Source organism: Magallana gigas, chromosome 2 (assembly GCF_963853765.1).
Source record: "Magallana gigas chromosome 2, xbMagGiga1.1, whole genome shotgun sequence".
Taxonomy (NCBI): Eukaryota; Metazoa; Mollusca; class Bivalvia; order Ostreida; family Ostreidae; genus Magallana; species Magallana gigas.
Genome location: NC_088854.1, coordinates 15,819,685 through 15,944,364, shown reverse-complemented (window position 1 = coordinate 15,944,364; position 124,680 = coordinate 15,819,685). Strand labels below are relative to the sequence as shown.

The window sequence follows — 124,680 nt, the reverse complement described above, 5'->3', positions numbered from 1 at the left end:
CCAGCTTTCTATAATTTGTTTTTCACTTCCCTGAGGAAGAAAAAATCTGGAAGTTTATTTTCATTTGAATGAAATTACATTTTTGTCATTTATGGGACACTCAAAATTTTTATTGATCATTTACAACCGTCTTAATTCTTTCCTTGCACTAATTACAGGATACCAAAAACTTCCAAGAAATAAAATTACAGCCAGGAAGTCAAAATGTGTTCAGTATGAAAGCAAATGTTTGATCTAGACAAGCAGTCAAAGTGGCCAAACTGCCATTTATTTCAATTTCCCATTTTGTAAAGATTCTTTAAAGTTTCAATCTGGATTTTAGCTGGGCTGAATTTGCCTATAATCTTATAAAGCCTTTAAAGTATTGTTCAATGCTACCTTACTAAAAAGTGGAGAGAGAGAGAGAGAGAGAGAGAGAGAGAGAGAGAGAGAGAGCGAGCAAACTAAATTAAAGTAGAAAACTGATGTTTAATTATGACCAATATTTGCGTATCTGCTTGAAAAATGTCATTTTTTATAAAGTAAGTAAATATTTTATTATAAAGTGACATGTGTATGTCAAGACTATAGTACAATATAATATTATACATTATCGAATTACACCCGGCCCATTGGACCTATATGTCACTTTGAAATCTTATAATAAACAAATAAACATTTCTGAGCGCATGAGTTTACTTTGATTTGTACAGATAACTATGTATAACTGAATAAATGAAATTGAGATATTTGGCAGTTTGTCTTTGATTTTTTTTTTTTTTTATAATTATGAATATTCAACAACAGTTTCAAATAACATTTGATTCAATGCTTTGAATAATTGGAATAAATTAAACCAACCAAATAAACCAACAAATATGTTCATATTACAATGTAGTTCCAGATACTGATGCATTAAAAATTATGATGAATTAAATTTATGACCGGCCATGACCCAAAAGATTTATGAGTTCATACAATAAAACTGATGAGCATAATTTTATTATGATGGAAAAAAATCTTGGTTTTATCTATGGTTTTATCTATTGGTTTGAAGAATAAGACAAATCTTTCACAGGAAAACCCACTTAAAGCACTGATAAACACCAGCTATATTCACCTGGTAAGGAATTTTTCTGAATAAAACTCCTAAATTTCAAAATGTTTGTGTCCCCTGCAGAAAAGCTAAACTGTATAGTTTGAATACATTAAATTAATATGATAAGTGACAGTTTATTCTGTCTATCTAATGAAAGAGAGAGAGAGAAAAATAAGGGTAAACCATAAATATGTGACATTAATTTTTTAAACTGGTAATTGTTACAAACTCAGTTTGAATTTTCATTTGATCCAAATTTTATTAAACCATTATTGACTACTCTTGTGTGAGAATTCACAGCTATTTCTCAATGAAGCAATATGAGAATTCAATTCAAATGTGTGAGTAAGCTGAGTATCCACACCTTACCCTTATATAGTCAATCATTTTTATAAAGGGACTACAACCAAGCTGTCATAAGCTACTATTTCTAAATCATTTGTGCAGACCAATTTTGGCATAAATTCAAATTCCAGATATTTTCATACCTCAACAAAATAACGATCTTACAAATTCAACATGTGCATGCACATTTCCCTAACATTAAAATGTTTACAGATTAATTTTTTAGTAAATACCAATGAAGCACAGTTTATAGATTTCATTCATTCTCTGTAACTACTCTAATACTAGTGTGACATAAATTTTTTTAGCAACCCAATATTAAATCAGCAGATTTTAAATGCATATACAAAAACTCACATTCAGGGATTTTCTTGACTTATAAAATGAGGATCAAAAATTTTTAATTCAGATTTAGAAAAGTTTAAATATTATGATATATGAAGTTAGATACATGACATTTACAAAATGAATACTTTTGATTTGGAATTTGAAGCATATACCTATTACACTTAGATAGTTAAGCATCAAGAAAACCCCTGTCAAAAAATACCTTGCAAGTCTGCTTTCAGGAATGCCATGGTATGGAGATAAACAAAACTTAATTAAATTGCCTACCTGTGATCAGCAGAGACATAGTTTTTACTTACAAATCCCAAGGAAAGGTAAGAGTGAATTCTATTTCCAACGCTGGCTCATATAAGTTCAGCGTCTCATCATTAAAGTCTCCAAATTAAATTTTTAAACTTCAAAGGCAGTCTGGTTTGAGAACCTTAATATGCAATAGGTAGGTCTATTATGACAGTCAAAGTGCTAATGTGTTTTGATTTCTGAAACTTCCAAGGTAGATAAGTAGCTAAATTGTTTTTAATCACCAATTAAAAGATTCAATGACCCCCTCCCTGAGTTGATATTGTCAGACAATGACAACAATAATTATCTGTTTAAAAAGACATCAATAATTCAATTAAAAAGAGCAGCACATGCCCGCATGTGGCAGGGATGATTAAAATTTCACACTCTGTGGGCTGAGGCAGGGTAATCCTCTATCTACCTGACTGTTTATAATTAACATTGTTAAAGATCAAAGGGTCAACAGATGGGAAGTTTACACAGGGATGTGTGGATAATAGATTTTCTAGTGTTGGTTTTAAGCAACACATGTTTACAAATCTTAATTTAAAGTCTTACAACAAATAATGATCCAAGTGTAAATACAATTTATTTTTTTATTTCTGAATATACTACAGTCAGTTCCACTAATTATCAAAAAGGACTTTGATACAGAAATTCTTTTCAAAAGGCTCTCTGCAAATTGTTAAAGATTTACACAGATATTTTATTACGTATTGTAAATCTAATTTATAAGAAAGAAATAGTTTTGTTAGGAATTAAGATAATAATCATCTTTAATTTAAAGGCAATAAAAGTTAACACTGGTTAATCACAATATTATTGGAAACTTGTACCTAGGCTTCCCTTGCTTTGAAGTACATGTCTTGAGGGAAGGACCAACACATAAATCACTGAATTAAGCATACACCTCTAACAACTTATTTCACAGCTGATAATTAGAAATCTTTGATCTTGACCAACTCTGATGTTATCTCTTAACAGGTCAATAATGTTTAAGGATTACATAAGATGTAACATATTTAAGTTCCTGTATCACCTAAAAAAAATAAAAATTGATTTTCAAAATCGTGTCTTCCTGTTCGAAAAGTTCCCTCGACATGACAATTTTCGCATAATACTTGTCTTCATTTAGGAACGTTTACAGAAAGATCGAATTAAGATAATGTACATTTGATTGCTAGTATCATTCATATAGCCATCCATCACTTGTAGTTTGATAAGTTTAAATAAAGTGCTGAAATTTCAAGGCTAGAAAACTTGATTAAACACCGTGGCAACATTAGGCATTTTTAAGATTGACTATAGAGAAATATGGCAGCTATAACACACAGACTTATTTAACTAGCCTAACACTTTTTAACTTATTCAAAGAAAATATTCCTTTTAAATAAGAATATACAATTGCACATATGCACAATTGATATATGAACCATCTGACGCAGCCATGCCATGTTACACAGCCTCGGATCAGTAGGCGTTTTAGTTTCGCGCAATGATTGACAATTATAAATTGTAAATTCGCAAATTCTGAACAAAGAGAAAGCTTCTTTAGTCAATAAAGTTATCATACAAGTATATTCATCAAAATCGTTGAGGTTTTTTTCAAGTGTAACTTTTTTAAAAATTTGGTCAAAGAGCATTCCGGAATATTCACGTATATACGTTTATTTTCCATTTTATCAAAGCACCTATATCATCCAAATGTTTTAATGGGCCTTATCTGCATATGAATCATTGAACAGAATGATCAACATTGATGAGTTTTCAGCATGTGGGTTGCAAAACATGATTGTTGACATTGAGAATGGCTAAAGTAATTAAAATATTTAAAACTGTGAGAGAGAATTGGAAGAAATCAATTTTGGCCATTGTAATAACAGGATATGGAGTGAAATTTGTCAATAGGAAGTATGAGTACGTATTATAAGCGTAAAAAGTACTCTTTTAACCACTTGGATCATAGGAGTTAAGTTAGCCACTAGCTCTTTGAAAACCATTGTGATGTCACTCGATTGTATATGAAAGGGTTGGATGTTGCATATCTGTGTACGTTGTGTCAGCAGTATATTTAAAATTTACACGGTCATGAATTATTTTTATCTTGCATGTTCTGGTGAGAGCGTGAAATGAGAAACCATATATACAGGGAACTGTTGGTCCGATAAAAACAGGGCATTACTGGTCCGAGTTAGAAAGAATAATCTTACCATGACCAAGCTACGCTCAGGTCACAGTAAGAATTCGTCCCATATACTTGCAATGTAGCAGCCGCAAAGCAGATCAGCTTCGCGTCGATTTTAAGTCTGTTAAAAATAATCTGCATGGGAAAATCACATTTTATACATTACAAACCTTTTTGAACATGCACATGTAGTTTATTCCACAAAATATCTATTAAATGAGTCATACCAAGGCATTTTGTTAAAATACACATTTGAATTTGCCTGCCATTTTGTCATAAATTGCACTTTGAATGCCTTGGATTTTATCATTAACATGGTGACCATAAACAGCAAATTTTCAAACATAATGTTTAAAGTGGCAGTGATTTCGTTGCAAAAACAGTTAATGTGGTAATATTACTAATATGGGATTATAAAAGAGCAACATTGTAAGTATTTGAGACCAATCATATGAAAATTTAGGCAAGATACAGCATCACAAAGCATCACAATATTATCATTTATCTTTGGAACAAATATAGTAACCCCCCAAAAATGAAAGACCAGTAAAATATGTTCACAAGACCAGTAAAATATGTTAAATAATCCATGTTTTGCAATTACAGAGAAGATATCTTACGAAGGGAATATTGCAAAGAAGCAAAGGTGTGTACTTTGAGAAATTCTACATGTTTCGGTAAAAGAAAGTGTGCAAGTTTCATCTAATTAGGCAAGACCAAATTATCTTCTGGTTTTCATCATTATTTCATCATCAATTCATCTTTTGTTTTTTCTCCACAGAAATATGGTGATGTAAAGATAAACATAGGGGAGAGACCTAGAAAGATAACTGTCTTCTTGAATCCTGCAGCATCTACTGGGTATATTTTTATTTCATTTGGAAATAGTTCGGCCTTTAAAAATCTCAAGAGCGAGTGTGAACTCATGGTGAACACTGTTACAGCAATATTTATATGTTATACATCATCCTGAATCCCTGATCTAGACGAGTGCACAAAAGCTGTTCAGTGTGCGCAAAGTAATAAATTGAACTTTCTTTTTAAGTTTAGCACCTCTTACAGACATGTTTATAGAAGTTATGAGCATATAAAAGAAAATTTCCGATAGTTATTGTGTCTACTGATATCTGTTATGGAGGAGACAAATTCTCTTAGGGAATTAAAATCTTAAAGTATTAGTATGACTGAAACTGAAATTCATATGCATATTTTTATGGCATTTTATCTGTAGAAAAGCTTCAAAACTTTTTGAGAAGAATGCAGCACCTTTGCTTCACTTGGCAGGTCTTGAAGTTAATCTCATTAAGGTAAGTTTGAATTTCTCTTTGAAAGAGTACTTTAAGGGGGACAACTCCATTTCCCCAAAAATAGATAAAAATGTTACACACAGTAAAGCTCACATTCACTTTTCAAGTTGTAGTGAACTGCCTTTTGAATAAGATATAATACTAAAATCATTGTACAGTTAATCAGTTTTAGTACATTCTCATATTTTTCAATATTTTTTCAAATTTGCAAACAGATTACAAATTTTTATGCTGTAGACTTTGAGATAAAAAATTTGTTTTGCAGACAGAATATGAGGGGCAAGTTAAAAAGTTCATGGAAGTCATGGAAAAGAACGAAACTGATGGAATCATAGCTGCTGGGGGAGGAGGAACACTCCTAGAGGTCAGTGGAAGCATTACAGGGGTAGTCATGATCAGTGGTGCCCCGAGGATGGAAGGCACATTGCTTTTGTTTTGTCAGTCCTTTAAACCAGCCGTTATTCTTAATTCACCTGAGATAAAGATTGACCAAACTTCATAGTGATAATTTTCCCAATTTTCATTTCTTCTCTGGATCCACTGGGCTAAACTTGTCTCAAAGCACCCTTGGGCAAAGGGCTTATAAGTTTGTTTAAAAGAATTTCTAGGCCCTCTTTCAAAGGAGAAAATGAGGAAGAAATAAAATAAGGAGGGTTGTTTTGTAAAAATTTTCTCTAGAATCTAATATCCAGTAACATTAAAACATTTACACGTATGTTTCCTTTTATATGCTAGATTTTAAATTCTTTTAAAGAAAATATAAGCAATAATTTAAGACAATTGGGTTATGGCTTAAAGAAGTGTTTTATAAAAAAATTAACAAAGAAAAAATATTTTCTGAATACAGAGGCTAAAATCTGTGAAATAAATGAATAAAAGATATTATAGATTTTATTACCGGTATTTGTTAAAATGAAATATTATCATCATGCACCCAAACACATGTATATAAAAAGCTTCTTGAAAATCAGCCTGCAAAAGGTAACAGTATAAAACTTTTAAAGAATTATTTTGGTAAATCGTGACCTATTCTAAAATATTCAAGATAATAGATTTTTGTTTCCATGACAAGTACCAAGAATAATTTCACTTCCCAGTAGTATATTAATTCTAGTATCAATTTCATCAAAGTATATGCATATACATACGGTATATATTTACCTGGTACTTGTAATTGTACATATCTGAAATTATTTGTGTATGATCCCTTTAGAGTTATCCCTGTTTGATGAAGCTTCAAACAATTTTAACATGAATATTAAAATCAGATATATATTTATGTAGACGTTTCAGGAAAAAATGTTTCAGTGTTCTAATTTCGTTCAATATACTTGATCTTAGAGTAAACTGTAAATATGCTATTTTATTCAGACTGTGACTGGTGTCATGAAAAAAGAAGATAAGGTAAGATATTTGTAAAATTAGTGTTTACTTTCCTTTGAAAGATAATCTTTGTTCACCATTAAATACTGGCATAGAACATGAAGTCAATTTTCTTCATTTTGAAGGAGTTCAAGAAAAAGATACCAATAGGAGTTATACCCCTTGGAAAGACTAACTTGTTTGCCAAATTACTCTTTGGATCAGATAAAGAACAAGTGAGGTAAAAATATTATTCATGGATCATTTCTGGCCTTTCCATGATTTTTTGTGTATTTATTTTACAACCAAATATATTCATTTTTTGCAATATTGCTTCAATATGACAAATAATTGAACTAATTTTTTAAAGAATAACTTAATTTTGTCCGTGATTAATTTGTAGAATGAAATCAAATGAAAGTATCTACCCAGGTATTCTGATTTTACCATTTCTCTTTACTGCCTCACTGGTGTCTGAGTTCCTTACAGTTTTATCTTTACCTTTAAGATTCATACTGGATTCTGCTCTTGCTGTAGTCGATGGATTTTCAAAGAAAATGGATGTGGTGGAATATAAAGTTAGTTTTACTGGAATAAACTTTCATCATAATTCTTATGGAAAATACTTTGATAATTTTTTAGTTACCCAGTATATACTTTGTTCAATTAGAAATATATAACAAATTACTAGTATTTTCCGGTCAATAGTATTTTCTGCAAAATAAAGTACTGGCATTTCCCTTGTCAATGATATTTAAGCGCTCTATAGAATGATTTTCCAGTAGAGAGAATTGAAATCTTTTTTATTATCATTATGTCCTTGACATGTTTGATAGTTTTTTGGCATATCTACAGAGTGAGGATGGAAGAAACACCTACTCATTGGTCGGGCTGACTGCAGGGGCATACAGTGAGGCAGAGAAGAAAAAACAAAAGTTTGTACAATTTTTCTAGGCTTACATCTTCTTCATCTATTATAGGTGCATTCATTTTCAGTAAAGTTTATTGTGCTTTTACTCTGTGTTTTATTTTATATAGTTTTATCAAAGTAATTGGGAGTCTATAAAATTGTATGATCTTTATCGCGTTTATCATTCTTATGAGTTTAGTTTGCAGCACATGTATGTAGTACTGAATGTAGAATAAATTGTTAGAGACATAGATTGCATCTCAAATTTTTATAAACCGTGAATTATTAATTGAGTTGGTTTTGTTTCAGTGATAAAATAAGTGGATTCTTTATAAAAATCAGTTTAAAAAAACCTCTTCCTTGCCTGCAGGTACTGGTATTTCGGCCCGTTGAAGTCTAAGTGGACCTACATACGATCAACACTAACCCAGTGGCCTTCAGTCATCTCAGGGAAGTTGAGTTATTTACCAGCTACAGAGGAAAACACCAAACTTCAAAAAATTGTTATAAAGCAACCTCTTCCAGAAGTTAAACGTAGTTGGTGGAATGTGCTCCATTTATTTTATAAGCCAAGACCTCAAAATTCCCAAGGTAAAGGCTTTACTATTATTTTTTAAGATGGAAACTGGTATTTTACATAGCTCAGATTAAAGAGTTTTCTCCCTTTTTTTAAAAAATGGAAAATTAAGATACCAGTTATCTCAGGTACATGTTTAGTATTGTATGGAGAGAATTAAAAATCAAGAATTAAAAATGAGCAGGTCTGACATGCTGGACAATAGTATGATGTTTTGCCTTGCCTTTTTCATGAAGTAAGCATTCATATTCAAGGAGTTATGGAACACCATTATATTGTGATGTATTCTTATAAACTCGACCATATCATTAATTTATTTTCTCTATTACAGTTCTGATGTCTAACATTGTTTTTATTGATATAACTTTACTTCAGTAAATGTTCCTACTGGTATGGGAATGTTGTGGGCAATATGTCAACCAAACAGTTATTCAAGCTGTAGTAATGTATAAAAATGTACTTTATTGAACTTAATTGATACTAGTGTTTAGCTTTATCTTAACTGCAGAGGTTTTTGAGGAGGTTGAGGCTGAGGATGGTCAAGAGGAGGAATACACCTCAGAGGATGTAACAACTGTAGAATTCTCTGTCATTGCTCCCATTGTTCAAAACCAACAACAGGTTTGTAGGAAATCATAAACTGAGAATTTCAGGGTACCTACATGAGGCTGTCACTACACATACGAATTTAGGTTAATTTATTTGAGAAGATGATGGATATTTTTTTTTTGTATTTCTGGTACATAAGATGGTACTTCATGATTGAAAAATAAATAATATTTGATGTTATAGTATTTAGAATATATATATATTAATTTCTGTGCTTTAAAATCACTGTGCATTTGCAAAAATGAAACTGAGTTCAAAATGAATGTAGATTTAATCATCAGGTTGAAAACTGGACTTATTTGACTTGTTAAGATGGGGGAAAAAAAGTATCATTCAATCGAGAATTGTCAGAATATGGGACACAGGTCAGTTATCTTGATAGCCCTGACATTATCCATTGTCAAGTCTCCCTAGTACCATCTTTTCAGCTGATATTCTATTACATGAGTGCAAAAAGCTGCATATCTATATCACACAAAACTATTGGAGGACACTTTTGATGGATGTTTTTCTTATCTACTGCTCTAAGGCTACTTCTAAAAAAACGTTTTCCTTCTCTCAGTTCAGTGTTTAAACTTTGGGTTGGTAGTTAAGGAGATTATTTTTCTACTTACCGTAATTAGAAAGAGGCATGTTTTTTTCCTAGACATTATCTGTCAATGTCAAAAAGTACTTGAAGTGTTATTTAAATAAATTATGTGTATTTTGGTTTTATTACTCGTTGGGATGTGTTCATTTTATACATTTGATCACATGAGATTGATTATAGTTTTAAAAATAATACATTATTTACTAAATTTGAGCTCTATATAATAATGCTTATTTTATTATTAACAAGAGAAATTGTGTACAAGAAGATACATTTAGAAGTTTTGGTGACAGCCCTTTACTTATTATCAATTTCATTTACCGGTATGTATCAATTTTATGGATTTACAGTATTTTTTTTTGTTTCTCTATTTAGAAAATTGTGGCCCCTGAACTACACATTGGTCCAAGTCAAATTGCCAGAAAAGACTTCATAAGTGAAGGGTAATCATACTTGTGCCAATAGATACAATTAACTTATAATTCCTATCACTGTTACATGTATGTACTGATACATATTCTTGTAATTAACTCAAATAAGTCTTATAAACTACTTTCTTTTGTGTTGGTTGTAGTATTTCACCAAACATGTATTAACCTATTTTGTTAGAAAGATGGTTTATAAAGTAATTTTATGTGGTCGACATCACTGTACAATGTGTAGTAATCACGTGAAGTATAATCAGTGACTACGTATTGTTTCAGATTCAGGCGGGAGAAGCTGGCCACACGCGTGTATAGCTCCCCAGACAGTCAACATTCACTGGTGAAAAGAATCAAGTTTGTCCCCGACTTGCCAGAAGATACCGTAAGTTGATGGGTAGTTAACAGGAGCTGTGAGTTATATTTGTACCAGGATTAAATTAACATTAAGCCATATTTAATAATGCAAATATCATTTCCTATTTGTATTTACTGAACAGCAAAAATATTCATATCTGTATGAATTTTTCCAGAGGTTAAGAGGTCATTTATGAATTCCCTTTGAAAGTCTTGAAGGTGAATCTGTGGACCATTGGTTAGGGATTTATTAAACCCACTGTTAGCACATCTTGGGCTTGCATCCATTTCAGTATTGGTCTATAGGCCATAAACTGAATATATAATAAAATTACAACTTGAAATTATGATAATTTTTGTAATTGATATTAATGATAACATGAAAGAATATCAAGCCATTTAAGCAACAATTTCTTTCAATATATACACTAACGTGTCAAAAGTATGTCAACTTTTCTTTTTTCGCTATATATTTCATTGAAAACAAGACTTATACTTAAAAGGGTTTTTGTTGTAATTTTTTGTCAGATTTTGAAGAAATTTTTATTGATTAAAGTAGATTCAATTTACATTTTTAACCGGGTTTTCCAACGGAAAAATCCGGTTATTAAAATGGTGAAAATGGCGGGCGGGCGGGCGGGCGGCTACCAAAAGGGTACCCTCATTGTACGGATAACTCCTCCTACAGTTTTCAAGATAGGAAGTTGTTCTTTTGCAGATTAATTGTACATATATCAGAGGTGTGCATATTGCTAGGATTTTGATTTCCGATAATTAATCGAAAAAATACCAGCTTTTGAACTTAGTCATTTTTTGGCATAATGTTGCATATAGGGTACCCTCATTGTACGGATAACTCCTCCTACAGTTCTCAAGATAGGAAGTTGTTCTTTTGCAGATCAATTGTACATATATCAGAGGTGTGCATATTGCTAGGATTTTGATTTCCGATAATTTATCGAAAAAATACCAGCTTTTGAACTTAGTCATTTTTTGGCAAAATGTTGCATATAGGGTACCCTCATTGTACGGATAACTCCTCCTACAGTTCTCAAGATAGGAAGTTGTTCTTTTGCAGATCAATTGTACATATATCAGAGGTGTGCATATTGCTAGGATTTTGATTTCTGATAATTTATCGAAAAAATACCAGCTTTTGAACTTAGTCATTTTTTGGCAAAATATTGTATATAGGGTACCCTCATTGTACGGATAACTCCTCCTACAGTTCTCAAGATAGGAAGTTGTTCTTTTGCAGATCAATTGTACATATATCAGAGGTGTGCATATTGCTAGGATTTTGATTTCCAATAATTTATGAAAAAATACCAGCTTTTGAACTTAGTCATTTTTTGGCAAAATATTGCATATAGGGTACCCTCATTGTACGGATAACTCCTCCTACAGTTCTCAAGATAGGAAGTTGTTCTTTTGCAGATCAATTGTACATATATCAGAGGTGTGCATATTGCTAGGATTTTGATTTCCGATAATTTATGAAAAAAATACTAGCTTTTGAACTTAGTCATTTTTTGGCAAAATGTTGCATAAACATGTAGGGTACTCCATTTCACTGGATAAGGGTTGACATGGATTATGGATACAGTTTACATAAAAGAAAACCCGGTTTGCTGTCACATTGACAGCTTTTCACTTGTTTGAAATAGTATTTTGACAACTCATTTGTAAAACTTCATATTTCAAACACAACACGAAGACATCTTTTACACCCCTGCGAATGTTATTGTCATTCTAATTTAGACCACGTGGTTTTATTTGACCCTTTCAGTTTCGCAGTAAAAGTTGTGCCTCGTTTTTATAGTCTATTTAATAAAATATAAAGGTACTTGTAGTTAAATATAAAATCCAGACGTTTATTGATTTTAAACTTTATCTTTATTGATTAGAGGATAAAACTAGTTCTAGAAATAAATATGACAATAGAAATTAAAGGTTTTTTTCTGTTGTTGCAACAATTTACATGCCTAGTAGCGGTCCCCCTTTTAGGATTGATTTTTGATCCGTGCCTGACCTAGTAATAGCATCAATAGTGAAAGAGACTATAATATTTTATGCAGAATGTTCCTTGAAAATAGCTCGATAAACCAAGTTTTGATACAAAACAGACAATCTTTCTCTTTTTAAAAGCATGGTATTGCACACCAAAAGCCTCAAACATGGCTATGATTTTATTTAGCAACCCAATGTTTATACTTTCAACCACGTGTAGGGTGGTTGAACACGAACGATAACTCTATTCTGAATATCATCGTTTAGTTTAAATAACCTCTAGATGAAGAAAGAGGACCTATATCTTAATAGAATTTCATGTTTTGACATAAATAAAAGTAGGATATGGTATGAAAAATGACCAGTACTTACGTATTTTGAGAATGTTATCCGAACACTTATACTTCCGCTCTAAATTTCACAGGAACTGAACAAATCTCGGTGAAATCTCGTGAACTTTCACCTGTGGATTTATTACATACTTGGCAACGATAAAGAAAACCTTCCGAACACATTAGCAGGGGTGTTTTAAGTGCTCTACTATACCCCGTTATATCCTTTGCAATATTAGAGCCGAAAAATCTTACTTTGGATTGTGAACATCAGATCTCAAGAACTGAAGGTGGGAAAAATATTTAAATATGATGCAAAAAAAGCTAGAGAAATTCTGAATTAATCAATTCAAGTCTTTTTAAAATCAGTCAAGGGGTTATTTTAAATGAGTCTTTGAAAAATATTGGTTTTCAATTAAATGTATAGTGAAAAGAAAAAAATTTACATACTTTTGGCACCTGAGTGTATCAATAAAGTTATATTTACATAAAAAAAACTTCGTTTCTCCCTAAAAACTTGACAAATGATGCTAAAACTTTGGCTGACTATTGGAAATAACTTAGTTAAGCATGGTAAATATTAAAATTTGAAAAGTAAAATTTGGAAAAAATTTGTGACCATGTCCATTAAAGGAATTGCAGACGTTTAGGCCCCAACATGTTTAGGCCCCAAGACGGTTAGGCCCCAGGTAAGATGTTTAGGCCTCAACATGTTTAGGCCCCAAGATGTTTGGGCACCTGTTGTTTATAATAATAACTGATAGTTGAAAGAACATGGCTTTTAAGCACTTTGGAGCCAATAAATGCAAATTACTTTAATTTGTAGTAAACTAACAATCGTTACGCAAACATGGCGTTGTTTACTTTATATACAAGTTCTTGAAAAACTTTAATCACAAAAAACATTATGCTATAAACTTGCATGCACACGCTATCAATGATAGTATCATCCAGCATGGTTATGTGTCCGTGCTTTAAATCAGTTAATACCGTGATCAAATCATACTATCATCACAAAGAAACGAACAAATGTTATATAAGGGGAAGTATTTCATTATTGATATTTCAAGAAAAGAAAACAAATTATTGTATTTTTTTCTATTATTGGAATTATACAACACTTGAATGTTATAAAATTGTTCAGTAAGCTTATTTATGGCAATTGATTTATACATTGTATTTTAAGAACCCTTATATATCCCAAAAGAATTCACCTACTTATTACCCAAATACAAGTGAAATATTATTTCTCTGATCATATTTCTACAATTAAAGGATATCTCCCAAAATTATGTAATTTTTCTGCCAATGAAGCTTAACTTGTATTTGGCCTGTCTTCTTTTGGAGACCTGTCTCTTCATGGTTTACTTCCAACGTGAGGTGTGAAACCCTCATTGTATTACTAGAGATACTAATTAGCACCTATCTAGAGAGGGAGCAGGATACGGTGGGGGTGTTGTTTTAACAATTTAATTCATGTCATACACAAAGTAAATGAAAGTCTTAACAGTTTTTTTTATCTCTAATTAGACAATTAAATATAGAAAATAGTATGATGTGACAAAATAATATGATATTTAAAAAATAATAAATTATGCATAAGATGCAGATTATACTTCTTTATAATTTTTAAAGTAAATGAAGTTTAAAATAATAAAATGTAAATTATAATTAACTTATACAAATGTATGCTGGTGCCTTAACCATTATTCGTTTAAAAAATAAAATGAAAATTATAATTAACTTAGAAAAATGTAGGCTGGTGCCTAAACATCTTGGGGCCTAAACATGTTGGGGCCTAAGCGTCTTATCAATGAAGGGCCTAAACATCTTGGGGCCTAAAAGTCTTGCTACCCATTACACACCTCACAGCCTACTCAATATTCAGGGTCATGAACCCTGGGGAGCATTCATTATTGTCCCCAAGAGAGACAACTCTTGAAAACATGCATTAACTATAGTCCGTTTCTTAAAGGGGCATGGTCACGATTTTGGTCAAAAATTATTTTTTCGATTTTAATGTTTACAATGCTTCAGTAATAGGCATACAATACATTTTTAATAGGCAACCAAAATTTGAGTGTCATTTGATGAGTTATAAGCGAGTTACAAAGCTTACAATTCTTCGCTATGTAAACAAAGCGTTTGTTTACATTTTGAATGTTGAAGTAAAAATTCCAGTTTTAGACCCAAAATAAAGGTATTAATCGTTTGGGACTGTTTATTTATGCTTTAAATGAATAATAAGATAGACAAACCAGCTTTAAAAAGATTTTTTACTGGTATATTGAACCTAGGTAAACAAAAACAGGGCACGATCCTTGTTTACATGGCGAAGAATTGTGAGTTCTGTATCTTGCTTAAAACTCAATGACTGGCACCCAAATTTTATTTGGTAATTAGAAATGCATTCCTAAAGCATTGCAAATAATAAAAACAGAAAAATAAAATTTGACCAAAATCGTGACCATGCCCATTTAATCTTATTAAAATAAATAAATTGATAAAAGTTTTCAAAGTATTTTAATTATAAATAAATTAATACATATAACAATGAGTAAAAGGCATGAAAAAGGCCTGAAAGAAGTACATTTATTTATCAAATATAGTAGGCGGTACATGTACCTGGTGAATATTAAATGTATATTGCTTGTAGGTACATGTACATAAATCTACACAACTACATTCAATTAATACACTGTGTTATGTAAACTGAAAAAAAAATACACAGGTTGTAAGTCTAGAGATCTTTTTTAAAATGAATTTTCTTAAAATGAAAAATAAATTAATGAAATTGCATATATCATTCTAAAAAAATCATTATACTAATAGACACGAAGTTCAACATAAATAAAGTGATACATTAGATGAATAGGATATAATGTACAGCAATTTAAGATTTAGATGTCATTTTTCATATGAAAGGTAATTAAAACTCCATACCATTTAAACAATGAAAAGAATGTGTTTTATTGCTGTAAGTTTCATTCAAATGTTGCTTTTTTTTATTAATAATATCATTTATGATCACATCGAATCAGTTTACCTTCTTTTCTATGAATCATTTTCTCAAAGAAGTGTTATTTTCATACTTTATATTATTTTTAAACAAACATAAGACTCGAGCTTTGTTTACATAACAATAAATTCTTACCCCTGTATCTCTTTTATAACTTGACTTCTAACATTCAAATTATGGTCAATTATTCAAAATGTGCAAGTATATCATTTTATGCATAAAGAAATTGAAATCAAAATTTTGATCTAAAATTGTGTCCAAGTCTCTATAAAAAAAACTTGTATAAAATAGTAAGGCTAAATTCCAATTTAAAAAAAATAGCTGTTTCCAAAAATGTTACATGTATATGAATATGTTATATAAAAACATATGTTAGATGGATGGGTAAGAAAAATACAAATTAAGTGCACTCGATAAAAAGTTTGCTGGTATTCATTATGTGAACACAATTCATCCAGTAACATGTAAAGTTATGCAACATGAATAAGAATGTTATGAATGATGTGTATAGAACAAATTCTTCTATGGTTGGCTCCATAAATCTTGAAAAGATGGTGTGAGTTGGTAAAAAGGCAGAATAAGGTTCCATTCTAATCCTCATGCATTCCATTCAAGAAATATTCATTAATGTCATGGTCTGGAAACTAAAATAGAATAAACATAAAGTGTTAAGAGAATTACATGTAATTTTGCAAACATTGTGCATGCACTCATCAAATACTTACATGTATATATTCAATGACGTTTTTTATGGAATGTGCAATTACTAACAATGTAATCTTTTCTAATATTGTACATACATGTATTACATCATTTGCCACTAATTTTCAACCCAGCTGACAGTTTCTTTTTGTTATATATAGAGCGTCAAAAGATAGTTGCATCATGTGCATGTACTTTCAGTAATTTTAAAAGCCGTAAAAACATTTCAGTACTACAAAACACTTTAAATTTGTCAAATGATTTTACAAATGTAATATGTACTAATACACCAGTAAGTCACAAGTGATATATACTTTTTAAAGCAGTACAATGTATCACTTATAAGACAACATCAGGAAACCTGGCTCAATCAATTCTGCACACACATGATAAATGTAATGAATGTGTAACTTCAATGGTGTAACTTCAAAGATATTTAGATATCCAGTGGACAGAAAGATATTAAATATATTAAACAAAGATCAAAGTCACAAACACTTATGTAACACTTATGTAACATATGATTGTCTGTATGAGTTTCAACTATCAACATTCTATGTACACCAAAATATGATTGCGTCAATAACAAAAACTAATCTGAAAAACATATTTCCAGCATAAGAAATTCATGGGATTTCTGCAAATCCCATTTTCTCAGAGAGTGTAAAACACATCTCTTAAAGTTTATAATATTTTCAAACTCCTGGTATTCCTTTCAGAGGTTCCCACCCCTTAAAATACAGATAATCAAGCAGATTTGCAACAAGATGCCCATATATAAACCTTTAACTTTTACACAAGACATTGTAGCTATTTAGATGACCTTGCTTAGCTTTCAATCATCTTAAACCAAATATATCTACATATGGAAGACAGGTTGTAATTTTAAGTTTATTACATGACAAAGAAGTACCTTCTGGGCTTCAGCAGACATGACTGGGTCATTAGCAATATCAAATTGACAATATTTTCTATATTCCCGATCTTCAGATCATCTGGAAGCCGCAGGTAAATCTGTAGATTAGAAGAAAAAAGATACACTAGCTATCATTACAAAGCTAAATGCTGTCATTATCAAAACAAAAGGGTGTGTCCTAGATTACACTTTTTTATGGGCACATGCAGTATCTGAGACATGGTCAAAACATTACCATGATAACAGCTATAACAACTCATTAAGTGGGAAATGACATATAACTATAAAATTTGTTATGGCTTTTCATACTCTCTCTCTCTCTCTCTCTCTCTCTCTCTCTCTCTCTCAATATCTTTGTCAGCAATATTTCTAGTGCAATGTGGCATTATTGAAATATATATATGGTTCAATCATGGAAGCAAGACAATCAATAACAATTACATGTACATGTACACTGTAAATACTCTCTCTCTCTCTCTGAGTCTATCTCTCTCTCATACTCTCAATCGTATAATGTTATATTTACATAACAAATGCAGACCCTTGATTCATAAACACTCTCATCGTTAATAGATAAATAAGACATAAAGTTAACAGTTTGAATGAGATACAGATATCAAAACCACATGTACAGTGTATGTACATTGTACGTGTCGAGGAAATTCTGTATGGAAATGACTGAAAGCATGATTGATACAAACTCAATATTCTAGGAAAAACATACAATATTTTTTAACGTATGCTACATAACAATATGTGTAAAAACTGACTATAATACACCTGCATACACATTTCATACTAAAACATGTCTTTCAAGTCACATTTCATCAACGACCATTAATTATCGACATTTTTGTAACATGTGTACTATAGACTTAATGCATTGTAGGCTTTTAAAAGAGTTTTTGAGTAGTTTAACAATGTAAGTAAGTATGTTCTTACCGACGAATGACTACTCCTTAGCACGTTTTAGATTGTTGACAAAATCGAGGATTGCTGTTCAGACTGTTTCATGCTGAACAAAATTTAACGAGATAAGGCTAATCACCCCAAACTTCGACTTCACATTAATAAACAATTCTTCTGCAACTTTAAATAATTTAAAAGCTTGCCAATATAAGAAACAAAAACTTTTACTTACTTTTTCCATTTAACCTCCTCTCTCGATTTTCACGAGTATGAGACTGGTCTCGTTAAAATCCCGAGATATACGAAGTTTTGACTTTCTCGGGTTTTTTCATTCTTTCGTGAATATAAAAACCAGAAAGGTTCCGATTATGCTAATAAGGCTGTGAGGTGTGCATTAGATAATTCAGCATATCCAATCTACTGGTGTCTGAAGAGGTCAGAAACATTGCAAGGGACATTTTGAAAGTTGCGAAGTGCTTACAATGCCATAGAAATTTCTTGTGCTATGATACTGTAAACCAATTTTATTCCACACACTTTATTTCGTGATTTACTGACATTAAACCGGTTTGTGACAACTAATTTTTGTGTCAAGCCTATCTATACCATATGACAAGAACTAGGTTGATGTGAGAAGTATTTGCAATGACCTTGCAAATTTTTTTTTTCACATGAATAAAAGTTGGTTTACAGTATATTGATTCACAATTAATTTGCTCACACTTATCAACATTTGTTTGTTTTGTTTTTAGGAGAAAAAAGTGTGGTATTCTATAGATGGGGAACAGTTTGAGGCTGTGCCTGTGGAAATTAAACTACTCCGAAACAGACTTAATGTATTTCACAGTTCTAGAACGTTGCCATGTTAATCCATACTAAGCTACATTCATGAATTTATTTATGTTTATGACCCTGAAGACTGCATTTTGTGATGAGAAAATGGAAAAGTTTGAATAGAAAAGAATACTTACTATGTTGATTTATTATTTTCGTTAATGTCAAATACGTCATAAGAAATAAAATTGGAACTGATTTTCTTAGCGTTCTGTAATCTGTATAAGTACATGTAATAATAAAATGGATGAAAACAGAAGATTTAGCATTAGTTTATAGTCATATAAAAAAAAGTTGGACCAGGCAGTACATTTGCAATATTTATAATTCCAGCTACAGGTTTTCAAACGGGATAGCTCTCTCTTGAGTGTGCGAAAGAAATACATCGATGTTGCTTTACTCGCATTTACTTATTTTGTAGTTAGACATTTTAAAATTTATTTTTGAGGATATTAGTGTAAATTCAGGTTTCAATGTACATGTATATCGGAATGTGCGTCAATCGTATTTAGTAGTCAGTATGACAGGAGTTAATTTTTAGCTCACCTGAACCGAACGTTACTGATCACCTGCTGTCAGTCGTCTGTAAACTTTTCATAGTTTTTACTTCTACCCTAGAACCACTGGACCAATTTTTAAACATTTTATGGGAGGGAGATTCTAAAATGATAAAATAAAGGGCAACCTGTTTCAAACGCGAGGTCGTGATACAATGAAAATAGGGTTGCGTGTCATAAAAATAATCTTCACAGAAAACATTGCTCCAGAAATGCAAATGTTCTTATCAAAATTTCTCTGTAAAGTGATGATTCTAAGTTGTTCAAATTGTGACCCAGACCAATGTTAGGGCCCCAGAAGGATTCAAAGTTTAATATAGATATACATGGGGAATTTCTTTTAGAATCTTTTCCTTCAGAAATACAATGCTACATTTCATGATATTACTAGACAAGCATCCTTGTATTATCTAAATTCAAATCTATAACTTTGAAATTATTGGGCCTATGAATATTAGACATTGTAAGTTGGTGAGTCTCTAACAACCTCAATAGATCTTTTTTCAAATGTAGCTTTTTATTAGCTCACCTGGGCTGAAAAGTCAAGTGAGATTTTCTGATCACCATTTATCTGGTGTTTGTCTGTCCATCTGTCTGCAACCATTTTATATTTTCGACTTTTTCACCAGAACAAGTTTGTCACATTCAACAAAACTTGGCACAAAGCATCATTGGGTGACGGAGATTCAAGTTTGTTAAATGAGGGGCAAGCCCTCTTTCAAAGTGAGATAATTAGGAATGATTGAAATTTTATTGATATTTTTCAGAAATCTTCTTCTCAAAAACCGTTTGGCATGTGTGGAAGTTTTAACTTGTTTGGAAGCATCCTCAGGCGGTGTGAAATCAAGTTTATTCAAATCATGAATCATCAATTTCACTCTTATTTCCTTTTTTTCTTTTCAATTTTTTACATACTCCTAAAAAAGTGGGGGGAGGGGGAAACCAATAATTCAATTTTTTATATGTAAAATTTATATAAAATGTTTAGTGCGAGAAAAAAGAGTGCCCCCCCCCCCCCTCATGCTACATACCTGAAGGTAGATAACCGAATAAAAGCTTTCTATCATCTTTATGGGAAAGAATTACATAGATTGTGAAATTTATGATCCCTCGTTCTATGGAATTCAAATCATACGTAAAAACCTAATGCAATGTTTTAAAGCATATCTCAACCTACACATATGTCGTAGAAAAAAATCAGAACATTTTAGACCCCCTGTATCAAGGGCTCCAGTAAAAAGACCTGTGTGATATTTATCATGTAAAAAGTACATAAGAGGGTTTGTTTTGTTTTTATCTATTCTTGATAATTAACAGACAAACGTTGCATGGTCAGAATAAACAGAGAGTCTATTCTATTCAAGTGAAATTCTTAATTCAGGCACATACAGCCCCATGTAGAGCATTTGGGGTGGGTGACTTTCTTTTGCAGCAAACACTTTTTAAAATTTTTATAAACACGTGTGTATAGAAAATTGAATTATGATGGAGCCTTTTTTTTGGGGGGGGGGCATGTAAAAATATTGAAGTGTAATTAACGAAATTAACAGTAAAATTGAAGTTATAGGTACTGCCCCCCAAACACTCACGCGGATTAGGATTTCCATCATTATTAGCAAGTTTGCTTTTTATTGATGTATTGTACACGTGTGTATAATTTTATTATGTTTTCATGTGAGAAAAATAAAAATCATATTTATTACTCGTGTATCTTTGACAACATTTTTGATCACCTTTAGGCATAAACACGTCAATTCAGGATTTTTTTTTTTTTTTTTTTTTTTTTTTTTTTTTTTTTACATTTTTGGTCTTCATAGGTTCAAGATGACGGACATCCCTCTTAAAGATAAACTAAATAACACTTAAGATAGAATGTGTCCCAAGAGATCTTCAGGCCAATCAGGGAAGAAAACTTTCAAGGGTTGGCGTATTACAGTGTCAAATATGGCAAACTCTTCATACTGATAACTTTTAGGGGAAACCACAAGGTCCACGAGAGATGGTTTAATTACTTTTTAAAAAATACGAAACAAACACTTTTACAAAGCATAACTCAGGCGCATATATAAGTATATGCTACGTGATAGTTTGCAGTTCCTTTATGTTATCCGAGCAACAACGGTTCATAATTTAAGAGGGACCATTTATTCTAGAGGAAGAAAAAAAATCTGATTTTAAGGCGCCGACTTGCATGTATTTTGATATCATGGCCCTTCAAAATAACTAGATAATAGATTTTCACTTTAAAATTTGCAAGTACACTAGGCAGATTAAGTTGATATATGTTGAACATGGTTAAGAATTAGAGATGTTGTCCATTGTAGTTTAAATTGCGCACCCCCAAAGTAGACTCCTTGAATAGACAATTGGTGTTGTTATTAAAATTGAGGGCACGGTGGGAGGTGGAGGGGATGATGTTATTTACAGCCATCTCCCGGAAAATAAAACGGTATTTCCTAAATAGAAAATATATTTCTTTATTGTCAGATGATGAATAGGATTTTTGTCATATATGAAAACAATTTTATGTGAAATTAAAAGAGTTCCATTTTTTCGATATAAGCTTTAGTTTAGACAAGCCCGCTTTCTGTTCCTGGTCAATTTTGGAAATTATATATAGCGTTTACATATACTATTGATTAATTTTATTTTTTGACGAAGATCCATTTTTCAGTTTATTGTAAGGCAACTTTTGTTCAAATTTGTTTTCTGTTTACAACTCCTCGAGCGAGACTCCTGTGACGCTGACGCCTGTTTTCATTATGGTTGGAGGACCCCCTCCTCCGAGCTTGAAACCTATCGTCTGACCAGATAAGACAGCTCTAGTTCAGCAATCTTGTCATTACGTGTATCAGCATCAATAAAAATGTTCATATTTGGAACCAGATATATGGTTTTTTAGTATCATTGTATAGCCTTAATTTTGTTCAATGTACTTCATACAAATCCTAACAATGTGTTGAGAAATTGTGTTGCAGAAGACATTATGCAGCAATAATACTTCATAACATGATATTCAACGAACGCTGTAGTTAATGTTACAGATTTTGTTTCTTCATTACAACAGTATTGCTGTGAACCTTGAGATGTGTAAAAACTAAACTGTGATAAATCTTTCACACAATTTAATATAATTCAATGCAATTTAAAGACAAATAAATTTTCATGTTATTGGAAAAGCTGTGATCTCACCCTGCTATATATGCTGTATTCAGATAAGACAGACGAATAACCAAAAAGAACAAGCAAAATAAATAAATAAATATATAAATAAATCAAATATTTAAATAAATAGATAAAAATGTAACAAAAACCAACTTTATATATTTTGTTTTTTATTGCCTGAGAAAAGAGAGTAGAACGGATCATCGTTAACAATTTATTTGGTCATAAGTAATTGTATTAAATAAACCATGTTTAGAATAGGTGGACTCCGCCCCTACGTACGCGCCTGTCGGAAATGCTTTTTTCCCTTAGTAGATACTTGTAATTGTATGCCCCCAATGAAATGCGTTTTATATATATATATATATATATATATATATATATATATATATATATATATATATATATATATATATATATATATATATATATATATATATATATATATCAGCCTATTTTGTAATTTTGTAAAACCATGTTGATAAACTGCTTTATTACTCTAGCAATGAAAAACGAAACGATGCTTCTACTTCATATATCTCTCTTTTGCGTCCCTCCTTCTGTTATATCATTTAAACTGACGACCCTCCAGAAAGATGCCAATCTGACCAGTTTAGAAGAGCGGTTGACCAATCTAGAACAGACGATAGAACGTCGTCTGGCTGTGACGGAGCGCGTCATAGGACAACTGCTGACCGGGCAGGCTGATGAAAACTTGGAGACTCTGGATGTTTTGAGTCTGAGATCTGGTGAGTTTATCATGAATTTTATCTTTTGGCATTTTACAAAATCTTATGGTTCCATTTTTATCTAGCAACTTGATTTTATTTAACCTGCAAATTTAGTTTTGTGTGGGTTTAAAAATCATTAGGGTACAAAAAATAAAATCACTTATTCACTTTTATTTTTAGAAAGCAGAAAAAAATACTTACAAAAATAAACAAAGGTTATGGTTATGAAAGTTTTTTATGTACATTTTCAGGAGTACTTGTTCCAGCTTTCTCTCCTATCTTGTTTTCTGCGTATAAATCGTTCGACGAAAGCGGCATTAGTACAAAAGTAACAATCAGGTTCGATGAAACTTATATCAACCTTGGAGACCACTACCACACAGAGGATGGTATCTTCATTGCCCCCGTCACAGGGGTCTATATGTTCCACTGGACCATTGCAACCGGTGGTACTGGCTTCACCACTCAGCTGATGGTGGCAGGATCCGTGCGGGCTTCGAGCCTAGTTCCTTACCCTGGCGGCAGAGACTCTAGTTCAGCAATGGTCATCATCAGCGTCAACAAAGATGACCACGTCTGGATCCAGATCTATGGGTCTTTAAAACATGTGTACGGTGGTAGTATTTCATACGGCAAATATCAATCGACGTTTTCTGGGATTTTGTTGCAAAAGACATAAGTTAAATGTTTTATTGAGATGATATATAACATAATTAACCACTAGCTATTACATGTATTATGCAGATTTTGTGTCAATAAAGAGAATACCTACAAATGACGTGTTTTCTTCTCCCAGCCATTATTAATGAACATTTTATGAATATTTGATGAGAAATCCGTGACATAATAATTTATGGATTTTATAGTTTTTACGTGATTTTATAAATGTTGCTCTACCTAAAAATAATTCAAATAAGATAGATGCATATGACATTTACAACTTATAATAGATATCATAGACGAGAACTGTGTAAAAAGATGACTAACTGCAAACTTATTTATATGGGTTTCAAAGATATACACCGTTTAGTTCGGTTTATTTAAGACTATTTATCAATCTTTGAGAATAAGAGATATGTTTGAAGATATAAAGAATTTTTTTAGGTATGTCAATTTTACTCGGATAGTATTCGAATGACGGAAACCTTTAAATTAAGAAATACAAGCACTTTTTGAAGTGTTCCTGATTATCAAAAACGTTTTGATGATAACTGTATGGGTGGAGAAATGGTAAAAAAACCACCATAAAATATAAAAAGAAATATACAAAATACTAATTTTAATTTTTATTACCTGAAAACTTAATAAAAAAGATATGATGCATGATAAACAACAAGTTTTGCAAAATTAATTTGTACTTGTATTTAAGCAAATTATCGACCAAAACTCAAAACGCAACGAATAACCATTCTTGTATAATACATGATCATAAATGTAAGTGTTCTAGGCCAAATAAATGAGGCTAAGATCAAAATCAGCATATTAGTGCAAATTGGATATAATTTAACTATGAGTCAATATATTTTCAATTATAGTACTCTATTCACTGATCTAATATGTAACTTGCTTATTTTATTTATGAATTATACAACAAAAACAATTTACAAAGCCATCTTACTATTAAAACATGCAAATTTTATTCACTTTGGAATAGTTTTAAAGTGACTCATAGGTCCGTTGGGCCGGGTGTATTCACATTATATCTGTAAACATGCTGATATTTTATGATTTTGCTGGGTGTTGTACTCTTAATGCTGAAATGTACAAGACATTTTAGCCAAAACACTTGTTTTAATGAATAAAAGAAGGAAACATGCTGATATTTAATAATTTTGCTGTATGTTGTATTTTTATGCAAAGGGGCATAACCTGTCCTATTTTTAGTGTCTTGTATGTCTTTTTAAGGCAGAGTGCCAATATATTATATATTGTAACTATATGATATTACTTGTAATTTTGGCATGTGACACTTAAAAAACAATTACTTACTTTACATGCTACTTACTAACTTGTAAAATGAATTTTGTAATTAATTATATACACATGTCACCATAAAAAACTATTTACTTACTTACTTAGTGCAAACAGACGTTGTTTTCTTTAGGTTTCATAAGGACTATGAAGATTGCGAGCTAACGTGGATTATGTACTTTTTCTGCAATGCTAGCTACCTTACTTGCCGTATTTAGGTACATATACGTATGTGATTGAACACGGAGTAACGAAATTTAAGAGATGTTTAAAATATCCATATTCCGACAAAGAACACGTAACTGCTTATAAGCTATGAAACAAAAGAAACACCTGATAAAATTATTGAGAACTATCGGACTGCTGTGAATTTTAATTTAACTCCTTTTAAAAATGTTAATTTTCTCTTACTAAATTATGTAAGAAAATTAAACATTTAAAGTCTCCAACCTTTCACAAAAAAATTGTCAACATTAGTTAACTTGGCATATTGAATTATCAACTTATTAAATTAATGTAAAGAAATTTATTTCTTTGTGTCGAAGAGGATATGGGTAGTCCTGGAATTTTGATAATTTTGTATACATGCACTTTATAGAAGTTTTGTTCGTCAGTTTTTGTAACGTGAAAGTGGTAATTGCGTCCTTACACAATAAGTAGACTTACTTAGGAATGCATTTTTCCTTATTATACACTTGACAATAGTATATAAATCAGTTTCATCCTTATTCGACAACTCCCAGTCATGGCGTGCTACAAGGTGGTCCTTTTCGTATTCCTCTATTGTCTTTACCTTCCTGTTACCTCGACCAAATTAACGACTCTTCTGAGGGACAAGAATCTTACCAGTCTTGAAGAGCGCCTAACTTATCTGGAGCAGACGATAGAACGTCGTCTGAACGTTACAGAGGTATTGCTAGGACAACTGTTGACTGGACGAAATGGCGCGAATTTGGAAACTCTCAACGTTCTTTCTCTGAGATCTAGTGAGTGTACTTCTACTATTGTTTATGGTAGTTAAATCACCTACAAAAAACTAAATAAATTAACGTTTAAGTCTTCTTTTTCTAAAGATTTGGTACCAAACTGTGTACTAGTTAAGCAAATGTATCTTTTAATAAATAAAACTCAGCTTATTATTTGTTGATGATTTAAATCTTAATAAAATAAGTATTATTAAAGAAAACAGTATTTGCATAAATTTCTCACACAGAATAATAGGTCTGTAAATTTCAAGGAAACAAAAAAGTTAATATTTTGACTTTTGAAATCAACTTTGGCTAACCAATGATACTTAAACTTGAGCGTTTTAAACTTTCGATCTGCCTGATTACGTATAGGTACTGTCCTTTCTGACATATATTATATTTCAAATAATATCTGCGATAGTAGAAATTTTAAAATTGATGTAAAGCGCAACACATATCACTGAATAACTTTATATTAAACATTATTTTTTTTAAAGGGGCGTAAGAACTGTTTACATAACCAAGAGTTGTGAGCTCTACATGTCGCACACACTTTTAAAAGCATCGTAAAAATTAAAAACGGCAAAAAATTTTTTTTGACCAAAATCAAGAATATACTGAGAAGAGATTAAAAAATGATGGTAACTTTTGACGGTTTACTTCTTTAGGTATACTCAGAACAGCTTTCTCCCCAGTTCTGTTTTCTGCTTACAAGTCCTCCAGCGAAGGTAGCATAAGTACAAACGTAAAAATCCGATTTGAGGGAACCTATATCAACCCAGGAAACCATTACCACACTGAGAATGGTATCTTCATTGCTCCCGTCACAGGGGTCTATATGTTCCACTGGACCATTGCCACTGGAGGGTCTGCGTTCTCCACTCAGCTGATGGTGGCAGGATCCGTGCGGGCTTCAAACTTTGTCCCTTACCCTGGCGGAGCAGACTCTAGCTCAGCAATGGTCATTATAAGCGTCAACAAAGAAGATCATGTGTGGATACAGCTCTATGGGTCCTCGGAGCATGTCTACGGTGGGTCAAACAGTATTGGGAATTATTACCAATCGACGTTTTCGGGAATTCTTCTGCAAACTTCTTAAACACTTGTCATTTTGCAGAATAGTAGTTTTAATGTAAAGGATCTGTTGCGAATAACAATTGATTTGACATATACCCGAAGGGAGATGGATTTCCTGGGAAATAAAAATCACTTTTGAAAATCTGAGGTTTTTTTTGTTATTTTCTATTGTACACATTTCTACATTTTCCGAATTTGCATTTTGAACCTATCATACTGCTCTTGCAATTTTATCATCAATCTTCAAAGTTGGCGAAGACAACATTTTCTCAGTAAAATGGTATATTTATGCATGGTTTTTGGCCTGGATATCCTTCAGGACTGGCCTGCCCCTAAAAAAATCTATGATATTTTGATAGGTTTTGTTCAAAGAAATAAATTAAGAAAGAAGTTATTTTGGGAAACCATTGCCCTGGGGTCGAATTTTGCAAACACCAAGAAAAATTTCGAAAACTGATTTCTATTAAAGTGGTCTATATTTACACCGAACAGTGTAAGTTATGAGTTGCTCAGGAAGTTAAACCACTAGCTGTGTAACACGTTATTTTTTGTGCCCTGGTTCGATTCTACTGTAGACATACTTTTTCTTTTTTCGAATTAACGGCATCTATGAACACCTTTTCTTTTTTATGCAGAATTAGGCATTTTGCATATTTAATTTCGATCTTCTTCCTTAAATGCACATTTGCTCTTTAAATTAAAGATATCGATGGAAAAAGTATATACTTAACTACATGTAAAAACAAACAACCGGAACTATTCCTTAATGTAAGCACCACGCTTTGTTTGAGGACAAGAACCAACCCACTTTGTGTTACTCAAAACAGGTGCCACGTGAGATTATATCATGCCGAGCAAAAACTGTTAAACTGTTGCGTTTGTTTTTCCAGAACATTTATAGGAAATGGTACAATTGTGAAAAAAGTACTTCAAAGTAGATACAGTTCGTTCTTTGCAAATAATGTGTGCATGGTGACATTTTGTGCCAAAAAGGAAGGTTTATAGATTAGATAAAATGGTAATGGGTCAGAGTTCAAACGCCTCGTGAAAACCATTCTACATCTACAAACATCATTCTTCCTGTTATTTCTGTTGAAAAAACTAAGGCGACGTGCATTATTTGTAGCAAAGAGTCAAAGGTTTGCGACCTTTGAAATTGCGTCGAGACTTTTGATAGTTGCTAATAATACCATGGTTGTAAATAAACGCATATGAAGAACATGTATAGTATTATAGAAAGTAAAATTTAAATAAAATTAAAAAATAATTAATAAAAAGAAGGTGACCATAACTCATACTGCTCGGATATCGACTGTAAAACTTTCTTTTCAATCACTATACATTATGAGAACTAGAACCTAAGAGTTTACCGTGTATGGAAGATGTTGAACGGAAATCGATATGTTTTTGTAAAGAAAGAAACCTGTACCGGTGTTATATAGTGCCTTTCCCCCCTAGCCATCTTTCCCCCCGGAAGAATGGCTATATAGCAGTTCTTCCCCCCGGAAATATGGCTATATAGCAGTTTTTCCCCCACGGAAAGCTGACTATATAGTGGGATTTCCCCCTTTTTATAGCCAGATTACCCCCACGGAAAACCTACTATATAGTGGATTTCCCCCATTTTTACTTTTCGGCCATGTTTATTGCGGACAACTCGTGACAATAATTTGCAATAACTGATATGATATTAATTTCTCACAAAAAAGAATAGTTATGGCATTTATTAATACATAGAATAAAATACATGGTTTTTCAACCCCAAATATGAACTAAGGCATGCGCCTTCATAACATGCATGTGTCATCATCGTTTATTTCACCTGTTCTCACCCCTTTTTGGAACACCTTTTACACGGATCTCGGAATACCTCGAATCTTTTTCATCTAATCGATGCTTATCTACAGTTTTGACTTCGACGTTATGAACACGCGAGAACACATTTGAGTGAAAATACGCTGGTTTGGAAATTTAATTTTCCAATGTATTACCATCAATGTATAAGCTTCTCCCAGGGAACTAACTGAGTCCAATCTTGACATAATTTTGTAGAGGAAGGGAATAGAAAGTGGAAATGTATTACTCCCTTCGTCCAAAAGGTTATCAATTTTAAATTAATACAGTTAGAATTAAAGATCTTAAAAACAAATATATATTTCTTCTGCTAAATATCAAACGGGAGACAGGATGCAATGATATGATGAGAAACTGAAATGTTTTAGTTTTACTTTGATTGATGGGGTTCTAAATCATGGGTAAGGGGTATTTTAATTATGTATTAAAAGCATATGTGAAGTTAGTATTTACCATTTCGTTTTAAAGTTACGCATATTCATATTTTTAAGCACATTTCTACGAAACGCGAGATATTATGATTTAAACATTTTAAAAAACAATGAAATGCCTTCACAACCAGAACAATGTCGGTATCTTTGCTGGTTACTTTGGGAAATGTGAAATGGATCCTGAACTTACTTTATGTTTATATTGTCACTCACTATTTGCTAATTTTTCCACTTTTAAGTTTGCAACGTGATTTATAAATATACAATTTTGAAAACGATGTCATATAAATCAAGATGTACCATTCCATTACCTAAAAATCTATACTATTTGTTTCATATTTTTGTAAAAGATTTACTTGTGTACCATATTATTTCTTCGAACATTTAAACAAGGGTAATTAAAAATGCAAAACAAAAAAAACCTCAAAAAACAATTAACACATATATTGTGATGAGCTGACTTTTTTAAAAAAATATAAGCTTGTTTTTCTAATCAACAAACAAGTAAAAAAGTCGTATATGCGCTTAGGTTGGTTATTTATTTTTGATTTTCGGTTTCTCCTTTTATGAATAAACGTTCATTGATTTATTTATCTAATTATTTATTATATCATTAGTCATCTTATGAATTGATTAAATGTTTTGAAGAATAATGAATTTTACCCGCGTACCTTTTTAAAAAATTTTGTTTGTAAATTAAAAAAAAAAAGCAGCAGAATTAAACGTAATTTTCAATCATTTTGATAAAGAAATATATGAGTGGTTGTGTATTTTTAAATGGTGGTTTTACTTTTAAATGACCGTAAAAATATGTTCATGTGGTCATCTATAGTTTATAAGATATGGGGCCCTAAATATACATATTCTTTATAATTGGATTTCAAACAATCGGGCTCGAAAACAACAAAGGCTCCTACCCTGCATGGGGGCTTAAATTTCCGGTGTCATCTACTAGTGGTATACCACTATCACTGTGAAAATATGGTTTATTGGTCATCTCTAGAATTTGAGATTCGGGTCACCACTCATAGAACACTATTCAATCATTAACATCGGGCCCTGAAACATTAAGGGCCCCTACCCTGAGGGCTGAAATTTTCAGAGTCATCTTCAAGTGGTAAACCTTTGCCACTATAAAAATATGGTGATATGGTCATCTCTAGTTTATGAGACATTGGACCCTAAAGAACATGCACTATAAATATTATAATAGGATTTTAAAAATCGGGCTCTGAAACATCGGAAACAAAATTTCTCTAAAACAGAGGTTTAGCTTGAATGAAATTTTCACAAACAGACAAACAGTCTGATAGATTTATCAAGAAATTCTTAAAACATTCTCGTTTAATACAATTTCAGAACACAGAATTATGAATATAAGTGTATAATTGTAAAACTTTTTAAAATAAATTACCTAAATTAAGTTCTATATGTGATTCCATTACACACATGTTCAACTTTCAGCATCGTCTATAAAGATAATAAATCGGCAAAACGAAACTTAACCTGTACAGATGAATGCAGATATACATGTATGCAACATGGGAGTGTAGAAACATTGATTTTAATCCTTACTGGATTTCCATAAATATTTTTTATAAAATCTGAACCAAAAACGTGCGGGAGAAACCCTACTATGGGGGAAAAGCTACTATATAGTAGCTTTTCCCCCCGGGGGGAAAGGCTACTATATAGTAGGTTTTCCGGGGGGGGGGGGGGGAAGCTACTATGGGGGAAAAACTGCTATACAACACCGGTCCTACAGGTCAATTTAATTGTTACTCGCAATAGATTCTTTGACACTTTCTGCTGGTTATTCTTAAAATATTTACTTAACTAAAAACACAGCAAAGGTATTTGGCAGTGACGGAGCGCGTCGTAGGACGACTGCTGACCGGACAGGCTGATGAAAATTTGGAAACTTTGGATGTTTTAACTCTAAGATCTGGAAGCGTATTAGTGCAAAATCATCACTTTTTAATTTCTTTTTTTTTTTACACATCTTAATGTGTAAAATCTATTAATTTTACACAATTAATTTTAAAAAAAAATGTCAATGTGGCACTGTTATGCTTTCCTAAGAGAGTTTCAAAATCTCCAATCATTTTGTTTTGAAAAGAAGTTTACAAAAAAATACCAACAAACAGGAATTAATATTTTTATGATTGGTATTATCAGGCATACTAAGCACATTCTTCTCTAAAATTACATTACTGCTTACAAATCCTCCGGTGAGAGCGGTACTAGTACATGTACAACAAGGTTTGACGAAACCGACACCACCCAAGGAGACCACTACCACACAGAGGATGGTATCTTCATTGCTCCCGTCACAGGGGTCTATATGTTCCACTGACCATTGCCACTGGGGGGTCTTCGTTCTCCACTCAGCTGATGGTAGCAGGATTCGTGGGGGCTTCAAACTTATTTCCTCGTCCCGGCGGAGCAGACTCCATCTCAGCAATGGTCATATTCAGCACCAGCAAGGAGCATATGTGGATTCAGCTCTCTGGGTCCTCGGAATACGTGTATGGTGCTAGTAGCTCACACAGAAATTATCAATCAACGTTAACTAGAATGTTGTTGCACAAAACATAATGCAATAAATTAAGAACCTCTGACCTAATCGCCTGTTCTTTTGATGGATCTAAACTATTTCTTTTTTAAGCGCGCGCGTAACAAGGTTAAACGTAATGTTTTTTAAAAGTAAGTGTACATTTATTGAGTTGCTTTTTAAAAATAAAAAGAATACTTCTATTGACTTCTTTCATAGTTCGTAAAAGGTACAATGTATTTGATATTATCAAAGGGGAAGAAATGTCAACAATATTTTATTTATATTAATAAAGTGGTTTAAATCATAACGTGTGGTCATGCTGGTTGGAAAATAAACTACATAATCAAGCTTTAAAGCATGTTTGAAGTTAAAAAAAAACCCAAAACGTATTTACTGAAGGTTGACATGATTTGAAACTTTTTCATTAAAAACCAAAAAAAAAAAATTGACATGACGCCATCTATTCCGGTGTGGTTACATATACAATGTACACAGTGCTCTGCAGGCATGTTCACGAAGCTATCTTAGGACTATGGTGCGTCGTAAGTACATCTTAGGACACGTCTTGGTCTTTAGTTTGTTTCTCGAAGCTCTCTTAACTTTTGGAACCGCCATAACTGTGTCCTAACTTTAGGACATCACTTACCTTGTCCCAAGACAAGGCCGTAAAACCACGTTTTTGGGAACATTATGATTGTTGTGAAGGTTTTTTCTTATGACCGGTACAATGAAGCAATAATTTCTACAGTTCTAGCATTTCCGAAAAACATCAAATTCCCAATGCTCTTGGTTAAAAGGTAACTTTACATCGGTTTCTATAAGTCGTGCGTGATTATTTCTAATTTTTATCACTTTATCCAGAAAAAAAATCATCTTTAAAAACAGTGATGAATAAACTCTATTTATATATTTTGGAGATATATTACAACGTTTTTCCTATGTATTACTTGTACTCGAATGACAAGATTATTAAATGTTAATTTACACTTATTGGTATACTGAGCCCGATTTTTTTTTAAAGAATGAACTTGAACTTCCTCAATTGACCTTGGGTCAAGGTCATGGCACACCCTCAGGTTTTAAGCAATCTTGTTGTGAATTAAGAACTTCCAATGTTTCTCCATAAGAAAGATATGGACCGGACACAAATTTTGCACTTTTTCTGCCAGTGACCTTGACCTTGCCCGAATGACCTTATTTCAAGGTCATGACACATCTTTAAGTCATAAGCAATCTTTGTGTGAAGTAAGAACTTTCAATGTTTCTCCATAAGAAAGATATGGACCGGACACGAATTGAACAGACAGACGGACAGACGGACGGACAGACAAGGTGATACCTATATACCCCCTCAAACTTCGTTTGCGGAGGGTATAACTATCGTTGCATACAAAGTCTTAACATGCCATACTTTATACGATTATCAAATAATTTGTTCTCTGTATTTCATACGTATATAATTAGTCGACGAGGACGTGTACATACATTTATGCAACCATGGGATGTAAGAAAGATTGATTTAAAGTTAATTTATTCGATTTCCGATTGGCTTCCCATAGACATATTTTTAAAAGACTACTATATAGACAGTTTTCCGGGGGGGGGGGGGGCTTCTATGAGGGGAAATCTGCTTTACAACAACGGTAATTTGCACAGTGCACGACAACAGAATAATATTTGCTATTCAAAGTTAAACAGTGAATAGCGAATATCATTCAAACTTCTTATTGTATCAATTGTTATACATTCGATCATATCCCCAGCCTATATCTTTATGGCTTTGCACTGTCTATTAAAACAAGAGGCCCATGGGCCACATCGCTCACCTGAACAGCAGTTCCTTGTAACATTACATTTCGTAGCATATGCTTTTTCTATTTTAAACATTGAACCCCTTTCTGGGGACCCAGTTATGGTCCGAGGTTTATGGTTGGCTTGAACAACATAAATAGTAACATAGGAATTAAAATGTGTAGCACTGCGGTGGGACCGCACGTACACAACCTGAAAAAGAAGAGAAGAGTTCCACTTCAAGAGGAATAACTCTCAGACTATACAGAACATCAAGAAAGATAACTCTTGGTTCCACTACATTAGAGTTTACACAATTTGAGGATCCTTGCAAAGTAATCTCACAAACTGTAGCATTATAGTTCTCGAGAAAAACGTTTTAAAAACATTTTCAATATATCTTTCTATGTTAAACTTTGAACCCCTCTTGGGGCCACAGTATTAGTCCAGTGCTAAAGTTTTAATTATTTGGAATCTACATTATTTAAGGATGCTTGCATAGTTATCTCACAAGCTGAAGCATTATAGTTCCCTAGAAAAAGATTTTTCAACATTTTCCCTCTATATTTCTATGCTAATTTAAACTTTGAACACCTCTTGGGGCCCCAGTATTAGATTGAGGTCACGGCTTTTTTAATTTCGAATCTACACTATTTGAGGGTGCTTACGTAGTTATCTGACAAATTGATGCATTGTAGTTCTCGAAAAGAAGATTTTTAAACATTTTCCATATATACCGGTACTTCTACATTTAACTTTAAACCCATCTTGGGTCCCTAGTATTAGTCCAAGGGTCACTATTTTAAAACTGTCGAACCTTCATTATCCAAGGTTGTATGCATGATAGTAATCTCACAAATTGAAGCATTGTAGTTCTCGAGAAGAAGATTTTTTAACATGTTACCTTTATATTTCTATAATAAACTTTGACCCCATCTTGGGGCCCCAGTATTGGTCTGGGGTCACGATTTTACCAATTAGGAATCTACATAAGCGAAGGATGCATGCATAGAAATTCCACAAACTAAAACATTGTAGTTCTTGAGAAGAAAATTTTGAAACTTTTCCTTTATGCTTTTTAAAATGTTTAAATTTTGAACCCCTCTTAGTGCCCATCAATTGTCCGGGAGTTACAATTTTTTGAATCTACATTATTTAAGGATGTACATGTATGCATAGTAATATCCAAAACAGTTGCACTATAGTTCTTGAGAAGAAGATTTTAAAACATTTTCCTATATATGTTAAAATATCTAAACCCCTACTGGGGCCCCAATTTTTGTTCGGGGGTCACGATTTTTACAATCTTCACTATATATACAACCTTTTGTGTATGTATTGGCATTTTTGGTGAAGTGGTTCTTGAGAAGAAAATTTTCAAACATTTTTCATATGTAGTTCTATGTTAAACTTTGAACCCCGCCTGGGGTCCCAGTTTTGGTCTGAGGGTCGCGATTTTTACAATTTAGAATCTTCATTATACATTCAAGCTTTTGTGTAAATATTGGCATTTCTGGAGCAGTGGTTCTTGAGAAGAAGATTTTTTAAACATTTTCCTATGTATTTCTATGTTAAACTATGAACCCCACCTGGGGCCCCAGTTTTGGTCCGAGGGTCACGATTTTTACAATTTAGAATCTTCACTATATATACAAGCTTTTGTGTAAATATTGGCATTTCTGGTGAACTGGTTCTTGAGAAGAAGATTTTTTAAACATTTTCCTATGTATTTCTATGTTAAACTTTGAACCCCGCCTGGGGCCCCAATTTTGGTCCGAGGGTCACGATTTTTTACAATTTAGAATCTTCACTATATATACAAGTTTTTTGTGTAAATATTGGCATTTCTGGTGAACTGGTTCTTGAGAAGAAGATTTTTTAAACATTTTCCTATGTATTTCTATGTTAAACTTTGAACCCCGCCTGGGGCCCCAGTTTTGGTCCGAGGGTCACGAATTTTACAATTTAGAATCTTCACTATATATACAAGCTTTTTGTGTAAATATTGGCATTTCTGGTGCAGTGGTTCTTGAGAAGAAGATTTTTTAAACATTTTCCTATGCATTTCTATGTTAAACTTTGAACCCCGCCTGGGGCCCCAGTTTTGGTCCGAGGGTCATGATTTTTACAATTTAGAATCTTCACTATATATACAAGTTTTTTGTGTAAATATTGGCATTTCTGGTGCAGTGGTTCTTGAGAAGAAGATTTTTTAAACATTTTCCATATGTAGTTCTATGTTAAACTTTGAACCCCACCTGGGGCCCCAGTTTTGGTCCGAGGGTCACGATTTTTACAATTTAGAATCTTCACTATATATACAAGCTTTTGTGTAAATATTGGCATTTCTGGTGCAGTGGTTCTTGAGAAGAAGATTTTTTAAACATTTTCCTATGTATTTCTATGTTAAACTTTGAACCCCGCCTGGGGCCCCAGTTTTGGTCTGAGGGTCACAACTTTTACAATTTAGAATCTTCACTATATATACAAGCTTTTGTGTAAATATTGGCATTTCTGGTGCAGTGGTTCTTGAGAAGAAGATTTTTTAAACATTTTCCTATGTATTTCTATGTTAAACTTTGAACCCCGCCTGGGGCCCCAGTTTTAGTCTGAGGGTCACAATTTTTACAATTTAGAATCTTCACTATATATACAAGCTTTTGTGTAAATATTGGCATTTCTGGTGCAGTGGTTCTTGAGAAGAAGATTTTTAAAGACATGCACCCTATACTTACTGTTTCGCAATTATCTTCCTTTTGAAAAGGGCTGTGCCCTTTATTTTAACAATTTATAATCCCCTTTCCATAAGGATGCTTTGTACCAAATTTGGTTAAATTTGGCCCAGTGGTTTTTGAGAAGAAGTTGAAAATGTGAAAAGTTTACAGACGGACGGACAGACAGACAGACGGACGGACGGACAGACGGACGACGGACAACGGGTGATCAGAAAAGCTCACTTGAACCTTCGGTTCAGGTGAGCTAAAAACGACTTGTTTACCATTGTGATGGTTTAAAAATTATTGGAAGGTATCATACCAATCCTATTTTACACAAAAAGCTTCAGCACTTTGCTTTATGTGATTCTGCATGGGTCAGTAGAATGCCTCCGGCATTTGGTACTACACAGATAAAAAATATTTCCATAAGTTTTCCTTGTTTCCTTGTAACTCCTCTTAGTCCTCTTATTCAACATTTTCACATGCGGAAAACACTTTCCTTAAAAACTCACGAAGTGTTTTATGAGTGCACCCTCTTGTTAGTCCTATTGCGTTGCAGTTTGGTAAACAACAAAAGCTGTTCCTGGTTAAACTAATCTAAAATGGTTACAATGTATGTCCATTTAAAATGTTAGACTGCTTTCCAGTTGTTAAACTATAATATAGTTTAATATTATATATGGGGCGTTTTCCATTAACGCCGGCGACGTTATCGGAAAACGGTGACGTTAATGGAACGGTTAGCAACGTCACAATGCTCCAACGAGGACAGAACTGATGCAGCTTAAAACTGATACTTATCTTAAAACTTGATCCAGAAATTTTGGCTATTTGCAGTTTTAAGGTATTTCAATGTAGTAGAACACATTGTAGTTTTAGAAATACTGGTTTTGTAGGACATGATAACCTCGACGCCGTATTGTTTTCTAATCGGCAACGGTATATTGCGTTGCCAGAATCGCTCGCCGGCGACGCACGTTCAAGCAATCGGCAACGAAGGGAACACCGGCATATCCGGCGATGCCAGTTAAATGGAAAGCACCCCTAGACGCCATATTGTTTCCTAATCGGCAATGATAAAATGCGTTGCCACAATCACTCGCCGGCGACGTGTGTTCCAACATTCGGCGACGAAGGCAACACCGGCAAATCCGGCGATGCCGGTTAGATGGGAAGTACCCTAATTACACAGAAAAATTTCGAATAGATTTATGCTTTTTGTTGCATCTAGTTAAGTATGAACTATAAACACTATTTTTGTTATTCGACAATATTTTTGTTATTTGCATGCAATCATTACTCTTTTCAAGTTTATCACAATGGTTTCTACTGGCAACCAAAGCATATTCTTTGAAGCCTCTAAAATAGTGTAACAGAGAAACGTAAGATCATAGTAAGCGTCCCGAGCACTGTGCGACACCAGGCACATAGCATCGTTTTTGAGGTGGGGGAGGGGGTGCCTCATCTAAATAAACTAGACAATGCTTGCGATACCATATTTTGTAACTAGGTGCTCATCGCATAAAGGCACGATAAGTGTTGTCTACTGAGAAACGGGTTTTCCTTATAAAATGAATTGTGGCGATAACGAACAGTGTTCGAAATAAAAAATAATACCAAGGAAAAAATACAAAACAGGGGCAGAGCAAAAATTAGAGGCAGAATCGGGTGCCATTGGAGTAGGATCCTCTGCTTACCGGTTACATCCATCGTGTGCTCTTCGTAGATAATAAACTGGCATTAGTAAATTAAGCACTTTCTATTTCAGTTATAGTTGACTTTTTTGGTTTCAAACGTTATTACGTCTCGTACTTTACTCTTGTTTAATCTCTTTACTTAGCCATCGTTTAAACTGACGAATTAAAAAAATTAATAGAACGCCAACCACACGGAAGTGTCGCTGAAATAAGTGAGATATATAAGATCAATGATAATATAACTATTTAGATTTTTAGTTATTTTTAAAAAAATCATTTTTAAAAATTGGAATCCCTTAAAAAATATAGAAGAGAAAGGCAGTAGAAGAAAGATCGCAAAGTAATTTGATATATACGATAACGATTGCAACGAGAAAAATCCGTTTTGAAAAAGGATATATTCGCCTCTTCATTTCGGTCATGTAATTGTTTAAAAACTAAATATGAATCTGCTTTGAATTTTCGTGTGATCGTAAAGTTTGTAAACTAAATTGTAAACATTGAAAATAGTTTAAAATGATACCAAAATTATGTGGCGTTTTATCTCCACCGAATCTCAGAACAAAAGTCGCCTTAAACCAACGCCGCATTCTACCGTAGAATAAAGTAACAGAAAAAATCATTCATTGGAGGATATTTATATGTTTTAGATCATATATCAACAAATACGAAATTTAAGAACCTTTGAACAAACGCAAAATTTTACAGATAGTTTAAAAAAAGGTAAAAAAAGGTATATAGAAGCTTAACTAGTCCACAAAAGCAAACAAGTCGCTGATACCAACATTGCCAGTTTCAAGATCGCTCCTAGATACATGTATTTTTCTGTTTCTTAAACTTTGAAAATATTAATATTTAAACGATGATCCATCTCTTAAAAAAATGGGTAAGGAAATACATATAAAAATCGCTTAAAATCTTTCTAACCTATCAAAATATTGCCCGACAGTTTTGACTGAAAATCTGCAAATCTCTCCTATTTTAAATTGGAATTCGAATGTTCAACAGGACCAACACAATGTTTTATACGTAAACTATGAAATGGAATCGGACAAATCAACTGCTTATGTTTTTTAAGAATAGAATGTTTTTTCATTTTCTTCTAGAAAATTATAAGCATCACAATATATTTCGCAATACAAAGAATCATTTTTCTTGATTAATTGTTGAATATAGTATAATTATAATAGATAGATTTATTTGTTAATTGAATTAATACAAAATTACCTTCTGCAATATATTTACTTCAGTTGTATGCTTTAAATGTTAATATTGACTACCTTAAAATGGGTTCTAATTTCGCCAACACAGTATGTGTAACCCCATTTAGAAATATCAATTTTAGTAGATACTTGAACACTGCATGCGTACTAGTATATAACGCAGATTAATCTATATAAACTATACATAGAGATTGCCATTCTCACAATGGAGTGCATGAAGATGCTCTTTTATTTCACACCTCTTTTTTGCGTTCACCTCTCTGTTTCCTCGTTTAAACTGACGACACTCCCGAATGCCTTTAATCTGACCAGTTTAGAAGAGCGAATGACCAATCTTGAACAGACGATAGAACGTCGTCTGGCAGTGACGGAGCGCGTCATAGGACAACTGCTGACCGGGCAGGCTGATGAAAATTTGGAAACTTTGGATGTTCTAGCTCTAAGATCTGGTAAGAGAATTCTTTTTAAAAAATAGTTATTATGACAGGATATTTGCACAAAAATTACAAACATAACGGAATTTTCAGTAGAATTTTCTCATGATTGGTATTTTCAGGCAGACTTAGCACAGCTTTCTCTCCAGTTATGTTTTCTGCTTACAAATCTTCTCGTGAGAGCGATATTAGTACAAAGGTGACGATCAGATTTGACGGAACCTACATCAACATTGGAAACCACTACCACACAGAGGATGGTATCTTCATTGCTCCCGTCACAGGGGTCTATATGTTCCACTGGACCATTGTGAATAACAAGTCTTCGTTCACCACTCAGCTGATGGTGGCAGGAACCCCACGGGCTTCAAACCTAATTCCTTTTCCTGGCGGAAGAGACTCCAGTTCAGCAATGGTCATCATCAGTGTCAACAAGGATGATCACGTCTGGATCCAGATCTATGGGTCCTCAGTATACGTGTATGGTGGTGGAACATCATACAATAACCATCAGTCAACATTCACTGGAATTCTGTTGCAAAAGGCATAGCGCGATATAAAAAAAAATCAAAATATCTTTTGCATCCATAAAATAACAAATTCTTAAGTTTCATTCGCTCTTTAGTGCTGTGATGATTTAGGTCAATATTATAATTTTGTAAGAGATATTATTTCTAAAGTATATATTTTTTAAATAGAGCTACGTTTTTACATGCTAGAATCTAGATGATATTTTAAGATGGATGAAGATGGACTAGAGAAATAAAAAAAACATTCATTTGAAAATCCTGTTTGCGGTTTGATGTCATGTAAATTGAAAGTTGAATGATTAAGGGATTGATGATTTGTATTAATGGACTTTTTAAATAATAAATTTGGAAATATGTTTTATTTTTTTGAATGAATGCAAACATATGCGTCTTGAATCATGCATTGTATAATATTTATTGAAACTGATGCCCCACGACATCGACACAACAAATGGTATCAATTCTACATTTTACCTGATACGTTTGCAATTAAACTCCTACTATTAGATTATTCGGCATTTTTACACTTAAAAAGCTTTAATCTTTAATCCGACGCAATGATTTTCACATCCATGGTACAGTCAATTCAATCTACTAAAGAATTTTTTTTAAAATTACCATATTTATATTACTATTGTTCTGTTTATTACAAAGCATTACGCAGTTTACATGCTTACGTACACCTATGTAATAATATGTACAACGCAGAGATACGTAAAGCATTGTAACAACCGCTAATGATGCAACGCCGCTTATAAAATACTATAAATATCAATAAGCGTTGCAATTACAACCGATAATGCTATAAAATGTTGCATTTAAAGACCACCGTTTATGCCGAATCGTTGCTAAATGATGCAATTTTGTCACAAAGATTCACAAATGTACAGCGAGCGCAATCAAATTAAAATTAAAAGTCATCAATTAGAATCGACATCTAGTTAAAACCATTAGGAGTCGAGGAAAGGAACATGCCATGGAGTACTTGCTTCTTACATCAGGTGGCAAAAAAAAAACAACAAAAGAAAAATAATAATTAAAACAAAAACAAACAAAACCAGCGCAAACGGGTGACAGTTAAAAAAATCTGATAAAACAGATTGGTATTTCCAGATGTTATCCACACAAATCTCCTCCCTGACATCGTATTTAATGTCATTTGTGGTGCAAAAAGATAACGATGGAGCTTACAATCCCATGGGAAGAAAGATGCGAGGAGGCCTACCAGATAAAGAAATTAATGTATTAAGATCTAGCGAACGACATCCGCAGCAAAGGATGGAGTGCACGGATTTTCCCCAGTAAAAATTGGCTGCAGAGGATTCCCAGCCCAGTCTACACGGAGAGCAATGACAGCCCTGGGAATTAAGGGAAAGGAAAGAAAAGCAGGAATACGGAGACTGTCAACAACAGCAGAGAAGTCATCATGCTGGTTATGGTGGAGAAGAGCAGTGCAGAGCTGGAAGCCATCTACAGGTGGGCAATGATTAGCCAATTATTGCTGACTCACCTCCTCGAGGACGTTCCAGGATAGGAGTCGAAAAATATTGAACCATCCTTGTTTTGTTTTTGGGTCACACGGTGTGATTTCAAAGTTATATCTACATATTTTTGGAAAAATGAAACTATCAATAACGTATTAAAAGGTCATTTATTACAAATAATTATAAAAATCTACAGACATAACTGCAAAATGAATACAGTAGTTAATTTGTATGTACGAATGTCAATAAAAAGTACGTAGACGATGTCACTGTTTATCTTTCAAGTGTTCAATTCAGTAAGCCAAAAGTTGGCTGTAGAAAGGTTTATCTATATTTTTCATGTAAGTCATAACTAACGATTAAAAACCCATATTTTGACATCACGGCAACGACAACGTCAAAAACAGTATGTCAAGATGACGCATATACTGTTTGATAAAATACCCCGTCTAAAAATAATGCCTTCCACCCTGTATTTTAAAACGACCATATACCATTTGACATCTTAACTTCGATGTCTGCTCGATAATGTACGATGTTTGTGCGATACAGGACGAGCTATGGCGATACATGTACGAATTTCGGCTATTAAGTTACGAACATTTTGAGATCTTCCTTCGAGCAGGTGAGATGGAAGACGATACTCTAACGAATGAGTACGAAATTGTACGATTGATATACAATATTACAACGAATAAATACGAGTTTTTACGATTATATATCTGGTATGTTAATTTATAAAATGATTATTAAACAAATTTATGATTGCATTTTCGCATAAAATACTTACCTGCAAATATTTTTTTAATTTTTAACCATAGGATGAATAATGTAATCAGATTAATATTCATATAGATTAAAAAAAAGATGTATAAAAACACGTAGAAGTAAATTTGTGAGTTAAGAATACCAACAAAATACATATTGTGACAATGTTTGCAATTGTGAGTAAAATTGTTTTCATAATTTGCTGGCGGACGTTTATTACTGTATTTATAAACGAACAAGAAGATCATGATATTGTTTTAGTTTATGAATTGTTTAAATAATCATAAAAGTGACAGCATTAATGTTTGATTTATTCCCTAAATACGAATATCAATGAAGAACAACATTCATTTTTTTAGAATGAAGAAATTACAAGTATATGAAAAATTTCAAAAAAAAGGTTCTGTAATAAATTACATAATTACTGAACGATGTACTTAGCAATAAAAAAGAATACTATTGCAAAACACTAACTAGTCTCGTATTTTCGTACAAACTTGTAGTTCATTCGCATGGTTCTCGTATTGCACTTGCCCCTTATCGCCTGTGTTCGTATTGTATTCGCAACAAATCGAACTACATTCCCATTCACTGGGAGGACACCCGGTAAGACTCGAGAAACAATCGCATGAACTCGTAGAACTCTCAGGGTAGATCGTAGGATAGTCGTAGCATCGTAAGTACTACGAAGTTTTGTGAGTTTCTTACGAATGTAGAAGATTTATTGCAACTATGTGCACCAGTGCAGTGCGGGTGTCGTGCAAAAGTCTACGAATACTGTGGAATCATTAAATTTCGTGGGGGCCAATTTTCGTGGATTGCTTAAATTTTATTGGTTCGTGGGGACGTAATTTCGTGTATTCTCTAAAACTACAAAGGAAATATGACTATATTACCCTATTTATAAATTCGTGGAGGATGTTAGTTCGTGGATGAGAGGTACCCACGAATTCCACAAAAATTGAGCCACCACGAAATCTAATGATTCCACAGTACTTTAAAATCGTACTGTGGGCACGATTGTTTTGAACATGCTCAAAACAATAACCGCGTTTGGAGATTTGCTGAGATGAAGGAAGAGAGCCTACGACTATCTGTACGATGAACCCAAAATAAATGCGATTATTGAATTCGTACACTATCGTAGCTCAAAATTGTGACAGTGTGACAGGAGCTTAAATAAGATAAATAGACATAAACAAAACCGATTTATTTTTTTAACCCAATGGCATGTACTGTGATGTTTCCATAAAGCGTAAAAAATATATACAGTACGCGAGTTTAGTCAATAATAAGTGAAATATTTCGTATTTGATCGTTTTGATCGTTCGGAGGTTTGAAAGTTCATTAGTTAAGTATATTTCTCATCGTTTTTTGTTGTTTTGTTCAACTGTTGACTAAGCGTTGAATTTTAATTTGTTGAACTCAAACTTCAAAGGAGATGTTGTTACCACTGTAACCTTCATATGTATGTAAAAAATAAATAAATAGCTGTTCCTTCTGTATAATGCTTCTTCAGTAAATGTAGTCCTAATGAGACTAAAAACTTTTGCATTAATGCTACTTGCTTTGAATTCGTCAGGTTACTAGTATTTGTTTTACAACATTTTGTAATGTTTATAGAATTTCCTTAGTTTTCTAATAGAAACAGAGCAATCTGAACAGAAACATTTTCTTGGATAACACCATAAGGAAAGGGTCATTAAAAACAAATAAAATCATTAATTACAATTCATTTTAACTATTAGATCGCGAGGTTTGACTAGAAGAACAGTGACATAAACAAGATACGATGTAGATTTTATATGTACTTTAGCTATACTTGTTTGTGAAAAGGAAACACTCTAAACTTTTAAAAGAGCAGACTTACCTAATGTCCACAGTTACAAGGTTTTACCAATCACAATAGAGCTACATCCTGAAACTTAAGGTGATTTTTTAAGTAAAAGAGTTTTCCGCATGTAAAATGGAAAATGCTGAAGATGATGATTAAGTATAGTTTAAGTACTATATCTTGAAAACTTGTTGAAAAAATGTTAAGATGGACAGCTTCTACAAAACAATGCTGATTGCAAAAGATTATCGGCTGAATTATTGACAGAGTAAATCTTAATTAACACATGTACAAAAAATTGATTACTAATAGTTTGATTCATATATGCAACTTGTTTGATACATTTTCTCGCAACAGACCTAAGATACGATAAATTATTATTAAAAAATCAAGAATTACGATTCATTTCTACCTGTTTTAAATCAAATTTGATGTTTGAAGCATCAGTCGTATAGACTTGAGTTCGGAATTGAGATAATTGCCGCACAAAAACATTGTTATTTATAAATTTTTTATTGTTTTTAGAAGTAGAAAATCACTTTTCATCGAGGAAAAAAGATTCTAATCAAACAACATTTCTTATAGAAATAGTATCAGAACTCAGAACCTATTGTTAGAAATTTTCTTGAGGGCTTAGTTGTCAATAAATTTCTGGCTGGATTTCTTTCTGGGTTTTATTTCTGTGTCATATGTCAAACTTTGGATGCAAAAAACTATATCACAGGAACAAGTCCCACCTCGTCCGTCATTTTATGCTTCCTCTTTACATTTCACCGTCTGTCTTCTCACACGCGGTGCTCTTTTTAAACGAGGCAATATATAAATTACTTTTTTTCAAAAAAACATTGGAAGCACTTTCGAATATATCTATTTTCACTCTATTATTGATTGCTACTAAATAAGTAAAAAACTTCATGGGGATAAACGTTTATATACGTCACGACCGTAAGACATTTTAAATATATAGTGTAATTAAATTGGCAATAAGATGTTCACAGTTTCTTCTGAAACAGTTGTAAATGTCATTATGGTTAAGACAGGCACGTAGCATCAGGGGGGGGGGGCCCAATTTTTTGTAGGGAAGAATTTTTTTTTGGAAGTAAAGTTGAGCCTACCCCCCCCCCCCCCGGATTAGGATTTTGAAGATTTTTGGAAACTTTAAATTTTCCCTTTTTTTTTTTTTTTTTTTTTTTTGCTTGTCAAAATTTTTGGATGGGTCTGGCCCCCCCACTTTCAAAAACGATGCTACGTGCCTGTAAGAAATGCTTCTTATGATAAATGATAAAGAAGCTCTAAAGATTTCACAGAGGCAACGTTATAAATTTAAAACCAGTGATATTTTCACAAATTTAAAATATTACTTTCCAGTCTGCCGGATAAAAAATAAATAAATGTTTTAAAACAGCCTCTCTCTCTCTCTCTCTCTCTCTCTCTCTCTCTCTCTAATAATGATGGAGCTAAAATAAATCATGATGGTTAAAAAAAATCCTCTTTTACTAAGTACCTTGATACTTAAGACAGTTAAATTGACTCCTGCAGTATATAAAGCAGGCGGTTGCGGCCTTATTAACACTAAACGCCATGGAATGCATGAAGATGCTTCTGCTGCTACTGCCTCTCTTTTGGTCATGTCTTTATGCGGCCAAGCTGACAACACTGCCCAATGTAGACGATTTAACCAATTTTGAAGAGCGTTTGACCATCATGGAACAGGAGGTGTATCGGCGACTTAACACGACGGAGCGCGTGCTGGGACAGTATCTGACAGGACGAAATAACACAAATCTTGCTGGTTTAGATGTTCACGCTCTAAGGGCTGGTACGTGATTGATTTATTACCATCACCTGTTGATAGTTATTTTGCCGATAAATATTTTGTTTTGCTTACTGTTAAGATAAAAAAAAATTTTTTGCTTAAAAAAGGTAACCGAAACTGATAAAACCTATGCCTCAAACTACCACAAAACGAATAAATATATGTGAGTACACCTGTATGTTGCAATTTGCTTTTTTTCTTAGGCATACTAGACGCACAGTTGAAACCAGTAATATTTTCTGCATACAAGCAATCGAGTGAAAGTGGAATTAGTAATCATGTAACAATAAGATTTGAACGAACCTATATTAACCTTGGAAACCACTACCACACAGAGAATGGTATCTTCATTGCCCCCGTCACAGGGGTCTATATGTTCCACTGGACCATTGTAAGCGGAAGTTCAGATTTCTCTACCCAGCTGATGGTTGATGGAACCCCAAGAGCGTCAGCATATGTTCCTTACCCAGGTGGAGTAGATTCTAGTTCAGCAATGGCGATTATTGAAGTTAACAAGGATGACCATGTATGGATACAGATCTATGGGTCCTCGGAGTATGTCTATGGCGGTTCAACTAGTATTGGGAATAATTACCAATCGACGTTTTCTGGAATCCTTCTGCAAACATCTTAAACTGTCGTCTTTTTGCATCATAGTACAATGTAGTTCAATTAGTTTATTGTACATTCTGCATGCTTAATGCTCTTGGCATTGTGATGTTGATTAAAACATAATGCATTTTCTTTCTTTATTATTTGTACACTGCAGCACACTGCAACTGTAACTGTGGAACCAATATCTGTTTCACCTTTCTCATACCTGTTCACCAGTGATTTTTGCATTTGTCTTGTATTTAATAAAATGTAAAAAGTAACTTTTTGTTCAAAATATGAATTCAATCAAAGTAAATTGGATTTTTTGAAACAGTGAAAACTTGCACAATAAAAACGAATAATTTTTTTAAGAGTCACAAAGTAGGATTGAGAGTGGCTGCCTCTAATTACAACAATCGCAACTTCTCGGGCCTTTCCGGCAGGCTCGGAAAATCACCTCGAATGTATTAATATCACCGGATGTTAGAATTTTATACAAAATGGAGTCGCTTCCCATTAAAATAAGTATCGGCTAGACAGTCTTGTATGTCGCTTCTGTGTTATATTTTAGTGTATATCGTTTACTTTAATGAAGTATAGCTCACATCCCAACAGATCGTAAAATCATGTGTTCTATTTATTTCAAGTTTTACAAAAAGGGGGGTTGTCATGGACGCCTATGTAATACATTCGAGGTGTTTTTCCTAGCCTGCCGGAAAGGCCCGAGAAGTTGCGATTGTAATTACAAATGAATATTTATACAATACAAATGGAAATGATCGAATATTGCAACGTTTGACATGCCATATAACGTGCCCTATTTTTAGTGTCTCATATGTCTTTTAAGGCACGGTGCCAAACATCATATATTTTAACTATATGAAACACTTGTAATATTTGCATATGACACTTAAAAAACAATTACTTACTTTACATACTACTTACTTACTTGTAAATTGAATTTTGTAATTAGTTATATACACATGTCACTATAATAAACTATTTATTTACTCACTTAATGCAAACAGAAGTCGATTGGGGAAGTTTCATAAAAAATCTACTGTCTCGTTCTCTATAGGGATCATCTCCAAATATGGGTACAATTACTATATGAATACTGAGATATATAAAATATCTGTTTTCCGTCTTTCGAAGCAGATGATATAGATACTACATGTACGATAGACTTTTTAAAAATTGTCTACATTTTCTACATTTTATGCAAGAAAAACTTAATCCATAATTTAATTCTAAAAAACATTCGCCTCAAGATATCCAATTCACCAAACTTTGCCTTTTGTTTCATAAAAGTATTACAAACGTATAGATTAATACAAACAAAAATCTGACACGAACCTTTGTTTGCATAACAAAGAATTGTGAGCCCTGAATTATTATTTGACAAATGACGGTTAAAATTTTGCTGACAATTAGATTTAACTTAAATAAGCATTGTGAATAAAAACACTTGAAAAGTAATATTAAAAACAAATTAAAATCGTGACAATGCCCCTTGAAAGCTGCATTGTAGATTTCTTGGCTATTAAAGTATCAAATAATTCTTCATACAAACCAATCATTTTAGAAAATTATAGATGTAATCAGTGTAATTAATTAATATTAAATGTTTATCTATTTGTAAACGTAATTGTTTCTGTGTGCATTTATGTGTATCTCCGGGTGAGATTGTCCACGTATAATTGTTAATTTTTTATTTTACCATTCGACTACCAAGTTGGCCCGTTTGACAACATTCTAAATTTAACTTCTACTAACCAATTTTCCCGCCCAACTTACCAGGCCCGCGCACACTTTGTCTTACCTTAATAGGGGACATACCTGTCCTGTATGAAGATCAAGCGTAAGCTTGGTCTGATATTAGCTGCCAATGTCTGGTAATTCTTGTGTAATTTATTACTTATTCATATTAATATATTCTATGTTTATAATTTAACAATTCCATGTTATATATTAAATAACCTTTATCGAAATAATTGTACCGTATTCCGAGATAATTGTCAAATGAGTCAATGTTGTATATTTCAGGTTAATCGTATATATTGAATAATTATATACATTGTATGACCCCTCACTAGTGTTCTGTCTACTGCCTGGGTTACATAGATTTTCGCACATTTACACCGGCAGAATCAATCTACTTTCAAAGTAAGAAATATTCAAAGTAAAGTAAATAAAAGTAATTTCTTTACGGGCATACAAAATAAAACAAGCTAAAATACAGCATGGGATGTTTAGGAAAGGGGACCGTTTGATTTCGTCCCTCAGGTGTCTGGGTTTATACAACCCAGATGTTATGCACTGATTGTTAACAAAACCAACTTCAGAAACGACAGTGAACAACATGTACACAGGTTTAATTTTGATTTGCCAGTACACTTCCCAATTTAGCTCTATTAAAATCGATGCCAAAGTCGTAATACAATCATCCCCGCCTCGACGTCAGCAATTTGGTCAGGGGCAAATAAATGAGGCGAATAATATGCGTCCACCATTTCATGTCGTTTGTTTTGTTAAAAAAAAATTATAGATAATTTCTTCATCGAAATATGGCTTATTGACCGGGAAAACTTCTGCAATGTCTAATATTATACACATACTTAGCATAACTGTTGTTAAAAAGTGCACACAAAAACTAAAATAATCGGACCAAGCAGCTTTGAAGTGAAATAAACCTGCGACTTTATATTATAATTTGTGTTAATTATAGCCAATTAAAAAAATTCACTGTATATTGAACAGATACGAGTATAGTAAACAGTACCGTTAACAAGGTGCAAACATTTTTCAATATAACGCAAAAGTTTATATGGACTTTCGTAAAAATTGATTTGATGATTCAAAGATAGTATTGATATAACAAAATGTTTTATTTGGAGTTTCATAAGGGCTATGAAAGTTGCTAGCTAACGTGGGTTATGTAATTTTTCTGCAGTGCTAGTCACCTTCCTTGCCGCATGTAGGTACATATACGTATGTGACTGAACATAGAATAACGAAATTTAAAAGATGTTAAATATCTATATATAACTCCTTTCCAAGTTGTAAACAACATTAGTTAACTTGGCATATTGAATTATCAACTTATCAAATTAATGTAAATAAATTTATTTCTTTGTATCGAAGAGAATATGGGTAGTCTTGAAATTCTTAAAGTCTTGAAAGTCTTAAAAGTGGTAATTGCGTCCTGGCACAATAAGTAGATCTACTTAGGAATGCAGTTTTCCTTATTATACACTTAACAATAGTATATAAAGCAGCTTTACCCTTATTACATCAACTCCAAGTCATGGCGTGCAACAAGGCGCTCCTTCTGGTATCCCTCTATTGTCTTTACCTTCCTGTTACCTCGACCAAATTAACGACTCTTCTGAGGGACAAGAATCTGACCAGTCTAGAAGAGCGCCTGACAAATCTGGAGCAGACGATAGAACGTCGTCTGAACGTTACAGAAGTGTTGCTAGGACAACTGCTGACTGGACGAAATGGCGCGAATTTGGAAACTCTCAATGTTCTTTCTCTGAGATCTCGTGAGTGTACTTATACTATTGTTTCTGGTAGTTAAATCATCCACAGAAATACATATATCGACTGATATGTTAACTTTTAACTCTTCTTTTTACTAAAGAGTTTGAACCAAAATCTGTAATATTAATAGTTAAGCAAATTAAACATTTTAAATAATAAAAAAAAATCGATGAATTTTATGATGATTAAAATCTTAATAACATTGATATTTAGAATTAAAAGTCATTGCAAACTTTCTCAAAACATTTTTTACAAAGAAATTTATATTAATCAGTATTTCAAAAAACGAGAAGGTTATTATTTTGTCTCTTAAAACCATTTAGGGTAACTCATGACACTTAAACTATAAAGTTTTAAGATTATAATGAGAAAATCATTCTAAAAATAAGTAGACTTTCCCAGATGTTGTTCGTGCACGAGTAGCTTTCAATTTTTTTTGGACAATTTATATAAAAACAATAAAGGGAATAGCTATACAATGCAATGGAGGAAAACGGAATTTTATTTTCAATAGTTTCATATCATACCCTCCTATATATCATATAAGTGGTAAGGTAAATGCGAACACTGTTATCTTAAGACTTCAAATTCTTGGCAAGCTGAGTTTTAAAGATAGATGTAAAGTTGACACATTCAATGTGGTTCTCTTTACCAAATCAGTGTAGGAGATTAATTTTGTTGCATTCTTTTGTTATCAATTTCAGGCCTAGTATTCAACAAAATAGACCCAAAAGTTTAACCTTCTATTTTTTTTTAAAGATTATTTTTAAAATATCTGTATTGTTCCAGGTAACACCTTATTAGGGCCCCGCAAGGATTTGCGGGTGCCCTATAGTAATCACTCTGTCCGTCCGTCCTTCTGTCTGTCCGTCTGTCACTCTTCCGTCCACAATTTTTTCTGGGTTTTTTTTCTAATAACTTTTTTTATGGTTGCCCAATCAAGTTCAAATTTGGTATGGTAGTTCAGTAGGCAGAAATACATATTTTGATGCTAAGTTCGGTTCTCTATGTCTTCTGGTTTGGAGCTGGGGTGGTGGGGTAGATTCCTTAACTATGCATAAGAATGAATGGGCAAAGAGAGATAACTGCTGAGAATGTTACCATCGTATACTTGGAAGGCTGTGCAATATTTGTCCTTTGGGATTAATTAACCTGCCACAGGAAGAAAATCCTAAGCTTTATCTTTATTTGTCACATTGAGATTTATTACTGCACTGCCTGTGTCTGCAAATGAACTTTGTTTTGAAGTTAAGGTCAATTTTGAATGATGTGTAGTATTGTGTACATTCTTTGAAATATGGATTTAAAATATGATATTCATACTTTATTTTGGTTAAAATACCGTACACAATGATTTATGATAATTTTATTGAATTCTAAAATCAAGATATATATTAAGATATCCTTTTTCACTTTTTTATTTTTTAATTATTTATTTTATTTTTTCTGGCTTATTTCTGTTAATTTTAACAGGTAATCAGATAATAACCCCATTCTGTCATTTCTGAAAAAAAAATCTTATTGTAAATTTAGAAGAAACGGATGAGAGAGCAGAACAATTAATCCCCTGGGATTAATTATCTTGCCTGCTGCAGAAAATTAAGAGGCTTATATCTATCTGTCATATGAAGATTAATGAACACCTTTGTCTGCAACTGATGTTTGTTTTGAAGTTGAGGTCAACCCTGGGTGATACAATGTATTTGCATTTACTGAAGGCTTGCATTTTATAAAACACCTGTTTAAATCTTTTTTAAATACACATTTAATTTAGGTTTTTTTATAAGACATGAGGTTATCCCTGTTTTATGCAGATACAAGGTTACTATTTAGAGTTTTTGGATATTCAGGAATTATCTTGAAATTTTAAAAATACAGTTGTTACTTATAATTTTCACATTTTTTTTTACCACCTTATTATATATTGCAGTTCTTAACATCTTATGCCGGGCATTTATTTTTCATCATTGTTAATATAAAGAGGATGGAATTCAAAGTTTTTTTCACTTCTCTATATTAATTGTCATAGCGGGGCCCTTCCTGACTGGTCAGTTTTCTAGTTTGTCTAATTTCCAATTTTTCTGCTTTAAAATTCTTATGAACTGAAATATAAAGAATTTTTTAAATAACCCCCCCCCCTCCCCTCCCCCCAAATAAATAAAGTGTGTATGCTTTAATTGGAATTAACCAAGTTAAGAAACCAAAAAAAAAATGTTTTCGGGCAAACTACTGCTCCCACAAAAATGAAAAAATAAAAAAAAACAATATTCGTGGGTTAATATAATGACAGAAATTGCTAGATGAACATTATGCATTAATTTGAAAATAAGAATATCAATGGCCAGATGAAGGTAGTTTTTAATGGCTCACTCTTTTCCTTTAGAAATACTCAGAACAGCCTTTTCTCCGGTTTTGTTTTCTGCTTACAAGTCCTCCAGCGAGAGTGGCATAAGTACAAACGTAAAAATCAGATTTGAAGGTACCTACATCAACATTGGAAACCACTACCACACCGAAAACGGTATCTTCATTGCTCCTGTCTCAGGGGTCTATATGTTCCACTGGACCATTATCACTGGTGGAACCGGCTACACCACTCAACTGATGGTGGCGGGATCCTCACGGGCTTCGACCTATGTTCCTTTTCCAGGCGGCACAGGTTCCAGTTCAGCAATGGTCATCATCAACGTCAACAAAGATGACCACGTCTGGATCCAGATCTATGGGTCTTCAAAACATGTGTACGGTGGTAGTACTTCATACGGCAATAATCAGTCGACGTTTTCTGGGATTTTGTTGCAAAAGACATAATGCAGTTTGAATATCAAGAATTTCTCTTTCATCGACATATTTTTCTGTTCCCTTTTGATTGCTTTAAAGAATATTTTATTAACGTGTAATATGTTATCTTATTTCTTGCACAAAACATATTCCAGCTAATCATTTTTTCTTAGAAAAAGGTGTATAAATACAATTTCTCAGATGAAATGAGAGTGAAATGAGACAAAATTAATATGGAGTTCAAGGATTGAAATTTATGTTTTATAAATGAAAGAGTACTCTCATGTATATAGATTGTATTACTTTTGAAAAATAAAGTGAATCATATATCTTTCTCAAGAATTTTTTCTTACTTTGTATTATGTACTTTAATATTATTAATGTCTTTGAATACGCTTAGAATTTAAAAGGAGCAAATTTTCCGGAAAATAGAGGAATTTTCAAAAACAAATGTTTATGAAATTCTATCAACAGATTCAAAAGGAATTGTGCTAAAAATGGTTCAGCAAGTATACTTAATAGTTGTCGAACATCTAAGTACATGTACAGTAGGGACGAATTCCAGAAAAAGAAAAATATTTAATTTTCCTGAAAATTTGCTTTTCTACCCGTTTTGTTCTTATTAACTACGAATTCTGTTCATTCTGTTAATTCTGTTCAGAGGTAAAATAGAAGTTGCTTAAACAAAATATTTAAGTAGTCTATTTTAAAAATGGTAAAACATGTTTCAAAAGGGGGCAAAATTCGAAGATTTATAATAGAATTGGAATTTTTATACGAATCATCATTTTTACAATAAATTCTTATTTACTTCAAAGCTCCATGTTCTAATCTAATTATAACCTGTGATTTTAAAGAAATTCAGGTGCCAAACTGTTTAAGTCAGTAGAATGACAAAATTTTAAAGTTTAATATAGGAAATTTCACATCACCATCTTCAACATGTATACTTAAAGATTAAGACTTTTCGCCAATAAACTACGAAAAGTCTGCACCATAGTAACTGCTTATACCTTTAGTATTTCAAAACGTGTGATACGATATTGAATATTACCTGATAAAAAAATTTTGAAAAAAAAAATAAAAAAACATAATTTCATTTTCGATAAACAACCCCGAAATAGCAAAAATGTGATAAAGGTGGTAAACACGCTTTGGCGGATCCAAGTCAAATTTGCATCAAAATATATACTAGTACTGGAAATGAAATAATAATGAATGATTACGTAATGAGTGAATATATATTACAAAGAACTTATTTATGGTATACATAGAAATTAAGATTGACAAATGTTGAATAAACAAAATGAGTCAATTCGTTTCTTTAATGCGCTATTTTAGTTTAAATGGATAGACGCCAATCGCAACTTCTCAGGCCCTTCCGCACCTCAAATGTACATGTATTACCTAAGCGTCCATGACAACCACCCTTTTCATAAAAATTGATAATATGTTTTACGGTGCAACCGTTGGGGCGAGCACAGCATGTGATCAAACAATGAATTATAATAAATCAATAAAAATAAAATTAACAACGTAAAATTTGAATGCAAAAAAATAAAACATACCTATTTTTCAGTAAATTTTCATTATTCATATTTTATAAGATTTGTTATAATTTATTTATTTATAAGTAGAACAGTAGTTTAATCTCAAATACAATGTTGTTGAATAATAAAGATTTTAATATATAAATATTCATTGCACTGCATCTCCTCTTTTAAAGTGATAATAACGTAAGTTTATCCCCCTTTTTTTTGCAGAAGACATGTTTTCTTAAACCTACATATAAAACTTGACTCATCATAGAGTTCCCCTCCCCCCCCCCCCCCCATGTTAAAAAAATAATATTTCACTTTTTTTTTCCAATTTACACATAGAAAATCGACTTATCATGGATTTGCCCCCTCCACTTCAAAAAAAAAATTAATGTTTGATTATTATTTTTTTAATTTACACTTAAAAATATTTGCTTATCATATTAAAAGAACATGGTGCCCCCGGTATCAGGAGAAAACGTACCCAGGAGAAAACGTACCCAATCTCTAGGGTACGTTTTCTCCAGGAGAAAACGTACCCAGGTACGTTTTCTCCTGGAGAAAACGTACCCTATAAAAATCATAATTATACTACTTAATAGTTTTTAATACTTTTAAATACTATTTTGCATAATAAATATACAGAAATGTAAGAAATTCATAGATAAATAAATTTAATACTTTATAATTTGGACATTTTAAATAATTTTCAAATGCTACTTTAATGCATATTTCAATGCATAGATGTATAGAAATATATTCATTTTATGAATGATTTCTAATTATCCATTTATCGGTAACCTTATACCGATTTGAGTTTCTCTATGCGAGATCCCCTGATTTTAATTATAGTGATAATAAATTAAATACCTGAGGAGTTATTATTATGTAATATTATGTACTGCCTCCCCGCGCAGGAGGTAGAAATATTCACTCTCCACACATTATACATGTCACTGGCGTCGGAAGCAAATTGACTGTTGAATGTTATATCTCGTAGTAGTTTCCATATATATATGAATCAAACAAATAATTAAAAGACTTGGACTTGGTTTTATTAAGCAACTTTGTTTTATATATAATTTTCAAAAAAATGTTTTAAAAAACGCGATATCGACTTCTTGAGATACTCATCATTTAGTTCTCCAAATGAGATTGCAATAAAAACTAATTATTTAACAGTTTCGTTTATGGTGGATTAATTGTCGACAAATAAAACTGCTCAGGCCACGTTCGTGTATGTTACAAATTATTGTCTTAATAATTTTAAGTATGTGACCATGGTGACTATGCATTTAAAAACTGCAGCAACAAATGATACAAATGTTCATTGTATATTTTATTTTATTTCATTTAAGAATATCTATGAAAACCATTATTTATTATTTTCATAGGGTACGTTTTCTCTTGGAGAAAACGTACCCGGGTACGTTTTCTCCTGGAGAAAACGTACCCTATAAATTGGGTACGTTTTCTCCTGGGTACGTTTTCTCCAGCATTCGTGCCCCCCCCCCCCCCCCCCCCCCCGGCATGTAATAAATGGAAGTGAAAATAAAGAAACCATTGAACTGCTATAGAGCTGAAGGATTAGAATTTCCATGATTTTTTTTTCTTTTTGCTTGCAAAGATTTTTTGGATGATGAGGCTGCCATCCACCCATCCACTCCCTTTTAAAAAAGGCGATGCTACGTGTACGTTCCAGGAATTTACCGTACCTATAGTGAATAAAATAAATGTGAGCATTCATCCAAATAAGTGCAATTTACAACCGTTTCCTGTATCTGAAGAAATGTCCTTATTCTTCAGCTGTTCTTTAGATTAGCCTTTGCAAGATTTTGAGAGGATTTTGGTCATTTCAGCAGATTTACAATAACTTCAATTAGAGTAATTTCCCCTTATCAGTGCTTATTGTGACGTCAAAGCTGACGTTGGTTAAGTGTCGCCTGACTCTTTAAAACTCCCCTGAGAAATAAAAGTACGCGAAGTATACTGTTTTATTTACTTAAAAAAAGCATGATGTTCTTAAAATTACACATCTTATATATGCTTCTCAAAAGTTGTACTTTGATTCTCGCGAGAACGTGAGGTTGGAAACCATTGGTACTATGAATTGTTGGTCAAAATTTACTGACGCCGAAAAAATCTATCGGATCAATGTGTAAACCTTTGTGACGTCACTCGATTATTGTTGATTGAGAGTGTACTGACGTGAACTTTAGAGGTAGCACTGACTGTATGGCTCATACATCGTTATTTTTTTTTTATTGTCTTGCTGATTCTCGTGAGAGTGTGAAGTGATAAAAATTGCCATGATTACAGGGAACTACTGGGACGATTAAAACAATGCATTACTGGTCCGATTTACTGACGCCAAAAAAATCCGTTGAATGAATGTGCAACTAGTCCGAATTTTCTATTCACACATGCCTTGCCGGTAGAGCTCGCTTCGCTCCGGCGCTGCGCGCCGGCGAGCTGCGCTCGCTATAAATTCAACACATTTTACAATCTGTTCGGATGTAAGTTAGATTTCATTAAAGTCAATGATACAACCTAAAATATACCACAGAAGCAACAGACGACTGTCTAGCCGATACTTAATTAAGGAGGCCGATTTGGGGGGGGGGGGGGGTTGCGGAAAAACTACCATAGCAAAATTCTTTATTGTTTAACCATATGTAATTTAAACAAACTCTAGTTTATTTGCGAAGTTTCAATAAAATCGACCGTCTGGTTCTTTTCAGGGACCATCTCAAAGTAGAGGTACATTTACTTTAGGAATATATAGGAAACTGTCATTTTCCGCACATCAAAGCAGATTTAAAAAATACTACAATAGCTTTTTTTTCTCAAATTCATATTTATGATAAGTAAAATCATTTCTTACCGTATATGTAAAAAATACTAGATTCTACCGTCTGGTTTTTAGTGTGGGTCATCTCAAAATATTAAAATGCACTAAATTTTGCTATATATTTGGATCATTACAAATGAAGATTGGTAAAATGGATTCATTTAAAAAATAAGGAAAATGTCCTCAAGGATAGCATCATTTTGTATATAAATTTCAACGGCGTACGAATTTTACTTTTTTTCTATGTTATTTCTTAATATGTAAACGGTGTGACCGTTGGACCGAGCGCAGATTTAACACAGTGCAGTTTGATTTTTGTAGAATAAAATCTATTTAAAACGCACACAGAAGGATCCGCCTGCATGGTTGCCTACTCAAATCATTCCTCAAAGTTAAACTAAACGTCGCGTGCTCAGTCTACATTATGACGTCATATTTCAGACGTAAAACGTTCAAGTTTTGTCTTTGGAAATAGCCGAAGAGAGTAACGTGATTCCGATTTTTTTTAAGTTTCTTCTTTCATTGTTCATCAATTAAATTCATATGAATGCCACTGTAATAAAATCAAATATTTTGTTAAGTATCTAAAAGATCAGTTTATTTACGTTAATGCTTTTATTTTCCATCTGATAATTTGATAAGACATACATAGAACAAGTCGTGTTTCTTGCTTGAAGCACTACTGAAACTTATCTGGTTTCCTTTTTAATTTCTTTTAATTCAAATTACCTTCTATTGAAACACTGGAACTTATTTAATCGAGTTCAGGGGCAATAAACATCGATAAGTACCAGTCAATCAATGATCGAACTAACTTTTTAAAAACAAAATGGCTGCCAATATGGCGGCGCCCAGGGCTGGAAGAAATTTTTTTTGGCCTTAGTACCCCTGATTCAACTTTCATTTTTCACTGATTTTCTTATATATACGTGTTACCATTAATCCTCGCTTCGCGAGGCGGGCTTCGCCCGCCTCTCGCTGCGCTCGGTATAACGTACTCCTATACTGTAAAGCTTCATTTTATCATAACGTCATAAAAGCGCAATGGCAACGCCCCCTACCCCACAACGAAAAAATCGTTTAAAAAATAAAAAAAAAATCCTTAAAAAATATAAATATTTTTATCTGTATTTTACTTTTTGTTCAATTTGTAAAAGACATCGAAAAAATCTCATAAGAAGTATAAATCAACTGAATTATACTAGAATGCGCAAAAACATGCGCAATGAAAACTAAAGTCGGCCTCCTTAATGGTAAGCACTTGTTATTGCTAATGCCTTTTAGTTTGGTAAACAATAAAAGGTGTTCCTGGTTAAAATAATCTAAAATGGTTACAAGGTCTAAGCTGATCATTTAAATTGGTAGAGTTTATTCCAGTCGTTAAACTGTACACAGTAGAATTTCAAATTTATTTAAATTTTCTGTTGCTTCTAGGTAAGTACGAACTATAAAACAAAATGTATAAATTTGTTCTGTTTTGTTTTTGCTTTTGACAATATATTTGTTCTTTGAATGAGCTCATTACCCTTGTGTTTAACGGTTTCATTTTGTCTTCCGTCACTTCCGGTCCACACCGGAAGAGCTCAAACAAATCGAGCTGTTTATTAGTTTAACTGCTTTTCTTTGATATTTTAGTTAGTTAAATGAACAATAATGTACAAAAGGCAAGTATACAAGAAATATTTAATCTAATTTAAATTGAGCATCTCCGTTTGTTCGTTTCCTGTCCCAAAATAAAAAAACTTATTTTGACGAGATCTCAAAAACGGTAACGACCTGAACAATCAAACTTTGTGGGATGATAAACCTATGTGTGTACATGTGTTAACACTATTTTGTTTTATCCGGCGTAACTTCCGGTCACCACAGAAAATACACCCAAATTTGATTTTATAAAAGAATTTTGGTTATTTAGCACGGAAGTAATTATTTAGCAATAGAAAAACAAAATGTCATCTACATATGGTAAAAAAAATAAAAAATAAAAATCTACTTCTGGTGAGACATCACAAATATCTCCGGTAGGTTTCTTTTATAAAAAAAATAAGTAAGCCTTCTTTAGTAAAAAAAAAAGTACCCGCATGATCTCAGAACCTATGAAAGATCAAGACACAAAACTTATAAGGATGATGGACATTTGATTGAACATGTGTTTAACAGGTTTCAGTTGGTCGTACGTCACTTCCGGTTCTCCCTCGAAGCGTTTAAGACTATTTTTTAAGTTTAGATTTTTTTAACATTTTACTCATTATGATGAACAGTTACGTACCGTGGATAAATTAGCTAAAAATATATACTTCAATTTCTTTAATCACTTCCGTTTGTCCGATTCCGGTCCCGAGACAAATTCCTTTTCTTCATGAGATATTATAACTATCAAAAACTTGAACATCCAATTTTTGAGGAAAGACAAGACAATGTGTAAAGATAGCCTAATTATGTTCCGAATGAGCAGGTGTAACTTCCAGTCGTCACAGAAAGCACTCAAAAATTGACATTTAGACTTTTTGTTTTGTTTAACTTAGAAATAATTTCTTGGGAATTCCTTTACAGTAAATATTGTATCTATTTTCCTTTAAAAGAGAAATGGATTTTTTGAACCGATTAATTCATTAGGAACGGAAGACCTTTTTGTTGCTATAGCAACAAGAGTCTAGTTTTTATTATCATTGAAGATTGTGTTATTATTTATATTTCACTTGCACAAAAATAGTATAAATACATGTAAAGTAACATAACTAAATCTTTGCAGGTCGTTTATTCTAACTAATTCAGAAAAATAACAAGAGTAAAGCTGTCAATGTGACAGCAAACCTTTTTCTTTTGTGTGAACAGTATCCATAATCCATTTGTCAATCCTGAATTGATAAATACTACCTATCCAAAGAAATGGGGTACTCTATATGCAATGTTTAGCCCAAAATGACTAAATTTAACAGCTGATATTTTTCATAAATTATCAGAAATCAAAATCCTAGCAATATGCATACCTCTGATATATGTATAATTGATCTGCAAAAGAACAACTTCCTATCTTGAAAACTGTTCGAGGAGTTATCGGTACAATAATGGTACCTTTTTGGCAGCCACTCGTCTGCCCGCCATTTTTACCCATTTAAAAATTCTCTCCCAAAATTCTTATAATTCAGAAGCAATGGAGTTACATGGGACCTCACGGCGGTCTTCGAACCCCATGCCGCTCAAAATATATTTACCCCCTTAGACATTTTTTTGATCCGTCTCATTTCTATAAAAGAGTACGCATTAACTTATATTCCAGTTTAAATTACATGTCAAACTTTTTAAAGAGAAATAAGATATTATGCATTTCCTTTTAAAATACTATGAGCGCATTCGTCACATCGGCAACGATTTTTTTAATACATGAACCTCTTCCTGTTTGGTCCAGTTTCAATCATACCTCAATTTTTTTCTAAAAATAATACCGGTATTTTCGATAGAAAAGGTGTTGTTCATTAAAAGCTTATTGCAACAGTTTAGCTGAATATTATGGTGTTTATTTTCGTCCATTCCGGCGATTACGGCATGCCTTTTCCCGCGGCAAGGCAGTTGCCATATAAGGTCATGTCAAAATTCGACAAACTTGTAGACTTTACATTTGTCAATTTGTATCATGTCAGATGTGCTATTGCCGAGCCTGAAGTTACAAATGCGGAAACTACGGATTGAAAGTGTGCAAAGTTGAAGGTTTGATTAACTAATGTAAACAATAAAGTTGCAAAATTTGCATTATGCGATGGAACGGAGTCAAACCTTTCACGTGTTTATGCCCGAGTTTTATGGGTTACACGATCAGAATTACACATACTCACTACTCAGGTTCAATCTGGTTAAATAACGTTCTAACACATCAACACGAATGCATAGTTTACATGTCTGGATTTTTGAACACGATTACCCTCCATACCCGGGTCCTGTGCGTCACTGACACGTAGCATCGTTTTTTTAAGGGGGGGGGGGGTATCCAAAAAATCTTGACAGTGCTTGAGACACTATATTCTGTAATAAGGTGCTTATAGCGTGTGTAGTCTACTTAAAAAGTGTATGAAAAGCGAAAAAAATCTGCAACTTTCGCAGTCTGCCTTGGCTTTTTCCCGAATTAAATCCTCACTGTTTGTACGTTTCGTTGCGTACTGATACCTCCTTAGCAAAACTATGTATCTCGTCATTATTTGGAACATAGAATAACATGACAATTCTTAATTTGAGGTTTAATATTATATAATTTAATTATGGTTGTAACGCGGCATTTGATTGGATAGAAAAATTTAGTTAAATTTGTATAACCTGGTTTGCACGTCACAAGACACGTCACAATGCACCAACGTACTAATTCACTTGACGTTACGTTTGAATTTTGAACAGATTTATATCATTTTTAAAAGTAAAACGGACTCAATTTGTACCGCAAATTCCAGAAAATTAAATTATAAGGAATGAACTCAATATCTACCCAAGTTATACTCGTATAACCTGGGTTAGAGCAATTTACGCTTTTTTATAATCCGCTTCGCGGATTATAAAGCGTAAATTGCCCCAACCCAGGTTATACGAGTATAACTTGGGTAGACATTGAGTTCATTTCTTAATTAATGGTTTTTAGTCCAATCAAGACTTTAGATATTACTTTGAACATTAAATGGTTTATTGTTGACATTACACAAGTTTTGCATTACATTACCATAACATGAGTAAAGTTATGCATTACCATTACCAATCCTTTTAAAAGTTAACAATAAGGTATCAAAAAAGTAAAGCTAAATAAGGAGCTTTTGCAAATGTTTCAAATATAAAACACAATTTAACATATCTACAGGTTTATGTTTACTATGAGCTTCAAAATTAATTACTTAAATATACAAGATTGGTGATCATCAGAGTTTCAAAGGTTTCATCTTTTAACAGCATCCTATTGGGTTTGAAAATCTTCCCTGAGCTACCAGTTATACATGTATTAAATAAACGTTTTATGGGAGTAGCGGAGGCTGGGACTGAAAGACACTGTCTGGCAATCTTTATCTTAGGATATATTAAGTGTTCAGGCAATGTTAAAAAAATACAGGAATCTTGTATATGTTATAGGTATTTTCTATCAGTCCAAACTATACACCACACATATTGAGAGAGAGAGAGAGAGAGAGAGAGAGAGAGAGAGAGAGAGAGAGAGAGAGAGAGAGAGAGAGAGAGAGAGAGAGAGAGAGAGAGAGGGTCAATTTCAAATGGATTATAATATTGAAAGTGATTTTAAGCTCCCGGAAATTATAGTTGGACAGTGCGTTCATTGGTGCATGTCTGTCCTCTGTTCTATTGGGTCACAGCCAAGAGAGGGGGATTTGGGGTGTTTAGCACTTCTTAAAACAATAGACTGTTTGGATACTTTGTTTAATACTGAGGGCATTGTGTGTTGTTGACACATTATTCACAGTATAGAATTAATTAAATACACAGCTAATTGGAGTTAAATTTTCAAATCATTTTAAACTCTTAATAACAACACTGTTATTAATTAAGTGTTGTTGTTTAGCTATTATTGACAATTTAAAAATGAACTTTTTAATTTTTTTTATAATACAACTAAATTCATTTTTCTTTAAAATAATTTTTAATCAAATACAATTCCAGTCATTAAATTCATCACAATTTCAAAAATGAACATGCATAAATAAGCAAAGTAATGCAAAGTAATGCCATGTAATGCTTGCATTACACTAGATTTTGGAAAGTAATGCATTACATTACCATTACTTGTCATGCTAAATTTATGGCATTACACATTACTACCATTACTTTGAAGACAAGTAATGCATTGCAATGCATTACCATTACATTTAGCATTACCCCCAAGCCTGGTCATAAGCAATCTTTATGTGAAGTAAGAACTTTCAATATTTCTCCATAAGAAAGACATGAACCGGACACGAATTTTGCACTTTTTCTGCCAGTAACCTTGACCTTGCCCAAATGGCAGTGGCTCAAGGTCAAGACACATCCTTAGGTCATAAGCAACCTTTGTGAGAAGTAAGAACTTCCAATGTTTCTTTATAAGAAAGATATGGACCGGATACGAATTTTGCACGGACAGACGGACGGACGGACAGTGTGATTCTTATATACCCCCCCCCCCAAACTTCGTTTGCGGGGGGTATAATAATTCTAAAAAATAGAGGAATATATCAACATTTATTTATTCCAAATTGTTAAAAACTATTATCAAATTATGTCTCCTAAGTTAAAGGGACTTGGACACGATTTGACATCAAAATTTTTATCTTTATTTTTTATGTATATAATAGTAACCTGGTGCATTTTAAATGATTGACCGAAATATTGAATGTTAAAGTCTAGTTACAGGCGAGATAAAGAGGTAAGAATTTGTTGTTATGTAAACAAAGCTCGAGTCTTATAATTGTTTACAAAAAATGTAAAGTAGAGAATTACTATTTCTAAGACAAAATGACATGTAAAACACAATTTAAACTAATTCAATATCTTCATAAATACTATTATCAAGAAAAGAAAGATACATTAGATTGAAACTTACACTAATACAACACATGTGAAAAAATGACAATATTCGAGCTTTGTTTACTAAACAAAGAATTATGAACTCTGTATCTTGCTTATGACTTGATATTTGACTTTTAAATTTTGACATAGCATTATAAACTTCTATATTTATCAGTATAAACATTGAATATGGAAAAAGAAAATTTTAAAATTTTTATGTCAAATAGTGTCCAAGTCCCTTTAAGTAATAATACAAACTAGTTTGTGAAAAGGAAACACACTAAACTTTAACAAGAACAGACTTGCCTTATGGCGACAGTTACGAGGCTTTACCAATCACAACAGATCGAGCTACATCCTGAAACTTAAGGTGATATTTTAAGTACAAGAGTTTTCCGCATGTAAAACGGAAAATGCTGAAGATGATTCAAGTATAGAATAAGTACTATACCTGGAAAAGTTATTGAAAAATGTTAAGAAGGACAGCTTTTATGAAAAAATGCTGATTGCGAAAGATTGTAGGCCCAATTACAAACAAAGTAAATGTTATATAACACACATACATAAATATGATTACTAATAGTTTGATTCATTTTCTTGCAACAGATTTGATACATTTTCTTATAACGATAAATTATTTTTAAAAATCAAGACTTACGATTCATTTCTACCTGCTTCACTCCAAATTTGAGGCATCAGTCTTACAAACTTGATATCGAATTTGAGATAAACGCCGCACAAAAGCATCGCTATTAATGAATTCAGAAAAGCAAAAAATCACTTCTGATCGAGGACAAACAGGTGCTTATCAACAACATTTCTTATAGAAAGAGTATTAGAACTGAGAACCTCTTGTTAGAATATTTCTTGAGGGCTAAGTTGTCCATAATTTTCGGGCTGGATTTCTTTCTGGGTTTTATTTCTTTGCCATATGTCAAACTGTGGATGCATATAACAATATCACAGGAACAAGTCCCACCTCGTCCGTCATTTAATGCTTCCTCTTTACATTTCACCGTCTGTCTTCTCACACGCGGTGCTCTTTTTAAACGAGGCAATATGTAAATTACTTTTTTCAAAAAAATATTGGGAGCACTTTCGAATATGTCTATTTTCACTCTATTATTGATTGATACCAAATAAGTTAAAAACTTCATGGGGATAAACGTTTATATACGTCACGACTGTAAGACATGTAAAAATATATTCATGTAGTCTGATTAAATTGTCAATCACATATTGGTAATTGAATTAATGAGATGTTCACAGTTTCTTCTGAAAATTGATGTAAATATCATTATGGTATTGGAAATGCTTCCTGGATAAATAATAAAGAAGATCTTAATATTTCACAGAGACGGCGTAATAAATTTTAAGACACGGTGATATTTTCACAAATTTAAAATATTATTTTCCAGTCTGCCGGATAAAAATTAAATAAATGTTTTAAAACAGTCCCTTTCTCCCCCCCCCCTCCCTCCCTCCCCCTCTCTCTCTCTCTCTCTCATTATGATGGAGCTTGAAAAAAAGATCATGATGGTTCAAAAAATCCTCTTTTACTAAGTACAATGATACTTATGACAGTTAATTGACTCCTGCAGTATATAAAGCAGGCGGTTGCGGCCACATTGACACTAAACGCCATGGAATGCATGAAGATGCTTCTGTTGATACTGCTCCTCTTTTGGCCATGTCTTTATGCGGCCAAGTTGACAACACAGGCCAATGTAGACGATTTAACCAATTTTGAAGAGCGTTTGACCATCATGGAACAGGAGGTGTATCGGCGACTTAACACGACGGAGCGCGTGCTGGGACAGTATCTGACAGGACGAAATAACACAAATCTTGCTGGTTTAGATGTTCACACTCTAAGGGCTGGTACGTGATTGATTTATTAGCACCAACTGTTGGTAGTTATTTTGCTGATAAATATTTTCTTTTGGTTTACTGTTAAGATAAAATCGTTTATTTTTTTTCCCATAAAAAGGTAACCCATACTGATAAAACCTATTCCTCAAACTACCACAAAACGAATAAACATAAGTGAGTACACCTGTATGTTTCTTTGATATTTTCCTAGGCATACTAGACGCACAGCTGAAACCAGTAATATTTTCTGCATATAAGCAATCAAGTGAAAGTGGAATTAGTACAAAGGTAACAATTAGGTTCGAAGGAACCTACATCAACCTTGGAAATCACTACCACACAGAAAATGGTATCTTCATTGCTCCCGTCTCAGGGGTCTATATGTTCCACTGGACCATCGTAAGCGGAAGTTCAGATTTCACTACCCAGCTTATGGTTGACGGAACCTCCAGAGCGTCAGCGTACGTTCCTTACCCAGGTGGAATAGATTCTAGTTCAGCCATGGCGATTATTGAAGTTAACAAGGATGACCATGTCTGGATACAGATCTATGGGTCTTCGGAGTATGTCTATGGCGGGTCGAATAGTTTTGGTAATTACCAATCGACCTTTTCTGGAATCCTTCTGCAAACATCTTAGACTGCATCGTCCTTTTGCATAAGAGTATCATAAATGAATTAATATACATACTTTCTGGTTCATGTTGTTGGCAGTTTATTCATGGTTAAAACAAACCAATGCATCTTTTTTTCTCCTTAAATATTTGTATTTGTAAATGCAGAACCTGTTTCTGTTGTATATCTTTCTCATACCTGTGTACCAGCGATGAGCTTTTATCGTGCATTTGTCTTTTATTTTATGAATCCATTAAAAATATAAAGTATCTTTAAAAAAATGTGTTCAATCAAAGTAAAATTAATTTTTTAAACTGTTTTTGACACAGTGAAAACGAATACAATATTTTTTAAAAGAATCAACAAGTAAGGTTGTGAGTGAGTTCTTCTATTTATGGGTAATGTCAAGGACCTTTCGCCAAAGCACACTTTGTAACAGGAACAAGGCAACAGCAATGTATTGGGGGAAGGCAAAGGCCTTACTCCTCCAATAAATAATTTTGTTTTTACTATAATAAAAAAAATACTATAGCATTGAATCATGATTTTTTGAAGTATACACTCTCATAACTGCAGCGGTGTGTGCATACAAATTGAGTAACGCGCGTTAGCGCGTTATGAATATTTGTATGCACACACCGCTGCAGTTATGAGAGTGTATACTTCAAAAAATCATGATTTGATGCTTATATTTACATTTTTTTAACTTCTTGCCTTTTCTGCAAATGTGATTCATACCTTAAAATTCCTCTCTTATCCTAAGGGTAAGTTAATATTAATGGAAGAGCCACAGTAACAGCCACAAGCGTGAACTTTGATTTTCGCTTGTGACGTTGCAGTTTACAGCGTTCAACGTTTGTGACGTCATAATAAAACTCGTCAATTTGACCTTTGACTACTTGTTGCATTTAGAGGCATTTAAACATCACGGAATTTAATGGAAAAACACAGTAGAATGTAAATATAAGCCATTGTCTACGTCTGAATTCCTTGATTATCGTTAATGTTTTGAAATATGAAGCTACAATACAATTTTATATCCAGTCTGATTGAAATAGCTACATAATGTCGTTTACTTTATTTATGCACTGGACAAAGAGCCAAAATAATTACTTTTACAGTGAACTTTATTATTAGTAGACCAATAAGGAATTCTAAAAACGTTTACATTGAAATCATGCTTCATAGCACCATAATGTTCAAATGTGAATATACCCACACATGTACAAACTGGTACATATAGAGTTTATAACAACGACTCTTAAGTTTCTATAACAGTTTCTAAAGTTTCTTAAGTTTCTATAACAGTTACAATTTGTACTTAATGCTTGATGCGTGTAAATATTTTCAGGCTTTACGTGATACAACAAACAAGGGAGTAGCTCCGTTTGGGTGGTCTGAATATTGACGTGAAAACATTTATGTAAAGGCAATCAAATATAATGCATAATAGCATAACGTTTGAGAAAATTTAAGAATGCCATATGCAACACAGATGTAAACATTAAAATGGTTTCAGATAAAAGACAAATCCTTTTATTTAAACCTTAGATATTATGAAATGCAATTTAGAGTTTGAAATTAGGAGAATAGAATCTTATTCATGTCCAATGTGATCGTTATTAAGTAAATGTTTTAGAATTGTTTTAAACTCATTTCATAAGAGCTTACCATTACCCATTGACTACCAACAACAAGCATATAGGGAACAACTCCTTCCCAGACGCAGAATGATTCGCTGAAAATGTGTAGGACTAGTATATATATATACGGCTGATTACCAGTTTACATGAAAAACATAGCATGGGCATTGACTCTGTCAACACTTTGTCATTATGTCTGATTTTGTGGAAAGGTTACCAGTCTATTTAATTGTATTTATAAGTTCTGTACTAACAGTTTTATGCTGCATATAATTCAGTACGTCCTACTAAATGTTACCCGGGGTCCTGGCCAAGGATTGTAAAAAGATGTCAATGTTCTTGGCCCTTCTCTTCTACGTATACCTCCCTATTTCTTCATCTAAATTAACGACCGTCCTAAAGGATAAGAATCTAACCAGTCTAGAAGAACGCTTGGCAAATCTGGAGCAGACGATAGAACGTCGTTTGAACGCAACAGAGCGCATGCTAGGACAACTGCTGACCGGAAAAGACAACGATAACTTAGAAGACATTGATGTCTTGGCTCTTAGATCTGGTAAGTTTTATTTCGCATCCTGTTTTGCAACCTCGTTTGCAAATACTCCAAAAGAATAACATGTGAAATGTGAAAACAGCTGCAACGATGTGTCTTTTCTCAACAGTCATCTCCTTCAATTGACGTAGCTCGCAGGTTTGCTGACGTCATAATAGGATTCGACGTAAAGAGATGACCGTCATAGCAAACTCATACATATGAAATATTTCAAAAAGCTAAATTGCAGTTTATACAAACATTTATAATTATCAGGTGCTAAAAATTTAGAGACGTGATATACATTGTCGCATTTAGATCTATAGGGTATGAGTGAGCGTTGGAATTCTTTCATCTAAAATCTTGTTTAGACAAGTATATTGTAAATAAATTGAACCATATGCATTAACTTCGCTCGTTTTACAATGATAAATTCTGTGTTTTCAAATACCGATCTACTATTAAAATTATTTTGGCTTTAGCTAGTTATCGTATAGTTACGATTACAAACTTATTAATATGTCAATGGTTGTATGATAATTATTTTGCATTGAAAGATTGACTAATTGAGTTTCATGAAAAGAAAAGTAGCCAAGTTTCTTCTCTTCACAACCTTACATTAATTGCATTTATGCATTCGAAAACATTCATAAAAATGTCAACTAGATTTGCATGTTCCAATATGTATTATTCAGATAGTCTTATCAACCAGCGCATTTTCATTTTTGGTTCTCGGACGTAAGAAATTGATGACGTTGGGCTAACGTCGTGATATAAATATAGGTTAAAGTCTTTAAAGTTGTTTTGCGAAAAATTGGCCGAGAACACATAATGATTATTTTTTATAAATTAATTCAAAATAATCTCTTCTGTTATTGTGTTGAGTAAAATTAAGTTTGTCTAGATCGTTTAAAAGTTAGGAGCATAGTTTTGAAATGCGGTTTTCGAGTAAGATATGCATTTTGCCATATATTTCATTGAAAAATTCAGCGACACTGTGTTTGAATTCCAATTACATTATTACCACACAGACGAATCTCAAATACATTTTAGAAAAAAAATCTGAAACCTATCAATCACGCCGACAAAATTTCAGGGTATGTTTTCTCACAAGCAGTAAACCCGCGAGCTACCTTAATTTATAAAAAGTAATGTCAAAAAGAAAATCGTTTTTATTTGATAAAAGTATTATTAAAATCTTTATCATCTTGTCTTTTTGATTTAATTTAAAAAATCTCTTCAGGTATATTAAGTGCAAAGTCTGCCCCAATTCTGTTTTCTGCGTATAAATGGTCCAGCGAAAGTAGCATCAGCACAAGAGCAATTATCAGATTTGGCGGAACCTACATCAACATTGGTGATCACTACCACACAGAGGATGGTATCTTCATTGCTCCCGTCACAGGGGTCTATATGTTCCACTGGACCATTGCAACCTCTAAGTCTTCGTTCTCCACTCAGCTGATGGTGGCAGGATCCGTGCAGGCTTCGAACCTAGTTCCTTACCCTGGCGGAGCAGACTCCAGCTCAGCAATGGTCATTATAAGCGTCAACAAAGAAGATCACGTCTGGATCCAGATCTATGGGTCCTCGGAGCATGTCTACGGCAGTTCAACTGAAATTGGGAATAATTATCAATCGACCTTTTCTGGTATCCTTCTGCAAGCATCTTAGACTGTCCTCCTGTTGCATGATAAGTAGTTTGAATGCATAATTGACCTTTTCAGCTCGTTATTCGTGATATTTACTTCACAATGCATTTTCTCAAGTATTTGTTCTTGCTCAGTATATGTAGGACTTGCATTTAATGTATCTTACCTTAAAGCTTACCACCTTTACATGGTTAGGGTGTGCATTTGTCGTGTATTTTTTAAATCTGCAATAATGCATCATAATAATGATGTAATATGTACAAAATAAAATATTCATCAAAATAAGTTTAATTAATCTAGTTGAATTGTATTTATCGGTCACAATTAAACGGATATAAGTTGATTAGAATCTTAAATAGTAGGATTGTGAGTAGATGCTTCCAGTTATGGGTATTGTAAATCGAAAATCAATGAGCAAAAGTTTGATATTTAATTTTGAGAGGGGTTTGTTTCTGTCATTATGACATCACTTTGACTTAATGGTGTTTTTGCACTATTTATTGTACAAGGAAGAAGAACAAAAAGAGTATGAAAAAAAAATAGAGAAAGAAAAAAGCCAACTAGAAACTGTGAAATAATGCATCATAAATAAAACGAAACTTTACTAGTATATACATCCTATGTAAACAAAAGCATAACACTCTTTCAGTTGTTTACGTAACAAATAATTGTGAGCGCTGTATCTCGCTTATGACTTGACAAATGACAGTAAATGTTTTGCCCACCATTGGAAATACTTTAGTAAAGCATTATAAATATTAAAATTTTTACATAAAAAAATTGGTAAATCGTGGTGACCTTCCCCTGTTTAACAATATTAAAAACTTAGTTTTATGAAAGTGGGATGTTCCTGCTTCGAGTATTTAATCTTTTGTTTTCATGTTAAACTGTTGGCCAATAGATTTAAATAGAGCGTTTGACAAAAGAAGGGTTCACCTTTTCATCGAAATCAGGCTTTAAAAGACATGCAGTGAATATTATCTTCATGCATAAGCTATTTGAGGTAGAGCTATGCATTCTTCATCGGCTATAAATTTTTTGCTAGCCAATTGTAAGATTTGATTTTCGCGGTCTTTTCTAAACACTTCATTTTATGAACGTCATGTGGGGTTTAAGTTTTTTTCCTCTAGATTCATTATGCTATTGATTTGTGATCCCTCTTATCTTGTGTACTCTATAAATATATTCGCAAGAAACATTCAAACCTCCGCGTAATACGCATGAAAAAGAGAAACAATTCCAACAGTTAACTGAGCCAATTTTTATGTTGACACTATAATGCATTCAAAACACTTACACGAGAAATTGATAATTAAACAATCAGGTAGGAAAATAATGAAAGTAATACTAATGGTTTGGCTCCAAGGTCTGGTAAGTTTTTCTGAACAGTCTATTTTGTAATTGCTCATATATTTATCATTAGAACAAACAAAAAAAAAAACTGCCCAGCAACTAACGACAATCACACCGATGTAACTTGTCCTATTAAGGATTATTTATTTTAAATTGCTCTTTAATAAAAATCAATGTCGACAAGATATTCGGTTTGTCTTGATTATGACATCGTTTATAAAATTGACAATTTTGTTTTCTTTTCTAAAATCTCTACCAGTATATTGAGTTTACCCCCATTTCTGCTTATAAGCTTGAATGCGTAAGGGTCATAAGTGCAAGTATAGTGTATATCAACCTTGGAAACCACTACCAACGAAAGATGGTATCGTATTGCTCCTTACCCAAGAGTCTGTTTGTTCCACCAGACCATTGCCCCAGTAGGACCTTTTTCTCCGTTCAGCTGCTGGTAACAGAATCCCCACGAGCTTCAAACTTTTTTCTTCCCCTGATGGCGCAGAATCTAGTTTAGCAAAGGTCATCATTAGCGTCAACAAAGAAGAATGTTTTTCGTTTTTTTCTATATATTTATGCTAGTGGTACATTATTTTAATACATCAATCAAAAAATGTTGACCTAAAATAGTTTTGAAAAGGGGATTCTGATTCAGGTTTTTCATATGATTACATAATTTTGAAGCAGATTTTATCATTATTCTGTGACAAATGTGTAGATTAAATTTTACACGTGTGATGGACGCGTAGATTTCACACGTGTGATGGACGAGTAGATTCTATCATTATTCTGTGACAAATGCGTAGATTAAATTTTACACGTGTGATGGACGCGTAGATTTCACACGTGTGATGGACGAGTAGATTATACACGTGTGATAGACGTGTAGATTTTGCCTTTAAGGACAAACTGTAAACTTAAGAGACAAAATTGCCACAATTGACCTTGTACACGTCATCATATTGACTTAGTTTATTCCATCCAGGTTTTGTAACAGGTAAGAGTGGATATATCCAATAAGACAGATTTAACGCTATTGTAAAAAAAAAAAAAAAAGAAGTTGTCATTCTTGAAATTTTGGCGAAATAAGTTAATCGAATATTTAAGTATTCAAAATTAAAACTTTATTCGTGTACATCATCTATGAATTCTACTATAAAATAATCGATCACAACCATTAAGATATTTTACATACTTCCACCCACTTTGTGTGAATGCAAGTAAATTACAATAGAAATAATAACATTTTTCTTATCAAAATGGTGCTTTACGGTCTTTACCGTTAAAGCACAAAAAACAGGGTTTATATTTTATTTGTTCGGGTTTGTTTTGTTTTGTTTTTTGGGTTTTTTTTAATCTTTTGTTTAAAAACAGCCCCTCTCTGATATTTTATTACTTAAAAATCTAAAACAATGATTAAATTAACAAAATCGCTTAGAACTGCACTCTGTGAATTATTTGTCTAGCAACATCGAAAATATTCGGACGAGTATAATGACATGAAGTGAAAGCAATAGACCACAAAATGCTGAACGACACATTTTGGGAGGACAGACGTTAAACAATAGCAGACATACATAGTATACCAATCGCAATTTCATGCGCCTTTCCCGCAGCTCGAAGAAACAGCTAGAGTGTTTTTCCGAGCTCTGCCAGAAAAGCCAAATAAACTGCGATTGAACATAGACAGAGTAGCATGACTGGAGTCGCCAGATCGTTGGCTCTTTGGGAATATTTTAGGAATAAAACTCAAAATGCAAAGTGAGTGTGCATTAGGATACATGTTTAAAGAAAATATCATTTTCCAAGGCATTTTTGGAAATAAAACGTATATGTCATAGTAAATGATAAGAAGTGTTTAAATGAACGAAGTAACGACTGGAAATTTTCGCATAGCGCTTCCTAGCAAAACTTATCATTTCTATTTTTTCTTTTTTTCTAAAAATATAAGTAAAGCAGGGTTTTAATTTATTTATTTTTTTTTTTTGGGGGGGGGGGGGTATTGTTTGATAAAGTGTCATCGAACAAAACATAGTTGTAGATCAAAATTGCAGCGTGAGGATTTTAAGTTTTGTCTACGTAATATTGGGGCAACCCTCGTTTATGAAGCTTTCGTCTGGTACTACATTATACATGAAATGTTGTTAAGGGCTCAGATTGTTCATATTGCTGATCGACACCAACACCACCACCGACACAAAAAGCATGTAATGGAATTGACCTCATCCTTTCACATTTAAAAGTGTTAAGCAAACGTGTTGACATTCGAATTTTAATGTTATCACTTTACAAGTCTTGGTCTTATCGTTAAAGCGTTTGTGAGAATTGTTAATTGATTCGACAGAGTTGACGGTGTACTTTACGCATGTCTTTTGTCTTTTAATTATTAATTCATTTTTCCCCGACTGGTCTCGGCGGGGGAACTTTCGTCGTGGGAATCAAAAGAAATTACATTACGGAACCATGGTTCTTGTTCACTGTTTTATCAAAACGCCCTTTATACTGGAACCATTAAGTTTGGATCTATTGATTTTTTTTAAAACTCTGCATTAAATGCAAATACTTTATTCATAGACAGTCTAAAGTACCTTGACAATCGGCATTTGTATTTGGAAGTGTGCACGAACCATCTGGTCCCAAGACTGTAAAGATTTAAATGCACAATGCCAACACTTTTGGACAACATCAATGCTTTTTTTCTTTCCCCTGACAAGATAACAATAATTTTATCTGGACTGAATTTCTTTATCTTAGGAAATTGACAGACAGCGACGTCATACAAAAATCACGTGATTGGGTTTTTTAAACTGCAAAGAGTTGAATATTTCATTACATCACATTAAATCTCGTGGAGTAAGCTGGTCTGTGTGTATATTTAACCTGAAGGGCACTAATACAAGGTGATTTTTAAACGGATTGAAGAGATTTTGACATTATCAATAGCTTCTCTTCAGGTGATCTTAATTCCGTATTTGCCTTTGTTCAAACAGTTCAGATTATTGTTCATATATATTGGATACTGAAAGATTATAGCTTTAATGCATATCGGGTATTTGAACTCGTACCAAAATTTGCTTATTACTGAATCGATGAACCAAGGCGTATAGGATTAGCTGTTTAATACCAAACATTGAGTCAGTCCTTGTCTAGAGCGGCGAAAGTTTTCAGTGAACCCGCGTCTCTTAGAAGCAAGTGATCGAACTTTATCAGGGATTACTTTGCCGTTGTTTACAATATTGAGTGATCGAACTCTGTTTTTCACTTTCTAAATCAAGAGCCGCAGACACCCGTTATATAGCCGCACGGAAGAGTCGTGCAAAATGCCTGCACTAACATCGCCCTGGTTTTATCAAAGGAATCCCCAGCTTCCGCCACAGTTGGCCAACGCCGCTCAGACCCGATCCCCCAGTACTATGACTGAGGGCGACGTGGACCAAATCACCAAGAGGGTAGGAAGGCCCACACAGGCTTCAAAGGCCAAACTCAGTCAGTCCTGGAAGCTCGAAAACACATTCATGGACAACGGACGCCACGCCTGGGCCAAGATGAATCTCTATGCCGATTGCAAGAAGTGTATGTGGAAGGATAATGGAGTAGTGAAATCGACATGCAAAATCCGCCCCGTGCAGCCGACACCACGCTAACGGTGTAGTGCCTTAAGCAGACTTTTGCTTTGGGTGAACAGTTTCTAGTCCATCACTCGTCAAAACAAGATGGCTACCACATACGTCTCTACTTTCTGCTTTGCTTCAGGATAAATCTACGCTTTGTGGTGTTTTCAGGAGTATTGGTGTGGTGCTTAATGATTCCTGCTCAATGATCATATGCTGTTTTGGCGCGATGACATGTACCTTTTCAGTATTATTGTTTTGTTTTCCGACCATCATCTTTCCTACCAGTTTATGGAACTTTTAAAAGAAATTTCTGGACTTTCCAACACAGATCAATTATGGAAAAGTGTTTGTTATTAGTTCATTTAATTTAATCATCTTATTATATATTTTAATGGCGTTGATTTCACGGTTTACAGAATATTTGTAACACTTGTTTTTCGTAATGTATGTCTATATTTACATTTCATGTGAATTTCAACTATTTATTTATTTATATTGCATTTTAAAATAAAAATTTAAAATATCTTATCTACATATCAGTTTTTATCAATGCGTAAATATATTAAATGAAATCACACAGGGACCAAGGACTCTGTGTTAGTGAAAATTTTATATAAACTATTATTAATTCTCTGTACAAAGCAAAGCAGATTATATTTAAATGTTGAAATGAATATACATTTTTTAAACCTAATGCAATAATTACAGTGTACCTGTACTAAGTGGCATTCTGTTTTATTGGGTATATTTGCTTTACCCTCTAATTATACAATATATTGAACACAAATTTTATATATACTCTGCATTCCCCAATATTTGTCCCAACAACCACTTCATTGTGGTACTGGCGATGGCAGCCTTTTTCCTTTCAGGCCTGCGATCAGATTTTTAGCGGCTAGCTCCGCCATCGCGTTACGTGCATACACCGTGGCGCTTCCAATATGAGGGGTAATCACGCAGTTCTTCAAGGTGTGTAGAGGATGTTCGCGCGGAAGGGGTTCCGGGCTGGTCACGTCTAATCCTGCAGCCAAAATAGTCCCCGACTTCAATGCATCATATAAATCCTCTTGATTAACCAGGACACCACGGCTCGTGTTGATGAAAATAGCGTTGTTCTTCATTTTACTGAATGCACTTTTATTAAATAAACCCATGTTATCCTTGTTCATAGAACAACAAGCTATTACAAAGTCTGATTCTCCTAGCAGACGTTCAAAGCTCACAAACTCAGCATTAATTTCCGAAGCCCATTCTTTTTTGGTATTTCCGCTATACAGAAATTTTTGGACTCCAAACGGCTGCAGTCGCTTAGCAACAGCCAATCCTATTCTGCCTAATCCCACTATTCCTACGGTTGATTCTAACAATGTTTTCCCGCACAAATACAGTCCATTTTCCCAAGTTCCCCAACCGCCATCAACAACAGCAGAAAATGCTGAAAGCATCAAGAAGAAATGAAAGTTATATTAGCAAATTGACTTGTTTTACTTTCGTCAACACTCTTCTTTTAGTGGATCTTTTTTTTTTCAAATGAGAATATATTGACAAATAAAAGAAAGATAACTCTGAATATACGTTCAATCACCTAAAAAAGATGAATTTTATAATTATTAGGTCTCATGAAATTAAGACTAACATATTACTACTAGTATTTGATTCTCAGGGATTAGAAATTACTTTTTTTTTTGGGGGGGGGGGGGGGGTTGAAGCTCCGTTGCTCATCATTACCGTGTAGCTAGACAGTATATCTGCTAGAGAGTGCATTGTTTTTTCAAGTTTTATCTAAAACTTAAAGCTTCTTCTGCGGTTAACTGTTAATGTTATTATCAGATTCAACCAATTATGAAATATTTTTCACTTTAAAAGAAAAGGGGGAGGTATTCTACCAAAGAATTTTATTGTTTCTTATTCATTATTGAAGACACAAATCCAAATACTGTTGCAACTTCAAGCGTTTATATTACAATACAACTTAATAAATTCAATGTTCATGTGCAAGACACAACCTTATCAAAGACATTATAAGTATCAAATAATCAACAGTGTAAAGATGATAAAAAAAAGATAGTTGACGACGACTATCGATGGCAAGAGCATTACCTGTATCGGTGACACCTACCTTCTTTCAGTCGGCGTGAAGTGGCCAGTAGTAGGGAGACGGTGGTCTCCGCTGTAGCATCCGTCAGTACCCCGGGTGTGTAACCGACACTTATGCCTCGGGCTTTGCACTCAGTTAAATCTATATGCTCCAAACCGACGGACATGGTACTCACACTTTTCAACGATTTTCCTGTGCAAAAATAAAAACTAATATATCCGAAGCCTATTTATTAACACGGCTATATATATTTATGTGATATACGAGGGTTGTCCCAAAATAATGTAGACAGGGCACATAATTTATAATCTGTTCACTGCAATTTCATTAGACTTCTATGTTTTTTTCAATGACCCTTTGGCAAACAATACTGAAAAATTCAAATCTGTACTTTATTTATCTCTCGAGAAATAATGAATAATTAGTAACAACAAGTTTTGTCAGGCGGCGCAATGTGCGACGTCGAAAATTTCCAGTTTTACGTTGTTGCTAAACCCTCCACATCGTTTACGATAACATTTACGTTTTATTTCCGAAAATGTCTTAGAAAAAATATTATCTTTGAAAATGTACCCTGAGTGCACATTCAACGTATATTTCTAGTTTTGTTTTTTGTTTTCAATATGTCGAAGTACAAACGATCTGTCGGCTCAAAACTTGCCCTGTATTACTTGTTGTCTAACGTACGTCTTGCCGAAATGTGTCGTTCAGCATTTTGACGTCCGTTGATATCGTTCGGGGTTTCTTTTTTCCACTTATTGTCATTATACTTGTTCAAATTTTTTCAATTTTGTTTAACTACTTATTCACAAAACGTATTTCTAATTGATTTTGTTAATTTCATTTATTTCCAAAGCCGCTTAGGATTTATTTCATGGTCTTTACAAAATTTTATCAGTTACTGCAGTGCCGCCTTAAACGCTGACATCGTCATTTTATTATGAGTTAACTTTTCGACTTGTCACAAAACGCGCTATAAAATATTTAAAAGTTTTGTTATAGCCGAAACATTTTCTGGGTGAATAATAGAATTATTATCAAATATCAATGTATGTTTTATTTGAATTTTTTATTCGAAAAGTACTTTTCCTCGCAATTTTCTTTTCACTATGTTGATTTTAACATTTTGTTTTTGACATTGCACCGCATGTCGAATTTTTGATCTAACATGCTTTCATTTCACTAATCTAATCTCAAACAATATTTGAATTTAAGACATTCTTTGAATTCAAATTTCTTGAACCCTTTGTGGCACGGATTTCATCTTCCTTTGTCTTCGATTAACTGAATAACGACACTTGTCTACGCTAGTTTGGGATAACCCTCGTAGGGTCTAATTTTCGCATGATTTAATTTGATATAATATATGTTTGCTGGTATGATATGATGATGTATTGATGTATAATCATTCCTCGTTTACCTTATCAAGGTTTATATTAGAAACCAAGAAATTGACTCAAACCTCAGTTAACTGCTGGGACTTGCACTGTAAATGAACATTTTTCATATCTAAAAACTAATCAACGGTATATTCGTCGCAAACCAATATGTAGGTAGTCTGTTACTTAACCAAGTCAGGCAGTTCGAAAAAACGATATCCGGTAGGGCTTTTTTGTTAAACAAGAACGTTTGGAACTGCAATATCGAACATCCTCTCTGGGGGAGAGAGCTATACGGACTCCAGACCGTGGACTTTAGAGATCTACAGGAGATGGGTGGGTCGTATGGAGGGTAATCGTGTTCAAAAATCCAGACATGTAAACTTGTAAATCCGAATATGCAATCGTGTTGATGTGTGAGCCTGAGCATGAATATGTGTAATTCTGATCGTGTAACCTATAAAACTCGGGCATAAACACGTGTAAGATTTGACTCAGCTCCTTCGCATGACGCACATTTTGCAACTTTATTGTTTACATTAGTTAATTAAACCTTCAACTTTGCACACTTTCAATCCGTAGACTTCAGGCTCGGCAATAGCACATCTGACATGATACAAATTGACAAATGTAAAGTCTACAAGTATGTCGAATTTTGACATGACCTTATATGGCAACTGCCTTGCTGCGGGAAAAGGCATGCCGTAACCGCCGGACCGGAATGAACGAAAAATAAACATAATATTCAGCTTAACTGTTGCAATAAGCTTTTAATGAACGACACCCATTCTATCGAAAACACCGGTATTATTTTTAGAGAAAAAAAATTGAGGTATGATTGAAACTGGACCAAACAGGAAGAGGTTCATGTAGAAAAAAAAATCGTTGCCGATGTGACGAATGCGCTATAATTTTTGAAATGCGCACTCTTTTCTAGAAATGAGACGGATCAAGAAATTTCCTAAGGGGGTAAATATATTTTGAGCGGCATGGGGTTCGAAGACCGCCGTGAGGTCCCATGTAACTCCATTGCTTCTGAATTCTAAGAATTTTGAGAGTGAATTTTTAACCGGGTTTCCGATTATTGAAATAGTAAAAATTGCAGACGGCCGAGTGGCTGTCAAAAAGGTACCCTTATTGTACCGATAACTCCTCGAACAGTTTTCAAGATAGGAAGTTGTTCTTTTGCAGATCATTTATACATATATATCAGAAGTATGCAAATTGCTAGGATTTTGATTTCTGATGATTTATAAAAATATCAGCTGTTGAACTTAGTCATTTTTGGGCAAAAACATTGCATATAGAGTACCCCATTTTTACTCTTGTTATTTTTCTGAATTAGTTAGAATAAACGACCTGCAAGGATTTGGTAATTTTTCGCGGAAAAATTTATGTTACTTTACATGTATTTATACTTTTTGTTGTTGTGTAAGTGAAAGATAAATAATAACACAATCTTTAATAATAATAATAAAAACTAGCGCATATTTTGTGTGCGCCGTAAATTGAAGTTTTACTATGGGAGGCACTGTAGCTCAAAGATCGTCCATCTGTATTTTTAGACAGGGAGCTACAGACCTGCAGCTAGTTTACAAGTGACTGTAAAGCTGTATTATACTAGCTCTCCAAAATTTTTATCAGACAACTTCACAAAGTGAGTCTGTATTGAACCGACATTCAGGACGTCATACTCAATCCCGTAATAATTGCTTAAAATAATTTTTAAAAAATGTCAATTTTTACCTGCATGATAGGCTTTTTTCCTATATATCGCCGACAAGACAATGCAAAGAAACATTTCTTAAAATAATTTATACACATTTTAATTTCACGACAGTTAACCTTATCTTTGGAATTTTTATTCATTTTTTTTTAAAGAGGGTGTCGCTTCTTATGTCTCATATTACCGGGTTATCACAATCTCAAAACAAATGTCTTTAAATAGTTTGTTTTTCTTATCGATAACTTTGCAACTCAGCTGACGGACCCCGTGTAATTTTTCGCGTGGGGGGGGGGGGGTCTTGTCACAACTTTGTTGTAGCGATTAGGATGCATTTGGAGATATTTTCTTAATTCAGCCGAGGCCTATACTTTAACAATTTGTTGCATGTACTCTAATAACAGTGGCGTCGGAAGCAAATTGAAAGGGGGGGCTGAACTAATCATGAAAAATATTGACAAGAATTCCCATAATCATGAAAATTCTAATCCGTGGGGGAGGGTATACCAATAACTCCAATCTTACCTGCCCAATCCCCCCCCCAATCATGAAATTCCTAATCCGTGGTGGTGGTGGTGGGGGGGGGGGGGGGGTGGGGGGGGGTGCTAGTATACCTACTATGACTCTAATTTTCAATATCACTATTAATATTTCATTCTCTTTTTAAAAGGTCTTTTAGGGAACAATTTTGTTTGTTGCGAGGAAAAAGTAGGGGGGGGGGTTGAATCCTCCCTGTTGCTATGTTCCTAATGCTTAGGTCTAACTTGGCAAAAAAGTGGGGGGGGGGCTAAGTCCCCCCCTAGCCCCCCCCCCTCCCGGTTCAGACGCCTATGAATAAAAATGCGTATTATATCTTTATACACGTTTATTCAAACAAAGTCATTAAATGTATTTTTTTAAGTTCTAAGAGGATATCTGAAGCCGATCGAATTCTTTACTCGCTTCTTTTATACATTCTCTTGATAAAATGTACACCAATCTCATTATTTAATTTCCGAAAAATAATACTTTATGAAATTTTGTTATCCAGAGATAATATGATTATAGGCTTACCTAATATTTTTTTTTTATTCCGTCCCTATTCCGGCGATTACGGCATGCCTTTACCTGCAGCTAGCCTTTTTCTATCAGTGACGTCACTGTTTCCATATAAGGTCATGTCAAAATTCGACAAACTTGTTGCCTGACGTCATGACGTCAGGCATATCTAAGGTTTAAAAGTTGCATTCTCCGAAACAGTGCAGACAATGGGACAAGCAATATCATGATATTTCACAAAAAAGATTAACCGATGCATGTTTAAGATGTCAGCATTTATATTCACAATTGATGAAAATGTTATATGGCATGTAATAACAACAGCAGGCAAGTGTTTTCAAGTAAAAGGGACGGTCACCATGCAATGCACGTGTGTAATCCTGATTTAAAAATAGATCAGCATTACACCATATTTGAACGGTAAAAAATGGGGTAGGGGGTCATGGCAACAAGTTGTAACATATTGTCTATTACGGTACAATGTAAGTAATAATTGGTGTTGGATTATCATTATTACAAAAGAGTCATCAGTTTGGATTAAAACAAATATATATTATATACGGCTGACCAGTATGTTTACTGGAGGAACTCAATCGCCAAAGCGGGGTGTGACCCGATTTTCGTTCAGTTGGAAGATTTCATTAATCTTGAAAAGGGGTCATAACCCGCGTGTCTTACTAAATGTACATTACTACATTTAACAATTACTAATCAAGTGTGTTTCTTAATTCGATAGATTTCTTCGAAGACACCCGATCCAAAGTATAATATAATATTCATCTGACCCCCTCCCCATGGATCTCTGCCAATGGATGAGTTCATTTGTTGTGTGAACGGTAATAGCAGGATTTCGCGCCATAATGTCTCATTCATAGTTTTTGCGCGCTGATTAGTTGACGAGTCCGTTGGGATCATGCGAACACCCCAGAGCACACCATGTGTTTACATCACAGGCACGTAGCTTCGGGGGTTGGGTTGAGGGGGGCTGCTTCCCCCTCCCCACTTTTTTGGCGGCTGGCAATTTTCTTAAACCTCATATGACAAATGGAAATATCATAGATTTGCCCCCCCCCCCTCCACTTTTGTAGGAGCACGCAATAAATGAAACTGCAAATAAGGAATTCTAATTGAATTGAAGTTACAGTTAGGTTATTTTTCATGAAGAATTCACCCTTTTTTAATTGCTTGTCAAGATGATTTTGATGAAGCTGCCCACACACATTAAAAAACAATACGTGTTTGTACCCTTTCATATTTCATATGGTTAGAACTTTTTAAAAATGCCTTTCAGTTGATTTTGCATCTTAATATAATAAATACAATTTTAAAAAAAAACGACTATTTACTCTCCAGCTTTCAAGCTTACATGCACTTAAATATTATTTTATATGTGCACATTCCTAAAAAAATATTGAATTAAGTGATAAATATGTACATAATTAAGTGATATATATGTACATATTCTAGATCGAAGATAAGACTTACATTTCGTCTTAAATTTGCATATTCCGTTTATAAATTTATGATCAGCAGCGAAAATTAAAATTCATTTCTGATAAGATAACCTAATTGATACATGCATGCTTCCATTGAATAATTTTGTTTAGTCAGGCAAGCTTTTTGGAAAGCTATTACTTGTAGACTTTACATTTGTCAATTTGTATCATGTCAGATGTGCTATTGCCGAGCCTGAAGTTACAAATGCAGAAACTACGGATTGAAAGTGTGCAAAGTTGAAGGTTTAATTAACTAATGTAAACAATAAAGTTGCAAAATGTGCATCATGCGAAGGAGCTGAGTCAAATCTTACACGTGTTTATGCCCGAGTTTTATAGGTTACACGATCAGAATTACACATATTCATGCTCAGGCTCACACATCAACACGATTGCATATTCGGATTTACAAGTTTACATGTCTGGATTTTTGAACACGATTACCCTCCATAGGGTCGGGGTACCCTTGAAAATTCAAATTGCTAGTATTTATACTGAAGTTATATATAACAAATATGCCTCGGACCCCACTCCCCGGCAAATTCAATTACCCCCCCCCCCCCCTCTAACCTTATCCAATCGTAACTACTCGGCCATTTCCGTCACCGCAAATTTATCGGTTACGGAAAAGGGCGAGCGTGATCCGAATGGCATTTATCACGGATCATTCGGCAAACCTCGGTCGATGCTTCGAATGACGTACTTTGTAATAAAAATAGTTGAGGGGTTTTCCCCCAATAACCTACATACCAGCGATGTCCAGCACCTCTTTGTCGACTTTATCTGGGGGGTGGCACAGTATTCCCTCCACACCGACCACACCCTCCAACATTTCCTGTCTGGTTATAAATCGATCGTCCCTCATCGCTTTCACCGTGCAGAATTCCTCGATCAGCTCCATACCCCGGGGAGGGGGAACACGTGAAACGAAAACGAACGGCTTTGACATTTTCAGTTTTCTGTGGTCTGTCACCTGTGTGTCTGATAAGGTCTAACCGCTGTACGGGGTTTGCTTTTAAATAGATGTAATTTAAACATGCCCAACTCATGAGGTGAAGGTCGATCGGTTACTGAAGGGACGCTGTGCAAATAAATAGGACATGCACGGATCCAAATTTTCCGGAGGGGGGAGGGGGTCCGAAGGATATTTGACTTTGCCCGGGGGGGGGGTGAATTTTACAATGTTAATTAAAAAAATGATTTCTAAAGGGGGTGGGGCCGGGTCCGCATCCACCCGACCTCCCCTCCCCCCCCCCCCCCCCCGGACCCTTTAAAAAGGGATCAATCAGATTTTCGATTACCAATAGTAATTAAGTAAGTAAACTTTTAAAGTAAGTAAATAAGTAAGTGAGTGAGGAAGTATAATTAATATATCATAATGTGTCATGTTATCATTTATAAATTTGACCACAAGATTAAGAATTTCCTTGTCTTCACTTTCAATTTTGAGTAACCAAAAACGTTTTTGTTCATTATCCGAAGCTGAATATTTTGGCCTAACCCTAACCAGATGTGTTTTTTTTCATATGGAAACTATAAAGAACTTAGATATCTAAGTAACGAATGGTTAACTATAGTTTACGGTTCGTAAACCATAGTTTACAGTCAATAAACAAATAGGATATCATATATGAAACCATAAGTTTAGCTCATTTTTTGTGAATTTGCATGACGTGCCAGATTGCGCCCCTGAGTAAACGTACCTTGAGACAGATCTTAATTTTTTTCCTTCAAATTCTAAAGTTGAAGATGAATATAAATTGTTAGATCAATACTGCAGTATGAATACAGCAAAAAAAGGATATATTCCTATTCAACTTCATTTGAAAAATGTCTTTCTCAAGGTTTACATTTACTCAGGGGTGCAAAAAATATCCATTATGAAGGAAAAACTACAATATATAGATCTATCTTATGTTGTAGGCCTACACTGTGTCCTTCTGTATTGTATATAGTACTGTTTTTCCCATAACTAGGCCAATGACCCACTTTACATGCTGTAGTGACTAAAAATCTGTCAAAAATATCCACTATTTTTACCAAGGCTTTCTTTATTTTGAAATTCCTACAGATAATAAAACGATCCACTTGGCAGGATGACTGCTAACCGGAATGAAAAAAAAAAGATTCAGTTATGGCCCTTGACCAAATCTTTTGTGGTGAAGATAAAAAGAGACGAGCGGGAAAGCAAAATGGCATGATATTAAGCTCGTAGAAGATAGAATGTAGTTCATTAAAAGGACATGAAATCTAGTCTGACAAGCCAAACTACCTAAGAAATATGGCATTTAGTCTTGGAGTTGGAACAACACCGTTCGGTGCTACTGGTACCACATCAACGCCCTCCTTTGGATTCGGGACCTCCACACCATCTACAGGTATACCACTGTTTCGATCCAGAACTTCAAACTACCTATCAGTAAATAAGACTGTCGTTGTTTACGTTGATTTGTAACTTTATAATTAATAGTTACATATTGTAGAGCACTAATATCAATTAACTTGTTTACTGTTTTTAATTTTTATGCAAATATTTTATTCTGTCAGATATAATACAAATGGGAATTCCCTTTTCTATATTTAGTTCTAATATTTTAAGGTGGATCTCTACACCAAATAAGTGTAGGAGATTTTTGTTGCATGGATTTGTTACCAATACTAGGCACAGTATTCAACAATAATAGACCTCAAAATACAGTACACTATTTTCTAGAGAATTTTTAAAATATCAATCTGGTTCCAGATAACCCCTTATTTATCAAAATTTTAAACATTTCTGTTTTAAAATTCTTATGAAAGTGAAATGTTATTAAGTTTAGAAATGAAAAATAAAAAAATCATGAATAAAGTTTGTATGATTTTTATTGGAATCCACATAAATATGAAACTAAAATATAAAAAAATTCTTTTAAGGCAAACTGCTGGACAAAATCCCACAAAAGCCTGAAAATATAAACAATATTCGTCGGTCAATGGGATGAAGAAAAGAAATTGAATGAAATTGAAAAATTAAAGGAAATACTTAATTATTGCAAAAATCTTGGTATGAAAGATCCTGTTTTAAGAGTTGTCTTTCTTTATTTTACATGGTCTCAAATATCTTGGGATCAATTTTTTAATTAAGAAAAACCACGAAGAAAAATTAAAAAAAGGAACAGGTCTATGCTAAATATGTAGATATAAGATTAGTAGTGCTTCTGATAATGTTTGAAGCTGAAAAATTATACTTTTGATGAATGCATTATATATATATTTAACTCTTTAAAACAAAATATAAGTAGTTAATTATATTATAAATTGCCTTTTACTTTTTTATATACAATAGCAATTATAAACAACAACCATACGCATATTAATACATACATTAGATGTCCATAGTGATACACATGCATGTGTGGAAATGAAAAACATGCTCCTTTTCAGACTTCTGTCTTTCCCTCATTTGGCTTGCAAATCCGGGCTTCCACTGCTATTGCTACCTAGCTGTATTTATGTTAATCAAAATACATTAGTTTAATGTCAAAGTTTCAATGAAAGTCTTTTACTGCAAATGTTTTTTTTTAATTTGGAAAGTTAGAATCAATTCAAGAGATCGTACTACGGTACTTTCGTTTTATATTCATCATACATATATAGTTTAAATGAAAATTTGACATCTGCTTACCTATATCGATAATCCGTCACATATGTATGATCGTCTGTTGCAGATGACATGACAAAAATGTATTGCCAATATAGCAGCAGAGCAGGGAAACTGTATATCATTTAGATTCCACGTTTTCCGTACAAAACAGCTGATAATCAATGTTAGTTAAAAGCTTTAAACAGGAAGAAAATTGACATATTTTCTAAGCGTTTTGGTGATTTCCTATCTTATCTCCTTAGTTAGGAGAGTTCAATTAAACGGTGTATAGCTATTTTGTACCACGACATAATGTTATCAATCCGGAACACAATGGCGTTTCGAACGGAAGTCAGACATGTTGTGACGATGTAGCCTTCCACCTTAATGCATGGATTCTTGAATTTTTTTTTCACCAGGATTTGGGTTTGGAACACAGCCCACTACAACAACCTCTTTGGGATTTTCATTTGGTAAATTAGGCTTAGGCCTGGTAATTTACAATGTATGCAATCATGCAGTCATGAAACAGCAATTTGCATTGTACTGATATGAACATATTTTTGTATGTAACACTAAAACTCTTTCTCTTTGACCTTATTTTCTTCCTAAATTTATTAGTTAAAAAATAGTATGACAGTATCAATATACATATTTACAGGTGGTTTTGGTACCCAAGCAAAAACAACAGCAGCCACAGGTTTTTCATTTGGAGCACCTGCTGCCACTACAGCATCAGGATTTTCCTTTGGTGGTGCCCCAGCCTCCAGTGCCTCTACAGGGTTCTCATTTGGTGGAGCACCTGCTTCAACTGCTACAACAGGATTCTCATTTGGAGGTGCAAATACTGGCACATCAGCATTTGCAGGAGGTTCAGCTTTTCCAGTAAGATTCATTTGTACAAATCTACCTGAATTAAAAGAGCTTAGTTTAAATCCTGTCTTGAATATTCAAATCAGATACTCACTTTATTATTTTGTTTAATAATTTCTTCAATATTGATGACATGTGTCATGAAATAAAATTGTTTTGTAAAAGAAGAAAAGTGTTAAAATGTATAAGTGTTGAATGATACTGAACACAAAATTTCAATGTGGTAAAAATTTTCTTAATCTGGTTAAACTTTCCCTTTTCTAGAGTTTTGGAACAGGCCTTGGAGGAACAAGCACTTCCACGTCTGCATTTGGTTTTGGTGGGGGTAAGTTTAAGTTTTAAAAACAGAGCTGATTTTTTTTCCTTTCTTTGGTTTATATTTATAGATTACAGTAAGTCAAAGAATCGGAATAATTTTTTTTTTTAATTATTGCATTTTTTTAATGAATTAAAAGCCCAACAGACAAATCCCCTTCAAGCCCAGCAGCCACAGCAGGCTACATCCAACTTGGAGAACATTGCATCGGCTGTGACTCTGCCACAGATATATGGAGATGAAAGGGATGCCATAATAGCCAAATGGAATCAGCTACAGGCTGCATGGGGCACAGGGAAAGGAATATACAATCCACGAGGAAGTGTTGAATTCACTCCAGATAATCCCTACTGTAGATTCAAAGTAAGATTAGAAAATTATTGATTAAACAAACAATGTCAATCATTTCATATCAATTTTATTTGTTATTTTTAATATTCAATTGGAATAAGCATGATTTAAGAATCAATAATATAATGAGTGTTAAATTGTACGTGTTTTTGAACCTGTGTCAATTGAAAATAATCAGCACAACTATTTTAAGTTCTTGACTGCGTTGTTATTAAGTCTTTATGTTTCTCATTAGCAATCTTAGACTTTCAGATATAAAACTTTGTTTTGTTACTTCTAACAAAAAGGCTGGAATCTCTTTAATTTTTAACACAGTATTTCATGATTTTTCTTGCAGAGTTTTAAAACTTGATATATGCTAGTACCGGTTTGAGACTTCATTTCTCTGTCTAATCCTGCTATCCTTTTGGGTGTATTACCGGTACATGTATAATCTCTGTCTGATTTTGTTAGGCTGTGGGGTATAATCGCCTGCCAAAGACAAAGAATGAAGATGGGTTGGTTTCTCTGTTCATAAAGAAACCTGAAGCAGAGGTGAGAGCTAACCAACAGCAGATTGTGGACACGCTCTTTGTGATTTTTGGAAGCAAGCCTCAACTCTCTGTGTGTGTGGAAGGCATTAAGAAGCTCCCAGATAACCTGTAAGAACTTTCTACGAGATATATTGACAAAATTTTTTAGTTGAAAAGGAAAACCTGCATTATGGCTCATTTTAGTATAGTTTTATGTTTAATGAAAATGGAGTTTTATCCATGATGTTATTTACACTAAGAGGGAACATTGTGTTGCTTTAGAAGTGTCTGATGTTTTCTACTTTGCTTCAGTTTTTGCATTTATGTATGCTCACATTTAAATTCAAAACTCTTGACATCAAGATGCAACATCAATACTTCAGGGCATTAAGTTATGCATGTATTCCAGAGAACTGCATCTATATTAAAAACTGATCCTAGAGTTAAGTAAATCGTTTAAAAAGTAGTACATGTTAAATTTTTTGCTTGATATCAATTGATAGAGAAAATTAATTTTCGTAGATTAATCTTGTCAGAACTAAAATGTGAAATGATATTTTCTACAGGACAGAATTTGTGATTTACATCCTTGAAAGACCTGCTTCAGGACCTGCAAGAAGAATTCCTTCAAACGAGACCACTAACTTCCTTAATGGACAACTGATTCAGCTGAAGAGTAAGCTGGTGGTGGAGAACATTGTCCCCAAGATGGGCTTTACGGAGCAGGCACTAAAAGAGTACCTGGACACCCCACAAGAAGGTACTCCAGTGGATAGAATATGTTGGTTTTAAGTACTGTTAAATGTATTAAAGCTGCTTGGTCCGATTTTTTTGTAATTACAGTATCAAAATTTTTTCCATACAAATCATTTATCTTAGAAAGTTATGGACTTTTTTCTATTTAAACCAGCAGAATGAGTCTTCTTTCAAAGTTAGAAATATTCAAAGTAAATAAAAATAATTTCTCTTTGGGCAAACGAAAAAACAAACCAAAATGCATCACGGGAATGTTTAGAAAAGGAAACCGCTTGGTTTCGTCCCCCGAATGATTAGGGTTATTCAACCCGCATGCTATGTATCGATTGTAAAGAAAGCAGACTTTGGAAATATTAGCGAACAAAACGTACACAATCATGTTTATTTGTAATTTGTCTGATGATTTCGACCTTTATTTAAAGCGATGTCAAAGTCGTAATACAACCATACCCATACGTCTCGTCGTCAGGGGTGAAATTTAACATGAGGCGAAATAACGCGGTACCTTTTAATGTCGTTTGTTTTGTTAGCAAATTTTGTACGCATTTTTCTTCATTGAAATTTGGCATGATTGACGGGTAAAACTACTGCAATGTCTATTATTATACATATACTAAGCATAGCCATCGTTTAAAAGCGTGCATAAAATTTGATATAAAATCGGACCAAGCAGCTTTAAAAAAGTCGTTTAAATGTTTAAAATTCTTTACACCTGATAGCCTTGTATGCTCAAATACATGTATGTATAGTTTTTTAGACTGTATTTACTGTTGTGCATACCTTTATTAAGAATATCTTGAAGATATTTTCAAACTTTTTAAATTACTAGTAAATTTATAAAATTGATCCATATAAACAAATGTGCATGAACATTTTTTTTTGATACAGGTATTCATCCCTTTTTGTGGGAACAAGCCAAGTTAGACAACCCTGATGCAGACAGCTTGGTCCCTGTTCCAATGATTGGGTTTAAGGCCCTGCACCAGCGACTGAAGCATCAAGAGCAGCAGACCCAGGCTCATCAGCAACGCCTCGATGTAAGACACTAGATCTGTAGACACTTGATCTGTAGCACTGGTGTACTTTATGAATGAATATGAATGTGTACATATATATATGGGGAAATGGTGGTTACAGGTATCTCACTGTAGAGCTGAAACCAATACCACAAATTGATACTTGAATTTACAAAAACTACTGTTGTGTTTATATTAAACCCTGGTTGTCATCATGTATAGATATTTTTCAGATAGGTGTTCTTTGAAATTGTTAAAACTATGACACCCAGGTCCAAAATTTAGCCTCATGGGAGATGTTAAGTTTATAATATGGAGGAAATCTTCAGAAATTTTTCTCTTTAGAATAGCAATATTGGTTATACATTTGGTCAATTGTTTTCTTACATGCAGTTGATTGCTGAGGATTTGGAGTCACTTCAACAGAAGCAGGTGAACATGTTGGCAAAGTTAGAGGAGTACAAAAGGAAGCACATACAGCTCAGCCACAGACTCTTACAGGTAACTGATACACAGGCTCTTACAGGGAACAGATACACAGGCTGTTACAGGTAACTGATACACAGGCTCTTAAAGGTAGCTGATACAGCTCTTACAGGTAACTGATACAAAGGCTCTTACAGGTAGCTGATACAGCTCTTACAGGTAGCTGATACAGCTCTTACAGGTAGCTGATACAGCTCTTACAGGTAACTGACACAATGCTCTAACAGGTAACTGATACACAGGCTCTTACAGGTAGCAGATACACAGGCTCTTACAGGTAACAGATACATAGGCTCTTACAGGTAGCTGATACACAGGCTCTTACAGGTAGCTGATACAGCTCTTACAGGTAACTGACACATTTCTCTAACAGGTAACTGATACACAGGCTCTTACGGATAGCTGATAAACAGGCTCTTACAGGTAACTGATACACAGGCTCTTACAGGTAACAGATACATAGGCTCTTACAGGTAGCTGATTCACAGATTCTTACAGGTAACTGCTAAACAGGCTCTTACAGGTAACTGATACACAGGTTCTTACGAGTAGCTGATACACAGGATCTCACAGGTAACTAATATTTCTCACAGTATCACCGGTATGGTTTTTTTTGTACACTGAGTGTAAAACAGCAATGTGAGATTTTGCTTTCTGACACTGTGTATTACTATGCTGCTATGAAATGTAAATAAACATTGCATGCTGTAAGGAAATGATAAATGATGGAATGAGCTAATCAAAAAGTCATTTTTTGGGGGGCTAAATTAATTACAATTTATCATATTTTCATTGAACAAATTGTCGCTTGCTCTCTTCTAGACTTGCACTATTTGTGGCACGCAGAGGGATAAACCAAAAGTATAAACTTATGAATGTCGTAACGGAAAGTTTTTGAACATTGTTTCTTTACATAAAATATTTCAAGAAAAATAATCATTCATTATGAACTTGTGTTTAATAGTTAAATTCCACCCCCGAGATTAGAGCCACATCCTAGATTGTGAATCTTGTCCCCTTAGCGGAATTTTACCAGCCCACACTAGTAATAATGAATGATTCTATTGAGCTCAATGCTTTCAGAGCTCAGCAAGTTAAATCTCTCACAATATAGTCCGTTGGAGGGAAGTATGAATGGGTTTTAATTGTGTGTTACACATTTCTATGCCTATGAATTATATCTAAACTAATTTTTTCAGGTTGTTGTGAAACAAGAGATTTCTAGAAAAATGGGATATTCCATTCAAGCAGAAGAAGAACAACTTCGAGTGCAGTTGGAAAAAATTCAACTCGAACTCAACCACCCAACACAGTTTAAGGTACAAACTGCTTATGAACTACTGAAATTGTTTTGTTGTTTTAATCCCGTGCTGTTTAAATGAGACTTTAGATCAAATATAAGCTTGTCTAGGTTTTTGGTCCCCTCAGCTTGAGGTCATTTTACTGAGGTCACAGCATTAGCTCAAGTTATGACTGTTGTTTTCTCACATTCTAAGCTCTAGAAAGGAGGCGGAATAAATTTGTTTTTTTTTTACTTGGAAGTTGAAAGAATTATGTCTCAATTTCATCATATTTATGACAGGGGCGGTTAAATGAGCTGATGTCCCAGATCCGCATGCAGAATCATTTGGCGGGAACGAGAGCAGACGTCAGCTACCAGATGGATCCAAGCCTGCAGCAGGAAATCAAACATGTGAGTCTAGATCCTCCCTGTTCATGATCAGAGCATGTGGAATAATTCTGTTGGTGTGGTCTGGAAGTAACCATGAAATGTTGGAGATGTTATCATTAAACAAATAAGTAACTTAATATACTTTGCATGCAGGATGGCTCTTTATTAAACCCATGTTGTATTTAATAATGAAGAGATTTTGTGCTTGTAGCACATTTATAATCAGCTAAACTATTTGTTTCCATGGGTTTTATTTCAGCTCTTGAAACAACAACAAGAAGGACTTAAGCATTTAGTGAATATCATTAAAGAAGATGCACAGGACATCCAGTTAATGGAACAGAACCTTGAGGCCTCCCCATTCAGTCAGCGGTGACAGAGCCAGGGTCTCTCAACTTCCTGTACAATGTACATTTGTATTATCATTTGTTCCTATAGACACTTTACATGGCTACAATTCCTGTGTATTTGACAGGATTTGCCATATTTTCAACTCAATGATGTTTTGACATTCAAGCCTTTTTAGACTTATTATAGAGTGTGTGTATGTCATCATATACTGCAAATACCTGTTGTCAGATGTTATGAAATACTTTAAAACATTCAAAATAAAATTTACAGCAAATTTCAGGGTATTCGTATTAGTATTATACTAGTAACACTTTTTTTTAATAAGAAAAACAATGTACATTAATTGAATTGTATAAGACTAATGAAAAAATAGTAAAACAGATTTAATATGCAGATATTTTTAATGTTTAACTGGAATCAATAGTTTATGTTTGCATCATAAAAAGTAACTTGTTTAACATAGGCAAGTTTTTTTTTTATTTAAGTGCCTTAGTTATGTTTATTATTTGTATTAGGACTGTTTATGCATTTTCTTGATAACACACATAAAAACAAAACCAGGTTGAAATATCAAGTTATGTTTCCTGAATACATCAGATAATGCATGGATGAATTTATCGGTGATCAGTTTCAACCATTTCATTGCTCTGATTCTCTACCTCCGGTCTTAATCACTTGTTACTCTCAGTAAATGTCCGGAAAATGACGAGAACCCGAGCCCAGCCAACACCTGATTGGCTGGCAGGAGACAGTAGACCTTTTGACCCCTGCTCATTTTAATAATGAAGCTGTTGGAGGATCCCATCTCGTGCACTTGCTTTGGGGTGGACTTGGGTGTAGGGGCGGACATGAACGGACTCATGGGTGCCTTCTGAGCGGTGTTTTCTTCCCGGTGACCTATCGTTCCGTCAGCCCAAACGGACACCACTCGCTCACTGTTAAACTGAAAAGATATCGTACATTTTAATAGTTTATGCATTTTACTCGGGACGTGTAAACGTAAGTATATACATGTGATGGTTGTGCGTGTTTACGATGTCATGTTTGGATGTCATTTTCGAATAAAACGCCAAAGACTAAAGTCTCATTTTGCAAAAGTATAATTGTTGCTTAGCAGGTAAATTTCTGCGCTATGTTTTCTGATTCCAACGTCTCAGATTTTGAGAATATTGGTGTACACAAAAGAATTGAAATTGTTTCTGCGTAGTGGTTTTAAAATCAAAACGAATTTTTCCATTAAATGGACCCACTAAAGAATTGACTACAAGGTCTAGCTGAAGCTTTTAACTGAAGTCAAACCCAGTTGACCTTGACATTTACCATGACCCTGACCTCCGCCTGCTTGTTGACCACTGTGTGAGCGTGCACGGTAAACTGGTAATATCCGGGGATACGTGCCGTGAACACTCCCTTGTCCTCGTTGTACCCAGATCCGATATTACTGATCACGTTGTCAAACTGTATGATCTAAACCACAACTAAAATTATGTCAAAGCAATAAAGTTTCTCGGTAGATATGGTATTATTTTTGTATAGAACAGTACTCTCGCTCTGTATCAACAAGGGGATACATGTTCATTTATAACTTCAGAAACGCTAAATATTGCTCCTTTCTATATTTAGAAAAGTTAAAATAGATAATATGGAAAAGAAAACATTAACTGTAAATAATTCAATCGCGAGATGCAGGTTCATTCGTTAATTTGGAAAAGCATTTAATTGTTCCCGTCAAAAATTTAAAATGTTTGACTGAAATATTAGAATGGAAACATAAGCTGTTAATAGTTATGGCCTTAAAAACTGAAATTGCTGAGCTGGCATATTGCAGTAGCATGATGCGCCGACGCAAGTTCCTCACAATTATACGTACTTTGCCAAGGCGGTAAAGTAGCCACAAATTCCTAACACTCTCGGGGACAGAGTCACACCACAAATTGTGAATGATATTCAACGACTCAATTAAATCAATCGAAAGAACTCGTGGGAGCTCATCCTCAAAATTATGAGAGAAAATCAACTATGCAAAAATACGTGCATTTTTGGTATTTCGATATACAAATAGTTTTTGTTCAAAATGAACAAGCGATTTTGTCAACGTACATTTTTCATCATTACTAGGCATTGTGGAATAGCCAGGATAAGTAAATCAAATTGAGAACGGTTTCGTAATACATGAAATCATTAAAAAGAAAGCTCAAAAGTTTTTATTGCCCAACTGTGTGGCGCCCATAAAAAAGCATTGAATTTGGGGGAAAGTTTTGCAAAAGATAGCATTATACCGACATTCTTTGTCTCAAATAAAGACGTAATAGTGAGCGCTTTGCTAATGGTTGTCTGACAATTGCATTTTATTTCCTTTGAGCCTGTCAATTATTCATAACAAATTGCAGAGAATGGACCGTTTCTAATATCACCGTCATCAAATTCACGCAAAAGTTTGAAACCTAATTTTAAGTTGTGAATAAACCACTCATAAGCCTTTAGAAAATTTCATTTTGGTTTGTGGAAATGTCATTAAAGATACCTTGATGAAACAATAAAATCACGGTAATATTTCGATTGTTTATGGACAAGATTCATATTTTTCAATATTTTTGAATATTCAAAAAATGAAGCTTCTTAACTGAGGTTTCAAAATCTATTTTGTTGTAGCAATTTTACTCTTTTTTGCTCTTGATGTAAAGTTATGGCGAAATTATATATATAAAAAAACGATTTCTGTGAAACAAGAGCAAATTTCAGAACCATCAATAACTTTGTTTTATCTACAACTTCGTAAAACAAAATATGCAGAGGATATCATATCAATTGCACTACCTTATAATAACTGTACGGACCAAAAGGCCTCGCCTCCATAACCACAGAGAAAGCCACAAACATGTCCGTTACGTGAGTCCCATTGTCTCGGCCCCCGCGAGGTCCGGGGTCACCTCTAGGTCCCTGGGAACCTTGAGGTCCCCTGTCGCCTTTTGGTCCAGGTGGTCCTTGAGGACAATTGCTGCATTTTGTGTTATCTGCTGTGAAGTTTATCACACTTTCTTTACCGCCTGTAAATATCAAAGATATACTGATATATGTCGAAATACCAGTTTTTACTTAGACGGGGTTCACTATGGTATGGTTTTGGCTACTACATGTAGTACTAATTATAGAATCATATACTTATACATCCTGATAGCTCATTAGTAATGCCTTGGAAAAAATTCAATTGGTCAGACTAATTAAGGCAAATTGTAAACCCCTCTTGGAGAATCGTACTTCATCGTTATACGTTTTCGTTTAATGAGAAAGCACATAGAAAATGATAAACCAAAAAAGTACGTCCTGTAAATTTATTGTTAAGACCCACCTTGCTGTACTAGTCCACCATTGAGATAGATATTGACGGGACCCGCGGACTGATACACGACGTCCGGCTTTGTACATATCCTGTGTGTTTCATTTAGTTCATTTTCGGACACTCCGTTTTCTTTACCGAGTGCAACTGCACTCGCATTCAAAATTGGATTCAAACGAAGGTCGGAGTAACCCGTAGCCAGAAGAGGGATTAAATTGAGCAATAGAGGCCACATTGTTTTGACAATTTCTTGACTTTGTACGTGTATTGGAAGTCAAAGCTATTGCAGGTGTTGTGAAAAATTATCGAACCAAATTTAGTGTTATCTACCTTATACTACCGTTCCGTCATTGATATTAACTGCGGTGAAGTTGATATCAGAGATGGAAAATGACAATTTCGTGACAGTTTTGAGATATCAGACAGGGATCTGAAAATTTAAATTTCTCCTCGGCTGTAACTGATGGAAGATGCATATTTCCCAGAATACACTTGTTTTTCTGCATCCTATTCTATCCAATCTGGACATCTTTAATCGATCTGTCTGATTATAGAGTCAGCGATGTTTTGGCTAAAGCTACAAGTTTGCAATATGTTATCAATATAGGGCTGCCAAATTTTGAGTATTAAATTAATGTGTTATTCGTATTTAGTGACTCTACACAGTGTACTTTGTAAGTAAATGTCGTCACAGTATTTTAAGTTACGGGTAAAGTAATATAGTATATTTACATTTTCCAGTGCCTTTGCCTGTGATAACACTACGTATCGATTTTGTACTATATAACCCATAATACAAACGACGCCAAATTGAGGCGCCAGCGGGGTCTGATTATTTATATTTAAATATTTAATCGTACGATGGCTTAAAATAAACATAAGTAATAAGGAATCATTCTTTAAATATTAGGAGGTGATAATTTCGGTCGGGGCGTGATCAAATCTATCATAAAGCCCGAAGGACTTTATTGGATTTGATCACGCCCCGACCAAAATGATCACCTCATAACACTCAAAAAATGATTCCTTATTCCTTATATAATAGTATGTATCGGGAAATGCAAGTAAATGCAATGCAGCGCTGTCACTATCTAGGTCATTTAGACTGCTGTTCCGTGTAACTCCAAAGATATTGCTAGTATGCGTATGGTCACACAGGGATGGGCAATCGATCTGATATGACATAGAATATTTTGTTGGATATAATTACCCTTCTCTTATTTTTAACATATCTTTGAATTATATTTCTTTAACATTTGATGTTGATTTAATACGATTATTAATACTGTTCTTGATTTATGTTATATAAGAACACTCAGTTAAAATGAATATGCTAGGGAAGTCCTTGGAACAGCCGCATTGGAGCTCATTTAAGGCAATACTCATCGTTTTGACTGGAACTAAGACGTGAAATTGACATTGTTGAAAAACGTTTCACTGTCATGATCAAAGCGGAGAAAAATATGATCTGATAATTTACTGATTACATTCATGGTATGTTGGAGAATAATGACCTCAGCATCTCTTTATTTCGGCAATGGTTCTAACAGAGTAGTTGTTAATGGATTTTAAAAGGTTTTTACCAGGAACTAAACGTTTTTCAGGTTCACCATTTCAGAAGTTGGATTAGGTGTAAAGAAGAATAATGACCTCCGTAGAATAATGACAGGTGGTCATTTTTCGACGTAGAATAATGACCCCTCTTGCTGTACAAAAATTGGATTTTTCTGAAGAAAAATGACCCTTTTCTTCATGTTAAACATGAAGAGAAATGACCCCCGTAGAAAAATGACCCCCGTTGTAAACAAGAATAGAATTTGGTATCCCCGTATCTACGATATCTTCACTCTGTTCAGTTGATTTTGAAGTTATGAACACCGAACTTGTAAAGAAATCGCTGAATATAGTTTTTATATCCGTAGCAAACACACTTACATTGCCACAAATTGATTAGTAACAGTTACGTCTCTCTTTTCTCGACGACATATGGCGGGAAATGACGCTGCACTTGTGTAGAAATCTGCTGAACTATACTTGAAACTTTACCATGAATAATTCTTAATATACTTGAAACTTTACCATGAATAATTCTTAATAAAGTTTTATTTAAGAAATAAGGTATCATACTTGGATGTATATCGGGATATAAATACGGGTTGGCCACGTGATCAAATCCCATAAAGCCCGAAGGGTTTATACCCCCCTTGATTTTGATCACATGATCTTAGAAACACACGCGTTAGGTATAGCTAGGAAGTTTCTTAATATTTATAACAAGGGTCTAAGGGCTTCTATCATATCTCAATGAACCCATTTAGCTCACTAGAACTTTGTCATTTTTTAAACTCCTCCCTTTTGTACATCAAACGAATTACAGGGCAGTGCAGGAGACCTAGAGGGCTATCATGTCCTGGTCTCAAATTTGTACGGGTACCACCAGGTGGTTCCGAGTGATTTATATCTCCCTTGATTTTGATAACACGATATTTACTGCCTCCAAAGTTTTCAATGCTCCTACAAACTATTTATGCATTAATCGTCTTGATATTAATTAAAGTATGCCAATGATGACGCAATATATATTTTCTGTTCGAGTACTCTCAGTACTTTGTCTTACTATTTTTCTTACTGGTCGTTAGCTGTCTGCTGTTAGTGGCTCCTAACTTCAGCGTGGTTATAATGCCCAGCAAAGGAGTAAACTATTCATAATTTTGGTTTCATCATTAATTCTGGTCGAAGCACTTGCACATCCAGTAGTTTGTTGTAGGGGAAAATCGTCAATGCAAGTATAATTCATGAACAGTGTCTACTCTTTCATCGTTTGATAGTGTCTTGTATCTCGAAATAATTTCAATGTGTTGTCACTTTTAAAAACATTAAATACATGTAAATGTAACTCGTTAAGATGACAACCATACCCCGATACAATACGTCAGTATCATGTTGTAACCGAAGGATTTTTATTTTCTAAGATATGCCCTTTCTTTCACTTTAAGTTTATTCAAATATGAATTATAATTTTTGTTACTTTCTGTGAACTGCAGTAAAAGTTACAATATTGTAAATACTATTTCACAGATAATAAAAATTATACTGAAAAACTTTAATCTATAAGGGGGTCATTATTCTACAGGGGTCACTTTTCTTCATGTAGAGTGTGCTCATTTTTATGAAAATGACACTTATTCTTCAGGAAAAGGGTTATTTTTCTACGTAAAATAATGACCGGTGTCATTTTTATGCGTAGAATTATGACGGGGGGGGGGGGGGGGGGCATTATTCTACGTCGAAAAATTACCCCCGGTCATTATTCCACGGGAGTCATTATTCTACTTTAAACCGGAATTCCACACCCTCGTTAAAGCGGGTATTATATTTATATACTCTCCCTTTTAAAATCACTAATTATAGAAACTCGACCGATTCAGCTGCATCGCATAATGACTTTTGCACTAATGTAATGCAAAAAATAAAACGGCTGACAAGACAAGGATTTCACCATATACTGCATTGCTACAATTGGTTTTGATGTTTTTAATAGTAAAACACTCTCTGAAAAAGACGCATGTTTTAACAAATTGATCAAAGTTGTCCCTTGCAGAATCTGTAATCTAATAAACTTAATGCAAGAGCAATTGAAACATTATAAAAAATACAATCACTTAACATTTTATGATGTTGGATGTTATTTTAGACCGTGAATCATCCGCGCAACAGAACTGTCCTTCGCTTTTTCTACACAACTTAACGTATATCCATGACAACAGAGTCATTATGTAGTGTGACCCTGCCAATGGCTCCACGGACGGATGTTACAACAGAAACCAAATAGCGTGATTTTGCGATTTCACGACGTGCAACTCATCAGTCAGATTCCCTAGTACGCTACTAAAACATCATATCTCTTCTATATCTGCAACTTAACAAACTTATAGATTATATTAATTATTATTTATTTATAAGTTATAAGTTCTCCCAAAACCATATTCAGACATCCTTTTAAAAAAAAAAATTGACAAAACTACCTTATACATCCATACAACTAATTCCTAATGCATGTGAACAGTACATGAACCTATGCTATATTGTTAGCTATATTGTTAGCCATTAGCGTACGATTACACAAATAAACTTGCGTGATTTCATTAAGAATTAATAATAATATCAATATAACCCTGGTCGTTATTGGCATGGAGACTCTCTATGTGAAAGTCCAGACGATACATGAGGTGAGTTGTTTCATTATTAAATCTAATAATTTTAGATATGGGGATAATTAACGTACTGGTCGTGAGAGCTGTTTGATGTCAATATGACTACATAATTGATATACTGTTATGAAATTTTTATTTAGTATTTCCCACTATACATCGGATAAATCTTAAGACTCTAAGACTGTGGTAGATTTTCAGAGAAAGTGAATGAGAGATGTACAATCTTACAACAGGATGTGTCGTGTTGGCACGAATTACACAATCCTCTCTCGCCAACTTTATTTTTTAAATTTTGCACATGAAAATTCACCGATCTATTGATATTAAATACAAATAAGAGCCATGTTAGCAAAGTTTGAAAAGATGTCATGATTTGTCGATATCTGTCAGTGTTACTTGTTTTTCAGCCAATGGATTGCATTATTGTGTCCACTCGGAAACAGTCGACAGTGTTCAGTTCATTGTACCATCAATCCCGAGTCAGTAAATTGTACAATGACTTTCAAAGTCACATGCTTTGTATGTAACTTTAACTTTTCTCTCACGAGTTTTACAGCTAGGTGTATAGATTCTTTCATTCAAACACTTTGAGTGTCACGTTTCATTTTATAACGCCTTGGATCAAATCATATTTTGATTTTAATATAATGAGAAATTATCATACAAGATACTTATATTGAATTGATAACTAGAAACATATTCAAACTTGGCTGATTACTATGATGGTCTGGATATTAATCTTCAAAGATCAAGTTCTAAACTTAGTTTAGTTCGGCCATCATATTCCGATACTGTAGTTTTTCAGAAAACTGTCAATGACGTTTAGATCAACTAGTATCCAATTTCATGTGACCGGAAATAAATGTAAGATTTCATTAACATTATTTTTTTTAAAGGTGCGTTTGTTTGGTCGTTAAGCCTTCATTAGAACACTATATAGATCTACTTATAATCTTCAATTACATAACTCGACAGATAATTCCAGCCCACATGAAACTGTTTGATTCCTGTATGAATTTATTGAAATCAGGTTGTTCAGGGGAGTGGCCCCTACATCTACAGTACGGAAGCGACACAAATGGTTGATGCAAGAGAACCCAGTCGCGATTTTAAAAAGACGGTGATGGAAACGCTGTTCTGTAGATGACTTATTTTGGTAAATACAGCTCGCTATATCTTACGATATCTCATCTGATACTGATAATGTCGTTATTTGTTATATATCCAGTTTCAATCTCATGCTGACGTATCAAATGAGCACTATCCTCAATATTAAACAAATATCATTGATTTTAAGATAAAAGTCTGTGTTCATTATGTATGGTCATAAAGAAAAACCAATTCATTTTGATTTTTTATTCTTCTTTTCAGACTCCTGACGGAAGTGTTGACAAAGGATAATAATTATTTAATTTTTGCAACGTTTTTTTATCGATATCTATCAAGACTAAATAATAGATACAATGAATTCTTCTTACAGCTTAAAATATAAATATCTAAAGCATATAACCCCCTATTGATCTAACACGTAACGTCACAAATATCGGGTTGCTTTTCTTTAAACTTATCCCCCAAAAATCTTCTCGGTGATTAATTACAAGTTATATTTGGTAACCGTCTTAGCTTTCACTCAGCGGTATTGATGTAGTGTTGGCTGCAGCAGTTGTCGTCAGTAACGTCATAACACTCGCCACTCTTAACGCCATTGTCGTCTGCTGTTGCTATAAAAAGACAATAAAGAGAAAATAATTTTGTGGACATCAAACGACAATGTCCAAAGAGACAGATAATGAAGAACACTAAAATAACCAATTGTCTTTAAGAATGATAATTTCACGGTGCTTATCAATTCAGGTGCTTTAAACTCGTATACATCAAAAACACAACTACAAACAGTACGTTCTTACATTTCTCAATGAATGATATACATGTATTCGTTTTATCACATGTTTATCTCAATATAAGGTGGGTATCATTCATAGCCAAGGTTCGGGGATCGAAAACACACAACTCGTACTCATCGGATAAAAATCATCACAATCCATGAGAGATCATATATAAAGTTTAGGTTTAAGACAAATGACTAGAAATAATTAGAAATCATTTAACTATAATTATACATTTTATTCAACAGACAATCCACCAGCTTATCACTTCAATGACGAATAACAATTTTATGTAAGTTAATATTATCTATACTTTATTTAAATACAATTATGAAAATTACGTTCAGATACATCATCGAGTTCAAAAAATAGATAGAATTAATCAAGATTAAATATTGAAACTAAAATGTGTATACTCTACGTGTAGTCAAAGGGACCCAAAATATCACAATCAAAACCAAAATATGATTTGTTTTTTCAATTTACAACAGTTGCATGACTTGTTTACTAGTACATATATTTGTAGCTACTAACGAAATGATTTAATGAAATGGAACAATCGTCGTCAAAGCTGCCATTTTCTGAATATGGAAAGCAAGAAAAAAGTGAAAAGATGGAACCTAGAGAAGAAACAGACCAAATGTAGATGCAACAGACAGACTCAATACTGTAGACCAAGGTAACGTAGTGAAAGGTACTAGAGAATTAGAGGATGGCGAAGAGCTACATCGTTGGGGAAAGGTCTTACTTTTGGAAGGAAATGGAAAGTTTAGCGTTAGTGATATTGCTGCATTAAAAGGTACAGAGTAAGACAATGGAATCAAGAACCACTGAAAACGTTAATCACGGTGACCGTGCAAAGCCAAGTGAAAATAAAATGCTCTCAGGTTCACAGTCAGTGCTAAAGTGAGGCACTGTTTCAAGTTTCTCCAACAATAAACAGGTGGAAACGGGGTCTAGTGATAAAACCATTCGCTTTAAACCAATAACCATAGCATTGTAGTGATGAAAATCTTGTCAATTTAAAAACAACACAAATATTTAAGGTACCATCCACAGAAGAGAATCTGGAATTCAAAGCAATACAGAACTTGAACACGTAAAATAAGTTGATTTAAAAAAAACAAATAGGCGTATTACAAAATCCTTTTCATTGTACTAATGGACAAGTTATTAATGAGCGCCAGAGAATAGTCCCGGAAAATCCCAGAAAACCCGTCTTAAAGCCAAAAAGAATTATAGAAAATCTAAATTCAATAATGAACTTTTTCTGAGACTTTCAGTTTAATGCTGAAAACTACAAAACGTTTGGATTCAGAGAAATCAAATAATGACAAATTACGAGAGGGTTTCGGTGGGAATAAATCGGATCATAATCAGACATCAGTATCTAATTCCCATAACAATCTCTGTGATTATGAGCAGGGACCTTCAGAAACTATTACTATTGTCATAAGGAAACGCTAACTTCAAATTGACAGAGAAAAAGATGATATTAAAAGGGAAGATAAAACGACGGGGAAGGCGAAAGAGTTTGGAAGAGTAGGCAAAAAAGTCAAGAAGTCGAAAAAAAGGGCTGATAAACTGAAGAAAAATAATAAAAAGAGACAAAAATAACATTGTACCAATGAAATCGGTCACGCGGACGACGATGAATTTTCATTTATGGTAAGCAGTCACAAAATTGATAATCTAAGCTTAGATCGAGAATTAGTGAATTATGTCAATAAAAATCAGCCCGCAGCAGCCCAGACGTGGGGACAGTCGGAAGGCGACAGTAGGTGTAAGTCTATTTTCTAAGGCCTCGTTTCTAATACTCTCTCTCTCTCTCTCTCTCTCTCTCTCTCTCTCTCTCTCTCAATACGATCCATGGGAGTGATTTTCTTTGTGGGAATGTTTAACTTACATTCTTTTAGACCCCGAACCATTTTTGATGAAGACGAAGAAAGCCTTACTGAGTTGTCCAATACGAATGACGATGACTACGTTAATATGATAAAGTACGGTCAACTGTTTGAATTAAGACGCAAATGTTCTTTGGCCCAGTGTCCAACATCGATGACAAATGAAGCTTCCTCTCTCTATTTATTTCAAAATATTGAAAGAATTCTGCACTCAATGGATATCGATGATGATTTTGCTTTACCAGCAATTAAAAAAACCTGAAGGGTGGAAAAGGTCAATATCCAGACAAAAAATAATTGAAATGTCTATGATTTTTGCACAAGTTTTATTATTAACTTTATTTTTTTTTTTTACAGAGGTAGAAAATTCTACCACGTTTGTGAAAGTAAGCGGAGTTCTTTCTTTGGTGCAAGATTTGGAAATGTTGTATGATATGGTGTCAAAGTATCCAAGATTAAAGTTCTAAAATGATATTAATTTCGTTTTATTCTTATATAATGTTACTTGCAGGTTTCAATGATTTAAAAAATGTCTGTTGATTCAATTAACATTTATCTGGTCCTTACCAGTCCCCAAAATTCAAATTAAATAGCCAGGCGGTTCAAAAAGTTCAGATTATCATCTTAATGATTAATGAACTAGATACTATCAAAAACGAGGACATGTTACGTCCCACCTATTACACAGCCAGCATAAAATGTAGTACTATATGAATTCAATCTTTGTTAATTAAAAGTAAATCTGAATTATATTCTTAAGATAAAGTTAATACAAATAATGATATTCTATGTACGATCTTGTATCTGGAGAAATTTAAAATAATAAAAATTATATTGAATATAACAAAGAATAAAATTTTTCAAAATTAAAAAAATATTTTATTTACGGCTTATTTATGAGAAAAACTAAATAAAATGAAAAAACTTTTTCTTGAGAAAAACAAACTTTTCCCCCTGTCGTTAATATAACAATCTGTAGATATATTTCTGATTAGTACTTTATTGTATGCTGTGGTTATTAAAAATGAATTCCTCCTTCAAATTAAAGTTCGTGTGTCGCTTATTCATCAAGTGTGACTAAATACAACAAGATAAGATGTATGCCAATTGTCAAAATTATTCACGCGAGAATGTTCGAGATTAAATTTCGGTCACCCACGAGGACAAAGAAGCCGCCCATTGTTCCTCGAACTTTATGTCTTCTTTGATGAAAGGAAACCAATTAATATGGCTTTTACTTTTAACTTATCTTGATTTTGCAACACCTGATAATAAGACAGGTACGTCATTCTTGATTAACTTCTGCCATAGCAAACCATTTTGTTAATGATATGCAAACCTCTATGTTATTTCTACTACATTTATTGCACACAACACGAAATGTACGAAGTATTTTATTTGTATTTTATCGTTAATATTCAAGCTATTGCATTTTTTAAATCATGATGAAAAGCCAGTTTCTTAACTGTGAATTGAAAAAATAATGATTTGATTGCACTTTGACTCTCCCTACTTCAAGACTTTTAAAGGTTTCAGTTCGTTGTGTGTGGATATTACAGATGCCCCACGGACGACTTGGGAGAGTTGGAATAAATGTAATACCACTTGTGGTAAGGGTCATCAGACGAGGTCACGTGCATGTGTTGACATAGAAACCAATGAAAATTGCACTACTGTATATACTGAATTCCGAATTTGTTCAGGATTGGACTGTACAGGTACTGAAATATCGTACATTGAACCAAATTAGAAAAAAAACATAGCCGTTCTTGCTTTTGGGAAATATGAATGGGTAAAATTGTTATTGGATGGTTAAATTTCTTGACAATTTAAACTTCCAAATTCTTTTCTAGGAAAGTCAAATTCTTCTCGTCGTCATAGAAAGGTTCAGAAAGATGACAACATTGGAATTGATAACGCAGTAAACAGCGCAGTGTACAGTTTGGTTATCTTCATACCAGGAATCATTGGCTTCATTTTTGTTTGTATACGAACCCACAGGAAAACAAAAATGGAGGAAAAACAGCTTAGGGAAGTGGAAAGACGAAAACTCTCCCTTAGAAATGATGACATCACATGAAACGTATTAGTGAGCAAAAATACCCAGTGAAGATATGCTTTAATATCCGTTTGTTGACATTAAACTTCATCACATGCTTAGAAGCGAATGTGTTGTTTTGTTTGGTTCATTGACGATGTAATGAAGTATGTATGTTCAGCCATTCTAAAACATTTGATGTTACCATATTTTTTACGTTGTTTGGCTGATTATACAGAAAATTGTACTTTGGTACACGGGATGAAGAGTATTTCTATTTGGAGATTAAAACAGAGACCGTTTTATGTATATTTCGTAAGCTTAACCAGTGAACAAATCCAGTCAACGATATATTCTGTGACTCATTGTACATGTATACTAGTATTTAATTAATACACCTACAGAAACTTCTCAATATAAATGAAGAAAATTATTAATCATCTATTCATTTTCGTTAGAAATAATGTATTCTGGAGAGGAGACTTGGGCGACTGCCGCTGGCGTTTTGTGAGCTATGATTATGATGTTTGAGCAACGTAATGGTCATCAAGACCAATAAAAAAGCGAGATTGGTGCCCATCTGGACACAACAATGACAGTATGGGCCGAAATTGCTTCCTACAAATATCATGATAATCGATAGTAATGCAATTGTGTTCTTTGACAATTGGTTATCGCCAGGAAAGGGAAGTTTTCGCCACTGATTTTGTCAATGGTATTTTCTTTGCTGACCTTTTCTTATTTCATAATTGGAAATTTTTAAACTTTGTCCTATCACTTAAAGCCTGGTATTTGATAACCGTTGAGATTAATGTATGGTTAAAAAAGATTAAATTAATAATTTTATGGGAGAGAATAACAAGCTTAAGTTATCTGATATCGATTATTTAGTACTTTACGATGAATACATGTGATTTTACATTACGTAGGATATTTAAAAATTATCTTTTGTAATAAAACTAAATATATGTAAATTAAAAAGTGTAATAAATGATTTCAAAAAGTATGGAATATTATGGCTATAGAACACGGGATCGGTTTTCTTGAGAAAGCAAATAAGTTTCGGTAGAAAAATTGAATTTCCTATGAAAAAAATACTACATAAATATGACAACTTGCTCTGTAAGGTTGATTGACTGTTTCAAAGACACTTAATCTAAAATGTGATCATAAGATGACCTCAAGTTATTGATAAATACCAACTGTATTTTTTAAAAACTATATCAAGCTGGCAGTTTGCTTACAAGTGATATTCATTTTACAAACAATTTTTTATAGAGTACCGTTATGTTGGCGAAAAGAGAGCTAGTTTTAAACATTGCAATGAATATCATTGGACCCTACATTCCAAGTCAAATATCGACTTTTTTTAATGCAAGGGTTACGTACAAGTTTAAAGTTCTCTCATTTATTCAACGAAAGAACCATTTGAATAATCTTTTTACTTAGAAAAATATTTTAGAAAAAGGTCTTCTCTGTCACTTTCTTTCTACAGTACTGATTGTCCTCGGGTTGTTGTGATGTAAGTTATTACTTTTTAGAATATTTCTGTATACTTAATATGTATGAAACAACAGTAAAAATGAAATGTATTACTTATATATAGCACCTGTTAGGTGAAACACATTAAAAACAAAATGTGATATCATACTTTCTAAGTCTGTCCTATGACATGTGTAGCTTGAAAGAAAACGGCGGGTGCAAAAACCTTGGGATTGATATTGTCATCCGGCTCTGTGTATGTAAAAGGTTCGTAAAAAATAATCTCAAATTAAATTTTAAAATGAAATTTTTTCCAACTCGGATGTGTTTCGACTGGAGGTGATCTCTCATATTGTAATTAGATTTTGTCTGTGTCCTGTATTTTGAAAACAAAAGATGGATTATAATTACTACCAAGTGAAGTTAAGTCAACTTTTGGCCGGTTTTTTTTTAATTAATTACGATCACATGATTGATGCAGTAAATATCATAGGTTTTAAAATCGATATAAAGGTTAGATTTTCTACATGGAGATAGATGGATCACATAACATGAATTAATGATCGTAATATTTTCCTTTCACTCTCGTACCTAATTTCATTAAGCTGAACTCGTAAATAAATCTATGTGATACGCAAAATCTGGGATTTCGAATCTAAAATACGCCCAAGTCACCTATACTGGTGACTACCTCCCTTATTTGTAAGCTCCTCACACTATCAAACAGTGTAGCAATACAAATACTATCGGCTCTGCGACAAATTGCTCACAAGCTCAATAAACGACCTCGCAAATAGATGGAATTGATGATGGTAGATCCGATTCTCCTTATCTTCCATTGATGTAAATGACAATCACGTTTTTGCATTTTGCAGAATATTATCTGGAGGAATTCATTTTAGTTTTTTTCATCTTCTACAGATCAGGATGGGAATCTATTCGTATTTTCTGATACTGGTTTTTCTTGTCGCTGTGTGTGAATTTGCAAGTAAGAATTTATTTCTATTTCTTATGTGTAAGCGGTTTGGCAATCAAGTTAAAGTAACTGAATTATAACATTTTGTTTCTGATAAGATAATGAAAGTTTCAAATTGAAAAAAAAAAAATCTTAAATGGTAATTGTAAAAATTACAACAGAATTCTTGTATTTTTTCTTTGAACAAATGAAACATTAGTCATAAAGCACTCTCGATTAACGACATTTTAAGTTTTCTTTAGAAGGACTTAAACACGATTTCAGCTCAAATTTTAAAAAATTTATTTTTACAATTTTAATATTCAGAATGGTCAGTATGAATGTTATTAATGCTTTGACAAAATTTAAAAGTTAAATATCGAGTTTCAAGCAAGTTACCAAGTAAAGAATTTAACGTGCCGTAAACAATGTTCAAGTCCTGTTATTGTTTACATATGTGTTGTATTGGTATAAGTTTCAATCTAATGTTGCTTTTTGTTGTTGATTAAATTATCTATGAACACATTGAATCAGTTTATCTTGTTTGTCACAAGTTATTTTGTCAAAGAAATGGTAATTTGTAATCAAATTAAAACTCGAGCTTTTTTTACACAACGACTTCTTTCCTTTATATCTCGCTTGTGGTGTTCTAACATTCAAATTTTGGTCAATCATTCAAAATACACAAGTAAATAATTTTATACATATAAATTAAAAATAAAATTTTCAACCCAAATCGTGTCTAGTTCTTTGTTTTTGCAAAAATATATTTATTTTCATTAGAGAACTTTATCACTAGACACCACCTTTTACAATGACAAAAAACCTCAATTAAAAAAACCCCACTATTTACGACCAACGACATTTATTATATATCGTTCAGTAAAGAAAATAAAACATGTCTGATTAACAACAAGTCCGCTACGTGTATCTACTATATATACTGGATGAAAATTGCTGTTATGATTTAAAATGATTGTCGAAGGTTGTAGACATTCATATCGAATTAAAGAATAGAGAGATAGAAAGATAGAGAGAGAGAGAAATCCAACTGGTTTGATCTTTCTTCAGCTTCTTATCCCGCGGACTTCACGGATTTAGACGATGTCGACCTCCTTCTGGAAGACAAAAGGAACTTTGTACCAACTGACCCGGAAGCAGACTGGATTCACGCAGAATCAGTACCATTTAACCGAGACAACCTGATGACGATTAACCGCCGGTCTGTGTTTAACTGGCGCAGACCCGGGAGTCGGCCTCAATTTGTGATTCCTTTTTACCGGATCGGGGACGGCATTAATTACCTGTTTGACAGCGGAGTGCGGCCGACCAGATTCGGATCCTCCAGGTCGAGGATGGCCCCTTATCGCGGCATTCGACCGTACTAAAAAGCTGACAGAATGAAATCTTGCAGAAATGACTGTATATACTTATGTCTATTCTATTTATAAATACTTTTGAAAATGAGGCTATTTTGGTCATTTAATTAAAAAAAATTCAAGGTTTTCTTTAACAATTGATTTGTTGTAAAATTTGTCAATTTGGTTCAGATTTTATTTTTTATTCTGTTTTTTTTTATGTTAAAAAAACGTTATCATACAAGTTTAATATCTTAAATACTATGATTTTTATTGAAAACGAAATATATTTTAAATTAAATGAAAAATGCCAATGTAAGACATAAAGGGGTAATGTTATTAAAAGTGTTTTTGAATTTAAAAAAAAATTAACATTTATGAATCGAATATGTAAGAATTATCATTGCAAAAACTTTGAAAAGATATATTTTAAAACTTTGATATGACTAGTATTCCTAAGTACCCCATTTTCTGTAAGAAATTTTCTTAGACTTAAAATGACTTTCTACAGTTTGGATATTAAGTGAGCTTTTATTCAAATCTTTCAACTAATATAATTTTATTTTTGCGACAGTTCAATCTGAAAAACATTAAATTCGACTTTGAAAAAAAACCTTATAATCTTACAAAGATCCAAGATAGTATAATCTTAATTTTTTGTTATCATACAGTCTTATCAAGGGGAAAATCGAAGGCTTCAAAATTTGAAGAATTTTCACCATTTAGTATCCTAACAATCCATTGTATGGGAATCGTGGACGGATCTGTAATGAAAAAGGAATTTGTTGGAGAATTTTTGAGAATGATAACACAACTGTAAATTATCTATAGAAGTGAGATAGTTTATCTAATTTGCCCTACAATAGAGATGTACATATACATGTAACATTAGGTTCGTCTGCTATCAGTGTGATTGGGTCGAGATAAAAGATCAGTTGTTCAATAAGTCAGCGTATTCCGGTAAGCTTATCATCCATGTACATTATCAATGTTTTATATTATCATATCCAAATTTTTAAAAAAAATCAAAGTTGTCAAACTTGATTAGATAAATTCAAATAATAACAGCTGGTTGTTTTGTCCTATATTATTGATTTGTAGCTACAAATAATGATATTTTTAACATGGTGCATAGTCAGAATGTTGAAGTTGCTACCAGGACTGTTCCTTGCAACATGGCTGGGTATTGCTCGATCGCAACAAGAAGACCTTCATTATATTGGTGTTGGATACAATATGTTGACCGGAAATCCAGACGGTAGCTTGGTGACAAACGGAGGAGTCGATCCAGGTCTGCTGTACACTCGGAAAATTCTGGAAGTTACCGGGCATGACTCGCCGATGAGAGTTCAAATCGAACACCGCCACAGCTGTGCCCAGCAGAATACTACCTCCATGTATTTTGGGACAAAATCGTATCAAGACAAATTAAAAATGAACTTTAAATCTTCAGGTTTGAAAATAACCTTGTTTTACAAAACGGATTACATTTCTGGTTCTCTGACACAATAAAAACATAGTGCCTTTGTTTTTAGCACGAACCACATAAATCCGCTAATCTATGATATATAACATAACATTGCATCTACTTCAATCAATGTTCGATACTACAAGTAACGTACAAACTTCATTTTTGATGCTTTTTGTCAGCTGTTTAACTCTATACAATACCGATGTAAAAAGAAATTCCAAGTCTGTCGATTGGTTACAATCCACCAAACTCTTCACTCGGATACATGAATAATTCAAATATAAAAATGGTGCTTAAATATACAAGATTTTAAAAAGCATTAAGTATGAGAACTGTCTCTTTTCAGGGGGTGGAAATTTCGGGCTGGCATCATTTTCATTTACCTTAAGTGCGAGTGAGTGTAATTTAATATCTTTAACGAAAATTTTGTTTTAAAACTAATCACAGTCATTGATATTATAAAGCTTTTTTTATTTTCTGACAAAAATGTTTTTGTAGGGTATCAAGAAGCTCACAATCAAACTAATGTCGAGCGGAATGTGATCCAGGATCAGCAGTCTGTGTGTAATTTGGGTCGTGTGCGATACATGTCAGAACTGGCCAGAGCACAAAAATTTCCCATCACGCCCAGCTTTGCTGCCACTGTCTGTTCTCTTCCTGTAACCTACAACCAATCAGAATACATGGATTTCTTGGATCACTGGGGAACGGTCTGGGTTTTTTTTTTTCAAGATACAGAAAATTACATTTACAACCTTTAATTATATGTGTTCATAAAATATGGATTATCCTTTTAAAAATATTATTTCGTGTGTGATCAGAAAATCTGTTGAAGGTATAAAGTAGATATAATTTAAAAAACGATACTAAACTATTCGTTTGAAATTTCTCCAAGCGTTGTTCCATGTGAGACTGAGGCTCGTTTACACGTACTTAAAGTACCGTTCACATGTACTTAAAGTACGTGTATCAGTAAATGTAGCTCTGTTTTATTCCATAAGTGATTTACGCCCATTAGTAAGTTCAAATGATGATGACTATGGTGAGGATAATTGACGATTTTTGATGGCTGCATTCTATACTTGAACACATGCAGTAGCTTGCAATGATCTAATTCATAGCACCGGTTAATTTTGATGCTATATTAAGCTACCAGTATCCTCGTTTACTTGATATGAAATGAAAGTAAAAAACATTAAAATTTGACACATTTAGTCTCTTCTACCATGTGATTTATTTAAATTTATGTACATAAAAGTACTCGTAGAATTCCTTGCCTAACGAAGGTAGCTCGTTTTTCAGCATGTGACTACGGAGGTAGAATTAGGTGTGAAACGCATCAGTCGGTCTCGAACCTCGCTCACCAAGTTCATGAACCAAGTGATGCACTCAGTGAGTTGTTAGTCTTTACTTTGTGAGATCGAATATTTGATATGAAATCAAGACAATCCTGACAATGTATATAATTATATTTTGTTTTCGACTCAATTAGATACCGATGACAGATTATGATTGGGATGACAGTTATCTGATCAAAAAGCAATGGGTTTACAAACAAACTGTTGACATATGAACATCAGATTATGGTCTTACAACGACCTTCAATATCATATCATTTTTTTCCTTCAAATTAACGAAGAACGATCATTTAAAGATACAATTAAACTGGTAAAAAATTTAGATAAAGGAACCGATCGTATTAACTGATACTGGGCATACAAAAACATGATTACCATCATAATGAAGAATAATAATGCTTCAGGGCGGTTTCGGAATGGAAGTTGGTGGCTCGTACGCCGGATTTTCCGCCTCCGTTGGAATGGACTTTGATAAATTCAAACAAAGCGACACTTTTCGTCAAAATTATGGGAGTCATCAATATACATTACAATCGGGGTCTGATTCTCTTCCGGAACCAATCAGCCTCAAACTGGAGACCATCGATCTGGCTTTGGATCCAATCTACTGGCAGAGGTACGATGAGCTGGTTGCTTCTGGGATATGTGCATCGGATGACCAACAGCACTTGCAGACACGAAAGTCGAACCTTGAACGAGCGCTCACTGAATACGCAGCTTATAAGATGGCGCCAACTCCCTCTGGTAAAAAACAAATTAATCGTGATTCGTTTTAGTCCAATTCACACATTTTAAAAAAGTGAATTCGAGTTTTCCCTTTATGGTCAACCCAAGGTCAAAACGGGCTTATAATGCTCTCAGATATTTGGGCGTTTTTCAATAATTCTATATCTTTTAATTTATGAATTGAGGAATTCAGAATAAAATCAGAATAAAATGACTAAGTTTTGACCCTCAAAACTACAAATACTACTGTTAGAATCCTATATGGTTTTGCTTTCTTCCCAAAATGCAAGTGAGTGTCCTGTCAACATGTCATTTTTCACGTGTTTGTCGCCTGTCTTTCTCGTGAACATGAATATTTCATTTTTCTAATAAGCCGCTATGCCAATGGGAATTTAAAATTCAAAAGCACATCATTTTCGAACACAATTCAATTCGTCTTCAGTTTTGTAATTATTGGTAGAAAATTTATTTAGAATAACATTTGTTGCCTTTAGCACTGTCTCGTCTGCAAATCAATTATTTTAATCAGGTTGGCTATACAAAGTATATGATACATTTGATTTTCATATTACATGTAATTTCCCAAAAGCTGTCTACAAATATACTGTCAAACCAAGATCATTAGGAAACAGGGCAACAGTATAAATCTTAAGTACGTATTTTAAACAACATTTTTTGTTTACCTAGATCCCGATTTGAAAATTCCGCTCGTGTGGCCGAAGGGTACTTACGGACTGATGATGACGATATACGGGTGCCCATCCCATGAATCCTTCACGTGGCACCAAGGTTACGTAATCCAGGACACAGAAGACAGGCACAACAAAAACGCATGGACAACGCCTTCTCATGTCTACGGTGCGTGTGTTTTTGTCTATGACCAATCCGGTCCTTATAACAACTGTAACAACAAAAACACCAGAAGTCGCCTTCTTGTCTCTCAGATCAGTATTGTTAGGTATTACATGTAGTGAAAAAAAAAATGAATGAAAAAACTATACTTGTTAACTAAAGTTCTAAAATTTCATGTCTTTTTTCTGTTCGTACATCTGGTATATTTTTGTTATATAGGTGTGAAAGACGACAAAAGAATTCAGACTGGGTTTTGTATAAAAGGCGTTACCCAGGTGTCGAACTATGATATGGATTGGCCAAAGGGAGACTACTGCATTCTGAAATACGGAAATCAGTGTCCTGATGGTAAGTTAAATGATGAAAATAGATTACGAAGATCATGATGAAATCAAAGAACGGATACTAGTATTTTACAAAATAGTGACTGACATCATATTTATGATGGCCTGGACTCGTCAAACCGTCATTTGATTTTAAGAAGTAACCAGACAGTGAGTGCATACTATAGTATACGTACTCAATTGCGAATTGACGAATATTGACATTTTACGAACATTTAGCAGCATTATATTACCTACTAAAACGTGTATTCTTAATCTACGTTTGGTTGGCGATTTGTTTCTGTAATATTAATTGTCGATCATTCGCATGCGTCAAACTTGCTTCATTGAAATTGAGAGTTCAAAAAGAAAGAATTTGATATCCTCAAGCTTGTCACTAGTGCTTCGCTGATTGTTTACCTTTGTAAAACTCTTTTAGAGAGAGATGGTGATTACAACTTGTTTTCAGTGTAAGGGCGATGAGGGAAATCAACAATGTAGTTTAACGATGCCCATCCTTTCTCAGGCTTTCACCGTGGTTCTATATACTGGGACGATGAAGACCCAGGGGACAGAAACCATAGGAGTGGAACTCTGCCTGATGGTTACTTTGGGACAAATACTGAGGTCGAATACTGCTGCAGGTTGGTAGCTGTGTCAAATAGTTCTTTGAAATACGAGAAAACGGATTTTTTTCAAAATAATATTGCTTCAACTAAAGCTGAGATAACTCAAAAATCTGTGGAATCTTTAGCTTGTAGCTTTAATTTTCTGAGACCATAAAAGGTACATACGATAAAGTGCCTTTAAAAAACAGTTGTTGTCTTTTATGTTAATGAACATCTTTGTATACACTATTATCTATTTAAGGAGGAAAATGTGTTAGTTAGTTTTTTTTTTTTATCTTAAAGTTACTTTTCATGGAGAACCATGACACGGAGATTTGCAATGGGAAATGTTGACATCTTAAACCATTTGAAAGTCATGCATTTCTTTACGATATCATAAGGGTAATTTCATTCTGTTGCAATGCCTAATCTTCGCTGACTTTTTATATTTAGGCGTGTATTGAAACCTGACAAGCTAGAGGGAGCGTTTCAATTGAGAAGTCTTAAATTTGTATTTATAAAACTAACCATTTCATTCAAAAAGTTGATTTTAAATTGTAGAGCGACCTTTCATAGCAATATATATTTGACGTTAATCATTAAAAACCTCCAAATATGTTCAACGTTTATAAAGCGATGTAAGAATATTTTTACGTTTCTGTGAGTTTTTCCTGGTACAAAAAATGCTAAAGTGTCAATGAAAAAAATCTTTTTTGTTTCATATTTTACCCTTTCGTTGATTACAATTCTACCTAATTGGCAGGTTCTTGATTTAAGAAAAATCGTTTAAGCTATTAAAAACTATCCATTATTGATATCCCTCTCGAAGGTATGCTCATGCTAAAAAAATATGGCTTTACTTATGTAAGGGCTGACGCATTACCTTACGAGGCGATCGCTTTGCCCAATGAGAGGCCATTTATCCTTCTACGTCATCGGAGAGGCTGTCAGGTCGTGCACGACATGGACGTGAGAGAGGAAATCATCCAATGGGATACGGAGGATGACGACAACAACAACCATATGTCTGGAGACCACCCATACGAGGACGGCACTGGACACATCAGGCTGCACTTCTGCGTTTACACAAAGAAAGACACTATGTCGTTTTCATCCGTGGTAGGGTGACAATGTAATAAAAGTTAATTGGCAGAATGTTTTGTTACTTTTTTTTCAAAATTCAAATTTTTTTTTTAAACATCACACCTAAGTATTAAGGAAATACAAAAGTACAAAAAAAAGTTGAACTATTTTTAACTTTCATATTGTTGCTAAGAAGGACTTTCAGCCTGTTTTAATTTATCTATTTTTACATTCAGTGTATAGTTCCCCTTATGATTGCATTGGAAATCTGCGACATTCTATTTCCTGTAAAAATACTCAGCCTATTCACGATGCATTAGTACAAATATAAACGTCATCACGCGTTTTGAATATATTATTTATTGTAAGATTGAATGAAATTTACATATGTACATAACCAATTAGATATGCACTTATTGAAAAAAGTCATTAAATCATATCTATTCGTAAAAAGAAAGATTTTTCTCTACAAAGTCTCTGGCACTATATTTTTATACACAAATACTTTATACAAATAAATATCAATATGAATATCTGGATGTCATCGGTGCTATAACACACCAAGGCTGCGCAGACAAATTATCATTTCGCGCTAACGCTCAGTATTCAATTTGTTTGAACAGCCTTAATGTGTAAATGATAGGACCAACGGTATTCAAACATAAGTACTCAAATGCCTAAATTTTACGCATTCATTAACAATAATACGCCTTAAGAAGTATAATTTTGAAAATATTTTTGCAAATGAAATATTCAGAACTGAATTATGAAAGCAATGAGTAATTGACCTTCAGTTAGCCATGTACCTTGCTTGGTTGAGAAACTATATTTTCAAAATGTGTGCATGTCCTATTTTGTCTATATTACTACAGCTTGTACCATTGTACCAGGAACATTGGTGTTTGCTTAAAATGGTTCACAGTTGAGTTTTTATTCAGTTGGGCAATATGGCCCATGAGCGTCGTCATCAGTTCTAATTTAAGCCCAGGAAATTCCCATTCTATTTTGAATGTAAATTTTCAAGGATGAAGTTGAGCAAGAAAGAAGATTAATCTTTCTTCCCTAATAATCATTCGTAGGTATCCAATGATAATTTAAAAAATGCTTTGATTTAGACAGTTTATTAAGATATTTTAATGTCATTTTGTATGTTTTGTTTTTGTTTTGAATTTTTAAAAAATATCCAAATTACGTGTTCATATTATTATAAGTTTGCATGTTTAAAGAAAATTTTAACAAAATATTATGTTACGATTTTTTTTTTACATTTTGACATTTCAAATTGAGATGTACTTTGCTAAGATTATATTCTAATGCTGACTCGATAATTTTATTTTCACCTGGTTGTGAAACGTTTCATGTACTTTCGATTTAAATGATTGATCACAGGGGCTCGGTTGACAGATAGTGCAGTTCTTTATTATTTGTTCCCGAAGACAAACGTGATTGAAATTGTGTTAAACTTTTAGGTATTTCTGTATATTTAATTAATTTTGCAAATATGCTTCCTTATATGAATCCATCGAATAGCGAAAACGTTCAATTCTGTATTTTTACATTTCACATATTTTTGCTTGTATTGCATTGAATCATACATTTTTAAAAAGTAATCTCATAATTGCAGCTGTGTGTGCATATAAATTGAGTAACGTGCGTTTGAACTTTCGGCGAATTAGACTCAATTTTACATTTTACATGCATCTCTATAATTGTTTTATTTAGAAATATGTTTGTTTTGAATAAAGCCCATGCACGTGCTTTTCAAGGGCGGATCCACCAGAAATTTTCGAAAGGGGGGAGGGGGCAAAATTTTTTCAGATGGCACTTAAAAGCAAACAAAAAAAAGGTCCCGAGAGCTCCTGCATTTTCTAGATTTTTACAAAAATAACGAAAAGGTATACGAAATTAAGCCAAAAAAAAAAAATCAAACGGGTCGAAGGGGGGGGGGGTCAAGGGATCGGCGCTGGATTGAAAAAATCATTTGCTTCTGTTGTACTTCTTTATGGGTACATTGGACATATTCTTTTAACATACAGGCCATTTTGCTTCAAAGAATTTATTTCATGCCACGTGTTTATCCGATGATCATGTTTCAAAATCGTGTCGTAAAAAGTGCGAAATTAGCAATCTTTGAGTCTTCCCTTTTTAGATCTCTATTGTGTAATTTCCGCATGCATATATTTCACGATCCCGAGGTGCTCGTCAAGAAAGCGGAAATCGGATACAAGCGTTAAATTGCTGTAACATAAGTATATTTATTTTAATATAACAACTAAGTTTAACAGTATTTCCCTAAATATGGATAAAATGTGGAGCTAGGAATAGCTCTAAAATTAGATTTTCTTTTTTCTTTCTATAAGAATACAAGAGCTGAATTTTTTTGCCGAGAGTTTCATTCTACATTAATAGTGTTCCTGCCTCCAAGTTATTTCTGAACTCTTCCTGGTCGGTAGGAAATGATAAAGAATCAAAAATGATTTATGGATAAAATATCAGTTATATTATTTGATTTGAAGTTAGCACAATGAATGCCATAATTCGTTTAATTTGAATCCTTTGGACTAAACAATCTAAAGGTTAGCTCATTGGGTATTTCTTCTTTACATTTCTAATTCATTAGTGAATTAACCATGTCATTACATGTAGTTCATAATGTATTTAGCACAATCAATTGATGAATCATATAGTATTGTTTTGGCATTTTTACCAAATTGTAAAACTACCTAGAAGAAAGGTTTTACAAATTGTAAACGATGTAAGCATGCAACAACGGAAGGACGGGAGCAATAGCAGACTGAATGTTTAAAGTGTTTCAATTTTTATCAGGTTGTTTTTGGGTAGGTATGACACTAGCTCCTTTTTTCATAAACAAAGAATTGTAAAACGATACTACTTGCCTCCGATATAAGTATATCTGAGTCTAGATTTGCCATTTTAACAATTTCCGAAATTCATTGGCATATTTATTGATGGCAGTAAGAAATTACCACAGGGCAAATGAAATGCTACACACGAATGAGCAATATACGAATTGGAAGTAGTACAAGTTACACTGTATAAGAGTGTTTATTTTTCAGCTAGCCCCCAATATTCTTTAAACTACGGTCTTGTAACATTAAGAGAGCCTTTTAGATTTTGATCCATAAGCAAAGTAGTCTCGATACAGACAATTTCTTTTGCTATTCAGTTCGATAAACGAATTTTGTATTTTGTCCAATCATATTTTTTAGATGCGTATACAAATGTACATGTGCATCTAATCGCTGTTATCCAAAGACCTACATCATGTCCTCCGGGGGAGCAAGACCTAAAAAGAGTTGTAAGTGGGTTTTTTTAAAATTTAGTTTTAATGAAGTCACGCATCGGTAGAGATTAATAATAACAATTTTATTGTATTATTCTAGCTCATAGATACCCATCGTCTGTAGATCGTTCCGTTCTTCCTGATGAACTTCAGAACAATTTCTATCCTGATGTCTTACTTATTTATTCGCAAGAAGATGAAAAACTTGCACAATCATTCCTTACTGAAACCCGAAACAAAATGAAGGATCATAATTACATTGTTGCTGGTTATTTAGACAAACAGGTATGGGTGAACCATGCAGATGGACTTCCGGACTATAAAAGATGTTCTGCTTTTATGTATTTATTCACAGGGAAGAAATCTGTGAAGTACTATCTCGAGGTAACAAAACATGGTCATCTAGGAGATCTTTTGTACGAGGAAAAATTCATACCAGTGTTAACAGAACCCGAGGGAGACTTGGATCTCCCAATGTCCGCTACTGTTTCCTGTCCTCTGAGGTTCTATAAGCAACAGACGTCAGATTGGGCGCCCGCTATTAAAGAGTTTCTAAAGAAACACGCAAAAATCCGAAAAGAAAAGGAGAGGGAACATAAGAAAAAGGAACAGGCTTTTCTGGACAGTATAGAGACTGATGCACCCGTAACATTCACAAATGAACCAACGATTATACTAAAGTCTAAGTTTACCATTATTGGAGACGGTGGCAATATCACAATGAATAAATATACACGTGACGAGAAGGAGCCCTCCATGTCACAACAATACCAGAATGAATTTCATGGTAATCCTTTAAAGAAAGGAGAAAGTATTGGGTCTCCGGAGGTTGTCGATGAATTAGGACCACAATTACGGGACTCAAGAGGCAGCAGTCAAACGCCTTGGCACTTACCGGTGTCTTTTGAAGGCAAACATAACAGCTATCAAAGCTTTCAAAATAGATCAAGCACTCAAGTTGAAGACTTTTCTCTTAGACGCGAAGCCACATTAAATGATAGGCCGTTATCGGGTAGTTTGAATGACGTTGCTTCGAATGAGATGAAACAGTGCTCACCTACATGTAACAATCGTCCAGTTGCAAGAGAAATTCCTACGGAGGCGTCTTTTCCAGACCTCCCATATATTAGCAGCATGGCGAGTCAAAAGCCGAGCAACAGTGACGTCTATAGGAGCAGAGGCGCTCCGATCGAATGCGAAAATCGCCCGAGTCCTAAAGAAGTTTGTTGTACAATGTTTTCGTTTTCTAACATTCCTGACTCGTATGGACCACCATCGGAGACCAACATCCCAATACCCAATCAACAAAAACGACATACCCATGCGGAATGCGTGGAAAACATAGCATCACATGATTCTTTGCAATCCGTTTTGCCAGGAGAGGGGTTGAGTCTTGGTTCATTGCAGGACAGTGATTGATATCGGTCTACTGTATTGAATAAGGACTACATACATGGTATTTACATAATTCTCCAAAAGTGGATGACAGTTCTAGTCGAAGCTCATTTTCAGTTATTCAGAGGGTTTCGTTGAGCCATTTGATTCACCCCTCCCCTTAAAAAACCAAAAGAGATGTATATACCAATAGACAAGAATTTCTCTTTGGTGACTGGAATAGACAATAACTTATGAGTTACATGTTATACGTTGGGACAAAAAATGCGAGAAAAAGGTAGAGGGTCGTCAGCAAAAGTTTTACTTGATCAAGATTATTTACTTTATTACAGTTGATACAATATTTATTCAATGATCAACCAATGTGTCAGTGTCCGTTTGAAACGAGATACAGGATACAGAGCCTCCAATACCCGACAATGGTACCATGCTTTTGTTGAAAATTAGATTGCAAAGTGAAATTTATTACTAGATGAAATTTACATACACTAGAGTTGTGAGCTGTACATATCTTTTATAAATCTATATATATATATGATTTGGGTTAATCATCAGAAAAACCTTGTGGAAACATTGTAATACAATAAAATGTTCTGTTATAATGGTGTCAGTGCCCCTTTAACCTTGTATGATTTATGCTCGCACAAACAAAGATGTATCAAAAGTCAGAAATGAGATTTTTCAATTTGACGATTAACGGATATAATTTTATTTGATGAACGATTTGACTGAGCGATAGTCGATTTCTTAAATTATACAAAATATGCTTGCTAAACACAAATGGCCCCTAAACCTTGCTAAATTTTGTCAAATTGTTCATAGACATGCATTTTTGTAATATCTTTTTAATATTGAAATATTACACTATGTGATAAAAATTATATCTACTATTTTCGTTTTTACATTTGGTTATCGACATATATTTATGCAGTTGTATTTGTACGTGCATTTGATGAGACGATTGTACACAGTAAACAAAAATAATGGTTGATTATTATAATTAATTTTTGTTATCCTTGAATTCTGGTGTTCAAGAAAGAAGTTTGTGTATCATTTGGTAAAAAAAATTTCTACGGTAAATAAAGGTTATGAGTCTATTTTTTAATTTTTGAAATGATACGAAAAGATGGACATATTTTGAAACAGAACAGAATAAGTTGAAAAAGCGATTGTGTGATATAAATAAAAAAGTATACAGCAATCTTTAGGGGGAAATAGTAAAAGATATGTTTTGTGTTTTGTGTTTTTCAATTTACAATAAGATTACATAAATACTTTAACACCTGACACTTCTTACAAGACTGTTACTAATTGAAGTAATAATATTTCTACTCACCACAAAGCGTCAAAATGGAGAAAGTTTGTATTATTATGTAAGTTAAATCGTGAACTTAATGAATATAAGACATCCGATTACGTAAAGTTTTGTTTAATACAAACACTGTCTGACTATTGGTTTTGCGAGAAATTATCTGCTAAAACCACAATTTATGTAGATTTCGCTGAAAATTTTGAGGCAGGTGAAAATTTTCAAAGGGACTTAATCTGACGAACATCGTGATGTGTATAAATATCTTTTCAATATTTCGTGGAAATTTTGAATTAGTTTCATTTCATGGTATGACATGTTTATAAAATGTTGGGATTTTATCTCAAATATTTTCATGCACTTTAAAAAGTAGATTGATAACTGTAGGACTAGGACATCGTCGGAAACCCACGGCCAGTCTCGCATACGCTTACTGAATATTGATTGCGTTGTTACATATATGTTCAATAATTTGTCTTTTGATAATTTTTCCACACCCTATTTATACATTTCATGCATATGGTGTAAACAATAACAAATACATGTACACATAAATTTCGAGTGTAATAACCGTTAAGAATTTTAATAATCTAAAAATGATTTCCGATTTTTTTTTTTTCAAGACAGATGCTACCTTTAAGAAAAAGACTTCACAGAGTTTCCTTTCCTAAAATTGCCTTTATTTCGTGTTCAATGTAAAGTTTTAATGAAAGAAAAGATCGTTTTCCAATTCTAGGTTTTAAACTCAACACTTTCAATAGTTAAGCAAAGAACACTTACATGTATAAAGATTTAGATAAAGAGTCTATTTTTCTCTTTTTATTCTAAAGGATTTACTCCTCTTGTTACTTTAAGCCGTCCATTTGCTCACCTTTTCCACTATTTTAAATGCAAAAAAGTAATCATATGATTTTTTTTTCATTCTTATGGTTTTACTCTGAAAAAACTATTTAATTAAAGGGAAATGTTGATTAAAATATTTTTTTTAGGGGGGGGGGCAATACGTGTACTAATATGCTTCAAAATTATTTAATACTTATATCAATATTTGATCGAATCTGACCCGCTTTTGCAATTTCAACATAATTGAGTAATAAAAATAGCATCGGATTACTGATTCACATATTCCAGTTTGAATTCAGCAAGGACAAAGATATTTTCTGGGTTTGTTAAATCATCCCTTCGTAACAACACTTTTATACATTGACTTTGCTTCAAAAGTCACGACATCAAAAACCGATGGCACATCTCGCATATGCTTGCTGATTATGAGCCAACTCATTGAACTTTCCCTTTTTTCATAAACATCTTCCATTCTCAATCGAAAAATTAATTATCAGATCTCTTTTACGCTCAAGATTTGAAAACGTCATAACAAGAAATAATGAAAAATGTAGCTAATTACAATATAATCGCGATTGGCAATTTATCCTTCTCAAAATATTAAGGGTCTTATCGGAATAAGGCATGTTTTTTTTTATTGAGACAAAGGAGGTTTTTTCTCATTAACCCAGTTTTAAGGCGCATTTAAGAAGCCGAAGTCAACAACGAAGAAAGTCCTACTATACAATTAAAGCT

The 124,680-nt window shown here is 33.5% G+C and overlaps 12 protein-coding genes, 5 long non-coding RNA genes and 1 pseudogene across 21 annotated transcripts; 13 read left to right on the top strand and 5 right to left on the bottom strand.

The window, feature by feature from the left end:
* Positions 1-3,798: 3,798 nt before the first annotated feature.
* LOC105343636 (acylglycerol kinase, mitochondrial) lies at positions 3,799-19,292 on the top strand. The gene is made up of 14 exons (XM_020073497.3): positions 3,799-3,970; positions 4,845-4,884; positions 5,020-5,099; positions 5,470-5,545; positions 5,811-5,909; positions 6,917-6,949; positions 7,054-7,148; positions 7,416-7,485; positions 7,763-7,842; positions 8,188-8,408; positions 8,903-9,015; positions 9,968-10,035; positions 10,297-10,399; positions 19,012-19,292. Exons 1-14 carry the CDS (start codon positions 3,861-3,863, stop codon positions 19,126-19,128), a joined length of 1,305 nt encoding a protein of 434 aa, XP_019929056.3. The 5' UTR covers positions 3,799-3,860; the 3' UTR covers positions 19,129-19,292.
* Positions 15,320-18,483, bottom strand: LOC117692877 (uncharacterized). The gene is made up of 3 exons (XR_010710817.1): positions 18,293-18,483; positions 17,348-17,448; positions 15,320-16,376 (listed from the first exon to the last, which is right to left on the bottom strand). It is a non-coding gene; the product is annotated as an uncharacterized lncRNA (long non-coding RNA).
* A 3,991-nt stretch (positions 19,293-23,283) lies between the features above and the next one.
* LOC105343649 (cerebellin-1) lies at positions 23,284-24,321 on the top strand. The gene is made up of 2 exons (XM_034448207.2): positions 23,284-23,564; positions 23,798-24,321. The coding sequence occupies exons 1-2, from the start codon at positions 23,291-23,293 to the stop codon at positions 24,223-24,225; spliced, it is 702 nt and encodes a 233-aa protein (XP_034304098.2). The 5' UTR covers positions 23,284-23,290; the 3' UTR covers positions 24,226-24,321.
* Positions 24,322-26,235: 1,914 nt separating this feature from the next.
* LOC105343643 (complement C1q tumor necrosis factor-related protein 7) lies at positions 26,236-27,709 on the top strand. The gene is made up of 2 exons (XM_011451083.4): positions 26,236-26,503; positions 27,154-27,709. The coding sequence occupies exons 1-2, from the start codon at positions 26,263-26,265 to the stop codon at positions 27,582-27,584; spliced, it is 672 nt and encodes a 223-aa protein (XP_011449385.3). The 5' UTR covers positions 26,236-26,262; the 3' UTR covers positions 27,585-27,709.
* Positions 27,710-31,575: 3,866 nt separating this feature from the next.
* Positions 31,576-32,488, top strand: LOC136273087 (uncharacterized; annotated as a pseudogene).
* Positions 32,489-40,006: 7,518 nt separating this feature from the next.
* LOC105343642 (cerebellin-1) lies at positions 40,007-41,102 on the top strand. The gene is made up of 2 exons (XM_034448206.2): positions 40,007-40,281; positions 40,389-41,102. The coding sequence occupies exons 1-2, from the start codon at positions 40,038-40,040 to the stop codon at positions 40,814-40,816; spliced, it is 672 nt and encodes a 223-aa protein (XP_034304097.2). The 5' UTR covers positions 40,007-40,037; the 3' UTR covers positions 40,817-41,102.
* Positions 41,103-46,436: 5,334 nt separating this feature from the next.
* On the top strand, positions 46,437-47,573 carry LOC105343637 (adiponectin). The gene is made up of 2 exons (XM_034448205.2): positions 46,437-46,701; positions 46,902-47,573. Exons 1-2 carry the CDS (start codon positions 46,464-46,466, stop codon positions 47,330-47,332), a joined length of 669 nt encoding a protein of 222 aa, XP_034304096.2. The 5' UTR covers positions 46,437-46,463; the 3' UTR covers positions 47,333-47,573.
* A 2,994-nt stretch (positions 47,574-50,567) lies between these two features.
* On the top strand, positions 50,568-53,953 carry LOC105343639 (cerebellin-1-like). The gene is made up of 2 exons (XM_034448202.2): positions 50,568-50,840; positions 53,222-53,953. The coding sequence occupies exons 1-2, from the start codon at positions 50,600-50,602 to the stop codon at positions 53,647-53,649; spliced, it is 669 nt and encodes a 222-aa protein (XP_034304093.2). The 5' UTR covers positions 50,568-50,599; the 3' UTR covers positions 53,650-53,953.
* Positions 53,954-66,151: 12,198 nt separating this feature from the next.
* On the top strand, positions 66,152-67,526 carry LOC105343641 (adiponectin-like). The gene is made up of 2 exons (XM_011451081.4): positions 66,152-66,417; positions 66,620-67,526. The coding sequence occupies exons 1-2, from the start codon at positions 66,180-66,182 to the stop codon at positions 67,045-67,047; spliced, it is 666 nt and encodes a 221-aa protein (XP_011449383.3). The 5' UTR covers positions 66,152-66,179; the 3' UTR covers positions 67,048-67,526.
* A 1,355-nt stretch (positions 67,527-68,881) lies between these two features.
* Positions 68,882-71,139, top strand: LOC105343651 (adiponectin). Its single transcript, XM_011451090.4, has 2 exons — positions 68,882-69,221; positions 70,441-71,139. Exons 1-2 carry the CDS (start codon positions 68,957-68,959, stop codon positions 70,869-70,871), a joined length of 696 nt encoding a protein of 231 aa, XP_011449392.3. The 5' UTR covers positions 68,882-68,956; the 3' UTR covers positions 70,872-71,139.
* Positions 71,140-76,401: 5,262 nt separating this feature from the next.
* Positions 76,402-84,622, bottom strand: LOC105343645 (glyoxylate reductase/hydroxypyruvate reductase). The gene is made up of 3 exons (XM_011451085.4): positions 84,295-84,622; positions 77,930-78,100; positions 76,402-77,245 (listed from the first exon to the last, which is right to left on the bottom strand). Exons 1-3 carry the CDS (start codon positions 84,491-84,493, stop codon positions 76,644-76,646), a joined length of 972 nt encoding a protein of 323 aa, XP_011449387.3. The 5' UTR covers positions 84,494-84,622; the 3' UTR covers positions 76,402-76,643.
* Positions 84,623-85,692: 1,070 nt separating this feature from the next.
* LOC105343646 (nucleoporin p54) lies at positions 85,693-93,774 on the top strand. 2 transcript variants are annotated; one of them, XM_011451086.4, is made up of 12 exons: positions 85,693-85,922; positions 87,586-87,639; positions 87,828-88,051; positions 88,304-88,364; positions 88,495-88,718; positions 89,160-89,347; positions 89,785-89,978; positions 90,863-91,011; positions 91,384-91,491; positions 92,676-92,795; positions 93,059-93,169; positions 93,408-93,774. In XM_011451086.4, exons 1-12 carry the CDS (start codon positions 85,826-85,828, stop codon positions 93,522-93,524), a joined length of 1,647 nt encoding a protein of 548 aa, XP_011449388.3. In that variant the 5' UTR covers positions 85,693-85,825; the 3' UTR covers positions 93,525-93,774. The 2 variants fall into 2 exon arrangements, with proteins under 2 accessions (XP_011449388.3, XP_011449389.3); XM_011451087.4 differs by lacking the exon at positions 87,586-87,639 and having other exon boundaries at positions 85,694-85,922.
* LOC136272756 (uncharacterized) lies at positions 86,389-87,362 on the bottom strand. The gene is made up of 3 exons (XR_010710816.1): positions 87,209-87,362; positions 86,908-87,027; positions 86,389-86,487 (listed from the first exon to the last, which is right to left on the bottom strand). It is a non-coding gene; the product is annotated as an uncharacterized lncRNA (long non-coding RNA).
* A 219-nt stretch (positions 93,775-93,993) lies between the features above and the next one.
* On the bottom strand, positions 93,994-97,428 carry LOC105343652 (complement C1q-like protein 4). 2 transcript variants are annotated; one of them, XM_066075237.1, is made up of 4 exons: positions 96,849-97,428; positions 96,317-96,546; positions 94,832-94,966; positions 93,994-94,442 (listed from the first exon to the last, which is right to left on the bottom strand). In XM_066075237.1, the coding sequence occupies exons 1-4, from the start codon at positions 97,069-97,071 to the stop codon at positions 94,167-94,169; spliced, it is 864 nt and encodes a 287-aa protein (XP_065931309.1). In that variant the 5' UTR covers positions 97,072-97,428; the 3' UTR covers positions 93,994-94,166. The 2 variants fall into 2 exon arrangements, with proteins under 2 accessions (XP_065931309.1, XP_034304092.1); XM_034448201.2 differs by having other exon boundaries at positions 94,820-94,966; positions 96,849-97,411.
* An 8,550-nt stretch (positions 97,429-105,978) lies between these two features.
* On the top strand, positions 105,979-107,070 carry LOC105336645 (uncharacterized). The gene is made up of 3 exons (XR_010710099.1): positions 105,979-106,120; positions 106,400-106,558; positions 106,694-107,070. It is a non-coding gene; the product is annotated as an uncharacterized lncRNA (long non-coding RNA).
* Positions 107,071-108,898: 1,828 nt separating this feature from the next.
* LOC105336651 (uncharacterized) lies at positions 108,899-110,782 on the top strand. Of its 2 annotated transcripts, XR_010710814.1 has the most exons (3): positions 109,025-109,172; positions 109,282-109,348; positions 110,387-110,782. It is a non-coding gene; the product is annotated as an uncharacterized lncRNA (long non-coding RNA). The 2 variants fall into 2 exon arrangements; XR_010710813.1 differs by having other exon boundaries at positions 108,899-109,348.
* A 679-nt stretch (positions 110,783-111,461) lies between these two features.
* LOC136272755 (uncharacterized) lies at positions 111,462-115,101 on the bottom strand. The gene is made up of 3 exons (XR_010710815.1): positions 114,960-115,101; positions 113,878-114,243; positions 111,462-112,808 (listed from the first exon to the last, which is right to left on the bottom strand). It is a non-coding gene; the product is annotated as an uncharacterized lncRNA (long non-coding RNA).
* LOC105336675 (uncharacterized) lies at positions 111,520-122,781 on the top strand. 2 transcript variants are annotated; one of them, XM_034448195.2, is made up of 12 exons: positions 111,520-111,633; positions 111,809-112,126; positions 112,491-112,538; positions 112,643-112,854; positions 113,447-113,536; positions 113,907-114,246; positions 114,916-115,086; positions 115,300-115,428; positions 115,930-116,047; positions 116,881-117,130; positions 120,325-120,413; positions 120,499-122,781. In XM_034448195.2, exons 2-11 carry the CDS (start codon positions 111,814-111,816, stop codon positions 120,352-120,354), a joined length of 1,701 nt encoding a protein of 566 aa, XP_034304086.2. In that variant the 5' UTR covers positions 111,520-111,633; positions 111,809-111,813; the 3' UTR covers positions 120,355-120,413; positions 120,499-122,781. The 2 variants fall into 2 exon arrangements, with proteins under 2 accessions (XP_034304086.2, XP_065931307.1); XM_066075235.1 differs by having other exon boundaries at positions 116,881-118,169.
* Positions 122,782-124,680: the final 1,899 nt, after the last annotated feature.

What these genes read in the sequence shown, in the direction of transcription:
- LOC105343636 (XM_020073497.3), top strand. Translation starts at nt 3,861, where the DNA reads ATGGCTAAAGTAATTAAAATATTTAAAACTGTGAGAGAGAATTGGAAG. An exon ending in TTTGTCAATAGGAAGTATGA is followed by an intron (nt 3,971 to 4,844) that starts GTACGTATTATA and finishes TTGCAATTACAG; the next exon opens with AGAAGATATCTTACGAAGGG. An exon ending in TTGTTCAAAACCAACAACAG is followed by an intron (nt 9,016 to 9,967) that starts GTTTGTAGGAAA and finishes TTCTCTATTTAG; the next exon opens with AAAATTGTGGCCCCTGAACT.
- LOC105343649 (XM_034448207.2), top strand. Translation starts at nt 23,291, where the DNA reads ATGTTGATAAACTGCTTTATTACTCTAGCAATGAAAAACGAAACGATG. An exon ending in TGTTTTGAGTCTGAGATCTG is followed by an intron (nt 23,565 to 23,797) that starts GTGAGTTTATCA and finishes GTACATTTTCAG; the next exon opens with GAGTACTTGTTCCAGCTTTC.
- LOC105343643 (XM_011451083.4), top strand. Translation starts at nt 26,263, where the DNA reads ATGGCGTGCTACAAGGTGGTCCTTTTCGTATTCCTCTATTGTCTTTAC. An exon ending in CGTTCTTTCTCTGAGATCTA is followed by an intron (nt 26,504 to 27,153) that starts GTGAGTGTACTT and finishes TTACTTCTTTAG; the next exon opens with GTATACTCAGAACAGCTTTC.
- LOC105343642 (XM_034448206.2), top strand. Translation starts at nt 40,038, where the DNA reads ATGGAGTGCATGAAGATGCTCTTTTATTTCACACCTCTTTTTTGCGTT. An exon ending in TGTTCTAGCTCTAAGATCTG is followed by an intron (nt 40,282 to 40,388) that starts GTAAGAGAATTC and finishes TGGTATTTTCAG; the next exon opens with GCAGACTTAGCACAGCTTTC.
- LOC105343637 (XM_034448205.2), top strand. Translation starts at nt 46,464, where the DNA reads ATGGAATGCATGAAGATGCTTCTGCTGCTACTGCCTCTCTTTTGGTCA. An exon ending in TGTTCACGCTCTAAGGGCTG is followed by an intron (nt 46,702 to 46,901) that starts GTACGTGATTGA and finishes TTTTTTTCTTAG; the next exon opens with GCATACTAGACGCACAGTTG.
- LOC105343639 (XM_034448202.2), top strand. Translation starts at nt 50,600, where the DNA reads ATGGCGTGCAACAAGGCGCTCCTTCTGGTATCCCTCTATTGTCTTTAC. An exon ending in TGTTCTTTCTCTGAGATCTC is followed by an intron (nt 50,841 to 53,221) that starts GTGAGTGTACTT and finishes CTTTTCCTTTAG; the next exon opens with AAATACTCAGAACAGCCTTT.
- LOC105343641 (XM_011451081.4), top strand. Translation starts at nt 66,180, where the DNA reads ATGGAATGCATGAAGATGCTTCTGTTGATACTGCTCCTCTTTTGGCCA. An exon ending in TGTTCACACTCTAAGGGCTG is followed by an intron (nt 66,418 to 66,619) that starts GTACGTGATTGA and finishes ATATTTTCCTAG; the next exon opens with GCATACTAGACGCACAGCTG.
- LOC105343651 (XM_011451090.4), top strand. Translation starts at nt 68,957, where the DNA reads ATGTTACCCGGGGTCCTGGCCAAGGATTGTAAAAAGATGTCAATGTTC. An exon ending in TGTCTTGGCTCTTAGATCTG is followed by an intron (nt 69,222 to 70,440) that starts GTAAGTTTTATT and finishes AAATCTCTTCAG; the next exon opens with GTATATTAAGTGCAAAGTCT.
- LOC105343645 (XM_011451085.4), bottom strand. Translation starts at nt 84,493, where the DNA reads ATGTCAAAGCCGTTCGTTTTCGTTTCACGTGTTCCCCCTCCCCGGGGT. An exon ending in AGAGGTGCTGGACATCGCTG is followed by an intron (nt 78,101 to 84,294) that starts GTATGTAGGTTA and finishes ATTTTTGCACAG; the next exon opens with GAAAATCGTTGAAAAGTGTG. An exon ending in TTCACGCCGACTGAAAGAAG is followed by an intron (nt 77,246 to 77,929) that starts GTAGGTGTCACC and finishes TGATGCTTTCAG; the next exon opens with CATTTTCTGCTGTTGTTGAT.
- LOC105343646 (XM_011451086.4), top strand. Translation starts at nt 85,826, where the DNA reads ATGGCATTTAGTCTTGGAGTTGGAACAACACCGTTCGGTGCTACTGGT. An exon ending in ATCCCTACTGTAGATTCAAA is followed by an intron (nt 88,719 to 89,159) that starts GTAAGATTAGAA and finishes TGATTTTGTTAG; the next exon opens with GCTGTGGGGTATAATCGCCT. An exon ending in ACCACCCAACACAGTTTAAG is followed by an intron (nt 92,796 to 93,058) that starts GTACAAACTGCT and finishes TATTTATGACAG; the next exon opens with GGGCGGTTAAATGAGCTGAT.
- LOC105343652 (XM_034448201.2), bottom strand. Translation starts at nt 97,071, where the DNA reads ATGTGGCCTCTATTGCTCAATTTAATCCCTCTTCTGGCTACGGGTTAC. An exon ending in GTCCGTACAGTTATTATAAG is followed by an intron (nt 94,967 to 96,316) that starts GTAGTGCAATTG and finishes GTTGTGGTTTAG; the next exon opens with ATCATACAGTTTGACAACGT. An exon ending in AGGCGGAGGTCAGGGTCATG is followed by an intron (nt 94,443 to 94,819) that starts GTAAATGTCAAG and finishes ATATCTTTTCAG; the next exon opens with TTTAACAGTGAGCGAGTGGT.
- LOC105336675 (XM_034448195.2), top strand. Translation starts at nt 111,814, where the DNA reads ATGTTGAAGTTGCTACCAGGACTGTTCCTTGCAACATGGCTGGGTATT. An exon ending in TCTTGGATCACTGGGGAACG is followed by an intron (nt 112,855 to 113,446) that starts GTCTGGGTTTTT and finishes CTCGTTTTTCAG; the next exon opens with CATGTGACTACGGAGGTAGA. An exon ending in TGAACCAAGTGATGCACTCA is followed by an intron (nt 113,537 to 113,906) that starts GTGAGTTGTTAG and finishes ATAATGCTTCAG; the next exon opens with GGCGGTTTCGGAATGGAAGT.